Source organism: Bemisia tabaci, chromosome 5 (assembly GCF_918797505.1).
Source record: "Bemisia tabaci chromosome 5, PGI_BMITA_v3".
In the NCBI taxonomy this organism is placed as follows: domain Eukaryota; kingdom Metazoa; phylum Arthropoda; class Insecta; order Hemiptera; family Aleyrodidae; genus Bemisia; species Bemisia tabaci.
Genome location: NC_092797.1, coordinates 50,207,459 through 50,331,782, shown reverse-complemented (window position 1 = coordinate 50,331,782; position 124,324 = coordinate 50,207,459). Strand labels below are relative to the sequence as shown.

At 39.2% G+C, this 124,324-nt stretch overlaps 3 protein-coding genes across 7 annotated transcripts; 1 reads left to right on the top strand and 2 right to left on the bottom strand.

The window, feature by feature from the left end:
• Window positions 1-1,501: 1,501 nt before the first annotated feature.
• Window positions 1,502-24,576, top strand: LOC109031930 (uncharacterized). 3 transcript variants are annotated; one of them, XM_072300880.1, is made up of 4 exons: window positions 1,502-1,879; window positions 3,038-3,087; window positions 3,780-4,681; window positions 23,848-24,576. In XM_072300880.1, exons 1-4 carry the CDS (start codon window positions 1,792-1,794, stop codon window positions 23,894-23,896), a joined length of 1,089 nt encoding a protein of 362 aa, XP_072156981.1. In that variant the 5' UTR covers window positions 1,502-1,791; the 3' UTR covers window positions 23,897-24,576. The 3 variants fall into 3 exon arrangements, with proteins under 3 accessions (XP_072156981.1, XP_072156982.1, XP_072156980.1); XM_072300881.1 differs by lacking the exon at window positions 23,848-24,576 and adding an exon at window positions 8,748-8,883 and having other exon boundaries at window positions 1,506-1,879; XM_072300879.1 differs by lacking the exon at window positions 23,848-24,576 and having other exon boundaries at window positions 1,530-1,879; window positions 3,780-5,850.
• LOC109031922 (uncharacterized) lies at window positions 8,362-31,675 on the bottom strand. Its single transcript, XM_019043781.2, has 4 exons — window positions 30,662-31,675; window positions 16,066-16,835; window positions 10,383-10,520; window positions 8,362-9,394 (listed from the first exon to the last, which is right to left on the bottom strand). Exons 1-4 carry the CDS (start codon window positions 30,912-30,914, stop codon window positions 9,206-9,208), a joined length of 1,350 nt encoding a protein of 449 aa, XP_018899326.2. The 5' UTR covers window positions 30,915-31,675; the 3' UTR covers window positions 8,362-9,205.
• A 13,113-nt stretch (window positions 31,676-44,788) lies between these two features.
• On the bottom strand, window positions 44,789-117,359 carry LOC109032100 (diacylglycerol kinase theta). Of its 3 annotated transcripts, XM_019044067.2 has the most exons (18): window positions 115,397-115,814; window positions 74,417-74,496; window positions 69,193-69,313; window positions 67,408-67,628; window positions 66,202-66,358; window positions 62,521-62,631; window positions 61,927-62,061; window positions 61,394-61,511; window positions 60,681-60,874; window positions 59,764-60,111; window positions 58,850-59,024; window positions 58,189-58,337; window positions 57,026-57,205; window positions 56,463-56,589; window positions 55,407-55,716; window positions 54,665-54,772; window positions 53,035-53,116; window positions 44,789-50,177 (listed from the first exon to the last, which is right to left on the bottom strand). In XM_019044067.2, the coding sequence occupies exons 1-18, from the start codon at window positions 115,542-115,544 to the stop codon at window positions 50,164-50,166; spliced, it is 2,778 nt and encodes a 925-aa protein (XP_018899612.2). In that variant the 5' UTR covers window positions 115,545-115,814; the 3' UTR covers window positions 44,789-50,163. The 3 variants fall into 3 exon arrangements, with proteins under 3 accessions (XP_018899612.2, XP_072156979.1, XP_018899606.2); XM_072300878.1 differs by lacking the exons at window positions 53,035-53,116; window positions 115,397-115,814 and adding an exon at window positions 117,300-117,359; XM_019044061.2 differs by lacking the exon at window positions 53,035-53,116 and having other exon boundaries at window positions 115,397-115,813.
• Window positions 117,360-124,324: the final 6,965 nt, after the last annotated feature.

Sequence of the window (124,324 nt, the reverse complement as noted above, 5' to 3'; positions counted from 1 at the left end):
TTCTTCTTTTGCCATTTCTGTCCTGCTTTTCTTCCTATATTTCCTACAACTTTGCTCTTCTTCTTTCCTCCTTTTGTCTTTTCTTTTTTTGCTTCTTCTTTTTCTTCTTCAGTAGCTGTTCCTTCTGGTTCTTCTTCTTTTTCTGCTCCTGTTTTAACTTCATCTAATTTTTCCGCTTTTTCTTCTTCGTTTTTTCCATGTTCAGTCTGCTTTCTGGTTTCCGGGGAATGCAGCTGCATTCCGGATGCGTTAAGGGGTGGGAAGGAGGGAGGGACGGACTGAGAAACTGAAAAAAGTACGTTACGTAACGGTAAATATTAAATAAACTTACCTATATATGGATCCTTGAACTTTAAAGCAATAAGGTCCATCACCCGGAATATCAATTCGATTTACAGAGAAAGAGGCAAAAGCAACAGCACTATTATAATTTCTGATACGCTTTATGAAATTTGGAGAATATAAATACTCGGTAAAGAAATTAAGCCATTTTGGCAGCAGTTATTAAAATGACCATTGGACATTTCACCCTGAAAATGGCGAGCATCACAATGATGACAAATTATATTCATTGAACCGACTGAAAATTTGGTAACAAAATTTTCATCAAAGTTCTGATCATCACTTTTATACTTCCGAAATGAAGAAATGAAACTTTGATTTTCTATACTAATGACAGAGTTAAGTTCTTGCTTCACTAAACGAACATGCGAAGAATTCTGGAAAACGCGACCACGTTTTGGAGGACGACCGCCTCGGTCATTGAAAATTTCACTCATAACAACTGTTTAAAATTAAAATTAAAATTAGTAAAAATTATTATTATTTTAACAAAATCATAACTGAAAAGTTCAATTTTTAAATTAAAAAAAATAAATCAGAAGAAAAAGGATGAAATGAAAATGGAAATTAATAATAAACATATTTATACACATTGAAAAGAAACAGCGTGAAAAGTTCTGATCGGAATTTTTTTTTTTTTTTTTTTTTTTGGTATGTTAAAATGAGAAAAAAACTTGGAGGTTATTGACTTAATGAGGAAAAATTGGCAATAGGAAAAAGATGGAAGCAATCATGAAAAACCGTAAAAAAAAAAAAAAAAAAAAATAAAAAAAACGCGGGAAAAGAAAAATGTAAGTTGATGGCAGTTGAGTGTTGGAAGTAACCTCACTTAATGATGATTGTTGAACGAAAACAGCTGATAAAAAGACAGCAAACAGTAAAGTAAAATGCGTAGCAACAAAACTTTTCCGAAAAACAAAAAACAAAAAACCCCCACTTCCCCTCATCCAATTTATGAGTTTTTAGGGATTTAAAAATCGGGGACGAACCCCAGAAAATAATTTATAGTTTTCCCGAAGCATTGAGAACAACACCTTTCAAATGAACCATTGCCCCTCGCAATTAGTACAGTGGTTGATTCACAATTTCATTCTATTTTTCAAATTAAATATTAAGATATTAATGGAGAAGGACCGCTAATTTTTCCTCGTGTTTGAAATAAAGGAGTGAAGAATTAAACACCTATGAAACTTATCAAAACTGAAAATCTAAGAACAATGAAATAGAACGTTGATATGGCGATGCTATGCTTGGCCTCAATTCCGTTTGACTTCCACTCTCTATTATTTTAGAGAAAGCACCGTTTCTCCACCTTGTTATTTACAGTATTCGGACCATCTCTTAGTGTTTTATCCCCTCATTTTTTTCTCATTATTTTAGAAGCCGATATCACTCTATGACATTTAAACACACATCTCTATCATTCAATATGTAACATGCACGTGCAAGATGAACAATTATGTATATTTACAAGTATTTTATCTCTTACACATTCGTCTACCCTACTCTGAAGCTACTCTTCATGGAAATAGTACAGGTCTGTCCAAAGATTTACACTTTCTCGACTTTCTAACGTCGTCACAGAAGTTCAGGACAATGACCGGAATTCCTGCCAAATGAATCAATTGTTTTCAAAAGGAAACAAGTCCATTTATGCATGAGCCTTGGCTTGCATAAAAGGACATGCCAACTAAGACTCATCGAGCAATGGACCTATCACCTATTCCCGTTTGAAAAAAACTGATTCAAATACCTGTACTTAAGTTCAAAAATATCTTTCATATATTGCGATATGAGTGAATCGAGAGTAATAAAAAATATAGCATATATTTTGTTCCGCTTATCCTCAAAAAATTTGCGGTAGAGTTCGATACACCTTTTTTTGATAACCCATAATTGGAAATTAAGTCATTAAAATTATTATGCATCTTCATCATCGTGTCATCAAAAAATGATGTTCCGAGCTTCCGAACCTACGACACATATTTCTTCTTCCATCGTTCGTCCGTGGGTTGACTGCGTATCGATGACTAAAGTGCGAAACCACGTATCGTTATTACGGTGTCTCAAAATCTCTCCTCTTATTTTATTTTTCGAAGAGAAGCAAGTCAACTATATAGCTTGAAATTTCAATGAAATAATTTGCTAACGTTGAGGAAAAATCACGGAAGTTTTCAAGAAATTACGTTGTCTGGTTTTCCAAAGATAAATAAAGTATGACAGGAATTCTGCAATGTCGCAAATCGAGATATCTACGGTGTAAGTCGGCAATCACATAACTCGGTTTGCGACGTTGCGGACTTTCTGTCATACTTTATTTTTTTAACGGATTATTATCTACTCTCAACGGCAATTCTTTAAAACTGCTATGATTTTTCTTCTCTGAATTGACTCTGAATGATTTTTCGCGAAGAAAATTCTGTAAAAACTTCAATGAATGATGTCGATTTGTTCTCCTTTAAAAAAAAAAAAAAAAAAAAAAAAAAAAAAAAATAGCACACATTTTCAGACACCGCAAACGAGATATGTGATTGCGGACTTTCGCTGTCGATATACCAGTTTCTGCACTTTTCCGTCGATATCCAGTAAAACTGTTTTAAAGGCAGCTGGAAAATTTTCTCATAAGTTTCATAGGTTGCTTTTTTCACGTATTACAAAAATTATTCTTAGTAAGCAATCATAATTTATTTTCCAGACAAATCTACGAGAGGCCTACATGTCACAACACACAAACCGTCCACTTTAGTGAGTGATCCATTTCAGTTTAATTTTGGGGATAAAGTGTGAAAATGAACAGGGGCTGAAGAGAACAGAACTAAAAACGATAAAAGTCGTGTCCAAAACTACTAGATTCCCGCTGGAACCCTTAAAATCCCCTTCAAAACAAAAAATATGCAACCCCACGACTGCTTTATGAGTCCAGAATTCAGACCTGTCGTCATATTTTACTTTTCATTTTTTTCCTGCTCATAAAACATAACCGTTGAGTTGCTATGCTACTGCCCTTTATTGAGCCAAAGCAGCCCTAGATATTGGCGTATTGTCCGAGCAGAGTGTGAGCAATGGTTGATTTTTGCTTATTGTTGTTGTATCCTTATGCTGCGACGAGTGTCGAAAATGAAGAGAGAAAAAAAAATCAATGCGAATTGAAGCGTTGGGTGCAGAAAGAGCATTTCTTCGTTGCGGTGTCTTAGGATCTCAGGTAACAATTCATCCACTGTAATTATAAATAAAATGCATGAAATTCGTTGAAACCTCCTCTGAATTTTCTTTATGATTTTAAAATGCTGAAAACTACAAATTTCAGAAAATTTACCCAACATTTTCCTCTCTAAAATAAAATTAGCAGTGGCGATTCTAAAACCAAGATATGCCCTTTCTGCATCCAACCCCTCAATTTCTCTTTTCTGAGGATTGCTTTTTTCTCTGTTTAACAGGCAGTAGACAACGGTAATCTAACATACTTTAGTTTCAAGAAAATTAGAAACTCGCCCGAATACGTGGACAAAACGCATTTCATAAAATGGATTTTTAGTCCTTCCTGCGCGCGATACCAAGTCATCCTTGCACCGAGCAAGTTCGGAAAGTCTACCAACTTCGCCATGCTTCGGGAATTCCTTCATCCGGCCCACTACGGTCACTCGGACAGCATAAAATCACGCCAGGAAAAGTTATTCCAGAATCTAGAGATCATGAAAGACACAAAATTCGTGGCGAAACATTTAATGAAACACCCCGTCATGTACCTAGACTTCACCCCTTTCAACATTAATCCCGCGCACTTTCAAGACGACCTCGCTGACCTGTTGCGAAGGGCGAGCGATCCGATCAGAACCATGACGTCAGGAAAAGAGAATCTAGATAAAGCTCTATTTGCCAACATAACGTGGAGAATCGACGCGAACTGGTCCAGACCGTCAGATGGCCGTGCATTGTCATTTGCGTACAATCAAGTGTACAACGGACCAATCATAGTCCTCATCGATGGACTCAACGCACTTCTGTCCAGATCCTGGGTCATGGAAGAAATTATGCCCGGACATGTTTCTCTCGTAGTAGAGGCGATCGGTTCGTATTTATTTGAGGGTATATTTAGAAATCCAAACGTGGAAAAAATATTAATGACAGGTAGAACTCGCATTGCTGGACCATGGAAAGAATTCATTGCAGACCTTCAGTATACAAATATTTTTGACGATGCCGAGTTGGCTTCGTGTTTTGGCTTCAGTGAATTCGATGTTAGACGCATTGGAGCTGGAGTTTATGGTCTTACTGACTATACTTTGAATGGAATAAAGCAGTGGTTTGATGGTTACTCAGTTGTAAGTGGAGAAAAGAGGTATGGTTTTTACCCTTTGGTCAAATTTTTCAAAGATCGTGAGTATGTACCGTTATCCGATTATTTAGAGATTCCAATTTTCGAGTTGCGGCATCTCCGTAACTTCACGAGGTCCGTTGACTTATCACTTCAAGGACCTATAACAATCCCTGTCCCTGAAGGAAATACCGGGGATGAACTCTGGGATTTAGGGATGTACACGATTGAGTCAAATAGGAGGAAAAACATGATCGAAGGACATTTGTATTTAGTGCTACAATACCTCTACGAAATCGGCGTGTATTCCAAACTGAGCGGAAACGCAACGAACATGACGATGGAAGTTGCTAACTTACAAATCGCGCAAGATCTTAGAAAACGAATTTACACGGTCCAGTACATAGAATTCTTTTATAAAACACCAGAACATGCTCAACTTTTGTACGTACACGCGTTGAGCTCTTTAACACAGAAGAATTACACTTTGTTTCAAACCTTCGCCCAGAGCGTACAAAGACTTCTTACTCGCTCAACTCTTAGAAATAAGGAGGAAGTGCTAGTCGTAATGCATAGTGCAATTCAAAATATGTATAAGAAGAAAAAAATTAGCCTGGCGAAATTGAAATTGCTTGGAGTTACGTCATGTATTAAAAATACAAAAAAAGTTGCGGGAGATAATAATTTTTCGCAGGAAAAGACGGATTCTCAACATGTTAAATTGGACATATTAGTGATAACTCAATATGATGTGGGAATACTGATTGGAGTAGAATATGGAGAGAAAACTTCTCAAAGCGTACTTGAAAATATGGTATACAATGATTGGTATAAAGCGTTTTATGGTGATTTGTGTAGTCGGTACACGGTACAGAAAATGTGTTTAGTTGGCGTGAGTTTCGACTCTCACAATAGTATGACATCAGTATCCTATTTATTTAATTCTTTTGATTTGTCGTTTTCTAAAACTATACGTGTGTCCCTCCCAAGCTAGCAGTAGGTTGAATACTCGTATATATTAAAATAGGAGTATACGTATAGGTGGCTGCAACTGGGAGATGTGCGTATCTCCGCTTGTGACTTACAAACGGAGGTTAATTTTTTGTACTGTCTATAAAAATTAACTTTGATTAGCTGTCTTCAAATAAATTAATCAGAAATTAAAATTGCTAGTGGCGAAACTCGAAGAAAAATGTGTTGTTACTTACAACCCTTTACGTAATTTCATGGGTGCAGTGTTTAACTCCTACCATTCACTTTTTTTCGCTTTGAGAAGGATACAAAGCGATGAAAAGAGTCTGACTAAAAAGCGTAATATACAAACACAATGAAACTTGGTTTTTATAGATTGTGCAAATTTTCCTCCAGTTCAAAATCAGATAAGGTGGCCAAAGCGGAGGAGTTGAAGTTGCTTTTTCAACCCTAAAATAAAAAACTCAAAGAAAAGGGTGTCATCGTGTGAACACCATTCATCATTTTGTGTGTTTGCGTTTAAACTTTTATCGAACGATAAAGCGGACAAGGGTTGAGACCATTCTTGTTATGACATGATTTTACAAATAATGAAACCGAGAGGGTGAAATGTGATGGCTTAACTCCTAAACCACTCATGAAGTTTGCATTTCTTCAAAATTTCCGCGCGTACTGTATTTTATAAGAGAAAAATCAACATTTTGGCTTGAGATGATTTCGTATTTTTCGATACCATTTCATGGTCGAACAGTAAAACCTTAAGGTACACAGACTTTATGTCCACTTTTTTTTTACGTCGACACACTTTTTGTCCACAACTTTTACGTCCACAGTTCTGAAGCCCACACTATTGTTAAGTCCATTACTTAAACGTCCACGAAGTTAAGTCCACAAATGTAAAGCCCATTAAAATCAAATTCAAGCGTCATATTTTAGTCCGTGTGTAAAATTATACTGACAATATCGAAATGAGAAAATTAAGAGAGAATGAGGTGTTGTTATCGTAACTCATATTTTAAATGAAATGTTAATTTCTTCTTTTGATTCATCTTTTCTAATTGTCTTTGACAAATACTTGGTTTCATTTCTATCCTTGAAATTTCTGATATAAAATATGCCTTAAATGTGCATTCTTTTTTTTTCTAATGAAATTGATTACTTCATTTTAAAAACATTTACATTTTTAAAACGTGGTAAATATTTGTAAAACTTTTTCCAAGCAATGGCATCGATATGAATCTCAATGAGCCGTAGTTGTGATGAAAGAAACTATACAAAAATTAATAAAAGAGGAAAAAAACTAAGAAGCACGCAATTTTTTGTTTTTAACTTATTTGTACATCGACCTCCTTGAGTCAAATACGTCAAATTTTGAGCGTTTAGTTGCGCTTACACCACGCTGCAGCACAGTAAAAGCCCAAAACATTAAACAATAAATTTGAATGCTTTGGAAATCATTAACTTTGACACGGAACGACTATTATATTTACAAAAAACACATTATATTTTCCAGTAGTACATATTTCTTTTTCATCAGTTTAAAAGGGAATAATCGATGCAGAGAGTGCAAACATTTCAAAACCATGAGTTGAAAAATGCGGACTTCGTGAGTTTAAATATTAGCCTAACACAGAGCGGAGCGGCGTGTTAGCAGCGCAGAACATGCATAGGCGCCTACAAACCTAACGGGATACTTCACGCATTGCGCAACGCGTGAAGTATCCCGTTAGGTCTGTAGGCGCCTATGCACGTGTCACGCTGGTTGCATGCCGAGCCGCAACGCTTTAAGTAACTATCTCGCGTCAGAGGCGTTGCACAGTATCCTACAAGATTGATGGCGCACGAAATAACTAGTTAAAGATGGCTTTCAATTTTGACTGCATCTGTTACTGAAATATGTTTAATTTGGCGTTGGAGCGTTTCCGAGGCTCCCGCTTTGGTTTTCATCTTATCATATCCGTACAGTGCACACATGAACATATGTTATTATCTGCTCTTAGAATCTGTTCTCTTTCATGACTTGATTCATGAATGAAATGTTTTTAAGAATGAAGGTAGTAGTAGTATGCATTTATTTTTGAAGTGGTTCCTGTCATTTAAATGAGAAGAAAAAAATGTGGACATAACATGTCCACAATTTGGACAATTTTGGGCATATTCATGGTTGGACATTAAATCATGTGGACTTGATAAAGACTGGACGTAACGTTTAGTGGACATTAATAGCGGTGGACATTTATTTAATGGGCGAAAGGTAGGTGGACATAAAGTCCTGGAAGCAACTTTAAAGCCAGTTATTGAGTTCCTTTCCTTAAAAAAAAAATAAAAAAATAAATAAATCAAGTATGCGAGAAAACATTGAAACGTTGCAATAGAGATACATCCTTCAGGAGTTCAGACATCGAATCGTCGAAACATCATCGTGCAAATCTCGCTAAAATATTCGTGTTTAAAAAAGCAGCCTTCAATACTGAGGATAGCAATTTGTCATGCAGGAACGATTAAATGTGACAATTTATTGTCCAAATGTTACTTGAAGCTGAAAAATTAAGACTTTAACGGAACCATAGGCGGCCTCTTCATACATTATCTATTTCAATGGAATCATTCTTCTTTCTCCCTCTGAGAATAGGTTCTTTTTTTTCTTCTTCTTTTGGGTGCTTTTTAAGACAATTGTCCCCAGTTGAAAAGCATAAATAAGGAAAAGATTAATTAATTGAATACATAATGAATTCTTTAACAAAACACATTTTAATCAACTTGGATATATACAAGTAAAAATTAACATTACCAAAGCTCCTTTTTTGTAGTAAATTTAATTACTTATACTGGAGGATCTAACAAAGTTAAATTTATCTATACAGGTTGTATCTTCATATAAAGATAATTAAGTATTCCCATGTTTGACATGGTATTTGATAAGAAAATATAGTAACGATAAACCACGCACATCATAAATTTACAAATGTACACAATTTGTTTCTTTTTACAAATTAATATCTGCATATTTACAAACACTCTACAAAAGAGTAAATGCGGTTTACTGTGACAGAACAACTTATAGCGTACCACATGTGCTGCATTTCATTTTTAAAAGTATTGCACTTGATTTTTACAGAAGGACACACTGATTGGAGTGAAATATATCTTTACTTAAACTTTTCTTGATATTTTTCTGGAAAAACAACGTTGAGGTGAAGGGAAGACATGACAAAAATAAGGTTCATTAACGCGGTGCACCATTGTACACACCGGAACACATCCAGATTTATCGCTGGTCTGTCAGTAAAATCGCCTGAAATTAGGAGGTTAGGCAAGAAACTGTACACGGGCGTGCAAGCAGTCACCTGTGCAGAGTTAAAAACTATACATGTTAATTTCTATCAAACTCCTGCAAACTGACATGACTGAGTTAACACCAGCTACTTTTCCTGCTCCACATATTTTCGCAAAACAATTCCTTACAAATAAAAGGGATGAAGGGAAAAAATTATTCAGCTCTTCGATACAAACAAATACCGAGATATTGAGCAAACAAATTCGTTACGATGGTAAATTATCACGGTGGACAGATCCTCATCTGCAGGCACAGGACCGGACGCTCATGGCGGGATACGTTTTCCTAACGATATTGCCAATTTGATCGATGTAGGTGATCTTGACCGGGCTTAAACTGTCAGCCACACACCTCGGCTCTGGAACATCGCGGCCGCCGACAGCTCTCACCATACTCTGAAGGGTCGCATGGTTTGTCGGCCTCATTGACTGAAAGAAATGAAAACTTCACATAAAATTGTGACACCTAATTAAGCTCCTGTAAAATGCGGGAATTTGCGATAGCCGCAATTCAACTTGTTACGTGTGGAAAATATGCATTAAAAAAGAATGACGAGATAACATCGTTTTAAATTAAAACTAAATTCTCTTCGACTTTAAGGAAACATTTTATGAGAAATAATTATTACTTTAATTAAAGCAATTTTTTTAGGTAAAATAATTGGTTTTTTCAGTTCACATGAGTTCATTTTGATTTAAGAAACCTAATTTTGGCGGCAATTTCAAATTTTCATTTTCTTGGAATTAGATAAACTTAATGTGAATAAAAAAAATTTTTTCTCAAAATAACTTTTTTTCTGGAAATAAAAAAAGCGTGTTGTATTAAAAATATGTGAAAGTAGAGAAACTCGGCTCCAGTACATTCACTGGAAAAAAAAAAAACACATTGGATCTAGAGTCTAGACTCTTGAAAACATTGACAAGAAAAAAAACTCTTGATTCAATCAGATTTTTGCTTAAATCGAAAGGAAATCCGCTCAAAATTATGAGGCTTGGTTCTTGATTTAAGCTAAAATCCGATTGAATCAAGAGTATTTTTCTTGTCGATGTTTTTAAGAGTCCGGACTCTAGATCCAATGTGTTTTTTTTCCCGCAATGTTCTGTAAAAAAGTGACGTCATGCGGAAAACTGATTCTGATTGAGTGGCTTCATCCGTAATATGTAACGTTTGCTGAAACATGCTTTACATGTGGCTGAACATCCACCTAGAAGGTAGCTCCACAGTTGAATATTTGAGTCCCAAAGGTGAGAGCTGCCACAATTACCGAGATAACAACTAGGTCTCTTTTTGTCTCTGTTCTGCAAGTATAAAATTAAAACGGGAATTTTGAAATGGCAAAAGTTTAATGTGCGTTTTGGAATCGAAGCTTTCGTGTCTTAATGTACCTGAGGGATTACGGCCATCAAAGATACTCACCCTAATAAGTGGATAAGAGCAACCGCCATCGCAGTAATAAGCTTCAAAAGCATCCGGAGAAAGAACCCATCCGCCCCATCCAATGTCGGCAAAGTTCACCGTGAGCTTTTTTCGCCTGCAGTCTTGAAATCGACGCCCCTGCAACACAGATGCAACGTGATGAAGTCACAGTATAAAATAATAAATACAAATTGGTACGCTCTCGTGAGGAGCGAGTATAAATTTAGTAAAATTATTTCGACTCTTTGTCTTGTTTTTAACTTAACTGATGTGGGATTGAATGCATTTAGGTAACCTTCAACTTTTTAAATGTTATCAAATGGATTTTTCACAGCAGGTAGAAATTATCATTTCAGCAACCTATTTTACACATAACCACGCGAGGAACACGCGGTGGCAACGTCTTGCTTTACGAAACTCCGTTAAGGGGCTACACAAATTCTCAATTTTTAAAAAACACAAAAATGTCGATAAACACCAACGTATTCACTTGCGTTAATATTTGTAAAAATGAAGAGATGCGTTTTGGATCCTTAGGAACCAACAGAGGGCCAACAGTTCCCTAATAATAATATAAGTTTGATGGCGAAATTGTGAAAGTGCGTATCTCCGTTTTTGACTTTGTAGACTTCCTGACGTACTTCATGGTTTCCATGAAAAACTATTCAATGTAAATCATGTAAAACTTCCTTGATTTTTCTTCTTCACAAGTAGAATATTCTATAAAAATTTCAGGCTGTAAATTTGGCTTCTGCCTTCTCGAAAAAATAAAATAAGAGCCGAAATGTTGAAACACCGCAATTGAGATACGTGGTTCCGCACTTTCGCCATCGATTTTCTCATGGAAATTTTACTCAAAATTAAAAGGAAGTTCCGTTCTTCCGTCTGAAAAACAACGACACACCGGATCTGTATTAACGGAAAAGCCGCTACGCTAAATGGACTACATTTTGCAATTTGGAACTTTAAATTCTAACCCGGTTTAAAAACAACGTATGTGCCATGAGTTTCCCTGTGCACGTAGGTGTTTTTCCAGAAGAGCCAGAATTTATAGTTCCAAATTGCAAAATGCAGTCCAAATGGCATTACCGATCCGGTGGGTCTGATTTTTCGAGCAACCACAAGGCGGTGCTCCACTTTCTCACGGGAATATGACTGTCCAATTTTTGTCCAAAATTTTACTGATTTTTTTTTGTTTACCTAATCAGTAGAAAATCGGTGAAATCTTCACTTGAAAATAACCAACAGTTCTCGAGTAGGAATTTGATTTGCTAGTGGAAATTTTGCGCCAAATTTAAGGTAGTTACGTGCTTTCGTCTGAAAAACGACGACACACCGGAACTATGTTAGCGGAAAACGCGCTCCACTAAATGGCAACACCGGTGCGGTAGGTCTGATTTTTCGGTGGTCCACTTTTTTACTGGAATATAACTGTCCAATTTTCGTCCAAAATCTCACTGATTTTTGCGTATAATCAGTAGAAATATTGCGAAATTCTCAGTCAGAAATGCCCGACAGTTCTTGGTAAATTTTCTTGTGGAAATTTTGCGCAAAATTAAAGCATAGTTACGGCTTTTCGTCTAAAAAACAACAACATACCGGAACTATGTTAGCGGAAAACGCGCTCCACTAAATGGCAACACCGGTGCGGTGGGTCTGATTTTTCGGTGGTCCACTTTTTTACCGGAATATAACTGTCCAATTTTCGTCCGAAATCTTACTGATTTTTGCGTATAATCAGTAGAAAAATCGGTGAAATCCTCAGTCAGAAATGCCCGACAGTTTTCGGTAAATTTTCTCGTGGAAATTTTGCGCAAAATTAAAGCATAGCTACGTTCTTCCAACTAAAAAACAACAACATACCGGAACCGTATTAGCGGGACACCCGCTCCACTAAATGGCAACACCGGTGCGGTGGGTCTGATTTTTCGAGTGACCACTGGCGGCGCGGGCGCGGGATGGCGAGACAGGTGACGGGGCCGGGCCTCGGTGGATGGGCAGCGGGCAGCGCAGCAGCGGAAATTCGGTGCCGCTGACCGTGCAGAGACCACACATCGCACGGAGCCAGAGCCAGTTGCCTGACATCGCCGAAGTCGCTCCTCCAGCTAGCTCGTCCAGTTGGGTAATGACGATTCACCCCCCCCCCCCCACAACCACCCCTCGATGACTCCCGGCTCCCGGTTCTGGTCCCCGAAGAAAACCCAGGTAGAGCCCGATTTTATGATCTCGAGAAGCAATTAGGAGCCTTTGCTCTTTCGCAGCATCCGATCGCACGATCGGATCTGGGCGGCAACAGGTTATCTGCGCAGGAACAGCCTATCTGCACCTCGACGTGGGCACGTATCTTGAGGGATGCGGGGTGGTCGGGGCTCGCGCTGGAATCGAGATAGGTGGTTTTTGCCCGATACTCGGGGTCCGTCTCTCCGATGCGCTCCGCCCTCGTTTTCGCTGATGGACTGTCGCGTGACAAATGGACCGAGTTCGGGAGAAACGAACCCGCATTAAAATAGGAAAAAAAACGGTTGTTTTGAGCTTTGATGGTGGGTGATAGTGGAGCCGACTCGAAGTAGATGAACGCTCGTGTCTTTTAATTTTTTCTTTTTTTAAAAGAGATCCTGGCAACTATTGTTTTTTCGCCTTGACATCGAACGTTTTTTGTTGAAAATGTGTCATCTCAAAAAACAAATATCTTGAAAACATTCTAGAAACAATAATCGATGCACGACGCCCTACGTCTTTCCAAATAGCGTACGCAGCTCGGAACTTAGCGCGATTGGCGAGTCGAGAGCTAAGACCAACACTAAAGTAGTTGAGTTGAATGGGGCGAAACGTGTGATACGACTATTACGACTTCTAAGTAGGTAAAATTGCATATCCGCGAAATGAAGGAGAACGTGGACTCTTTTCGGCTGACTCAGAGACTTTAACGCATGGGTAAAAAAGTTGGATGGGGCGAAACGCGTGATATAACTATTTCAACTTGCATGGAAGCAAAATTGCATATCAACGAAATGAAGGAGAACGTGAACTCTTTCTAGCTAGCTCAGAGACTTTGACGCAGGAGTAGAAAAGTTGGAAGATTACACAATTTGGGGGGAAAAACAGTTTTGTTCTGAAGAGTGGATGCTCAACGTACTGATTTTTACGAAAACTTATAACAAGAGTGTAATATATGTATTTTGTAAAAATAAGTACAAACTCACGCACTTTTTTTAAAAGTAGTGCGAGAGCGTTGAATTTGTGAGGAAATTACTGCGTAAGTGTTGAATTTTTTTATTTTTTTATTTTTTTTTCATTGAAAATTAATGCTTGAGTGTTCAGGTTATGAAAAATTACTGCGAAAGCGTTGAGTTTTTTAACAAAATTAATGCGAATTAATTAAATTAAGCTAAATTTGTAGAAAAGTAATGTAAACGCGCTATTTTTTGGTGAAAATCACCTCGGTCACACAATGTCATAGTGCGCAGGCTGAATCCGCAAGTTTCTGCGCTTGCGTAGGCCGAAGAACTTTCTGCGCCCCTGAATATTTTTTCTCGACTTTGCATTTTGGTCAGAAAAAATTCACGACTTGCTGAATTAAACAACTCCCAACTCATTTTTTCCAAAATATCAAGGGCTGAGGCCTCACTTCATTTTTGATGCTCAACTCGAAGCGTCTGCAAAATTAATTAGCGCTTAAATACGCATTTTTATCTTGTCCTTGCGTAAATGCATGTTTTAATTTTCTGAATGGCAGTTCAGCAAACGACACGCTTCCTGTCTGAAAATTCGTCGCAGAGAAGCTGCAGTTAATGTGCTGAGACAGAAAATCCTCTGTTCCGAGAATAGCGAAATATCTAGGCTTTTTTCATGTATCTTCGCATAAGCCTTTACATAGCACGTTTATTTAACTAGTACCAGTAGCATAAAAGAGTGTTCTAAAGTGGGATTTACTTTTGTTCATTCATCACTGAGTGATGATATCAGAGTAAAAAAAGTAATGATATACACACTACTACGATGGATGACGTCGCCCATGTGTTTTAGTTCGGACATAAAGCACCATCTATATTGATATTCGAGATTCAATAATTACATTTAACGAAAACACTATTTTTCTCAGCTGAATTGAAACTGTGAGGTCCAGGGCATGGACTTGTCAAGTCATATTCCGGTGATTTCAAGAACAACCGGTTTCAAATCGTATCATTAATAAAACCTTCACATGCAGATCGAAGTGGAAATTCAAAACTTGTGAAGCGTCCTCAAATTATGCTAAAATTGTGCAAATGTCTTCCTCATTAACGGGAATCCGATGGTCCACGAAAATCAATATTTGTCATGAAAAAAGCCCAAAATTGAGGAAAAATATGTTAATAAAAAATCGATGGAACGAAAGCATGTAGGTTCTTTTTCTGTGAGTAACACGACGCCAAAGTTTGCGACACCTGCTGGCACGCACTAGGTTTTAAATTTCCTACGTAATATCGTTCAACTTTTCTCTCGGTATCCAATCCATATCTCATAAAATCAGAAATTCGTCATTTTCCTCACGAATACACAAACACACATTCCTCACATTTCAATGTTGGCAAATTTTAGCTCACATAGTGCATTTTTACCAGGAGATCTTTGGCGTTTCTGGCTGAAAATTTCACTGATTTTTTTTTCTGATCTCATGCAAAAATCAGGCGAATCTTGAACAGAAACGGCACAGGTAAATTCTTGTGAAAAATTAATTGTTCGAATCAATTTTGCGACCTCGGAATGAAGTTAAGTTCAATCGTTCGGGAATCGATGAATTGTTCAACAATCATCATTTTTAAAGAACCGCGCATCAGCCATCAGTCACATCCCTGAGGAACGCGATTTTGGAAGAATCTTTGGCATTTCTGCCGAAAATTTCACTGATTTTTCCTCTGATCTCATGCAAAAATCAGACAAATCTTGGACAGAAATGGCACAGCTTTTTTGTAAAAAATTTAGTTGTTTGGATCAATGTTGCAACCTTGGAATGGAGTTACGCTCTTTTGTCTGGAAATCGACGAATTTTTCAACAATCATCATTTTTAAAAAAAAACGCGTTCCCGATAACAGTCACATCCCCACAAACGCGATTCTTGGAAAATCTTCGGCATTTCTAGCTGAAAATTTCACTGACTTTTCCTCTGGTCTCATCCAAGACTCCGCAAAATTTTGGACAAAAATCACACAACGATATTCTCGTAAAAAATTTAATTGTTTGGATCAATTTTACAACCTTGGAATGGAGTTACGTTCCTTCGTCCGGAAACCGAGAAACTTTTCAACAATCGTCATTTTTAAAAAACCGCGTATCGGCTAACAGTCACATCGCGACAAACGCGATTTTTTGAGAATCTTATGCATTCCTAGGTAAATATTTCACAGACTTTTTCTCTAATCCCATGCAAAAATCAGACAAATCTTGGACAAAAATGGCACAGGTAAATTTTTGTAAAAAATTTAACCGTTAGGATCCATTTTGCAACCTTAGAATGAAATTACGTTCCTTCGTCCGGAAATCGACAAAATTGTCAATAACCGTCATTTCATAAAAAAACCACGTATCGGCTAATGTCACATCGTGACAATCGCGATTTTTCAGAATCCGCGTTCGGTGTCGAATTCCAGATCCGAATAAAATCCGAATCCGCGATCAAAACACCGCGTCGAGGCTACTCACCATCACGTGGTCGTTGAGGTGTGGCTTGGCCCGGCTCTTCTTGCGCTTGGCGGCGCCTTTGCCCTTCCTGGGAAACACGTAGTACTCGTCCTCGGCGTCCTCCTCCTGGGCTCCGTCCTGGCTGTCGTTGCCGCTCACCTCGTTGTCCGTCACGGACCTCCTGGCTCGCACCTCATTAGCCTCCGAATTCGGCGCTGGCGCGGACTTCCCGGTCGACCGGGGAATCTCGTTGCTCTCCGCGGAGGTGTTGAACATGGCCAACGGCAGGAGGAACGGCCGGAAGACGCTCTCCTCGGAGAACACCACCAGGAAGGACGACGCCCGGTGGGTGCTGTTGTTCGGCGACCTCACGCCCATCTTCGGCATCAGCGTCTGGTTGTGCGGGGTCTCGAGTCGGAACCCGATGAGGACGTCGTGCTCCGCGGAGGCGATCGTGTCCAGGAGGTAGGCTGTGACGTCACCGATCACGACGTCGTTGGGTATGACGTCATTGGAGTCGGAGTGGGAGAGCGGGACGAGGCCCAGTTCGACGGGCTTGAGGCCGAGGGGGCCGTTGGCGAGGCGGAAGACGCGGAGTTGGAGAGGGAGGGGCGCCTTGCGGTGGTGGGTGCGTTTGTGGGGGGCGCCGGGGCTCTTGTGGTGCGGGTGGACGAAGAAGTCGTGGGGGTCCAGGTTCAGGCGCGCCGAGTAGACGACTTCGCCGGGCTGCACGCAGGTCAGGTTGAAGATCATCAGGGTTGACAGTCCTGGGTTCTCGTTGCTCCAGTTATCTGTAACAGAAATGGACGCTTTGATTAGGGATTGAAAGTAAGTGTCGGTCCCCTCTGGCCGCTACGCGGTCAACCCCTATTGAGCGCTTTGCGCTCTACTTTCATAGATAGATGAATCGCTAATACTCGTATCACTGTCATGTTATCGAAGAGGGAATATCGCGCATATTTTTGAAATTGTGCTTCCTTCAAAATTCGACTAGATAACCTGATCAAAAGGCCTGCAGGCTGTTTTTGAAATTGATAGACAAAGAGATAAACATAAAAAACAAACTGGAAATGGAGCGATCCTATTGGTGGAAACGGGTGGTTGGAATGGACAAAGTAATAGAATAGCTAACGGCTATCCACGAGGGACCAAATGGTTAGTCCATCAGTTTCCTCCTCGTCTATAACAACCACCCACTTCAAGCAACAGGATCACTCCATTTTCCTTTTATTTTCTTTAACTACAGCTTTGTCTATCAATTTCAATAATCAGTCCATTGATGGATACAGCTCGAAAAACAAAATTCGTCTCATGCGTAAAAAAAAGTGTGTCATGATAAGAGAGTATGAGCGCAAAAATTTGCATTTATAACCAGACAAGACACAGCAGTAAGTCTACATACTTCGGCGGATGAGTTATAATTACTGCTGTTACGAGAACAATTGTACAATTTTCTACTAAAGTCTGGCCATTAAATTGTGTCGATGATTGCCATTAACGTAACCAACGATGAAAGCATAAAGAAGATAGCAAATGCTGTTTTCTTGTCTAGCATAAAATGAATAAGGCCCTTCTCACGTAGCACAGGAATAAATATCGATGGCTAGAGCCAAGAGGAGCATGTCTCTATTGCGACGTTCAAAAATCTCAAATTACGTTACATTTTTTTTTTTTTTTTTTTTTTTTTTTTTTTTTTTTTTTTTTTTTTAAATGAACCATAGTAACTCTTCAAAGTTTTTTGTGAGTATTTTTAATAAATGTTGAGAATGCACAGAAAATTTAAAGGACCTTCTCTGAATAATGCTATCTAAAGAAGATAAAACTTCAGCAGTGATTCTCAATTTCGCAATCTAAGACACACAATTTTTTACTAAAGCCATCGATATATTCGATGTCTCGAGGTTTGCCTGCATCCAATATAGATTTACTTTGAATATTGTACAAAAATACCTGATGAGTTAGAGAGGTGGACGAAAAAAATTTAAAAGTGGCACTTATATTCCCGATGAATTGGAATTCTATTTCCAGCCCCTAAGTATCCTTTTGTTTTACACGAGAGTCTGAAAATGTCAGCGTTAATCAAGGATAAGCTAGTGGCTATTAGAAAAAAACAAATGGCTGCCGAGCCCCGCTAATAGACGGAAAATGGATTTTAAATTCATTGACAGGAGATGTCACTTGCTACGGGGTGGAGGGCTCGAGCCACTAATCGCTTAAACCGAGGGCTTAGCAGTTAAGTGGTTCTCTGCATCCCCTGCCTCTCCCACCTGGGTATATCTCCGACCTAGGAGCATCACATCTTCGGCACCGTTGCCGTGTGAATCTCAAAAAGCACTCACCCCGATTTGAAGCAAATTGAATCGATTTTGTTTGCAGAAGCGCAAGAGTCCATTACACATTTTGAAAATTTCGAGGGAGGGTTTAGTTTTACACGGAGTGACAGTTTGTCGATCGTTTTTCATACGAAAAGACTAGAAAATCTACCTATTGATTTTTTTTCTAAAGTCACGCAAAAATTAGGAGAAATCTGAATGTAACTGGATAGTCATACTGGAGTAAGCATTGATTTTTTTAAAACAAATTTGCAACCTCGGAGGCAAATATGTTTCTTCGTCTGAAAAACGACAAACTTAGGAAAGTTTTCAAGGAAAATTAAGAACTTTATTCTTACGATTGATCGAATTCGGTGAAATTTTCGGGATGATGTTCTCGGCAGTTCATTTGCACTTAAATAAACTAGACATTATATACAAAGTTGAAATGCTTCAATTGACTTGAGTCCTTCACCAAAAAGAAAAAAAAAAAAAAAATCCTTGAATGAGGTGTAGCGTTATCAATCATTGAAACGCGTTCCTGTTGTCACCATAAACCATAACCCTTATCTCAAGGGCCAAGTTTCAAAATATCTGCACAAACTTTTCTTGTGATCTAAGTAGTCGCTCAATCCGATAAGACTTTGATGATGAGAGACCTCTGCCGACGCGAAAAGTGCTTTCCGATTAATCGATTGCTCTACCATTTAAACCAATGGTAAACGATCGGTTGACAGGATTTACCTTGACAATCGATTTTTCATCATAGTTTCAAATGGAAAAATATCGATAGTTACTGATTCACGCCTCTCCACTGGCCACCGCCCCTCCTTCCTGTAGAAAGACTCTCTATCAACCTTCAAGCTGGCAACTGCGGAACTGTCTTCCGTAGATAAACTTAAATGCATATCTATGTGGAATACTGCCGTGCCGAGGAAAAACGTCGTATGAGCCATCAGGCGTTGCCAAATTTTCTCTAGAAAAATCATCGAATTTTCAGGAAACTTTGTGAATAAATGTTTCACTCTCGATTTTTTTCGAAGATTTCGTTTGTATTTTGATCTTAAAAAGTCTGAAATTTCGAGGGAAAATATTCTAAATTTACTAAAAAATGAATATTCTCTGAAAGGAAATTTGGCAACATTCGAATGCTCATACGGTGTTTTTACTCAGCACAGCGGAATAGCGTCTCGAAGTACGTGCCGGATGACTTGGGGGTTGTATCTGGGCCTCAGGTCGAGTTTCACCGAAAGTAGGTTTATTTTCCTTCAGCCCGCACCCCCGAACGGTCAACGGATATATTTTTTTAAACGCTCCTGGCCGTGAAAACGTGATCAACTCCAAGCAGGACGAAGAAAGTATTTGTTTTTCGAGGATCCCTTTGCTTTGTCTCAGCTGAGGACACACCCCAGTCAAGTGCAGCATCCTCAAGGGTTCTGTTCTCTCTCAACGGGACGGATGGCAGATCGGGACGGCAAATATTTTTTATGCGTGCCGTAGCGGCCGTGATGGTGACTGGTTTGTTGGAGTTCTGGCTTTGAGGGATATCTAGAGATTCTGGAGCATGATTTTTCTGTGCCTTATTCCCCCGGATTTTTTACTACCCTTCAGAAAAATATATCGAAAACCAAGTGCGAAATCTCTTATCTCCGTCGCGGTATCTCCAAATTTCTACACAGACCTATTTTATTTTTCCAGTGAGGAACAAGCCAAGTTTATAGCTTGTTTATACAGAATATTCTGCTAACACAGAGGAAAAATCAAGGGAGTTTTAAAACAATTACGTTGACTAGCTCCTCAAAGCAAAAATGAAATATGGCACAGACACAGGAAATCTGCAACTTCGCAATCGGATATACATATATATGTACATAGCATTGTACTATGGTCATAGATATTACTTGAATAGACGCATTCCTAGTGGAACTTCAAAAATTTCGTATCTCATTTGCGATGTGTCAAAATCTCCGCCTCTATCAAAGGGGAATACTAGCGCAGTTGATTGAAAATTTTACAGATTATTCTTCAAATAAAGAGTATGAACATGAACACACGAAGTGCTCAAAAAATGACTTTGAGTATTTTTCCGTGCATAAAATAAATTAGAATTGAAAGTATGCAGTACCGCAAACCAGTCCAAGTTACGCGTTTTTGTCATTTCATTGCCGATATTTTGAGCTGAGGAGTGGAAAAAACTAAGTGGTCAGCTAGTGCGGTCATGCACTACTGATTTTTCATGTGAAAATTTCAATCTTTTATATGAGATCCTATTAAAAAGACAGAGAAAAAGGGTGCGGACTCTTAAAAAACTCAGGAATTCAACTTATCTATGAGGCTTTTTGCGTCTTTCAAGCTCTAATTTTTTTTTTTTTACAATTTCTGAAATTCACTTCCACCCAGTTTTTTCCCAGCGCTTCAATGAGTGTCAAATGGACCACATTTTGTAATATGAGACTCCTGCACTGAAAAAAAATTCTCGGCGTTTTTACCAAGGTTCGTTGGTACCTTTACCATCTCACTTTTTTTACCAATTATTGGAAATTTTACCATGACAGACAGGTAAGCTTACCTAAAAACCGGTATTTTTACTGTTTATTTCAGTTAAGAATACCACTTTTATTGGTAAGCAATTCCCGGTAACCTTGCCACTTTATCTCGGTAATTCTACCACAGTCGATAAAAAATATTGGCGTTTTTACCAAGGTCCAGTAAAATTACCGAGAAAGTTCAATAATTTTACCGAGATTTCACGGTAAAATTACCAATTCCATAAATGGTAATTTTACCAAGAAAAAACTGGGATCAAATAGAACCCTGAATTCTTGGTAATTTTACCCTTTTCTCAGTAAATACACCGATAATTTTTTTTCAGTGTGCAGGTAGGTGCTCCTGCAAACGGGCCAGAAACCGTAGTTCCTTTTTGCAGAATTTAGTCCAGATGATGCCGCTGGTTCCTAAAAGGAGGCTGAAAGGGACAATCAGCGATTCCTCATTTGGATGCATTTATGCTAAAAGGAACTACTCGTACGTTAATATGAATAAATTTACCGCTGAATGCAGTATTTTTCAATTTCCTAGAATTTTCTTATTTTTAAAGTTGGGTGCTCTTCGAAACAAGCTATTCAAATCGGCTCACAGCTAAAAGAGCTAAAAGGAGCGAACGCTTGTTAAAATCCGACGTATTAACGCTAAAACGAGCTATGCAAAAACGAACAAAACCAAAAGGAACTACGGGCCTAGGATTCGCGTGACGTATAGTCCCTTTTGATTGAATCCATTCGCACACAGTTGCTTCCAGCATAAATACGTGCAATTAGGGCAGCGGAGCGGATGAAGACGTGTAATTTAACACGGAGGAAATTGCGCCGGCGAAGCGGGCAAAAATTCGAGGCCCCGCCCGCCCGTGTCAGGTAAAGGCCGGCCGAGGAGTTTCGGAGGTGGAAAGTGACATGAAATTAGTTCAGGTGGAGCGGAGGGTCGGGGGTCGGGGGTTGGGGGCGGGGGGCACGTCGGAGCCTCCGTTGATGCGATCATCATCATCAGGGGAAAATCGGAATGCGAAATGAAGGTTTTCCTGCAGCGTGATGGACTGAAGTAGTAATGTGAATGTGGCGCCTGGCGCCAGCTAAATGTCCCTTCGGGTCCCCCGTCCGGCTCTCACGGGTCGTCTCGGGGCTCCGCTCGGCTGACCCCCCCCCCCCTCTAGCCCTTTCACCCCCCTCGGCCCCGCTGTCGCCACCGCTACCGCCACGCGTTCCACTGAACCTCGACCGTGCGATCATTTCCGCAATTCCACCACCACGAAAGGAGGTCATCCTGTGACCGACTGAGAGGGGCTATTTTTTGGTCAAAGACGAGAAAACTCGAGAAAAGAGCATTTGGGGCATCCCTCAAATGCGTAATGTGAAATTTTCTGTTCTTTAACACCCTCGCCTCTGGAGCACACATACAGGGTGATCCAAACGCCCAGCTCTTGGCATCACCCCTGTAACTTATGAAAAATTTGAGATAGGGACTTGAAACTTTATGAGTACTCCTAGGTCAGCAGAAAACGAATTTTGGAAACAGGATCGGACTGGCCATAAGACCAATCTGCCATTTGCAGATACGCCGAAAACGCGCCCCTTTGACTGATGAAGAGAAAAAATAAAAAGAAATAAGAAAAGAAAAAATAAGAAGAGAGAAAAAATTATGACCGAGAATATACGCGGAAATTTCTTAATTGAACGGAAGAAGAGAGAGTTAGGGGTAAAGAAAGCTGCTTTCACGCATGATAGTGGTGAACAAAGGTCTAAGAACCACTTTCTGAAGTGTAATCAATTTTCTGGGAAATTTTCATTTGTTGACATGCAGGCGCTTTATCATCCCCTTTCTTCATTCACTATGTGTAACTCCCTCAGAAGCGATGGTCGGCTTGATTTTTAGACATACGCACCCTTCATAGACCTCTTGAGAGACCTTTAAACATATTTCTCTTTACAAAATGACTATTGATTTGGACATACCATGGCATATCTCGGGCAAACTTTACCTTAATTTATCTCGAAATTAAAAAATAAGAGACATCTAAAATGTAAACGCGATACAACTATTCGCGCAAGATGGATGTCCACATTATGAAACATGCTATGAAAAATTTAAGACGAGATGGCGTATGAGTCGTGAACTCGCAATGCTCTGCTCTATGCATGCTACTAGTTTGAAGCACCATTACGAATAAGACAAACGGAAACAAACACATTATGCAAATAGAGGGAGAGAAAGGATGCGCGTTCACGACGGCGCAGAGATACAACTATTCGTACTTGATGGCCGTCCGTGCTGCATCTGAAAAATTGAAGGCGCGATGACGCGAAGCATGAGCTCTCAATGCTCTACTAGAATTCGGGAGGAAAGTTAAAAAAGATGTCCGAATACTCTCTCCTGTCTTCGGCTGTGTTGATACTCGTTCTTCCTTCTTTTTTCAGGTTCTTGTCTGATTCTTTTTTAGGATGGATTTGCAGACCCACGCCTTAAGCTCGTGTATACCGCAGCACTGGCTCGGTTCTTTTGGAAATAATGGTGCTTGGATGCGTATAGTGGCTTTAATTTCTTGTGTTTTCTTTAATTTCAGAAGTCTGCCGGTTACTTCAATACGTTCAATTTTGAAATTTTTACTCTGTACGATTAAAAAAAAATACGAAAAAAGCGTTGGTGGGGGGGGGGGGTGTTGCCACCCTGCCACTCTTTGACGTTTATCACCTACTGCACTTGTTACCAAACTTACTGATAAATAGGGCAGATTGTTTGGTTCTTAATCAAACTTTTTCCGCTATTTTCTGAAAAATTTGGGGGGTAAGGAGGTCAATTATGTCTTGTGTAATTAAAAAAGGGCGCAAAGAGTTTCTTTATAAGGGGTCGAGGAGGTCAAAAAGTCAGCTAAAATGTCTTGGGTGAATCTTAAACGGTCTCCTTTTGAACTTGCATGATTGCTCTTATTTTTATCCCTCAGAATTTCCTGGATGTCAAGCAGGAAACTGGGACTCGGGACTCGGAGCTAGAGTTTCAAGACGGGAATTCGCCAAAAAACACCGAAGCAGATTTAATTGGCGGTGCTGATGAGCTCATTTTACTTTGATGTCTTCTCGCGCCAGCTCGAGCCAACAGAGACGTTTTCGAGAAAATTACGTCAAACGCCCTAGCGAAGAAAGTGCAAACTCAGTGTTCAGCGTTCTACGAGACAGGTCTCCTGTTTCGTATGGCTCATACTGGATGCGGCCTACGTTTCACGATAAGCCTTAAATTGTCTTGCTCCAGACACTGGACACTGTCTAGTTCGAAAAATATGGAAATTCAGTTTTATTGTGGAAGTCATGCACATCTTTTTGTTCCCTAGAGCATTACATTGAAAAAAATTATTGGTTCTTCGAAAAGGGCCAACTTCAGGGTTTAAAAGATTAATCTTGCGCTCCAAAGGGACGGCCGTTTCTAAACTCCGTAACGCAATTTTTCGGCCTTTTTGCCCGCCCCCCTACCCCCAATGAAACGCTTTAGTAACGAATTTCCTATCCTTTGACACGTAAAAAAAATTGCGTAACGCTCTCCTCGACTGTTTCAGGGCGTTTGAGGGACGGCCCCAAAACTTCATATTTCTAGCTATCGGGCTCTCTTTAGGAACGGAGTAACGCTCCAACAATTTTTCCCACGCATTAAAAATTCTCGCTTTCATTCACTTTTTCCTGTTTTTTTTTTCTATTTTATTTTTTTTCTATTTTATGTTTTTTCTATTTTATTTTTTTCCATTTTATGTTTTTTCTATTTTATTTTTTTCTATTTTATTTTTTTTTCTTTTTATTTTTTTTCTATTTTATTTTTTTCCATTTTATTTTTTTTATTTTTATTTTTTTATTTTATTTTTTACAGCGTTGGGCACGTTTCAATGTTAGCTTTTCAAATGATGTTTGCAGTCAAAAGCATGGAAAGTCACCTTTTCAACTACTTCTTGCCAGGAACCATTAAACGAGATACCTTAAAGAAGATGATAAAAAATTTCAAAAAAAGAGAGGGAAAATTGAATATGACTTTAAACACCATTTTTGGCACCAATACGAATTTCGGGAAATTCCACGATTCGATATCCCGACCCGTCAGGGCGGCAACCATGCGCGCGCGGTCACTTTTTGATCCACATTTTCCAATCAGCTACTTTGGGAGCCTCCCGATGGATAATGGAGACCCGGACGAAATAAATGCATATTCACGTTCCTTTTACGGATTCGGTGTTTTAAGACAAAGTCCCGTCTGCCGGGGCCATCTGCCGTCCCGTGCCCATCCTGCTCCTGAGATGGCTCCCGACTGGAACCCGTGAAAACCACCGCCCAAACGATGAAAGGAGCTACGTGTTAATTGCGAGTCCTTATTGAAACAGCGCCGAACAACCCGGAAAAAACTCCCAGTATCGATATTGTTCCATTTGAATCTATGGCAAAGAATCGATTTCGTTGGGAGCGACCTGATAATCGATTCTTTACTATAAGTGTAAATGGTAGATCGATCGATTTATCGCAGAGAACAAGACGCAAAAAATCTGGAAGTGATGAGAGGAGCCGTTTTCCAGGAACCTCTGATGATGGTTTTTTACGACCCGGCGAAAAGGAATTAGGTCTGGATGCTCCTGGTTCCAAGCAGTGGCGTGGCGTGCTTTGCGATATATCGATTAATTGGCCATTTAAACCTATGAAAAAGGATCGATAAACAGGGTGTTCGCAGCGAACACCTTAATAATCGATTCTTTACCATGGGTTTAAATGGCATAACAATCGATATATCGCAATTCACGCCACGCCACTGGTTCCAAGGTGTAATTAGGGAAGGTGAGAGACTGTCGCCTAACCCATTTCTGTCATAAACCTAAAAACCCTACGGCTCCACCGCCGTGCTGAGGAAGAAAGCCCTATGAGCCCTCAGACGTTGCCGAAATTCGTTTGATAAAAAGAGAAATTTTGGGGACACATTTGAGGATATTTTTCTGATTCCTATGGAAAATTATATTCGTAATGTAATGTGAAGTCTTTGAAAATGTCAAGGAAAATTATTCATGATATTTTTCAAAACGTATGTTTTATTGAGGGAATTTCGGCAACATTTGAATGCTCATTTGTAACTTTGGCCGGTAGTACATCCAACGAGCACGACTTTTTCGTCTTAAGCGCCGGGTTCTTAAATGCAATCAAGTTGCCAAATTGCTCTTTGTCGGAGGGATTTCTTCGACGATCCTAAAGTGCTAAGGAGGTATTCTGTACTGCGTTCGAATGTTGCTCAATTACCCTCGATAAAATATTAAATTTTGAGATAAAAGGATGAATTTTTTCCTCTGAAATTTGTTGGTACTGTAAACTAAAATGGTAATGGAATCCTCTAAAAACTGATGTGTAAAACTCACAATTTTATCAAGACATCTGTTATTTATTTGAGGAAATGTAGCCACGTATAAATGGTCCTTACGGCATCTTTAGCTAGTAAGACAGCACCATGGAAAACCAGAAACCTAAAAAATGATGATTTCTAACCGAAATATTGTTGGACGCATGAAATGTTGGAGACTTTGCATATATTTTCGGTTACTTCACTTTCATTTTCCAAAATTCGAAAAATTCTTCACTGTCCTCTTAAAAAATACTGAATAGGAAGAAGTATGAACTGTCACGATGTTTGCAGATTTTAAAGCAGGATGATAAAACCTAGGGTAGTAATACGCGATACAAATGTTTTAACGCCTGGGTAGCCCAAATTGCATAGCCACAAAAATGAAGGAGCACTTACGACGCGATTTCAGCTGCGATAAATTTGGAACCAAATTGAAATAAATGAAATGCGTGATATACATGTTTTAACGTCTAGGTAACTCAAATTGCATGGCCACAAACATGCTCTCAAGTTCATTATTTGCGTCTTTTAACACAAGCACATACACGGTGGAAAATAAATGAGCAATTTTTTTTAAAAACCATCTACTGAATCAGGGTAGGATGCGAATAGTATCACGAATGCAACCGGCAACTCGGATAGAGACATTCGCACTCTGACGAACATGTTAACATCAATACAATCGAAGTCCACCGGGCCTGAAATAAATGGTCTGTTTCATCATCGTTGATAAATGAACAAAGACCCAAAGGTGTCTCGCGCCAACCTCCCATCGCCAGTGTCTGCTCCTGATTAAGTGCCCTCAGCAGACTCCAGACCAGACGCAGAGACTCCCGTTCGATTCCCGAATACCTGCTCATTCTCAGAACACAAATCCAACAGTTCCAGCCCCAGAGTATCAATATAAACCCAGTATTTAGCCCAATACAAGAGGTGGCCGATTTTACCAATATTTTCTTTCGTATGGATAAAGATTATGATTTTGTTTCGTTTTTGGGGTTGATTTCATTGAAAGTTTTACATGGGTCAATAAAGAGAGACGAAGAAAAACCCAAAGAAACATGTTCATCGTGCACGAGTAAATGGACTGCATTTTGCAATTGGAACTATAATATCTGGCTCATTTTAAAAACGACGTATGTACAATTGGTTTCCCTATGCAAATAAATGTTTTTACAGATGGGCTAGACATTGTAGTTCCTAATTGCAAAATGTAGTCCAAATGAACTGAGTGGGTCAATTGTCCGGCCATGCGGCTGTTTTTCACACGATGATATCGATGGCCAAGTACGAGATCGCATAAATCCATTGCGGCGTTTCAATATTTCCACTCCTATTTTATTTTTTTTTCGAAAAGGAAAAATCTTCTGGGCATGAAATTTTTCCAAAATATTCCGCTCACAGGGTTGAAATAATTAAATTATTAATTTTTTTTTTTTTTAAAAAAAAACTGCACTTATTCCACTTGTCTTTCAGGCCCTTCATTTCAGAGCCCGAGACGTTTCTACTCAAAACTGAGTCATTTTTAGTCGGAAAATAAATTAAAAATTAACAAGTATCGATGAAAAAACCTGCGACCAACATGTCGGTGGCCGACCGGTCATTTTCCGACTGAAAATGACTCAGTTTTGAGTCGGAACGTCTCGGGTTTTTTATTATTGTATTTTAAGCATGGTTTCCCGTTTTTCCCCCTTGTTTTTCTCCTGACACCATTGTCTCGGGCTGCTTCGTGAAAATTTGTATCTACTTAAGAGCCTCGATAAGTAATTCCCCGTTCAGTGGCTATATGATTCGTCAAAATGGTACAGAAGGGAAGGAAAAACATTTTTCAACATTAATCGGGCTAGTCCCACCACTGGCGCGGCGGGCACGGCGCGGCGCACAATGGATCGAGCCAATGGGAGATGTTGGACAAAATGTGGAAACTTTATAAGCTCAGAACTTCGTTTAAACAAAACTTTGAGGTATTAAAAGTGGTTCCATTGGTTTCCTTGTGAATTCTCTTCTAGGGGCACCCCTTAAAATTTGAAATGTGACGAATCAAACATCAAAATTTGAAGTTTTCGTTGAAAAGTTCATGTGCGACCTCTCTGATTGACTCGATCCACCGTGCGGCGCGGCGTCGCTAGGTATGCCATTTGGGAGCGGCCCTTTATTGTCCTTTGGGAGCATCCATCTCAAATCGTCGTCTCCCGGACGAAAGAACGTAACTCCATTCCAATGTTGCCAAATCTCCCCTCACAAATTGCCTATTAACCACGAGAATTTTGGGCATTTCTGACTGAAAATCTCCCTGATTTTTCTCTAGATTCCAAGCAAAAAACAGAGATATTTTGGACACAAATTGCTTACGTACATTTTTGTAAAATAAATTAATTGTTTGAGTCAATTTGGCAACCTTGGAATGGAGTTACGTTCCTTCGTGCGGGAGACGACGAAATGGATATATTGTGCCGGATACCTTTCCATGCAACCTGTATTTTTTTCACGGAGCATGGGACAAAAGACCTCTTAAAGCGTTCCACGGGGACATGACGCCACTCTTGATTGTGGCAGCGCACGGGTCCCAGCGCCGCACAACGGACCGAATCAATGGGAGGGATCGGACGTGAATTTTTTTTACAAAAACTGCGAATTTAGAAGCATATATCGTCCAATTTTAAATTTTGAGCGTCGATTCTTGTAGTGAGCTTTACGAAAAAACCATTGGGATCATTTTTAAAACCTAAAACTTTTGTAAAAACGGAGTTGTAAGCTTTTAAAGTTTCCAAATTCTGTCAGACCTCTCCCACTGATTCGGTCCATTGTGCGCCGAGCGGAAAAGTGGGAATGAAAGTATGAAAAAACACCCCTGCCTGGCGACAATCCTTTCGCCGGAAGCGGATTACCTCATAGAAATCATATTTATTTTGACCCGACTACTTTTCCCACTTGTCTGAGTTTTTCTTTAATCCTCCTTCGACGGTTTTTTCCTCGTCTCTGCTCTTTCTTTCTTCATATCGACGGGTAAAACCGGAAGATGGTTAACTAAAATTTTGATGTTGCAAATTGCAGAAAAATGCGGGTTGGTTTTCTTTAATGAGAATAATTGGACGACACTTTTCTCGGTTAATCTGAAATCACATACCTCCATTTTTCGAAATTTCTGCTCTTATTTTATTTTTCCGAATAGAAACAAGCCAACTTTACAACTTGAAATTTAGATAAATTATTCTTCTTGCAGAGAAGAAAAATCAAGGAAGTTTTCAAGAAATCACGTTGGCTAATATTCCATAGAAAAATTAAAGTAAGGCAGAAAGTCTGCAACGTCGCAAACGGAGATACGAGGTTTCGTACTTAAGCCATCAATGTGTCATTCAAATTTTGAGGTTGCAAATCGATGGCCAAAGTTCGAAACCACGTATCTTCATTTGCAACAATGCAGACTTCCTGTCACACTGTATTTTTTTTTTTTTTTTTTTTGTGGAAAACTAGTCGCAACGTAATTTCTTGAAAACCTCCTTGACTTTTGCTCTCTGTTAGGAGAATATTTCATATGAATTTCAAGCTGTAAAGATGGCTTGTTTCCGTTTGGAAAAATAAAATAGGAGCAGAAATTTTGAAAAATGGAGGTACGTCATTTCACCTTAACCGTGAAAATTGCCGCCATGTTATATTCTTACTGAAGAAAATTAACCAAGATTTTTCTTGAAAATTGTCGTAAATTTGTTTCACTCATTCAAAGGTATTTATAGAAAATGTAAAGAAAAAACTGTAGTTATAGTTATTTCTCAAAAGAATGAACAACAATCGGAGACTTTGAAACGTTACAATAAAGATATGAAGTTTCCGACTTTGACCATTGATATGACAGCCCATTCCTTAAAATGACCAGTAAACCATCGCTAAAATATTGTTGGTATCAATCGAAACTAGCAACATTTAAATGTTTACGAACAGAGTAATGCAACTGCGTTTTGATATTCAGTTTACCATTTTAAGGGACCCTGGGCAGAGTTGCTTTTTTTCACTGCAACGTTGTAAATTTTCACTTGATTTTTTATTTATTTACTTTAAAAAGTTTGAGAATTTTCCGTGCGGTACCGGTAACCGTGCAGTAACCACTTGGCCCTTTATATCCCTTCTCATGAGATACAATGCTCATGGACAGACACTGAGCTTCTGATTCATCTATCTCTACTATCTGTAAAATCTTTTTTTTTTTTATTTTATCTTAGAAAAATTTTCTTAAAATTAAAGAGAATTTAGTTTCAAGTTAGACAAATATATTTTAACAACTTTTTCAGTAAAAGGTATAATCATCACAACTTTTCACACTCATTTCAAAATCTACATAAATCAAGTCATGTTATACTGAAGTTTAGTTAATAATTTGAAAAACTCGTTCTCAGATCACGTACCTTGCAGGGGAAAAATATTCCTGATTATGTTGTCATTGAGATGCTCTGATGAGTGGTCGTCGTTGTATTGATGTAATAAATCCATCATATGATCAGGGGTCCGAACTCGCGATTTGTCAAATCCAATATCTTGCGGCGGTTGAATTTTCAAAACCGTCTCCAATAACTTGGAGATGGTTGTAGGGTCCTCTGCAAGTGACCATACCTCGAACGTACATAGCACGAAAACGGTAACAACGAAATGAAGTAACATTTTCCGACTTTATGACAGCGAAGATACACAAATTTGGGACAGTCACCTCGTGAAATTTCTCAAAAGTTCGAGGATTTCACAACTCTCTAAACAGAACGCACGAAAAGACACTTCTACGAGAGAAATCCAGATTAACACAGTTAGTATGTAAAACGCCCCAAAAAGAAACCTGTAATTCTTAAAATCGTTTGATTTTTCCGGAGCGTAAAATGTACAAAATCACAGATTAAAGAAAAACCGGAACAGAGCCGAAGTTTCGTCAAATAGCGCGTGAATCTATATGGCTCCTTGGTCGATCCGAAGATAAAAATTACTAAAAAGTTTGCAAAAAATAAATATTAAAAAACAATAATTTTTGACTGACTAAGTTGACCGTAAAGTGGCGAGACGGTGGACGCCTAGCATGGAAGCCTTCAATTTGAAAATAAAACGATGAAAAAAAAGGCGAATCCAAAATTTACAAAAGCACAAAAACCGTTTATATGAGGAGTAAAATTATATTCTAGAAATTATTCATCACCCACGTTGAGTGCTTCAAAAAATTGAAAAAAGGAACGAGAGGGTAGAGAGCTGCAAGCACGAGCTCAATTAATTTTGGCGCACAGCGAAAATGCAATAAGACGCGGGAAAATACTTCGCGTAACGAACAGCGAAATCTGATTTCGAGTCGAGAGAGAAAGGAACGAACGACCGTTTGCGAGTCCTGATTTTCGAAATTCTGACTCTGCCGGGTTTCGAGTTTACCCCGAGCCCAGCCTCGGAGCGCGCCACAAACCTGATTGGCGAAACTGGCGGCCAATCAGGGCGTCTGGAACAGCTGACTCATTCACTCCCTTGTTTACTCGCGAACTCCGGGGTCTACGCATTGCGTGAGTACCAATTATCATCGGTTAATATCATCTCGCTCTGATAGGTAGCTGATTCATCGCAGAATTTATCGCATTCTGCGAAGTGCTGATTTACGGTTTGTTTGGGCTGATAGGCGGGACCGAAATTGAATCCTTGCTCCGAAAACTGCCCAATTCGGAAGAAAACGAGACTTCCTTGTAGTTGCGAAAAAGGTATTTATGGGGTCCAGCCGGTCCAGTCAGCATTTAATTTTTTTTTTTGCTCAAGATCCCTTTTTTTCATTTTGCACTGTAAATATGGCAAGAAGTTGGTTTGTTTCGAAAAGTACCCAACTCTAAATTTAAAAACATTTTTCTTAGCTATTGGAGGACAAACAATTTTTACATTTGAGGGTCTTGGAAGACAAGGCACATGAGTGCAGTTTTTGAAAAAAATTGAGAAATTCATGAACTCAATTAAAACTAGTTTGAAAGTATATTTTGTGAAAAATTGAGGACTAAACAACCTTAAAGCATCAACAAGCGAGTTTAAAGCTTCCTTCCTATTATCATGTAATTTTGAAACTTTAAACCCGTATTTCTTGAAATAGCAAAAACTGCACTTACGCGCCTTGTCCTCCAAGCCCCTAATTTTTGAAGTTGGAAGTTTATAAAAAAATTTTGCTGCAGGGTTTTGTGGAATCTGCATTACATGCGTTAAAAATATGTTTTAAACACTGGAAATTTTCGGTTGAATTAAATTATTCCGTTTCGTGGGATTTTTCTGTTTTAGAGTTCAGCACTTCATTTTGTAACATTTACAAGCATCCATGCAGGAAAGGTTGAAAGAGACCTTGAAATGTAACATGTGAAAGAATTTAGAAACGGTACCATTTTTGCTTTGTCTGGAGAAAATTATCAGTCATGACGAACTTTCTACTTTATAAATGTGAAAAAGAACCACCAGAAACTATGCAAAAACTTTTTCCCGTGACATTCACGATTTTATCTAGGAAATCCAGTTTATCCGCAATCGCAGCAATGTCTGCATGTGAACTCCTTGAGCAGTGGCGAGACGTGAATGATCGATTTTCGATATTTCCACATCTGAAGCTACGTTGAAGAATCGACAATGAAGGTGTTCGTTGCGAACACCCTGTTTATCGATCCTTTTCCATGGGTTTAAGTGGCAGATCAATCGATAGGTATATCGCAAAGCACACCACGCCTCTGCCCTTGAGACGTTTAATCAATGCGTCCGAAAAGTTTTAAGTGCTCGAATCCTTTTAAGAAAGTTTCTTACTTTTAGTCCACTGTTTATTTATTTATATAATTTATTCTTTCTTTATTGATTTCGTTCCACCTCTCTAGCAGGATTTTCACCACCCCTGCCCAAGGCACCGTAGATAGCCACCGTCCTCTTGGCTGCATAGAACCAAATTCTGCATTATACAGGGCGATCCGAAAGTCCACTGCCACCACCCTTATAGCCCTTGATGCTCTTGTCCCTTTTCCGGCTAGTTTCTTGAAAGTTTTGGAGGTTCCAAAAAGTCGTCCCCTTTTGCTTACGATCACTCATAAGATTCCTGGTCTTTACATTAATTTTGTTTAAAAATTACAGGAATGATGCCTAACTCTGGTGGTAAGGAACTTTTGGATCACCTTGTGAAACCACTATTGCTAGCTCATTCAAAGAAGCTCCTATCTGCTGAGGGAAAGTATTGGCACATCTGTTGTGGCTTAGTTTTGGACGCACAGATTAGTTTTTAAAATATCAGACACAGGCTCGGACTGGCCGTAATGCCAATCTGCCATTGGCAGATACGCCCCCTTGGCGCGCCAAAAACGCGCCCCTCTGACACATTGCAAAATAAGAAGAGAAAAAAAATTACGATCGAGAATATCTGCGAAAAATGTCTTAAATGAACGGAAGAAGAGAGAGCTAGGAGTAAAGAAAGGTGCTTTTACTCATGATAGTGGTGAACAGAGGTTCAATAACTACTTTCTGAAGCGTAAACACTTTTCTGTAAAATGTTCACCTTTTTGTAAGTTGACATACAGGCGCTTTATCATACCCCTCCTTCATTCGCTACATGTAACTCCCTCAGAAGCTATGGTCGATTCGAATTTTAGACGTACGCTCCCTTTATAGACCTCTTGAGAGACCTTTAACATATTTCTTCCTTTTCAAAATGACTATTGATTTGGACATACCATAGCATGTCTCGGGCAAACTTAACCTTAATTTATCTCGAAATTAAAAAATAAGGGACATCTAAAGTGTAAACGTGATACAACTATTCGCGCAAGATGAATGTCCACATTGCATATGAAAAATGTAAGACGCGATGGCGTGAGTCGTGAACTCGCAATGCTCTGCTCTATGCTGCTAGTTTGAAGCACCATTACGAATAAGACAAGCGCAAACAATCACAATATGGAAATAAAGCGAGGGAAAGGAACGACGGCGCAGAGATACAACTATTCGTACTTAATGGACGTCCGTGCTGCATCTGAAAAATTAAAGGCGCGATGATGCGAAGCGTGAGTTCTCACTGCTCTGCTTGCTGTCAATGAGGTGTCGCTCTGATTCGGTAGAAAAGTTGAGGAAGAGACCCGAACACATCTCTCCTACCTTCGGATGTGTTACTAACGTAGTGTTTGAAGTACAATTACGATTAAGACAAACGCAAACAAACACAGTATGGAGGCAGAGGGAGGAAAAGATTCGCGTTTACGACGGCGCAGAGATACAACTATTCGTACTTGATGGACGTCCGTGCTGCATCTGAAAAATTGAAGGCGCGATGACGCGAAGCGTGAGCTCTCAATGCTCGGTTATATGCTGTCAATTAGGTGTCGCTCAGATTCGGAAGAAAAGTTAAAAAAGAGGCCCGAGTACGTCTTTCCTATCTTCGGCTGTGTTGATACTCGTTCTCTCTTCTTTTTTCAGGTTCTTGTCTGATTCTTTTTTATCATGGATTTGTAGACCCTCGCCTTAAGCTCGTGTAAACCGCAGCACTGGCTCGGTTCTTTTGGAAATAATGGTGCTTGGATGCGTCTAGTGGTAGTCTCTCTAGAAGTCGGTCGGTTACTTCAAATACGTTCAATTTTTCAATTTTTACTCTGTACGCTTAATAAACTTTGAACCTGAAAATAGCGTAAACTTTGTGCTGCTTTGCCAAAATTTTCTGGACCCCTCTCCACGTAGGGGATGCCCTACCAGGAAATATCACATTGCATTATCACCAAGGGTCTACGCCCTCAGATGCGAGCCAGTCCGACCCTGATCAGACATCGCGATTGTAAAGTCTGTACTGATATCGGCTGGATCTCTACTCACAGCAATCGGTCAAAACAAAGAGAGACTTTGGGCGGTTCGACTGATATCACTAATTTTTTATTTTTTTCCCTCCGTCCTACAAAAGTGATTTTTCTGATCAGGAAACACTTTTACATTGTGTAAAATTTAATAATATTCACTTTTTGTATCGTGAATCTTTTTCGGATGCAGTGATTAGTTTCTGTCATATCAAATCAAACATCGCGAATTCAGAGTCTGTCCTGATATCAGCTGGATTTCTACTCATGTAAACCGTCCAGAGACGAGGACAGAGACTCTACTGATATCATCTGACTCTTTACTGCATTAGAAGGGATTCAAATGATATCAGTAGAGATTTAACCGGTATCAGCATGCAGAAATCTGACTGATCTTCCCACATGGAAAAAACGGGCACGGGGTTGTTGGATGATTTGGACATTTCAAATTAATTGCGGTAGTACCTCAATAAATTAGGTCACTAGTCCAAATTTTGCGGTACTACCTCAATTAATTGGAAACATCCAAATCATCCAACAAATTGCGGTAGTACCCCAATTTTAAGGGATTACCCCTTACACTTTTTTCCGTAGAGCGATAGAACTAATATTATAGCGGATATTAAATTAATATTAGTGGCTATCAAACTAATATCAGCGCTGCCGTGGTAGCGAAGAGAGCAGTAAGTATATTTCTGTATGAGCCATGGTTAGCACATGCTTTTATGGGTCTCGAGGTTCATCCCAGCATGCACTTACTGCTCTCTTCGCTATCACAGCAGAGCAGCACTCTCTACCTTCTCTCTACTCGCTATTTTCAGCAGGGCAGTATCGAGCTACCCTAAAGAGCTCCTTTGAGACACAGGTGCACCTCATGGCTCTTAGTTCCCACAGATTTGAGCCACCTGCCTATCAAGGGAGAGTGGAACAAAATCATCAAACACCTTCACGGGCGCAAATAAAGGTCCTCCCGCTGGCTGTTCGTGCTCGAGTGCAGGTAAATACTACCTCTGTCGCATTGGTAACAGTAAAAAATGGGCATGTTCGATTATTGAAAAAATCGAATAATCGATTATTCGTCGATTGGCTGACATAAGGGCGTAACTACACATTGAGATGAGCTAGGAAAAGCATTGAAATGTATGGAAAACAGAGTCCATTGCAGAGTGTAGTTACGCCCTTATGTCAGGTAGGCGACGAATTGGTAATCGAAACTTGTAGCTAATCCATCAAGCGATTGATCGCAGAGAAATAATCGATTATTGATCAGTTTGTATTCGAAATATGCTAAAAATGGCTAGTTTGACAACTAACATCGCTTGAATTTTACATTATTTGACGCAAGAAAACGTTATTTTAGGCTTATGTCGCAGGCAATAGCAATCGCCGGCAAATTGCAATCTATTCGTGTTGAATCAACAAATTAAAACACTTTAAAGTGAAAAACGAGATAGGAAGTAGTGATTATTATGCTTTGAATTCAAGCATACGTTATCCCCTTCTCCTTGAATGCATGCTACCAGCCAGCACACTCGCGAGTTCGTGAAATGTATAATCAATAATCTGCGTCGGGTTTGGTTTGGTTAAGCAACTAAACTAACTCCTTGGCAAAGCGGAGAGTATCGCTGGATTTGAAGGCGTTTCTAGCTGAGGTCCGGTCGTGCCTTGAATTTCTAGAAACCTTTACTATAACGATGTTATTGTAATTGCAATTTGACGAATTGACAAGTACGGAGCTTGTGAATTGCCCGGGATTGCTGCCTGCCTGCGACACATGTTTTCTAAGGCCTTGTCTCCACAGGCCGTTTCACGGGATTTGTCCCAGGGAAAAATCCCACTTACGAAGTTGGGAAAAATATTGAGTTAATCAATATTTTTCCCAGTACCAAGTATGGTCCTTGTACCCTTAGGACCCACTGAGAGAGGAGGAGGAAGTGAAAACGAACTGTGCAATATTTTGTTCATTACTCATTGTTCATGTTTGTTTGTCAAAATAATGTGTCTAATTGTCGATTGAGTGTAATTATTATTTTAATCCCGGTTAAATACTCGACTTTAACTAATTTATCTTCCCGCGCAAACTAGTCGCAGGGCCGTATGAGCCTCGTCCGTGGTGACGGTATAACTGGGAAAAATCCCAGAAGTTTCATTCCTGCGATTCGAACTTGGGACAAATCCCTTGAAAACGTCCCGTGGAGACAAGGCCTTCGGGCTCAAGTCTTAGTGCACATAGTTCTGTTCGGCAGAAATGCGTCCAACTGTCAATCGATCGATTCAATCGATTAAAAGAGCTCGATTAATCGATTACTAGTCGATAGTCGAAACATGCCCCGTAGAAAATAGATGGAGGCGAAAGTTGCTCTCGGTCGGGTCGACCGCATTGATACAGATGCTGCCAAGGAGCCGAAGCCTACTGTGAAAACGGCTACTGTGTGCCTGCACCCGCACCCGATTTCCCCCGAAATCAATTGGTGCACGACAGTAAATTTTGATGAGCAAATCGAGGATGGGCTTGAGGGTTCTTTTTACTGGGAAAAACAAAAGAGCGTCCAGGTGACGCGACGCGCTGATTCGGAAGAGAATGGACTGAGACTGCCCGACTGGATCCCGGAGATCGATGCCAGATTGCATCCTCGGGCTCCAGGTAAAAAAGAAAGAGATGAATAAAGGGGCTTGGAGGCGCATGAGTGCAGCTTTTGCTATTTCGAGAAATACGCGTTTGAAGTTTCGAAATTACATGGATCCATATAATGGAGAGAAAGTTCTAAATGACTTTTTGATGCTTAAAAATTGTAATTTGGGAGCGAATTTGTCACAGAATATGCATAAAGACTATAGTTTTACTTGAAATCATTAATATCTCACTTTTTCAAAAACTGCACCTATGCGCCTCATCCTCCAAGCCCTTCAATGCAACTTGAAATGATTTCCTTGAAGTTAGAAAATTCCCACGATTTTTTTCAAGCGTAGCGATGTGTCCTAGGATTTGCTGAATTTGATCAGACTTGAGCCTTTGAAATTCCGTCATTAAAAAAAATAAGAAAAAAAATCAGGGTTCCGTTCTCGTACCACGACAATGAAAAATAGCTTGGTCTCTTTTCTACTAATTAACGCAAAGTAGAACCGTTGCATAGGCCGAAACGCGTGATACAACTATTTCGACGTCCATGTAGGTAGAATTGCATATCAACGAAATGCAGGGGATGTTAAACTCTTTCCGGCTGATCCAGAGACTACAACGCTTGAGTAGAAAAGTTGGATGAGGCGAAACGTGGGATACAACTATTTCAACCTCTAATTAGGTAAAATTGCATATCAACGAAATGCAGGGGATATCAAACTCTTTCCGGCTGATCTAGAGACTACAACGCTTGAGTAGAAAAGTTGGATGAGACGAAACGTGGGATACAACTATTTCAACCTCTAAGTAGGTAAAATTGCATATCAACGAAATGAAGGAGAACAGGAACTCTTTTCGGCTGACTTAGAGGCTTTAACGCATGAATACAAAAGTTGGACAGTTACACGAGTAAGAACAACGGGTTTTGTTCTAAAGAGTGTACGCTCTACGCACTGGTTTTTACAAAAAATTATGATGAGGATATTTATGCCTTGTAAAAATTAGTGCGAACGCAATGATTTTCCTTGCCTGCTTTTGTTTTTTTATCCTTTTTTCCTTCTTCTTCTTCTTTATCATTTGAGGTTCTAAACCTTCATATTACCTTACTTTCTCCCATAGCTTTCCTTACCGATTCTTGTATATTTTTCATCTCCTTGAAGTGGTCCACTGTCGTAATATTGTCTACTACATGATGAATAAACGTTTTTAAAGACTCGTAAGGTCTGAAAATATGATTTAATCTGGCAGTACTTTCAGTCCAAGAAAAAAATAAAAAAATAAAAAAAAATTCGGCAACTGCGAGATTGAGGCCTGGGTTGGAGAGGAGCCGAGACGACTAGCGCGCGCCACACGGGAGCTTACGGCCACCCAACCAAATTAATGACGACTCCCCGATGATGCCGCTGGCCCAGGGGACATTTCACGGTGAAAAGTCACGACAAAGGGCTTTTTGTTCCAACGAAACCCACGACACAACGACGACGGTCCCCTCATAACTTCACGGTGACACGGTCGAAAGGGTGCTCGCCGCAGAGCCAAGGATTAGATGCACTCGTAGCAGCATTTCACGCATTCAATTACGTAAAAAATAACAAATCGACGGTGTAAGTCGGCAATCGCATAACTCGGTGTTTGAAAATCTCCGCACCGATGTTATTTTTTTTTGAAGGAGAGCAAATTGACATTATTCCTTGAAGTTTTTGCAGATTTTTCTTCGCACAGGGAAGAAAAATCACGGCAGGTTTAAAGAATTGCCGTTGAGTAGTTTTCCGTTACAAAAATAACGTATGACCAGGAAGTCTGCGACGCCGCAAACCGAGTTATGTGATTGCCGACTTACACCGTCGAAATACAAGAGTGAGCGGGAAAGTTTAAATTTTCGACATCGATCAATCAAAATTGGACTGATCTAATTTAATGAACTGTCTAATTTAGTCGGAGGCAGAGAATTTCGCCTGGTTTTAATACTGATGAAAATTCAATCCTGTATGGTCGAAGCTATGAAAGTCGCCTTCAAAACGATGAATATGCATCGTGCTCGACAGCCGCGCTTAAATAGTTATCGCTGGTATTGGAGAGACGGCGCTTCGTGTTATAGTACTTTTTCTCCACTATTCTTTTGTTGTCAGAGACCACGATTTTCGACATATTTGAGTTTTTGATTTGTGAGTAAATTCTGTCATAATTGTAGACAAGAAAAAATTCTCAAACGGCCCAAAATCCGTAGAAAATTTTAAATCTGAAGATTTATTTAAAGATATGTAACCTTATAAAAATGAAAATTTCTGAAGGACCTTTTCCTCTTCGCTCCTTTTGTAATTATCCGCCTCTTGGCGACAAATCCGGGCATGGGTCACACGAAACGTTTCACTTTCATGACATATCCAGCCTTGCTGTTCGTTTTCTATGTTACACTGGAAAAAAAAACACATTGGATCTAGATTCTAGACTCTTGAAAACATTGACAAGAAAAAATACTCTTGATTCAATCGGATTTTTGCTTATGAATCAAAACGAAATCCGCTTAAATTAAGAGGCTTGGTTCTTGATTTAAGCTAGATTCTGATTGAATCAAGAGTACTTTTTCTTGTGGATGTTTTTGAGAGTCTGGACTCTAGATCCAATGTGTTTTTTTTTTTTTTGCAGTGTAGTATTTTATCAACCTTTTTTCATGGCTGCTTCGCAGAATGATAGAGCACACGAAAACATAGGCCGAAAATACGAGTGCAATTGAAACAAGTAAAAAATTGGTAAGCATAGCTAAAAACATCAAAACACTAAAAAAAATAGTGTATTTCTTTCAGATAACGCACTGAAAAGGGCAGAGCGTTCCGAGCCGTTCTGGACTAATTTTCAGCTGCAAAAAAACGTTTTTGACGTTGAAAATGAGCCTGTAACGGCTCGAAACGTCCTGTCTTTATAGTGTTATTTTGATATTTACAGCCTTGTTAACCCATTTTATATTTTTTTTCTACTGCAACATTGGATCTAGAGTCCAGACTCTTAAAAACATCGACAAGAAAAAATGCTCTTGATTCGATCGGATTTTTGCTCAAATCAAGAACCAAGCCTCTTAATTTGAGCGGATTTCCTTTTGATCTAAGCTTAAATCTGATTGAATCAAGAGTATTTTTTCTTGTCAATGTTTTCGAGAGTCTAGACTCTAGATCAATTTTTTTTTTCTTTTTTCTATTAAATAAAAATGTACTACTACCCCTTACGGGGCATTAATTACATAGGTGTTAAGTTTAAACTTAGAGCTAATCTACAAACTAATGTTACAAGATTTTATTTTTAATTAATAAACCACATGTGATCCAATGTGGTTTTTTTTTCCCAGTGTGGCTTTATAGAATGTTTATCTGCGTATTACACGCGATATTGACACCTGAGAGTCCCGTATCGTATCCCTTGCACTTGGGTGCGGTATACATGGATTCTACGCGTCACCGGGCCGGGCGCTGCGTCAACATTTCCCACTCGATGGAAGCGGCCGGGTGAAGCGTGGCGCCGGTTTGAGCGTCCGGCACCGGTGCGGCCGTGCGGCGTCTCAGCTCCAAGCGCCACCGTCGAGGCGCCCGGCGCCGCCTCAAAATTGCTGATGACGCGTTTATGGCAGTCTGAGCGGCAGGCGACACTGCGTTGATATCCCCGCAAAAAATGCATTAACAACGAATCATCCTCAGGCAGGTAGTTGGGTTCTGTGAGAAAATAGCAACGGTCGAATTGGCGGGCAGTGGCGGATCCAGGATGCCCCCCCCCCGCCCCCCTCGGACAACAAAATGATGGAAAAGTGAAGGAAAAAGGAGGGAAGGGGGAGAAAAGGAAGAGGAAAAAATTGCTCCTAAAAATTTACTGAAATGGTTTTAAGACAGAACACTGGAAAAAAAACACAATGGATCGAGAGTCCAGACTCTTGAAAACATTGACAAGAAAAAATACTCTTGATTCAATCAGATTAAAGCTTAAATCAAAAGGAAAATCCGCTCAAATTAAGAGGCTTGGTTCTTGATTTAAGCAAAAATCCGATTGAATCAAGAGTATTTTTTCTTGTCGATGTTTTTAAGAGCCTGGACTTTAGATTCAATGTGTTTTTTTTTGTTTTTTTTTTTCCAGTGAACTGTACAACCAAAGTTTACTAAATCAAAGGTTATTAAACACCGCAAAAATAAATGCCTAATCCATATGCTGAAATGAAATTACGCTGAAAGAGGTATTATTCGTCAATTTTCAACTTTCAAAAAACGCACAAATTGTATGCTGAAACTGCTTAAATTTCAATCTGGGAAGGTTTATTTTGATAGATTTTCCGGGGGAGACCCCCGCCCCCGACCCCCTCACTTCTGTGGAGGACCCCCCAAATCTCCCACTCAACATCTGCAAAATTCCCCCCCCCCCCTTTCCAACTCACTCTGGATCCACCGCTGTTGGCGGATCCAGAGAGACCCTGGTAAAAATTGGCAGTAGAATCTGTGTTCCAAAATACCATAGACCTAAAGCCGACTGTAAGATTTACAATAGCTTCTGTAGCCGGCTGTACAATTTCTTATAGCCTTTTATAGCCGATGGCGACTCAGCAACAGCCAGACGATAAAGTTTATGCTAAACATTACTAAATACGGATACTGGGACTGAGTTAGTTTTTGGACTACCGCTCTCTTTTTGTGCCGTAGTATCTTGATTTATTTTGCGAGGAAAGCTCCGTACTTTTGAAGGATGCCTGTCGTTCTAAATATGTTGGAGCGCCTTCAATTTCCTATGATACTGTGCAATACCTCTGGTCTGAAATAGTTTCTACAGACGCCGTGGCACGCTGCGGCGCGGCGGGCGGGCAGAGAGCGCGAAACGCGCATTGGCGCCTACAAACCTAACAGGGATACTTCACGCATTGTGCAATGCGTGAAGTATCCCTGCTACGTTTGTAGGCGCCAGTGCGTCGCCGCTCCGCTTTGTGTTTGGCTCTAATATTTAATCTCGCGGAGTCAGCGTTTTTCAACTCATGATTTTGAAATGTTTGCACACTCTGTATGGATTATTCTCATTTTAATTGATGAAAGAAAAATATGTTTTGAAGGAAAATATAACGTGTGTTATTTAGGTAGTTCCATATCAAACTTAATGATTTCCAAAGCACACGAATTTCTACGTAATTTCTTATAGCCTTTTATAGCCAATGGCGATAAAGTGTAAAGTCCGGCGATAGGAACTATAGCCGGTATAATATTTTATAGCTTCGTATGGCCCGGCTATATGATTTGCTCCGCTTTCTACAGCCAGCTGTATGATTTTCAATAGCCTTCTTTAGTCGGCTATAAGAACTCCTATGGTATTTTGAAACGCAGCTCCTATCGCCGATTTTTACCAGGGGAAGTCGAGCAGGGAGCCACTTGAAAACTCTTTCACCTCTCAAAAGCTTCCTAAGCCCAAAAACGGACGTAATTCGATCATTTTCGGTGAACATTTCCGATATGCTTTATGCTCCTAAGCTTTTTGGTGGAGCTTTTTAGACCCTAAAAATCGGACTCCTCATGTCATTTTACGTGAGACTAGATTGATTTCAGCTCAATCGGGGAACTTTCGATTTTGACCTTAAAATTTTAGTCCATATTCATGTCCCTGTCAATTTTTCTCGATTTTGGACGGGGAAAACAAATATGAGATAAGTGTCGAATCCTACGTGCTTCGAGGCGCAGAATCGATTGCGCGAAGTACTGAGGCTCTTCAGATCGGAGCTTCCGAAGTCGAGAAACGGGTATTTTCGACCGTTTTGGTATTTTCCAGTATTTAAGTGTGTGCTCTCCCTGTCAAATTTTGACCACATGAAGGTTTTCTCTTTTCAAAAATCCAAAAAGATTGGCTGGGGTTATTTAGACTAAAATATCGGGTTCAAAATTGAAAATTCCCCGATTATGCTGAAATAACGCACTTTGAAATAACAAGAGGCATCTGGGATTCTGGTCTAAAAAGCACCGCGAGTCCGCTGGTTCTCTTGATTGGCCAATAAGGCATGCGGGTGCATGCTCAAAAATTGTTAAGAACGTTCATAGTTACTTTAGTGAATGATCCATGAAGTTTTCGAAGATTTCTCATCAGGTTTTTTGATACGATGATACGAATGAAGAGATTGTCAGTGGATGACATTACCCTTCATTTTTTGCTAAAGGCTAAGAATGGCTAATTTAACGAAATTTAAAAACAAAATTAAAAATTTAAAATTGCTAGCAGGGTGTATTGACTTTGCAATGCTTGGGTTTTTATTCCTTTTTGAAGGTCTATAAGAGTCAACTTTCAAATCAAAACATGATAATGACAATGAGGCATTTTTATAAGAGATTATTTTTTTCCAGAGATAAAAATCTAAGAGTTCAACATACGTAACAATTTTTTTTTTTAAAATCATTTTCTCATGACCTGTTAGTTGCTGTTATTTTGTCTGTGTGTCCTAATTTTTTATTTTATTTTTACACGGGATTAGAACCGAAAGTTTCCTGTTCTGATACGTGGCTCATTCCTTTTAGAGGCATTGTCTAAACTGGATTACATTTTGCAATGAGGAGCCACTATCACTAGCTCTTCCACAAAAGCACCTTTCTGCATAGGGAATCCAATGGCATATATGTTGTTTCATGTTATTTCTAAAGTTATGCCAGAAATAGTGGTTCCTTATTGCAAAATGTGGTCCAGCTGATTCTGGAGGAAGAAAAATTTGAAGAAATTTGGGAGTCAAAACATTAGGTGATTTAAAAAACCTGGCAAAATTGTTAAAATATATCCACTGGAGATGAAACTACAAGTACTCACTCCGAATAGCACGGGATGAAATAGATGAAAAATTTGCCGTTTTCCTTTCTATTACAAAATAGCCCATCTTTCTAATAAACGAAACTCGTTTTATTGATAGTTAATGATCGACTTTTATGGACCAGATGATGTAAAAGTATTGCCATATCATAGTATAAAAAAAATGTTGTATACTTGGGACAAATCCTATGAAACGTCCTGCGGAGACAATTAAATTATTCTTACTATTATTTTATTTTATTTTTTTCTTCCTTATAATCTGGGCTAGTTTTCATGGGTGACAGAGAGAAATGAGACAACCGAAATTTTGAAATCAGAAATTAATGATATAATTTCTGCAACTTTTTTACAATATAATCTAATATTAATAATTAGACATATATAATTAATTTTACAAGTTTCACGGGAAGGAGAACATACAATTGCAATTCAGCTCTAAAATTCAATTGAGTAAAAACAGCATCATCTAAAATCGTTTTCTAATGCGTCATGATTAAAACATGACCTTCAAGACAAATAGGATGAGAATTCGTTGCAATTAATTCATTCTCTGGAGTAACTAACACTTTTACCTGAATGTACAAATAATTGGATTTCGTTGCTTTCCTTCAACAAATATCATTACTGAGAATAAAGCTTAACGAAAGGTTAAGCTTTCTTCGCATGGTTAAAATTTACAAGAGCCGTATAATACTTGTTTCAGGAATAGGCTAAGAGTAGGAGGATCTGACTCCTAAATTTTGAAGGGGATAGAAAGAAAAGTAAGTACTCAACAGATAAATATAAACTCCATTTCTTGAGTTATTAATGGAAAAAGTTAAGTAATTCGCACAATAAAATGGCTGAATAGGATTGCAGGATGAGTCCTGCCTAAAAATGCATGCCTTAAGTGCCCATATTTTGTTTTGTGTCTATATAAAAAGATGAAAGTGATTTTTAGTTTATATCTAACTTAAATGCCGCATTATTATTTTTTTTTTTAATACTGGCATTATCGATTGAACAGAAAATACAATTCAAAGAATAGATATAAGTAATTACAAACAATGTACACTAGATCAAGTAATAGTTTCCGTGGTTTATCAAACGTTCATTTAAAATACAAAGTTATCTACTAAAATTTGATTAAAATTGACTAATATGAAATAAGTTAGATTGATACTCACCAAGGATTCCTTTTTCTTTTTATCTGAATGAAGAAAATCAATAATTGTACAAGGATCCTTAAATCAGACTTGATGGTCAGTTTCAAATTTAGGATTTACAGCCCAGCTATAAAATGTTTAACAAATTAACACTGATGAACTCTTTTCTTTTTTACAATGAAAAGCTCAGCACTTGAAATGGAGCTGAAGGCATTCAAATAATGCACAGCGCTGATTGGTAAAAATTAAACAAAGAAATAATTCAACTACAGACGTGGAATAATGACCACCATCATTTAAAACGAAAGCTAGAGCTTTAAAAACGCAAGCTGACAAAAAATAAATAGGCAGAAAAAAAGAAGAAACTTTAAGAAGTTACAAACTTCAAAATGATAAAACATAATACAGGAACCTCTTAACAAGAAAATTTTCACAGAACATTCCCAACTTTAGTTTTAAAAATGGGCGACAATTTCTTAAGCCTCTAAAATACCAAGGTGTATGGATTGATCGGTAACATTTTCATAAATAAAAACTGTACACAATTAATTATTGTTTGGAGAACCATTGCAGATAGTTTCAACTGCCGATGTTGAACATAGCACAGTTGAAACTTGATCACCGAGTTCTGCGCTCCTGATGTCCTACCATATTTTCATGAACCAATTTAAGTTTCTTTTGAAATAGATGCTGGAGAGAATAGGAGCGTTAACTTAATACTAAAAGATAATCAACCACCAGATATATAAATGCAATTTGTTGCATGAGACCAGCCATTTTATTTGTCAAATTACTTATCTCACTTGCGGGCAACTCGAGAATAGTCGAGAATTTACACTCCCAAATCACCCAACAATTCTATTTGACTACTCTTTCACCTACTTGAATTATGTGCCCAAGTTCGGGGCGGTTATCTTTTCCATAAATGCTATTGTAGAGAATAATTCATTATTGTGTAAAGCTGCTCTATCATATCTCAGTCTGCACTATTTACGTAAATCATGAAGAACAATTCTAATTAGTTAGAAATTTGGATCACAAGTATGCACACTTTTAAGTGACTTGAAGATTCACTTTAGCCTTTGCTAAAGTTTGTAAGGTACAACTTAATCGAAGTCAAATCTAGTTTCAGAAAATCTTCTAAAAAAGATAGAATTGATGGACTTTTATCATGAAATATTTATGTTACAAATGGGTTGAAATTTCTCAATAAGATTTACTGCGAATTATTTGAAAATTTAGTTCAAGCTTCATGAAGTAATGCATTTGCAAATAAAGGTTAACTGTTTACCATTGATACTGAGACATTAAGACTCATAGAGTATACTTCTGCAAGAACAGTAAGTTGCTGATGCATAGCTTCACCTGTGTCATTTCATAATCGCAGAGATTCTTTTCTACTGGGCTGATAAAATATTTGGATACCTACAGGACCTAAAATATTACTTGTTTCATGGAGTGGATAGTTCCATAACGAAATGATTCTTGCTGGCATTTTATTTTAAATGCAGTGGACTCATACATTTTATTGAAAACTCAAGGAAGAAAGAATACATTTTTTCAGATTTGTTATGATCCATTACCATTCAACTATGATTGGTAAATTAATACATTTTAATTGACCCTATTTTGATGTTCCAGATACTGAAATTTTGCAGAGCACTAATTTTTTCTGTGCAGAAAAAAGGTTGGACACTCAAAAGAATATCAGAAATATCCTTTTCAGGGGAGCAGCTCTTGGGCAATTGTCTAGAGTGTGCCAAGGGGTCTTCATTTGCAATACTAATGGTGACAACAGGTCCACAGAATGCTTGGAAAGAGAAGAACAATCGAAAAAATACATCAGAATCAACTTGTAAAAATGTTACAAAATGTTATACCTTAGACTACCAAAATTGGTGAGACCCAAAATTTCTTTCACCCCTTATATGCCGATAAAAAAAGAAGACAAAGTTTGACGGGCGATATCGGACAAGTTTGCTTTGTTGATGAGTAATTAGTTCTTAACTAACTTTCCTGCACTACTGTATGCGTATTGATCACCGAGAATTGTTGAAACAATATTCTTCGCACAATGATGTTTTGGTGAATAAAACAATTTTGATGTCAGATTTAAAAAAAAACAAAAAACAATAAAAATTCGAAGTTTATACCGAGCACACAAGATAAAGGCTGACTAGTACAATTAAAAAAGCGGTAGAATGACAGTACAATTGATACACTCATGCATTTTAACTTTTGACCTCTTTTTTGCATCATCAATGGTAAATTTTGTGCAAAGTCATTGAGACGCACAGACTGACATGTTTGTCACTACAGCTGGGGCCACACAAATAATTCTTTAAGATGTATCAAACAGCTTGGTGGATCCAAATCGGTAGTGCGGGGGGTTTTAATACAAAACCGACGAAATAATCTAAGAAAAGGATCACAAGCCTTGGGAAGTGGGTTAGTGGCATGACTCTTCTGAATTGTAATCTCAAAAAGATCATTAGCGAAACCTAAAATTCATCTCAATAATCATCACTGCTTTTACAATCACTGCCAAGCCGCAAAAACGAAAATTAAAGAATTACATCAGTAGATGATAGCATTTTTTATTACTCTTCGTAACTAAAAAACAATCTCAAACATAGGCAATTGTCCAAATGAAAAAATGAGATTCACTTGTAATACCTAATTCAACGCAAAATAAAAGGACTTTTAAGGGAGTGAAAAGCAGATGTAATGGCAAATGTGGAAAAAAAAATATGTTCCAAATCACCATCATAATGAGTCTATTTTGAGGTCACTATTCAAAAAAATTATCCTGCAGGGCTGTCCACCAGTCTGGATCAAAAGCTAGTAATCTGCACATTTCATTTTATACGTTTATAAACTCAAAGAGACCTTTGGAATGTATTTTTAAGTTTAAATTTGGTGTGTAGGTGGCAGCACCTCATGTAAGTTATGTTCACTCTTGGAGAAAACTCTATGATTGATGAAAAATGTTTATACACTTGTTTGTGTTCAATGATAAATCATCAAGTAAATTGGTAAATCCTCATGGGTCATGACAAAAAAAGTACTTGAAGAAACACACTTGCAAAGGCAGAGAGAGATAATAAATGCTCAAGCAAATAAAATGTTCATTATTGTTTGGAACATCCTCCTTGATTTTCCCTCTTTTTTTAATCCTTGGTTGTTTTGTGGTCACAAAATATACACCTTGGCAATCCACAAAGATGACCAGATACTTAAACTATCTTTCAATAATTTTGTAACATTTTAAAACTAGATCCAGACTTCAACCAGTGATATTTACAAGCTGGTACACAGCCCCAAGATGAATGCCTCATTAATTACCTAAAAATACACATTTAAGAAGTTGCATAAATACAAATCATGAAAACGATCTTCATCCATGAAAACAACTTGAATCTTGGTTAAATTTACAGGTCAATAGGCAGTATTTCTGAGGCCAATACTGGTGAATTAGTTTTAAACGACGTACATGAATTTGCTGACAAAATATGAGGAAACTCGTGACTCTGCCGGCAAAGGGACTTAACTACATTGTGAGATGAGTCCTGTTGTGCGTATATCACCATGATTTGAGGGGTTCAAGAGGAGAGAAAGTTACGCCCTTCTGTCGGAAGAGTGACGAAATATTGGTATTGATAAGGAATCGAATTCTTAGTAACAAAATTATGGATCGTAACGATAAAATTATGTTTCCCAAAATGAAACAAAAAAATTAGAGAAAGGAAAAAAAGAGTAATGAACTTTAGAGCGCGGTTAAAAATTATAAATAATTAACAATTAGTCTAGATGAAATCACTTAATTTGTCTACTCGATAAAGAATAACAAATTTGGTATCTGATAATCTAATTTTACATCTTCCTCAAAACAGCTTAATACTCATGTTACTTTTGAACAAATATCAACATATTTAAAACAAATTAAATTGAACAAAAATAATTGTTTGTTGATTAAAAAAGAAAGAACAGAGATGGAAAAAGGAGAAAAATTAAAAAATAGAAAAGTAATAAATAATTAAATGCACCTTGAAATTTAATCGGCACTAAAGGGGGTTCTTCCCGTGCTGAACAGGGTATGATAAGTATGGCAAGTTTGAAAACTTTAAAGTACAATATTTAAAAAGGGAAAACAAAGATACCTAAGCCAAATTAAGGAATCTTAGAGCAAAGGGGGCAAAGTCGGTTTTGCTGATGAGCCCCAGATTAGATAAGAATACTAGCTTTGTGGGGGTGATCACCAAAACAGATTTTGCACCGTTTGCTTCAGGATGCTTCAATGCTTGATTGGTATCACTGAAATAAGGTATGAACTTGTGGGTTGCATTTTTAAGTAAAAACAAACATTAGTAACAAATCTTATAATGAGATCCAGTAAGCCACTTTTTATTTATTTTCATAGTAATGAGTTATCATTAGAAGAAGTATCTGACAGTTGAACGTTAGCTGGAGGTGCTCCGGGAGATTGAGCGTTCGAGCTGCCAGTCCGTCGTTTTTCTTTTGTGCCTTTGGTTTTCTTAAGCATTGTTGCCTGAAACACGGTTGAAATGTCACAAGATTAATGAACCAGTGAATGTTACCATTGTAAATGATTTAATGAAGCCAGTTCAATATTTTTGGAACCTAGGGAAAAGGCGGTAAGTTTTTTTTTAAAAAAATCAGCTTCACAGAGATGAAGGACGTTGAAAGTAAAAATGTCAACTACATGGTTCCTGCATGTTAGTTAAATATTACCTCCCCAAAAAATACCAAACTAGTTGAATTTAATTATAATATTTCTTCCTCATCCAAAATCATTATACGACCACACATGTAGTCAACCACAAAGAGCGCAAATTTTGTTTGTTTCAAAAAGTATCCAACTTTAAAGTTTGAAAAGGTTCATTCTGAACCCTTAAAAGCCCAAAAAGTCTAATGTTTCTGGCTGCAGAGCTCTTGTGGGGAGCTAAATAACATGTGTCAACACATAATTCACTTGCCGAGAATTTTCTGTAATTTGTGGTTGAATTTTTTTTATCCTTTAATTAGACATTTCTTAAAACAAGACATTCAACTATCATGGGGCTTTGAAACAGTGTCAGTGCATTAATACAATAAATTAATATCGATGGAAAACTTACAGAAGTAAATACAACCTCCGGTTGAATCTACCAAATATTGTGTTCAGAAAAAGAATCTTTCGCCAAACTCAAGGAATGTGCATTCGTTCATGAGTCGAGTGATGAAGGAATATATTTGTACCAATGAAGAGACAAGATTTTCAAGATATACATTTATTTAGATGTTGTACTAATGTACTTAGAAGGAAGATAAGTGGCAGCAAATATTCCCACCGCCTATGCGGCTCAGCCTTTGAAAGAGCCTTCCTCGGTATGGACATGAAAATATTTTAAGATTTAGGCAAATTTTCTCTGCGAAGAGGGGTCCTCTTGCGGCAATATTGTGGCAACAATTTCAATGAAATACACCAAATTTATTCCCAGCAATACTTTCACAAAATTGCTACAGAATATTCTCTCTATAGATAGTTATGTTGTTCTGTATAGCTACCACAATTGTTTAGAACTTTCAAAACGATCTCAAGCATTAAAAGGGCAATCTCCGGCTATGTAAATTTATAGCAAAAAATGATAAGCCTGAATTTTGAATTCTAAGATAACTTTGAATTATACCACCTTCATTAAAGATTTTCTAAAAATATTTGAAGAGACGTCTTTAAAGTAATTTTGGGGCAATTTTAATGCCTACTTTAGAAAGTAGGTGCGTATGTTGATTGGCAACCATGCTGGGGTGTATGCATATGACCTTCCTTCCTCAGAGTATAATAAGGAACGGTCAACAGCTGTAATAAAAAGCCGTGATAGAGCCATGCTAGTGCGAGTGCTGGGTTTGACATATTCAATATTATTCCTAGAAGGAGAGAGCGGGTTAATCCTGAACAAAACTAAGGGAGGGAGGTAAAAGGCAAAAGGATCCAGAAAGATCCCTCCAAAAATTCTCAATACGAAGAACTGAGATATCTCATTTGTTGGTAGGGGCACCGTTGGAAGGGCACTCTGTCTCTGTACTTCCACTACAAACAATTTTTCATTTCATCACTTGTCTAAGATTTAATCTCGCATATTATGATGATAAGAAATCGTGTGAGAATCTTGTACATGAATGAAATGACTTCCAGATGAAAGGACCAAAAACTGAAATAACGTTAGAAAGCAAACCTGATGGTGGCAAAAATACTTGAAGTTTTGCTCCTCAAGGGAACTTCGATGAAAGATGAGAAAACAAAATCGCATGCAGTCTACAGCTACTAGTTATTATTTTTAAAGAGTCCTCTAAGTGAGGACTTCAAAAATAAAATGGAAAAATACGAACTGGTTTTCTAAAGCGGGGCCGGATTTAAGGAGGGCCACATGGGCCGAGACCCATGCCCGTAAATTTTTGGTGGCAGCTAGTTACATAGACGCTGCTGCAGATTTAAAAACTGATGACCTATTTTTTTTTCTCTTGCTTTACAAAGGTCATCACCCATATAATCTAGGGTTAGCAAACTTTTGCGTGTCCAGGAACCGCCCTGGTGAACTAATAATCAGAATAGTCATTGAAGGTAATGACTTTGATGAGGGAAATTCTTTCAATCTTAAAAAAGTGAACACTTGAGTAGATACATACAGAATATTTGTCCTAGAAAACAACTCAGTGTTTAAAAATCAACACACCACTGTATTTTGTTTATTAACAGAATGCAAGTTCCATTCATTATAATAATTTTTTAAACCCCAATGTTGTGCCCTGAGGCAAATACCATTGTCTCCTCCTTAAAGGAATGCATCTCGTCTGCTCTGTTTCAATATTTCTACGAAAATCTTATTTTTTATGGAAGTAACATTGCACAAATTAGTCTGGAAACTTCTCAGTTTTTTAAGACAAAGGTGTAGAAAAATCACTAGAAATTTCAGAAAATTGTTTGTAATGGTTCTCCTATAAACAAATGCTACGAAAATAAAGAATGCTAAAACAACGCAATCGAGACACAATCCTCCCAGGAATAGTAAAATGTGACTTCTTTTGTCAAAGTGTGGAGCACATCGAGACATTCCAGACATGAATTTGAGTTTTCAGGAAATTTAATGAGCCTGAAACCCTCAAAAGATTTTTCAAATTTTTGAAAAGTAAAGTTGAGACAGGAATGGATACATGTGTGTGAGGAACTCTATTTGAAGCAAGAGGTGATGCAAAACAAAGTTTGCTTGCAATCCTAATTTTGAAGAAAAAAAGAAAAGAAAATGAAACGAAATAATAGATCTAAACTACATGAAAACAAACGAAAAGTATTCTTATAGTGAACAGTTAAGTAAGTGAAATGAAAAAGAGATGTAATGAATTTTCACCATCACTTGGCGCCTGCGTAACAGGAGGTATGCTCGGCTCAGTGTTACGACGCTTCATTTTAGATTTCTTCAGCATCGTTGCCTGAGAGATTAACAAAAATTTGACCGATTAGCCTAAAGTATTTTTAAATTTTGACAGATAGAGAATCATTTTGATCTCGTTGTATAAATCATTGAAAAATTCATTTCAGCATCAAGAGCAGAGCTCGATACAAGACTTTACTTTTGTCTGCGGCCACACTAAGTGTTTGCGATCCTTCTACAAATGTACTATTGCCTTTTATAAAATAAAGACACAAAAATCTCCCTGAGATTTTACCTTTTGCTTTGAGAAAAGAAAAAGAAACAAACCTTCACATGAAAAGCAGACAGAGATTCAACCAAATTTTGAGTTAATGGTGAGATAAGACGGGTGAAGGAAGGCGAGATGTAAATTGGAAAGATAAAATTTTAGATTCACTTGGCAAAAAGTGATAAAAACCATAATCAAAAACTAAAGACATTCTGATAGACAGAAGAGCTGAATCAAGACATTAAATGACATTCATTTCAACAATTTAAGTACACCACATTTTATTCAACATAAATTCATATTTCAAATAAATGAAGACACTAGAGAGAGAGAGAGACAGAAAAAAAGAAACAATGAATGCATGCAGTCAAATTTAAAAACAGCACAGCAAGATGATACCTATTTAATTAGTTTTTCACTTTTGAAAAAAAATTCTTGGGATCATCCAAGTAATACATTTACCTTGAGGCTTCATCACCACAATATCAAAGAGTTAAAGACATATTTTTGTGATCTTATTCTCACAACAGTAAAATTTTAGCTTTATGTAAAGTGAGTTAACTGCTGTTGCATAGTTATCAGAAATTTTAGAATTCCGCAGAGATGTAACTTATTCATGCAGTATGAAGAAAGGAGGAGCAAAATCTTAAGACCAAAGGAGACCCAAAATTTGACGGAAAAATTTAGAGGATAAATACATGAAGAGTTATTTACTTTCACGATAAGAGGTTCAGGAAGTGGAAATATGGTTGCAAACCCCTAATTTTAAAACTTAATTTCCGGTAAATAAATTTAATTGACGTTATGGGGAGTATTACATCATTCAATGTCAATTGGTACTTAAATGGATGAAACAAAAAATAACAGCATACTTTGAGAGTAGGATGTAATTCGAGAGAAGAGTATGGGGATCACAGTGCCATCATAAATGTTTGTCACTCAAGGAAAATAAAGATTGATGCAGAGCCTATTAGCTAAAAATGACTTGGTTTTTTAACTCCACATCATTAAAATTTCAATTTTATCTTTCTTTGCCTCTTTTTGGTTGAATTCGAGGACTAAGGCTTTGAGTTAGTAAACTTCAAACAGCAAAAGGATATGAATCAAAAGTGAAAAAGATGGATAGTTAAAGATTAACTTCAAGAGAATGAAAAAATGAGTGAATATTTTAGATTTCGATTTGCGATGACCCAAAAAAGAAGGACCTAACGAACTTAGAATTTTCAAAATTAATTAATCAAGCAAAAAGATGTTACGAATAGAAAAAAATAACGAACATACTTATTACAGAACGGTAAACATGATATGGTTTGTTCTGGTAATGTGTCTAATGCTTACCTTGAGGGCCGATTTCAAGACAACAACGTAACCAGGACTGGCAACCCATGGTTCACCATCCACTTGCACAGGCAATAGAGAATTGAAAATAATTTTTATGTGACCTCCCTGAAAATAGAAAATTGAAAAATTCATGTTGAATATAAAGTCAATGTCATATGTTTTGGATAAACATTTAATTTAAAAAAGGTTGAAAATATCTATTAAAATGTGAAATAGATGAGCGGCAGTTCTTGAGAGCCAGAATATTTTATATTTTGACGTATCTCAGAAAGAAAAAGCCCTAATAACAAAAAATTGCAGCTCAAATATTTTGGGTCAAATATACAGGGCTTCAACTTTGAGTCGACTTTCAAATTTCCTGTATTTTTCCTGATTAATTGCATAAAATACCTCTTTACAATTCATTCATCACAGAAATGTAACAAAATCACTCTCCTGAGGTTCTGATAGCCGTCAACTCAAAAAGACTATCTCTGACTTTTAAATTTCTTGTCTAATTTCACAACCACACAAGCTTACTCAAAAAATATTGGGCTTAAAAATGTTCCAAAAGATAAACTTTCCACTTGAAAAAGCAAAAATTCAGGAGTAAACGTCAAATTTCCTGGGTTTTTCCTGGTCTCATCTCAAAATTCCATTCCCTGACTTTTCCCGGCAGTAGAAACCCTGAATGTGTTATTGAGAGTAACGGCAGAATTTGGTAAATCTTTGCAAATTATGAAAAGAACTGAAAAAATACCTGAGCGATACGAGTGGCTCCTCGAATGCCAGACTGAATTTGTCCTAAATGAACAACACCAGTGACTCCAACAACTTCGAGGACTCCATCCCAGTGATTTGGAGTTGTGAAGCGTTCTTCTTTGTCTGGTCCCCAAGGGTTAGCACCCGAGCCCCAACTTAAAATGTTGAGAATTATAAGGCCTTCGAGCTGTGGCAGTTCGATTACTTTTCCGTCAACTTCCAGTCGAACCTCTCGATGCAAGTCTTTGCATTTGTGCCCGACCATCTTCTTTAAACCCATTCGTACGTACACAGTCTTATTGTGCAATCTGCAAGGAGACAAAACGAATTTGAACAATTTGTGGCAATAAATGAGAATTTTAGAATCTTGTTAGATTCTTATCAGGGTTTTTTATTAGGTTTATTCATGAAAATGCATAAAATTATGCAATATCATGGTTCTTTCTTTTCTACGGTCAATTTGAACAAAATGCCGACTTTGTAGCTGTAGCTATGTACTCTTCAGCTTTTTGTTCTGTGTAGCTCTTTCACTCACATACCCTACTTGTTCATTTAGTTAGTTTGATAATATGCTAAAAATCATCATCACTTCCTGCAACAATCCGACCATGGACTCTAAAATTTGATTTCTAAGAGCAAAAATGAATCTATTCATTTTATCTTTCACATCTTATATTTATGTACGTTTCTTTATGCAGCTTTTTTTAAATCACATTTCGACAGTGAAACTAAGGAACATGGTATCAGTTTTATGACTCACAGTTTTTTACCTTATTCTTTTCTGTTTTTCCGTTTGGTGCTTATCATTCAATGAATAGTAGATTTTGTGAATTGCAATTCAAATCGATTGCAAATGAGTTTTATTTGATTTGTAAGAAGTAATTCTGACTTTATTATGATAATTATCATTAATAATTTGTCTTGAAAAAAGGTTTTTATTTTTTTTTTTTCTCTCTCACTCGATTGAGTTTACGATTTTATCAGTATTTTTTTTGTGACAGGAAGCAACTAAAAGAATACTAAAAACAGATAAAAATTGTACAAAGCTACATACCTGCTATTAAACTTGTCTGGATTTTCCTCCCTAGCATTGTGGAAGTCTAGGCATAAATCCGCGTCCAACCCAATTCCAAAATAGTTGTTCATGACATACATCTGAGAATTATCCTCACTGGTAGAACCTTCAGGACAAACAGATGAAGAAACTTTTTCAGAATGCGAAAATGATTTTTGGCCTCTAGCTTAAAAATATTTCTCAATGTACTTTTCACTTCATTTTTACCTAACGTGACACCAGGTACTTATTCACAAAAATTAGGTAATCTTTTGGAATTTCTAAACTCATACCACAAGAAGCCCATCTCTTTTGATTTTTAATGTTCGCAAATTGTTTGATACTAATAGACCACTGGGTGCAAATTCTCAACAGTTGTTTTGTTGTTTCTTAGTCTTCGATTACTTTCAGAAATCAGAAGCAATTGTAATTCTGTGTTGGGTACTTTTAAAGCTTCGTTTGAGCTTTTAAGGTGCATACATCTGACAACTGAAAAATGAGGGCACCAATAAATAGTAAAACAAGGATCTAAACATTAAAAAATGAAATAATCAAAGACTTACTAGGAACAACGGCAGGATTTGGAACTTGAGGCTGAGGCTTATCATCATCAGAATGAAAAACCACTGTCCATCTGTCCAGTTTAATTTCTTCGGCCTCAATGACATCTTTCAGCAAATTCAGCGGATCTTCACCTGCTTTGTAGCCAGAGCCCCATCGCAGAACTCTTGCTAGATCATTACCTTTAAAAGAATAATATTAATAATAATTGCAAGTAATTTTAGATAACGATGGTCACATGAACCTAAAGATGAAGTTTATTTTTCCACTGCATAGCAAACGAAAAAATCTCATGGATTCTTTTCCATTATTATTGTTTTCTTTCATGGCAGTAGATTAAAGATCTGCAAAAGTTGCTACAGTAAAAAATACGATATAACATAGTGCATCATTTAAGTTTCAAGATTGCCAAAAAAACCGAAATGAGGGTGCTGAGTGGCCAATTGAGGAAATGATTGCAGAGATTATTTTTTTTGTAAACTTTCAGCGCTGCTCATACATGATACCTGAATATTCTCCTCTTTAAAATACCTTTCTGTAGCATAGAATATAGTACACAGACAGGCAAGCCTTCATTTCAATGCTCGACTGGAAATTATGCGAACAGGGTGTCTACTAAAACAGGCTGGCCAAAAATCAGTACTTTTACAGTACTTTTCCAGTACATTCCCAAGAAATTCAGTACCTCCCCATGAGAGAAATTCAGTACTTTTTTAGTACCTCCAATTGACGAAATTCAAAAATTTTCAAAAATTAGATTTTCTCGCTTGATTTACGACAAAAATGACAAAAATTCCGGACCTTATAGCGAAATTCCGCACTTTTTCAGTGCTTCCGGACCGCCCTTAAAAAATATGTACTATATTTGGACTCTCCGGAAATCTCGGACTTGCAGACACCCTGATGAATAACCGGGCAGCGCAGGGAGGAATTTTTTTTTTAAGATTGTACCGGGTATCATGGCGAATTTGAAACAGTTTCTCATCACTGTTCATCGTACTTCTAATTTTTCTTTTAACTACCAAATTTTTCAACATTAGAAAAAGTCAGATGATATATGATCCACTTATTAATGATTCAGTGAGTAGAGATTCAAATTGCCATTCCGTTTTGTACATTGTAAACTCAGTATTCTTAAAAGGCAGAAGAAGGTGGTGGAATTTACCTGTGCCGAGAGGAACAATTGCACAAGGAGGGGAGTTACATTGAGAGTCCTGACCAACATTATCAAGGCATTGCAGAACCCATCCGATTGTGCCATCCCCTCCGCAAACCAGAATTTTGTAATGTTCAATTCGTCGGAATACGTACAAGCTGTAAAAAATGACCATGTTAAAACCAGTTAAATTGGAGAATTTTGACTACTGAAAGTTGTGGCTTGAGAATAAGCATGATTCATGGAAACTTTAGGTAAATTCAGCCAAAAGGATGATTTTTTGATCATGGAGCGTTAAATTCAGTCTAAAACTGAAATTCTTGAGACACAGAGGAGGAAAGCTAATTTGAGGACAATTCTCTCTGCAAAAGAGAACCAAACAGTTTTTGTGCCAGACAACAAATCTCTCCGGTGGAGAATGTGCAAGAAAGGCATCATCTCATTGCCTATACACCCTATGCGCCTCGCACCACCTATACAGAGGAAATTTCCTAACATTTATCTCTTTTACAGATACTATGCACTCAAAGTTTTCTTAAATCTTTTGCCTCTCTAAACCATGGAAAAATTAAACAAGAATGAAATAAATCAGGTTTAAGCTTGTTATCCTCGTCAACGGAACTCTTGCATTTTTACTAACAACTATTGAAGAGCAAAATTTGGAACTTACCCTGGCAAAGGACCGCCATTATCTAAATCAAATACTTGATATGGATTGAGAAGTTTTCTAAAGCTAGAAATAAGTTCCAGTCCTTGGCATCCACCAGACTTAATGTTGACGAACACTAGTAGTGGTTGCACACCAGGAGGGATCATATTGGGTTCGATGGTGGGCATAAGCATAACTAGAAAAAGAATGAGAAAAGTTTATTAATTAACAAATTCATCATTTAATTACAAAGGAAAACTCAGTTGATCTCATGTTTACCAGATCATGAAATTCTGCTCAGAAATTTTCAGATGGAAAATTTTGCACATGCACATGATCCGTAGAAGTCAATTTCAAAAAGTTTCCTTTTTCCTTTCGTTATGGTGCTCCTCAATTTGTTCAGAATGATAAATCATTTTGAAGAGAATTATCTTACCGTAAAATACATTGAACTAATCTAGTATCCAATTTGACTCAAACAGGTTTGATCTATTTGGGAGCAGGAAGTTTGTGTCGATGAAAACAGATTACAATAATTTCTCATGATTGAGTTGAATTTTCAAATTCTAATGGAATCTTCGTTTCCTATTGAAAATGTTGGTATGAAAATTTGTACCGTTACACTTGATATTCAACTCTGGTGGTGGTACTGAGCCATTTAATAATGATTCTCTGTTATAAACGCTTAATAGTGCATGAACTACTAAGCTATGCTTACGTTATTCTCATAATTAATTGGAACAAAACACATTTTTTCTTCTTTACTCTGGTCTGTACCATCTGTCATCTGGATGGCTATTGTCTTCAAGACAACCATTTATGATGTTTTTACCAATTTCATTGATCTCTTCAAAAACGCTGGTTGATCCAGCATTGAAATTAACTGAAAAATAAAATGTAGCACGGAATATGAATGAGGATGAAAAGAAACTTACCAAGTAATTGCTTGTCTTCTAAGACACACTCTCGAAGCCTGAATAAAGAACGAACAGCTGTGGTTGTGTCTTCATAAACTATCACTAAGGATCCGTATTCATAATAAATAGGGCCTATTGAAGAAAATTTGTTTTCTCTACCTAAAAAATTGTTTAACAAATTTTCGTAGTTACGCTCTGATAAATTAGTAGGTAAATTGCCAACAAAAAGTGCTAAATTAGTTCCATGAGGATCTTTAGTTTGCTGCAAATAGAATCGCATTAACTCCATTTGCCGCAGGGATTCTTTCCCCATCTGTTTCACTATATCCCAGGGTTTTTCATCCGATGATAAAACTCGTTCAATTACTGTGAACAGAAAGAAAAAGAAATTTATTGAAAATGTGCAGAGATAATGGAGGGGGAAGTAAATTGTGAAATCTACAACATTAAGAGAATCAACAATAATTAATTTTCTTTTTCAATATTCTTTTACAGAAGGAGCAGAAGGGACAAGCTCGCAAATTTTACATGAAAAACGTCAGCGTTTCCTTGAATCTATTTTAGGAAATTTGACTTTTCTCACTTCCCACTTCTCTTTTCTTTTCTTTCTTTTTCATTTAGAATTTAAAAACAATGGTTTTCTAAAAGTCAATTATGTAAATCAAAAAATAAAACTTAGGAGAAAAATTATGACACCACACACAGAAAATCTATAGATACATATTTATAAATCTCTTACACTCTCTTTTTTCCAATCCTTTTCATTCATCCTGGATTATTTGCTTTAACAAGGAATGTACTCTCTACATGAATGGTTCTTATTAAAACCTTTTATACAAAAAATGCAAAAACCGAACCATACTTTTTTCACAGATATTTGAAAACAAAATTGGAAGAACTGAGCAAAAAATTATGATTGGTATGAGAAAACTTACCTCCTCGATCAAGGGAAACTTCACTAAGTCTATAAAAATCAGGCTGCGAATTTTCAAGACCAAATTGTTCAACAGCATCATGAACTAGATCAGTAACGGTCGTATCACTGGTGACCAATACTGTGACGAAGGGAGTTAAGGTTTGTATTTTTCCTGGATAAACCCGCACTTCCCCACTATCATTTTCGGAATCCCTGGAAAAAGTAATTTACAATGTCATATTTAGCTTGAAAAACCGAGTACAAGTAATTCACCTATTTTTACAGTGAATTTGTAAGCTGTGGCATATTCTATCCTGTATGCTAATGATTGGCTGTAAAAGAATAATTTTTCATTCTGACTTGAGAGAATTTAACTATAGAGAGGTAAAAGGATTTAATCTGACTGGATCATTGCCTTTGAGAGACAGAGAAAGAGAAGGAGGTTAATTTTTCTGACTTAAAATAATCATTCTGATAAGAAAAAACAGAAATAATATTTATCACAGGCATCAATGTGAATAAATGAGGAGCAAAGCTCGCAAAATTTTATAGTTGTAAACAATGATAACAAGCTTCTATCATATTAATTTCAAATTATCATTATTCAAATTATCATATTAATTTCACTTATTAAGTCTTTTTAAAATTAACTTACACAATGACACAGTCTCAAACAAATAAAGTAGATAAACAAATGGAGGTCAAGAAGAAAATATATAAGAGGTAACTTACTTAAATCTAAGAAAGACAGCTGGCCTTTTACCCTCTTTGCGATGCAAATTCATTACAGGACTAGGATCGCATAATGCAATTTCTTCTGGTGCATAGAGGTCAGTCAAATAAAAATTAGCTAGAGGGGGCAGAACCGAAACATTTATTACAATCAAAAATTGAAAAAAGAGGACTTGGAACCTAAATCTTCTGGAGAAAATGTTATACAGAGAAAGAATAGGTTTGAAAATTTTAAACTGTAAATGTATCAAAGATGTCCAGTTAAAGGTAGGATTGGTTTTTTTTTTTTTTTTTTGTAGCAATTGTGATATTATCGATGATTTCATGGAGCATCAGTGTTAAAATTATATCATTAATAGTGGAGACTAGGGGACTACGCCCTCCGAGTGCTTTGCAGTCCTATCCTTTGAAGCGCTTCACGTCACAGGCTTCATGTGTACACCACACTTATGATTTCATATAACAGGGTAAGATTGCTGCAGCTGTCTAAAAAATATTTTACTGTAACTTATGAAGTGAAACTGAAGGAATACCTGGATCTTTGGTGATGTGGAATGCATGCAAAGCAGTGGTAAGAATGTGTTCAGTGCTGGCGAGCCGTGAGACAGTGATAACTCTGAAGATACGCCGTCTCAGTGAACAGTCGCCATCATAGACTTTTAGAACTTCTGGGGGGGAAACAAATTTGAAAAGTTAAAACACTGAACAAGACCTGATGAAATGAAACAAATTTCGAAATATGATAGACTTATCAGTGGTTTATGAATTTCATGATCATCTTTCATCTTCCTTTTTCTCGGTTAATTTTTTATCCGAAGTGAAAAAAATTCTCTCATTCACTCCTGACCTATTTAGGACTCATTTAAAATCAACGCCCAATGATTTTTAATTCTACTTAATCTATGCCTCCCAATATCTGGTTCCAAAAACGTGTCCTTCACTTGGTACCAGATGTTTAGCATGTGTTGTAGAGCATTTGATGTAATTGATATAACAGACCTGACTGTATCTAACCCGTTTATTTTCCATACATGGGGAAGTATTTAAAGGATCAAAGATCAAATAAGAAGAAGAGACTACATCTATCAAAGAAATGATTGGTTCCTGAACTCTTAGATCAAACATACCCTCATCTCGATCATCCTTTTCTTTTCCGCTTCTATCTCTAACGTACGTGTGCTCCTCCACATCTCGATGTCGACTATCTCCACTACTGAATTCATCAGATATACTGCGAGCTGAAAAATTACAGACATCATTAGCTAAATTATTTTTTGCAACTTTAATTACTTAAGAATAATGACTTTCCTGGATAAAGGCATCTCAGTTTGCTGCTTTGAGTCATGGCGGAGCAAAAAAATTCAGAATGCTTGCAAGCAAGTATGACTCCGATGGTGAGTGCATTCCTCACATTTTTAATCTTCTAATAGACACAGATAAGGGAAGAATCATTGATGGTTTTCTCGGATAAAGAGGCTCATTTGTGATAGCCACATTGTTTTATTACAATACCAAATATAATATTATGGCATAAAATGTTCTGATTGGATGGCTTATTGTACAGGAATAATGTTGCATTGGAATTTGCAGCGTTGTTCAAATCTAGAAATCTCACTTATCAAAGTTAAGATGAAATTCTCACAAAAATAATTCTCAGCATTCAGTCTTACTGGAAAAAAAAAGTTTAATTTGTGTGAGTACATAAGAACAAGACAGTTAAACTAAAAGTTTTTTTTAGTGAATTGGTGAATTCATATCAAACATCGCCAAAATTGTAAAAAAAAGTTATAGGGTCTCTTTTCTGATGCGTAGTTACAAATAGCTACACTTATTTTCCTTACATCAGATTAAAGTACTCACCAGTTCCGTTTCATATTTTCATCCTTGGCCGGTTATTCACCTCATATCAATGCCAGATTGAGAAATCAAAAAACAAGCATAACCGCAAGCAAAACAATGACGAGCATAAGGACATTGAAGTGGATGCAAACTAATGACAAAAATAATTAAACAAACAAAAGAACAAATAAAAAACAGGAATGACAATAAAGACAAAAAAATAAAAAAAATGAAGCCAACAAACAAAATAAAAACGACAAAAATGTATTACGACGATAAAATCCACAAATAAAAGAAAAAGTCAGAGGAGGAGTTGGATCACACTCAGCAGAAGACCACCAACATGATTACAGTGTTGTAAAAATCTTGCATCTTCATCTTTATCTAGAAAAATGCCTATAGTGGCAAAAAGCTTTTGAAAAACAACTTAATCAGCCAAAATTCACATAATAAAGTAGCACCTTAATTTGGGGAAAAGGCAGCAAAAAAAAAACAACAACGACAAAGGATAAACAAAGTCGCCGTCTTGAGTCTCGGTCTCGCAATAATAGCGAATCGACAGCTCATTTTTATTTGTATTTTTCCAGTTGAAAATGGAAGTGTTAATATTCTGAAACGTTCTGGGTTTTTTGTTTATCCTTGCTGCTTTTTTTGCAGCCTTTTCCCCAAAATAAGTTGTTATTTTATTTCAAAATGTTTTTGGTTTTTACCAGAAAATTGTTAATTTCAAATGAAAACAATCGTGTAAATCTCATTACTATCAATAATTTGGTGCTTATCAAAGCAAAATAGAAGTTGCACAGTTCTGAAAATACTGTAATTACACTAGCACCCTTTTGCTGAATGCGACCCAGTTGTTCGGTATACTCCTCATTTCTAGATAGGTAGATTTCAAGTTTTGATTTCCATGCAGATTAGTTATTTATTATTTTTATTATTGTCTATATCCCAAGTAGCATTTTGCAACGAAAAAATTGCAATTTAAATGAAATAAAATTTCCAGATGATTTCAACTTTCTTGCAAGAAAATTGCAATTATTTTACAACATCTGACCCCCTCATTGTAAAAAAGTTGCAATTTTTTTTTTTGCAAAGAAATTTCAATATTGACGACCTTTAAATTTCAACCCCTAAATTTTCCGGGGAAATTATAATAATTCGAACCCATGCTTACCTAATGTCCTACGACGTTTAGCAGCATAAAATACCGGACGCCCTTGAGTGGGCTTGAACCCGACCCGCGAATGTCATAGCGGAGCACTCTTCCACTGAGCTACAGGGAGCTGATGATGAGCTTGGTTGAAATCACGCCTGTTAAGGCTGTTATCGCATGCATTGCGTCAGTGCGTGGCTCAACATTCATCATAGATTTGATTAACGCCGTTTTTCTCAGGCTTCTTTCTTTTGCCTATTATTTATTTTTTTTCGTGTTATTTATTTTTTTCATATTTTTTTTGTCTGATTTTTTTTTTCGATATCACGTAATAGGTACTCACACTAAATTAACACCGGTGTAAATTATACCACATACTAACTTGAGAACTTAAAAATATTTTCAAAAAATATTTTTAAAATATTTTCAAAACTTTCTTAAGGAATATTTTTAACATGCATGTTTACAGGCAATATTTTTGAATTATTTTAAAAATATTTTTTGTAAACATTTTCAAAATATTCCTTTAAAATGTTTTGAAAATATTTTGAAAATATTTTACTTACAATATTGCCATGAAAATATTTTGATAAAGGTGACAATATTTTCAAAATATGTTGGGCTATATGGGTTAGGTAGGTGAGACATTTAAGTCGAAAAAACTTTAAAACAACTAGAGAATTGGATGCCAGGCACATGGCGTGAATTTGTTTCAACATGATTGCACCGAAATTGCAGTCTTTATAGTGCCTTGAAAAACAAGCATAATCTACATTTCTTGCAAACTTATTGCAATAAAATTGCAACTTTTTAAGCGCCTTCAAATGAACGTATAGGCAACAAGCAAAAATTGCAATCAACTCACAATCCATTGCAATGAAATTGCAATCCATGCTACTTGGGATGTAAAAAACACAGATAAATAATAGCTGCTCTCTTTCCTTCACTTTAAGTCAACAGTTGGGTGTTAGAAATCAAAATTATGATCTTGAAAGTATGCAGGTTTCCACGATTACTTCATTTTTTGAACCTCCAACTATCCCTGATTGTTTATACTTTTCCATGACTCCAAAATGTCAGAATTCCTTTACTTTCTCAGACTGTTCCCTGACCTTCGGTCAAAACTTCCACTTGGATTTTTTTCTTTGGATAATACTGTTTTTTGCTGAACTATGGACACAATCTGCACTTTTAGAGATTCAAATTAAGGAGAAAGGCACTCAAAAGTTGATCACGGTCTCTCGAATGGCACCAGCTGAAGATGCTGAGTACTACTTAGAAGATTCCCCAACTTTTCCCCACAGCCAAAAACCCTGGTATGGAATTATCTTATTTCCTTCCATAAATCTAGCAATAGGTGTAATTTCAAGCATGGAAGCATGTGTCAATGATGTAAATTGCGCATTTATTCAATTTTAACAGACTAAAATGGAAAAAAATATGGGACACGTTGAAAGTATCTAAATTAAAATTCATTAAATAATGGAGAAAAAACCTTCAAGCATGATGTCTTACATCTCCACACAAACTGAAACACTCTTCCTTTCCCTTCGCATGAGACGTAACTTAAAGCCTAACATAATTTACAGACTCTAAATTAGAACCCTGAATCATGAAATGAGCATTTCTGTCCGGAGCAAACAAATATCAGAGGGGAACATTAAAAAAGCAGTGTAAAAAATGACATGGCTGAGGAATTTCTACTTCCTGATAAAAGTCAAATTTTCGTCCATGCAACTGCTAGCCACTAACCATTCAGTTTGACAGTAAAACAAAACAAAGATGAGAATTCAAACAAAAAGAATAAAATACTTACGAGACATAGTATCTTTCCTACTCATTTGAACACCTATTAAAGACTCTATGGGCATTTCCGTCCGAGGAACACTAACAGCATGGGGAGGAAGATAAATTTTTTCTAACAGTCCAAAGTTACACTCTTCTGATATGCTCTTCTTGCAACCAGCATGACACTGAAAAAGATAAAAAATATTCATTGAGCTCTTATTGAAGGGCATTAATTATTACCTACACTGTGGTTATCTCCCACAAGTAAATGCTGTGATCAAGTCCTGAAGGCTTTGAGGCTTTGTCTTTGAGAAAATGAACACCCAAATTGATTGATACAAAAAATATTGCTTTTGACAACTTTGAAAGGTAGAATCCAATTAATGGTTACAACCAATTTTCATTAAACCAAATTGGTGGGAAGAATGTAAGGGACTTAATTTTAAAAAATCCGAAGACATCTCAGTGTATCTTGTTGCTGGAGCTTACATCCAAACTGCATTAAAGTTATTGGTCGCTTTCAATTAGTGCTTTCGCAGCACTGGAAAGTTTAATATTTACTATGATTTTCTTTAGAGATATAAAAATATCTAAAAAGTTGAAAAATTCAATAAATCAATGATTTGGGAACTTTAAAAACTTATTATAAAAAACTTGGAGCATCCCCTCACCTGTATTAATCTATTATACACATTTTGATGGGTCCATTAATACAGGTGAGGGGAAGCTCTGAGTTTTTTAAAATAAGTTTTTAGGGTTAAACAAAAACTTTTCCTGTTTTAAAATTTCCGCCCTTTTTCCTAGTTATTTTGGAACTGACAGTAATTTTTTTAAATTCTTATAAATGTGTTATTTTGCTTTCAATATCTCCCATCACTGTTGAGAATTGTATATTTCCTGAGTTTATCCACGGAGTAAGTCGGCAATCACATAACTTGGTTTGCGACATCGCAGACTTCCTGTCATACTTTATTTTTTAAACGGAAAACTACTCAAGGGCAGTTCTTTAAAACTACCGTGATTTTTCTTCTCTGTGCGAAGAAAATTCTGCAAAAACTTCAAGGAATGATGTCATTTTGTTCTCTTTTAAAAAAGTAACATAGAGGCGGAGATTTTCAGACACCGCAAACGAGATATGTGATTGCTGACTTGCATCGTCGTTATGCTGTTTAATTAAGTAAAAAGCTAATTTTCTATACGAGGTAACAAATGAAACCAAAAGGTGAATACTCACGGTGATCCCGCACCATTCACAACGGTAACCAGCTAAACATTCGGCAGACCAACAAGTTTTCTTACAAATAGCACATTTAGAATTGCTTGGTAGGTTTCCTTCTCGCCAGTGATGTTGATGCTTCACGAGTTGCAACTCGACGCCAGGCAAATAAGTGGCACTCTCTCTACAATCGGAGACCGCTAGATCCTGGCACTCAGCATGGACGTAATACTCACAAACTGAAAAATAGTTGACAAGGTGTTTTAAATCATAGTAACACTGGTATATACTGCAATGGGGCTAAAGTAATTAGAGAAACACGATGTATTAGCCTGTTTCAACGATATAATGCAAAAAAATGTACATAGTTTTTTTCTTACAGAACAAAAAAAAAATAATGAACAATGAATCGTAATCTAACTATATTGTTTTTAGTTTCATTCAACTGCAAGCTGTCGTTAGGACAGTAATATAGAGACAAATTGCCACTGCTTTACTTTCCAATGAGGATGATAGCTTGAATGAAGGGGGTAGGAAAATTTAGCTGACATTGTGATAGCAAGACTAAAAAAATAAAATTCTGACTGGATTGCATTTTGCAATAAAAGTAAAACTGATATCATCGCAATGCTGCTAAGATTTTTTCTCTCAGCAGGGAGTAACTGAACTAAAGGTAGATAAAAAAATGAAATTTGCAGCATAATTTTTCAACTCAGTAAAAAATTCTTTAGGGTGCGAGCTAAAACTATTCCAATTGCCAAATCTTTTTCTGCAAGGTAGAAGAGAAAGTTGCACTACCATAGCAGCATTGCAGCACTAAAATACCCTGGTAAAAATTGGCGATAAGAGCTGCGTTTCAAAATACCATAGGAATTCTTATAGCCGGCTAAAGAAGGCTACAGAAAATCATATAGCTGGCTGTAGAATGCGCAGAAAATCATACGGCCGGGCTATACGAAGCGATAAAAAATTATGCAGCCGGGCTATAGTTCCTATCGCCGGGCTTTACACTTTATCGCCTGGCTATTGCTTTTTCGCCATCGATTATAAAAGGCTATAAGAAATTGTGTAGAAATTCGTGTGCCTTGGAAATCATTAAGTTTGATGCGGAACCACCTTAATATTTACAAAACACACATTATATTTTCCTTCAATACATTCTTTTTTTCATCAATTAAAAAGACAATAATCCATACAGGATGTGCAAACATTTCAGAATCATGAGTTGAATAACGCTGACTCCGCCAGATTAAATATTAGAGCCTAACACAAAGCGGAGCGGCGAGGCGACGCACTGGCGCCTACAAACCTAACAGGGATACTTCACGCATTGCGCAACGCGTGAAGTATCCCTGTTAGGTTTGTAGGCGCCAATGCGTGTTCCGCGCTTGCTGCCCGCCTGCCACGGCGCTTGAAGCAATTATTTCACACCAGAGGTATTGCACAGTATCATGCGAAACTGAAGGCGCTCTAATATATTAGTGATGGCAGGCATCCATCAAAAGTACGGAGCTTTCCTCGCAAAATAAATCAAGACATTACGGCCCAAAAAGAGAGCAGTATTCCAAAAACTCACTAAGTCCTAGCATCCGTAATTAGTAACGTTCAGCATACACTTTATCGCCTGGCTGTTGCTTAATCGCCATCGGCTATAAAAGGCTATAAGAAATTGTGTAGCCGGCTATAGAAGCTATTGGAAATCTTACAGCCGGCTGTAGGTCTATGGTATTTCGGAACACAGATTCTACTGCCAATTTTTACCAGGGTAGGAAAAAAAGTAGAAAGAAATAATGGAATATTCACCTTCGCAGTGTGTTCCCACGTTACCGTCTTCCATCCGCTTCCGACAGACGTTGCAAAATTTTCGTTTATGCTTGTGAGCATTTTGATGAGTGGCGTCGGACCACCTGTGGGCGACAGGATTCTACCATGAAAAGAAAGAGAAAAAAAAAACAGGTTAATTAGTATTCTTCAATGGTGCTATTCGCTAATTTGCTAAAAAGGAATCATTCCTCGATACGAATTGAAAGGGCGAAAATAAATTAAGATTAGACGGTGAGTGCATGATTGAGAAATGACACGTTCACGCGTCAAAAACAAATTTTTCGCCTTCATTTTCGGTCGATACCAAACATCTACATAGACGCACGAATAGTTGTATGTGGTATCATGAGTATGACGAAGCTCAACGTGAGCTAAACTGTTGCTGTTGATGGGACAAATAGATTCAAATTCATAGAAGGTGCACGCTAGACATTATCGAGAATATGCTATTCAGATCTAGTTTTTTAGGGACAAGTATTTTTTCCCTTACATTATTCTCTCCAACTCGAAAATTATCGCACTATTGGAGGAATTATCCTTCCGCACTGAAATCTCAATTCAAAAAACCTGAGAAAAGATCAGGATACGATCTCCCACCCAATATACGGAGGAAAGTAAACATTTCAAACTGCGAAAATCGACAGAAACAGAACATCCTTCTCACTTTATTCCTTGTCTCTAATTCAGGAAACAAGCGCTTGCGTTTCTCGAAAATAAGGGAGCGTTCATAAATGGAGATGTTGCATGTGTGAGGAATTGGCGATTTGACTGTTGATTCTTATGCAAAAGTTCGCGGAAAACACGATGGTGCCACTGGTTTTCTCTGAAATCAACTCCCAAGCTCAAAAAAAGCTCTCAAGTTGAGGCCAAAATGAAGGGGATATCCCACCCTACCCTGGGAGTCCACCTCTACATCAAAACAAACTCTCCATGCAAAGATAGGAAGCCAATACATCAGCAGGGTTGCCGTATTTTCAGGTTTGGAGTCCCCAAATAAAGTGGCAACCCTACTAATGCATTTGCTCCCTATCTTTGCATGGAGAGTTTGTTTTGATGTAGAGGTGGACTCTCAGGGTAGGATGGGATATCCCCTCCATTTTGGCCTTAACTTGAGAGCTTTTTTTGAGCTTGGGAATTGATTTCAGAGAAAACCAGTGGCACCATCGTGTTTCTCACGAACTTTTACATAAGAATCAATGGTCAAATCGCAAATCCCTCACACATGCAACATCTCCATTCTTGAGCCCCCCCCCCCCTTGCTTCCCTTATAACGCAGCGTAACGTATGCCCCCCCCCCCCAAGCGTTACTTAATTAATGAACGCTCCCCAAACCGGTTCAACTGACATTGGGAAGTAGGTTATTGAGGTTTGATTCGACCCGTTCAATGGACGGGATCAACAGGGCGAATAGAATTCGAGTACCCGGGCATGAGTTCCATCTCGAGTCCTGCTCCTCGATTGTTGAATCGTTATCGAATGACCTTGATCGATATATAGCATTGTTAAGATAGGGATTTATCGATCAGAAGCATTCGATAACGATTCAACAATCGACCCGCTGATCTTGTTTCCAATCTAATATCTAGATCGGTCGTTATTTACATGTTAGCGTTGGTTGAGCTGTCGCTTGTCGAAGCGTCGGCTCGGAGCAACTGGTGAGCGAGCGTTGACTTATCGTTTTTGCAACGGGTCATCTTGATACGTCACAGTTGACAGGTCTCACTCCTGTGTTTAAAATATTGGATCGCCGCGGGTGGTATCCCATTGTGGAAACGTTACCGCTTCGTTCCGTTGAGCAATCGAGAGCTTTTCCGCTGGATTGAGCATTGCCGATTCGGCTAAAGTTCACTACGGGTAACTGCTGTTTCAGGCTAATCCAATAATCCATAGAGGCACCTGGCACCTATCCGTTGGACCGCGTTAAACAAGAAGCATAGAGTACATAGAGTCGTAATGTAAATGGGAGAGCTGGCGCCATGTTCTGCTCGACGAATTCCGAGCCCGGTGTGCGCCGAGTTCGGGTCGCTTTTTCGATACATTTTCGATCCAAAATGGCGGTGTGGAATACGTGGTAATTCCTATCTCCTTTGTTGTGGTTGTTGTTGTTGTTGTTGTCATCGGATGGCCGGGTACCCGTGTATCGCAAACAATCGATTATGTATCGAAAAAGTGACCCGGCGTCACACAGGAGTCTCGGAATTCGGGACATGGAAAATGTTTAAAAGTGGCGCCAGCTCTCCCAATTACATTACGACTCTATGTACTCTATGACAAAAAGGGACCAAGTCACATCAGCTATTAGCAAATTTAGTTGGGTAATTTAATTTGTTACATGAAAACGATTGCGCGGATTTCTATATGCAAACAGTGAATTTTCTGCATAGTGCAAGGCAAATTCCCTAAAATTAGTTCCACCCATGTCTGAGCTGTTGGCTGACAACGAGTCAGAGATGTATTCAAGTTGAAGCGTTAATTGCGAATTATGAATAATATACGTGGAATGACGAAGTTATAACTAAGTACAGTTCCCAGTAAACGCCAAAAACCGAGATATTATTACTTTTTTTCATATTTTGCGTGAATTTTTGATTTTTTCTATCACAGGACTCATGTGGTTTTTCCTTATCTTTTCTTTTTTTCTCCTTCAAAATACCGCATTCCATAAATTTCCATGTTATTTTCATTAATTTTGTGCGCGCGTATGAAAATAAGTATAGGAAAGAATTAGCTAGAAGAAGAAAACTATAGTGAAGAATTGAAAATTAATGTTGCCAAAATTTTCAATTTTTGACTATTCATTGGAAGTTAGAAAGGAAGCAATAAAAATAGGTAAATAGATGAAAAAATCTTAGGATGGAAACGAAGTGGAAGAACCCGTGGAATACAATTCGGTGGAAAATGATGTGATGCACTGTACTTAACAGATGACAGATACTCCTAGACCACGAGTGTGGAGTTGGGTCAGTTTCCGAACATACAACTATTCGAACTCCTATGTAGGTTTCTGGTATCACACGGAAATGAAGGCGAAATATGTGACTCGCTGACAAGCGAGAGTACCTGCGTACTCACGGCGCGGCGTGCGGCGGTTGTAATCGGGGACAAATCGACACGCTCCACCAGCCTCTTGAACAGGTGAAAACTTTAACTTCAGGCTGGTCAATCGACCCTTTGAAACCACCCTCTGCCTCTTGTCGACTGCCGAGAAGTCCCTTCGAACCTATTTTTTACACGGTTATGGAAGGAGCTTCAGAATGGCAAAAAACATTACCCTGAACAGTCCGAAATGTGCTTTTTTCGTTACATTTGTCCGTGAAAAAATTGCAGAAACATGCTTTACAGGTTTGATTATTAAAATTGATAGACAAAGCTATAGAAAAAAGGAAAATAGAGTGATTCTGTTGGTTGAAACGGGTTTTTTTTATAGACTAAGGTGAAAAATAATGGGCTGACTATAGAAAAAAGGAAAATAGAGTGATTCTGTTGGTTGAAACGGGTTGTTGTTATTGACTAAGGTGGAAAATAATGGGCTGACTATATCTAAGGTCCCTCGTATGTTGCCGTTGCTTAGTTAGTTTATTATTTCGACGGTGAAAGTCGGCAATCACATAACTCGTTTGCGGTGTCTGAAAATCTCCGCCTATACGTTATTTTTCAAAAGAGAACAAATTGACATTATTTCTTGAAGTTTTTGCAGAATTTTCTTCGAATTGAGAAGAAAAATCATGACAGTTTTAAAGAATTGCCGTTGAGTAGTTTTCCATTTAAAAAATAAAGTATGACAAGAAGTCTGCGACGTCGCAAACCGAGTTATGTGATTGCCGACTTACACCGTCGATTTAGCTTAGTTTACTGCAATCACTCGCTTCCACCAATAGGATCTCTCTATTTTCCCTTTGTCTGCTTCGTCTACCGTTTTGTCTAATGACTTTAATAATCAGCCCCCTGGTTTGATGGCGAGCCCCGATTTCTTTGATGGGTCGTTTTCGTTAAGAGAACCAATATCACCGGCACTTGGATTCATTTCAAGGCTCCCTCCTTAACCGTCTGAAGATTCCTTTACAAATGAGCCAATGCTTGGTCAACTTGTCAAGCACATTTCTTAAAGCGCAGATCAACAGCCGAGCCGACAAGATGTAAAAGGGAGTATTTCTGCACAAAACAGCATGCTCAGCCCCAGAAATTACATTAATAATGGGGAATATCTCTATTTGTCTTTTATCTTGCGGCATAGCTGAGCTTCTGAATGGATGATTTAAGGATCATTAGGTAATATTAAACACATTTTTTTTGCACTAGATTTTGTCCTTAGAATGCCTAATACGTGTGTACTGAGTATGTGTTCTCACTGTGAAATGATGGAGCTTATGAGAATGATGGCTTCTTCTCCATTTTAAGCAGTAGCGTGGTGTGCTTAGCGATGAATCGATTGAAGAAACCTAATGGAAAGGATTGATTTTTTGGTGTTCGTAAGGAACATCTTAATAATCGATGCTTACTAATTCTGAAATAGACTTTTGGCAGAATCTCACGTGGAAATATCAAGTACCAAATTACTGACTTATGACGTATTTCTTCAATCTGAGGACATTCTGGCCACCAATCATAACTTGTATGCTTAAACTTTCTTCTCCCTTAGTTTAAATAAGAAACAAATCTAGGTGCACATGGACTCAGAAATTTTTCCACATGGCTGCGCCTAGTGTTAGATTGCGATCTCAGGAGATCAACCAACGTACGGACTACATTTTGAAGTAATAGGCAACTGATGTTTCCGGCTCATTCGCACAAGCACCTATCTGCATATTGAAAACAATGACTATATACATTGTTTCTAAGATGCGCCAGAAATAGTAATGCCTTATTGCAAAATGTAGTCCAAATGATAATCACGAGTGGGGTATACTTTGAGACACCATAAGGAATTGAGCACTGTTTTATAAAAGAAAGGACACTTTCATTTCAAAAGTGAGTGAAGGCAGGTAGAAAACATGGACCGTGAAAATTCTATAATCTGTGGAGGGATGTAAAATTTACCCCTGAGAGCGCGATATAATCTTTGCAACTCTAAAAAAAACATACAAAAAATACGGACGCTAGTCCAACGATAAGTCGGAAGATAGTTAATAATTGATGTGGGACAGTTCATGGAGGAAACCGAGTGGATTGAGAATTAAATATGCTTGAAATGTTATCTACTCACTTTAATTAAATTGGCAGCTATACTAGAACAAGGGGAGACGACAACTTTGTAACACCGCTCGTGCACAACGAAATTGCAGACTGAAACAGAGAAGCAATAAAATTAAAATTAATAAGTATATTCAAAATGAGTATTTCTGTATTTGACAGAATAAGCACAATGACTGTGAAACTGAGACAAAATGTTGCCTCTAATGTTTATTTCTTCCTACAGATGATGGATGATTTCTACTTATTTTCAAAAATGTTTCAGTAGAAAAATTTAAAAATCAGCCATTCCTGCATCGTCCTCAGAGCAGGTCATCTGAAGAGGAATTTCACCTTGAGAAATTTTTTCTGGAGCGCTTTCTGAATCCTTGAAAAAAAGAATAGCGTGACTTAATAGATCCGTCACGGAAATTCCATTTATGTTTTTCGTAACATTACTGGTATTAAACATTTTCCCGGGAAATTTTCGGTGAATTTTTTCATGTCTTGAAGAAAATGACTTAACAGAAATTTTCACAAGAAATGAGAAGCAGTTGATTTATAACTGAGTGAATAAGAAGTCAGGGGATCCTGAAAGATCACAACGAAATCACACGACTCTCTTTTGAAGGACTTATTCAATTCAACTCCCGAGTATTTTGAGAATCGTCGGGCTTCCACGGTCAGAATATGGAGGACTCAATGAGGGATCCGTCCAGATAAATCTAAGTTTAGCTAGGAATGCGCTGCGGTTTCAGGAAATCGTAAGTCTCAGGTAATTATCTCGATGACCCGATAATGTTCGCCTCTGTTTGTTCGATGGAATATTGACCTCTAAATTTAGTTACGCTCTGTATCCGCGCCTGCAGGTCGATTGTTGAATCGTTATCGAATGACCTTGATCGATAAATAGCATTGTAAAGATAGGGATTTATCGATCAAGTCCATTCGATAACGATTCAACAATCGACCCGCTGATTTGCATGCTGGGCGATTACTGGAATGCAGTTCAGATGTGTTGGAGAGTTCAAGTGAATATCGGGATTGATTCTCTTATCGAGCAAGGGTTTTCCTTCATTACGACCTCGAGGGCAGTTCAAGTGAGCTACTTAAACGGGGGTAGAGGGGGTTTGAGCTTGCCTTACGAAAGTTCAAAGCTCGACGTGAATGATTGAACACGGTAGTCAACCTTTGGATACTTCCAACCGAAGTTGAGATTCCAAAATAAATTTTTTGGGAATCCAGCCCCAAGCGACCCCACACTGAAAAAAAATTCTCGGCGCTTTTACCAAGGTCCGTTGGTACCTTTACCATCTCACTTTTTTTTACCAATTATTGGTAATTTGACTGAGACAGACTGGTAAGCTTACCTAAAAACCGGTATTTTTACTGTTTTTTCAGGTAAGAATACCACTTTTATTGGTGATCAATTCTCGATAACTTTGCCATTTTATCTCGGTAATTCTACCACAGTCGATAAAAAATATTGGCGTTTTTACCAAGGTCCAGTAAAATTACCGAGAAAGTTCAATAATTTTACCGAGATTTCTCGGTAAAATTACCACTTCCATAAATGGTAATTTTACCAAGAAAAAACTGGGATCAAATAGAACCCTGAATTCTTGGTAATTTTACCCTTTTCATAGTAAATACACCGAGATTTTTTTTTCAGTGTGTGCCCTCGGGTACGGGAGCTGGCTCTAGAGGGCACCTGGGCCGGGTCCCTGGGAACGAGTCGGGGGTCGGGTGCATGAATGGCGAATGCTCGATTCGGCTCTTCGTCAGCCGAGTGACAGGGACACAGGGACAGGAGCCGAGCCCGGAGCGAGTCAAGTTTATTCAATAACAGTCGATAAGTTTTCATTCATGGCGAGCCGCTCAACCGCTGAGCCGCTTCGGGGAAAACTGGTGCTTCGCGGCAACGTTGCCAGATTTCGCCATCTAATGTGGATATGTTAGATGGATTCGAATGTAGGAAAGCTCTGATTTTTAGCACTACCTGGCAACGATGCTTCGTGGCTGCGGCCGCGGGGCGATTCTTTCCGATGCGGGACCGCGGTCGCCGCGGCGCGGACGCAACCCGCAACGCTAGGCCCATTGATTGTTACGGCTCCGACGAGCGCAGCTGCCATTTCGCCCCGTTAAAAAAAAAAAAAAAAAAAAAAAAAAAAAAAAAAAAAAAAAAAAAAAAAACTGGAAAAAAACACATTGGATTTAGAGTCCAGACTCTTGAAAACATTGACAAGAAAAAATACTCTTGATTCAATCGGATTTTTGCTTGAATCAAACAAAATCCGCTTAAATTAAGAGACTTGGTTCTTGATTGAAGCTAGATTCTGATTGAATCAAGAGTACTTTTTCTTGTCGATGTTTTTAAGAGTCTGGACTCTACATCCAATGTGTTTTTTTTCCAATGCAAAGTGAGATGACCCGAGGATAATTGAGTACTCTCAAATCGCCTAATACATGACACTTTTTTCTAAAACACACAGAACAATTCGACCTAGAATTTCTTTGTAACTTGAAATGACATTAAGTGCCATGAAAAAAAAAGGGGGGGGGGGGAATCCAGGTCGAGCTGTTAGGTATATTTGAGAAAAACGTGGCATGTATTACCCATCAATCGCCCCAGAGAAATCTGGAAAATTGATTTATAAAATCTCCGACATATTTTCCATTTGTTTTCGAGATATTTCGGATTACAAATGAGCCCCTTGTTCTTTTCCATAAGGGCCCCAGAAACTGGGCACCAGGCGGATTGGCCAAACAGAGATGACTCGTAAAAGTATGGGTTGCCATTCGGCCCGAAATTTAAATTGCGGCTCTTGATTTCTCTCTGGGGATTTTTAAGGAGAAACCAATACAAAAGCGATCAAAGACAAAATATTTTAGAGACTCAGCACTATCAGAATGTAATCGAGCAGAGTAACAATTAAGTTCGGAAGTCAACGCTACTTTTCGTTTGATGATAATTGATGAAAAACATGTCGATCATGAAGTTCGACCTAAAATGGCAACCTTGATCTATGCAATTACCCTATGCAGATATGCGATTTGATAAATGAGCAAGACGGGATAGAAGTTCTCTCTTGCGTAGTATTGGACCATATTATAATATGGTCCAAATAATGCAGCGTCCGATTTGGTCCGAATTTGGGCTTTCCTTCCAAATTATCGTTGCTCAAGCATTTGCAATTTAATGTATAGATGAGCTTCGAAACATCTCAGATGCAGAACCCTCGCCGCTCTCCAGTGTGATACTGCCGTGTTATGGAAAAACGCCGCATGAACATTCCAATGTTGCCAAATTCCCCCTCGGAATATATTAACTTCTGAGAAAAGTTACGAATATTTTTCATCGAAATTTTCAGACACTTCAGATCGATTTACGCGGAAAATTTTCTGAGAAATCAGGAGGAATATGTTCAGAAATATACCCAAAAATTTTGATTGATCAAAGGAAATTGGTCAACGTCTGAGAGTTCATACGGCGTTTCTCCTTAGCATGGCAGTATACCAGATTGTTTCATTGAATTCAGGCTCGATTGTTGTCAAGGCGCTTTCCGCGTGCAAGTGACATGAATGGACCTGTGGTCACTTGGCGTGAACTATGATCGGAACGAGACCCAGTTGCCATAGACTGGGTTGCAGATTCCAGCGAGCTGATTATTGAAATTGATAGACAAAGCGATAGACAAGGAGACTTAGGGAGTATGGAGCAATCCCCCTTGCTTGAAATGGGTGGTTCCTATAGACTAAGAGAGAAAATGATGGACTATCTCTAGGTCCTCTCGTGAGTTGTCTTTCGTTAGTCTATTACTTAGCTCCTTCGTCAGTTTCAATCACCAGCTTCCACCAATAGGATCCCTCCATATCCTTTTGTTTTGTCATTGCTTTGTCTATCAAATTCAATATTTGCCCCGGAGATTGCGTCATGCATGTCTTGAATATGTGATTGTGGCCACCTCCACCTCTATCAAATTAGCACAGGAAAGTCTTGTCGCTTTCAGATACAACATATTTTAGAGATCCAACGCTGCTATCTTTCCAATAGTTTTCTAGGCCTGAGAGCGATAATGTATTTCCAGATTTCAAATTTTAGGATTTTTCGAATTGGTAATCTTTTTCATAAAATTCCCCGACTATTCCCGAGGTTTCCCCGATCTACGAACATACAGTGGGCTTTCAAATCCGCAAAAAATTTAAAACTTGGAGGTCTCTATATTTTTCGAAATTGACAGTCTTTTTACTGAATTTCCCTGACTTTCCCCTATTTCCACGACCTTCTGAAATTCCCTAACAACCCCGGTTTCCCCAATCTATGGACACCCTACCGGCTTTAAAATCCGCATGATATTTAAAATTTGGAGGTCTCTTTAGTTTTCGAAATTGATAGTCTTTCCCATGAATTTCCCTGACTTTTCCCTGATTCCCATGATCCAATGAAATTCCCTTACAACCCCGGTTTTTACGATCTATGGACACCCGGTCGGCTTTAAAATCTGCATGATTTTTAAAAACTTGCAGTGATAATGGTTTTAAAGATTTCAAAATTTAGGATTCTTCATTTTTCATGAACCCCAATTTTTATGACCTGATAAGATTCCCTATCAACCCCGGTTTTCCCGACCTATGGACACCCTATCGACTTTAAAATCCGCACGAAATTTAAAACTTGGAGATCCCTCCAGTTTTCTAGACCTGACAGCGCTAATGTTTTTCCTGATTTCAAATTTTAGGTTTCTAAAATCGATAGATTTCTCTAACAACCCCAGTTTCCCGGATCTATGGCCACCCTTTGGGCTTTAAAATCCGATGAAATTTAAAAGCGGGAGGGCGGTCCCGGAGCTGGGCGGAACGGCGGAGCGAGGTCCTTGACTCGCGTCGGCGTCGTCGGTGCGGCGTCGGGCGTCGGAGCTAGAGCCCCTCTGGCTACGGCCGAGGTCGCCGGTTCGGGGGCGGCAGCGGCGGAAATCAGGGCGCCGCCCCCACCGCCGGGGGAAATCTGGCGACGCTCACTGACGTCAATGCACTCGAGGGCGGGGGGCGCGGGGCTCCGGTGCAACTGTATGCACTGGCGCCCCTCGCTCAACCCTGGCGCCCCTCCCGTGGACCCGGAACCTCGGCTCCGCGCCGCGGGTTCACAGTAAATGCCACGACTGGATTTCCCGCGACTCGACCGACGTGACCCCGGTTCCGGCCTCGCCCGATTTCGCCCCTTCTCCGTGGCCGAATTGGCCTCGCAGATTTGGGGCCGTATTCCTGGCTCTTCACTGGGAAAAAAAATCATATTGGATCTTGAGTCTAGACTCTTGAAAACATTGAAAAGAAAAAATACTCTTGATTCAATCAGATTTGGATTGCATTTTGCAAAAAGGAACCACTAGCATTGCCAAGATGCTAAAATTGTGCAACTTCATCTTTTGCAATAAAATTGCGGAAATCGTGAAAAACTATGAAATTTAGATGGTAATTTTTGTCTAAAATTTATAGTCTTTAGCGAGTTGTAATGCTAGTGGTTCCTTTTTGCAAAATGCAATCCATTTAAGCTTAAATCAAGAAGAAATCCGCTCAAATTAAGAGGCTTGGTTCTTGATTTAAGCAAAAATCCGATTGAATCAAGAGTATTTTTTCTTGCCGATGTTTTTATGAGTCTGGATTCTAGATCCAACGTGTTTTTTTTTCCAGTGTTCCTGAAATAGCTAATTTTCTTAGTATAGTCTAGGGCCTCCTTAGAAAATGAGCTGTTCAGGGCGAGCCACTATGAAAGTGGCCTTAATGAGACCCCATTTGGTTCACATTGCGATTCAGGAAGGACTGAAGATTTCAGCAGCATCATAGAAATGATGATTTTTGCAAAGCCCGAATAATTTCACAAATAGATCCTCACAAAAAATTACAATGATCTACGTTTGCAAGAAATAAAAAATAGAAAGAAAATACGTTACAAGTTTAACACATTTCAAGGTAGGTCTTACCCTCCCAACCTTAAAGTTTGTGAAAATCATTATATTTTCTCTACCGTGCTTTAAACTTCGTGCAGTGGCATTTTGTTCAAATCCCAAACAAGGATCTATTCTCGAAATTGAATTTACAAATTCCGGTTTAGTAAAAATCGTCTCTTTTGCTATGAGACGTTTAAAAGTTACTTGAACATCCCTTAATCACGATGTAAACCAAACGGGACTTCATTTAGGAAAGAAGCTGTTTAAGAGACGACAATGGGTACAACCCTCCGGCTTGCATTCTCTAGATTTACCAGGTATTCTGACCGATTTCCGGAAAATTATCTTTTGAGACGATATGGAATGATTTATAATAACTTTGAGATTTTCGACCAGATAAAAGACTAGATCTAGATGAAGCTATGAGGCGGAACGCAAGAATTTCGCCATTTTCATGAACGCACCACCCCTGACATCAAGATGAAAAATAAATAAAATTAGCTCTGCTCTTCCATGCCACATAGTTGTGGTGGGCACAGAGAGAATGTCGCCCATTGTGGTGAGAATGTACTAACAGTCGCCGGCTGTGACCGAGTAGGGGCTGGAATCGTGAGGAAAAAATCACCACACACCGAAAAGGCTGTAGCATTCTCTCTTTTTTCTCTGTGGTAGGATTAAATCGTTCTTTCCCTCTGACTTTTCCCGGTTTACACTGACCTTTCCAGATTTTCTCGGCCAATTACCAAAAAATTCCTCGACTTTTGGAAATATAAGGGATGGAAAATAATAATTAAAAGATTTTCTGATCTAATTGAAGAAATAAGCCACGTGCAGCTATTTGACGCGATGAATGAAAATTCACTAATTCTACGGACATAATTTTTTCCCTGACTTTAAGAGACATGTTTTTTTTCCTCTAACTTTTCAATTCTAAAATTTCCTGCATTCTGTCGATCAAGATTTTTCGAAGGATTCTTACCCAAGGATCAAGGAAACAGGGTTCATTGTATTTTCCACCACTGAAATTCCTTGTACTTTTCCACAAGTTTGCGCTTGTTTACGTACGGATACTGAAGTCAGATCCATTAGAACCACAAAAACTAGTCAGCCAAAACTTGAAATCATCGCCTTACTTCAAAGTGCCATAATTCCTACTAATTTTCATGGTTTTGTCCTCCTGAGAGTCTCTTTTCTTTCTCACAAGTTTTTCTGCCAAATAAAATTCCCTATCTATTCCCGCAATTTCAGTTACTTTAAACCCTCCAAAAACCATGCTCAAAAAAGCTTGTTCATTAGATATCATTCGAAAATTCTTCCAATGAGGATGACCTTTATTACCACATTTGAGGTGCAACTGGACTACATTTTGAAACGAGAAACTGCTATTTCTGGCTCGTCCATAAAAAGACATAGCTGCGTAGGGAAACTATCGGAACAGACGTTGTTCCTCAACTGAGCTGGAAATAGTAGTTCCTTATTGCAAACCGAACAGTGATAACCTTAACGGAACCAGTCAAAAGAAAATTATCGCACCACTAATACCACCGAGACTTTTCCACACAATCATTTCATCTCATGATAAATCTCGCTAAAACCGCAAACGGTGCCCCTAATTTTGACACACCTAAAATGAACTCTCGAGCTCAAAGAATGCTCTTAACGTTAACACCGCGGATTAAAAAGAAAACCACTCAAGTCAGCGATTTCAAAAAGCTTATTTTTCGCTCCAAGCTCAATCCCTCATTTCAAAGAGTAACCGATTATCAAGTCCTCCGGTAGTTGCCCCTTGACTTCAAACGGTTTTCACTTGCCTTAATTATTCCGTCGCCCTCTTGACATAAGGACGTAACTAAATTCAGCAATGAACCCTGTCTTCCATATAATTATTTGCATTTCCGGGCTCAATTCAATGTGTAGTTACGCTCTTTTGCCAGCCGGGCGACGATTCCGTACGTCACAAAATTTTTACAAATTTCGTTTACAGAGTTGGCTCATTCTTGACTCATTTTTCTTAACTCGAGTTGAACTGCGATCTGAGCCTGCCGAATTTTCCCTCGCAGAATTTCCACGAGGGAAACTCATTTTCCGTCTGGTCCGCGCGCGAGAATGCGACTCCAAGCGAATGCACGAGGCATTTGGACGTATATAAGTTGAAATGAATTATGTGCATAGGGGTTTGCGTGCAGCATAGTTCCTTTTGGAACGAATACGTCCATTTTTAATGATGTGCTCGGTTTGAGAGAGCTCTACTTTACTATTGTGGAATCATTTAAAATGCGCACCGACACAGGAGAGCCACGCTGCTCGGCTCGGCATTACCTCTTGAACCCTCTCTTCTGGATCCTTTTGTAGCGTCTTGTCGCAGAGAATGCCTTCGGCACCCCCCCCCCCCCCCCACCGTACCGCCCTTATGCAAAAGGTTACCTCAGACAGAGGCGGATCCAGCAATTTGGCAACACCGGGTTTCTCCATTTAAACCTGTGCTTAATAATCGATTCTTGTCGGAGCACCTGGCCCCTTCAAGAATCGATACATTTTCGTAGGTTTAAAAGGAGGAAATCCGGTGTTGCCAAGTTGCTGGATCCGCCAATGACCTCAGAGCTTCTACTACTGCTCCCTCGAGCAGTCTTACCCGATATAATTCCCTTCCGGGGAAAATAATCATAAACGTTATTTTTACCACAATAGGGAATTTGTACACAAAAATTTTATTGCTTTATCTGGGAGTGCTTAACGAGCTGAGTTCGCAGTATTTTTCATCATTTTTTTCTGACATGGGAAATTGGAGAAAAATAGATTTAAAAGTGAGAAAATTTGCCACCTCATGACGTCATCTGGCGGCATTTTCCATTTGAACACATGTATTTTAGCAGATTAGGTTATTTGGTCATATTTCCTCCAATAATTGTCCAATTTAGAAATCAAGGATATCCTCGTACTCAGTTTTTCTGGCAGTATCATTTTAAAGGTGAAATTTACAAAATTTCAGAAACCTACAAATTCTCTATCGTGGAATTAACGGTCTCGTACTTTTACATAAGACGAGAGGGTTCGGGTTTTTTGGGATCAGAATGAGATAACAACACATGGCGATCATGAGAGTGCGAAGATGGCGGAATATTTCAAGTGCCTTCCTTGAAGGGACAGAGCGACTACTGCGCGCAACTATTCGTACTCTTAAGCCGCACAAATTGCCATCACGCTTATTGAAGGCGAACTTGACGCGATGAGAGGCATGTAAAAAAGAGAGGATTATCGTGTGATTTCTGCCGGGACTGAGCGAGAGTGACAAACTACTGCGCGCAACTAAGCGTGTTCCTAAGCCACTCGAATTGCGATCACGCCCTAGTAAAAATTGGCGATAGGAGCTGCGTTTCAAAATACCATAGGAGTTCTTATGGCCGACTAAAGAAGGCTGTAGAAAATCACATAGCTGGCTGTAGAAAGCGGAGCAAATCATATAGCCGGGCTATACGAAGCTATAAAAAAGTTTACAGTCGGGCTATAGTTTCTATCGCCGGGCTTTACACTTTATCGCCATTGGCTATAAAAGGCTATAAGAAATTGTGTAGAAATTCGTGTGCTTTGGAAATCATTAAGTTTTTTACGGAACTACCTTAATGTTTACAAAACACACATTATATTTTCCTTTAACACATATTTTTTTCATCAATTAAAATGAGAATAATCCATACAGAGTGTGCAAACATTTCAAAATCATGAGTTGAATAACGCTGACTCCGCGAGATTAAATATTAGAGCCTAACACAAAGCGGAGCGGGCGACGCACTGGCGCCTACAAACCTAACAGGGATACTTCACGCATTGCGCAATGCGTGAAGTATCCCTGTTAGGTTTGTAGGCGCCAATGCGTGTCTCGCGCTCTCTGCCGCCCGCCGCGCCGCAGCGTGCCACGGCGTATGAAGCAACTATTTCACACCAGAGGTATTGCACAGTATCATACGAAACTGAAGGCGCTCTAATATATAGTAATGACAGGCATCCTTCAAAAGTACGGAGCTTTCCTCGCAAAATAAATCAAGATACTACGGCACAAAAAGAGAGCGGTAGTCCAAAAACTCACTAAGTCCTAGTATCCGTATTTAGTAACGTTTAGCATACACTTTATCGTCTGGCTGATGCTTAATCGCCATCGGCTATAAAAGGCTATAAGAAATTGTACAGCCGGCTACAGAAGCTATTGGAAATCTTACAGCCGGCTTTAAGTCTATGGTATTTTGGAACACAGATTTTACTGCCAATTTTTACCAGGGCGAGCATTGAAGGCGGAATCGACAGAATAAGAGGTAAACATTAAGATACTGAAGATCCTGAACTTCGGTTCGTATTGAACGCCGACATTTTTTGTTTCAGGTAAACCAAGTTTTCGGCCAAAAGAACTGAATAATGGTTACTTGAACCAAAGTTTGGTATCTGGGACCCTGAGAGTTTGGTTAGCTGAATCGAAACACTTTGGTGTTCAATCTCAATCGAACTGTTTTCGTTGTGGACGGAAATTCCTTGAAATTTTCGATGTAAAAAATGCATCCATTAATGGGGGGAAAAAAATTTGTCGAGTGAAACTTGGAAACGTTGAGACGCAGTCCGTCGCTTCCCTCACGAAAGAATGTACATACATTTCAAAGATTTCAAATTTCCCCTCGCAAATTGTATTTTTACCGAAGGAGCGATGAGCATTTCCGACTGAGGATTCCATTGATTTTTCTTCTGATCCCAAGCAAAAGTCAAATAATCTCGAACAAAAATTGAATGGGCTTATTCTTGAAAAAATTTGAACTTTCTGCGTCAATTTTGCAATCTTGGAATGGAGTTACGTCCGTTTGTCCGGGAAACGACGAACTAAGCGCTTTTGTCCCTCGCCCTTTCATTCCAGACATCAACTTGTTTACTTTTGCATTGCGTGTTCTCGGAGAAGATTCGAAACATCCCCACGAGACAGCTAATCTCGGAAAAATCCCCTCGGGAGAAACGAAAAAAAGAGGGGATTGATCCTCTGGGGGGCGCGAGGTGCCCCGCGGGATGACGAATTAAAAGCGGGAAAAGCAAGAGCCTCGGCAGGGATTAAAAAAAAAAGCGGAATCCGGAGACGGTGAAATCTAAGTTGAAACAAAGCCACGCGAACATCCGAAGACATGTCGACGATTCCTGGCAGTTTCTGAATGAAATCGGAGGGGCCTCGCGAGGGCGCCGTCCCGCCGCGGAGAGCGCCCCGCTCGGCGCCCCCCCGCGCCGGGAGGGGGCGCCACCCGGCAACGCCGCGCCCAAGTAGGTCAAAAGCAGTCGAGCGGGCTGCATCAGACAAACCATTCACAAACAGGCCTCTCGGGCAACCGGGAGAGGAGCTCCATGAGAGAGCTCGCTCAGCGAGAGAGACGGGTGGGGCGGCCGCCCCCCCCTCCCTTTGGGAGAGGGAAAGACATAAAAATGCAACATCCCCGGCCCGGATAGGCGGTCGATTTTTGATTCAACGAATTTCCGGGATGGAGACTTACGTTCGCCGAGGGGCGCGTGAGTTAGGTTACCTGGTGACGTCACGACGCACACGCTGCCGTGCTTGGGAAAAACGCCGTATGAACCTTCAGGCGTTGCCAAATTTCCTTCGATAAAACGTGAATTTACTGGTAAATTTATGGTTATTTTCCTAACCATTTTTTAGATGATTCAGTTCCCAGTTCTACTTAAAGATTCTGATAATATAAAGGAAAAATATGCATAACTTTCCTAAAATTTAACATTTTATCGAAGGAAATTTGTGCTTAGGAAAAACGCCGTATGAAACTTCGGGCGTTGCCAAATTTCCTTTGATACAACGCGAATTTCCTGGTAAATTTATGGATATTTTCCTAACCATTTTTCAGATGATTCAGTTCGCAATTCTACTTAAAGATTCTGATAATATAAAGGAAAGATATGCATAACTTTCCTAAAATTTAACATTTTAGCGAAGGAAATTTGGCAACTTTCGAATGTTCATACGGCGTTCTCCCTTAGCACGGCAGCACGCATTTCGTGCGGGAGTTTCGATGGTTTTCGTATGCGGAAATGCACTCCTTCGTAGATCGTTTATGATATTTCCATTGAGATTAATCCGGAAAATAATCGTGGAAAATATTGAGGCCTCCATGGGGCGTGTCAGTTTTTTACCTGATGACCATGGAGAAAAAAAGGAGATGTTTGCATTTTGGGCATCTTGGATGTTTTTGATGACGTAGGTCGGTACGGGCGACTTTTATCAACGATTTTCTTGGAGAGGGTATGATTATGGAAAAAATTCATTGTATATAAAGTTTTTGAAATTATATTAGGTTTAAGCAAGGATCGATTATTCGAAGGATGAGAATACGTATTTTCTCACGTTGAGAGCAAACTAATCTCAGGTTAAGACAGAAAATGTGACTAAAAACATTTGTAATTCCTGGTACGTCAGTTAAGAGGAAATTGAGTAGTTTTTACAATTGAGCTGATCTTCGCCGACAGTTAGAGGATATCAAAATTCAGCTTGGAGAATTGCAGCTTTTGGGAAAAATATAATGCATTGAAATTTCTCTTCAAAAATCCATCATTATATTGTTGTATTTGTTCAGATCTTTCAAAAATACCCTCGTAAAATTCTATACAGAAATGTCCCGAAGTATCATTCCCCCCCCCCCCCCCAAAAATAAAAAAAAAAATTTACTAAACTTTTCTGACTAAATCGTCTGAACCAAATGCCAAACAATACCTTACATCCTTTAACATTGCATTTTCAAAGATTTTTGCATTAATATTGTTCATTCTCTCCCATTGAATTTTTAGAATTTTACCTAAAATTTTAAAATTCCATTATCAAACATTTTACGCAGCGAGTCATTAAAGTTCAGAAACCCAGCGTAAAATTGAAAATTTTTGAAAAAAAATCGCCGTCGAAAAATTCCGAAGGAGCTACACATAATCCCGCGCACGCATGGATCGCGGAAACAAAGGGGCGTTGAAAATATCGAGCTGCAACGGGTCTAAAGGCGAGGGGGGCGCAGGGGAGCGAAAAGGGGGCGCGGGGAGGACATAAATGAAGGAGTTTGATTCTAGCGCGGTGGCGCTGCGTTGCGATGACGTCAGAGCGGGGCTCCGGCGGCCCCGAGCGCCCCTCGACAGGGCGACAGGGTTGTCCACCCCCGCGGAAATTAGGTCACAAGACGCTCGCGCCCCGCCGCGCAGTGGGGCGCGTCGAAGAGCGAAATCGGACGAGAGGTGGAAACTTCAAAAGCTTAAAACTCTATTAGCACTAGAGTACCTTTATGGGGAAAGCACGGATATTTCGATACTTTTTGAGGGTAGGTCATGGAGCTTCAAGGGCTCAGAAGGGCAGCCAAGCTGTGAAAACAAATGGATTGCATTTTGCAAAAAGGAACCACTAGCATTGTAATGTTGCTAAGATTGTGCAACTTCTTTTGTCTTGGAGGAAAAACCCGATTATCCCTTAATAGTTTCTATTTTACTCGCTAAAATCTGTGAATTTAAGACAAAAATTACCATCTAAATTTCATAGTTTTTCACGATTTCCGCAATTTTAATGCAAAGGATGAAGTTGCACAATCTTAGCATCATTGCAATGCTAGTGGTTCCTTTTTGCAAAATGCAATCCAAATTATCCAGAATGTTTTATTAGATCAATAGAGAATTTGCACACACAAAATGTATTGCTTGATCTAAAAATGCTTCACGCGCCAAATTTGCCGTATTTTTATATTTTTTTTGTAATGAAGGAAATTGTGATAAAATAGATTAAAAGGGAAAAAATGTATCGCCTTCTGACGTCATCAGACGGCATTTTCCGTTTAAACTCGTAGGAAAGTTTCCTGTCCTTTTGGACCCTAACAGCTCCATATATCGACATCTCCGTACTCTCCCCATTTGGGTGCTCTAAATAATACGAAACTTAGAGGTTTAAGAATATTCCGTTGATGTTTCTCGTAAAATTCCCGATTAAGAACATCCCTTAAAATAAAGTGTGGGAGAATAAACATCCAAATTCGAAAGTTTAGTCTAGAATTTTACGTTCGTACCACTGTGCGCGGCGGCCCCGGCCTCGGTCCCTGCTTTCACCGTTGCCAGATAGTGCATTTCCCCCGTTTGAACCCATGTAAAATACCGTCATTTTACCGGACGACGTGTCAACCCCGCGGGCTCTCGCCCCATCGCATCGTCCGCATCCGCTACCGACTCCAAGATACCCGCGCCACCCCGTGACGCACTCGCACGCGCTTGTGCGTGTGTGTGTACACATGCTCGAACGGCCTTAAGCTCCGGAATCCGGGGGGAGGGGGGGGGGGGGTGCGTGAGGTGCGAGTGCGGCAGCCTTGCGCTCCGTTGAATGAATGCGGGGCTCCAGAAAGGAAGGGCCACTTCATTATCCCACCGCCGGTGCCAACTTCCCGATTCCCGCCCGCGGCGAAGGGGGAAAAAAATTCTCGACGTGAATCCCCTGCGGCACGCTTATTGAGATTGGTAGACAAAAGAGGTATGGAGGGATCCTATTGGTGGAAGCGGTTGGTTGCAATGGACATAAAAGGTAGGTAATAGACGAACTAACGGCAACCCACGAGAGAACACTTAGTTAGTCCATCATTTTCTCCCTTAGTATGCAGGAACCACCAATTTTAACCGATAGGATCTCTCCATACTCCCTGTGTCTTCTTTGTCAATCGCTTTGTCTATCAATTTCAATGATCAGCCCGCAGTCGGATAAATATATTTAAGAGACACCCCCTCCCCACCCGAACTGACATGTAATGGGTGAGGAGTAAGTTGTCAACACTGGAAAAGAAGTCTCTTGGATCCAGAGACCAGACTCTCAAGAAATTTGACAAGAAAAAGTACTCTTGATCGGATTTTTGCTTGAATTAAAAGGAAATCCACTTAAATTAAGTGGCTTGGCTCTCGATTTAAGCAAAAATCCGATTGAATTGAGAGTGTTTTTTGTGAAAATGTTTAAGGGTTCGGACTCTAGAGCCAAGAGACTTATTTCCCTGGAGTATGCTATTTTTCGCCTAATGTTGATTGGTGAATGAAGGATTTGATAGAACACTTGTATGAACAAGATTAACGAACTGGGTTAAGATTGGAAGATAGAGATATGAGCCTTTGTCGATGTTAAACATTTGCATTTGAATCCAGCTTCGTAAAAAATGTCCACTTTATGAGAAGCTGCGTACAATTCTTCCGAGAATTACCCTTAATCGCGATACTAACTATACATATGGAGCCTCCCTCCTATGAATGGCGAGGGATCGTTTAAGGAACGACCACGAATACTGCTAGTATTGGACGTGCTGATCTGGGGCATGATATCCAGAATCAATGATTGATTTTCATTCCCTTAGTTTTACAAATGCATTCTGTTATCCAAAAATAAGATTCCTCGATAAAATTCAGGATTTTCTTTCGTTCATGCTAGATTTTTTTGCAAAGCAAGATTCCTTCCATACTTTCGGGAGAAATAAACTTCTTCACTTATTTCTCATTTAAGCAAAATTTCAAAAATACGATTCGGTGCTAGATCAGAGACAGAAAAGAAATCCCCAGTTTCAGTACCGAGTCCCTGACAAATTCCCTGAATTTCCCGGATATTTTTCACCGCCTCGCGAGACCCGGTTCCCAGTTCCTAGATCCCATAATCTAGGGACAGGGCCCCGGACTCGGACGACAACCCGCCGACCAATCAGAGACCCGGTCTGGGAGCATGAGCTCTCTCGCACCTGGCAACGGCTCGCGAGGGAGTGAGCGAACCAGGTAAGGCCTGGGAGGGGCGCCGAGGGGCGAGAAGGGGGGAGGGGGGGGGGCTCGGGGCACGGGTCGGATGAGTGAATGGTAAATTGTGAATGGTGAGCGGTTGAATGTTGAATGGTGAGGAGCCCGGCTCGAGCGCAACTGGGGCAAAGGAGGAGTCGGGGGCTCCGTGGTGGGGATGGAGGGGTCGACGCGGGGGTGGTTCCCGGAGAGGGCGACCGACACCCTCGCCAAATTTCCCGCTCGAACCCGGTTTCCAGGGGCGGGATCGGGGGTCGGGGGCGCGGTTTGGCGGCGGGGGCGGCAGGGCACTGCCTCGGGGGCGCGAGCCGGCCCGGGCCGCGCTGATTTCATTCTGAATAACAAAACTGAATGAGTTGAGGTTAATGAAGAACGTCCTAGTTTCCATGAGCTTCCCAGTTCCCGGTTCGGTTCGGTTCGTTCCCGTTGCCGAGCCCGGTCCGCGGCGCCCGTTCCGCGCGCGGCGGCGGCGCCCTCCGCTCGGCGCTGCTGACGTAAGAGCGGGCCGCCCCTCCCGTGCTTTTCGTCCTATTTCGCGCCCCGCGTCGCCCGCCCTCGCCGCCGCCGCCGCCGTCCTCGACGTTCCAGTTGGCCACCCTCACCTCCGACTCGGAGCCGAGCCGCGAGCACAAAAGCCGCCCGAAAAATTTTAAACGCTTCGGGAGCCGACAGGATAGCGCGGCCCGCTACGGCCCCGTCCCTCGTCCTTCGTCCTCCGCGTCCTCCGGGGCCCGCCATAAATTACGTGACGCTCTCCTCGACCGCCCTAGAGCCTTACGCTATTTTGTTCTTACGTCTTGATGGGTCACAAAAACGGTGCCGGGAGGAAAAGGGGGGGTCAAAAATGCTGAAACAGTGCGTCAAGTAACTGAGAAGGGGGCTTGGAGGACGAGGCGCATAAGTGCAGTTTTTGAAAAAAGTAGATATTGATGATCTACGTCACAAAAACGGTGCCATGGGGAAAGGGGGGGGGGGGGGTCAAAATGCTGATACAGTGCGTTAAGTAACTGAGGAGGGGGCTATGCAGAAACAGTGCGTTAAGTAACTGAGGAGGGGGCTTGGAGGACAAGGCGCATAAGTGCAGTTTTTGAAAAAAATTAGATAATGATGATCTACGTCACAAAAACGGTGCCAGGGGGAAAAGGGGGGTCAAAAATGCAGAAACAGTGCGTTAAGTAACTGAAGAGGGGGCTTGGAGGACAAGGCGCATAAGTGCAGTTTTTGAAAAAAATTAGATATTGATGATCTACGTCACAAAAACGGTGCCAGGGGGAAAGGGGGGGTCAAAAATGCTGAAACAGTGCGTTAAGTAACTGAGGAGGGGGCTTGGAGGACAAGGCGCATAAGTGCAGTTTTTGAAAAAAACTAGTTAGTGATGATTTTAAATAAAACTATCGTCTGAATGCAAATTCTGTGAAAAATTCGCTTCCAAATTCGAATTTTCAAGCATCACAAAGTAGGCTTGAACTTTCTTCCGCCATAAAGATCCATGTAATTTTGAAACTTAAAACGCGTATTTCTCGAAGTAGCAGAAACTGCACTAATGCGCCTTGTCCTCCAAGCCCCTCGATTGGACTTCGTTTGGTAATTAGGAACTACAATTTCTGACCCGTCCATAAAAACTCTTATGCGCGTAGGTAAACTGATGGCGCATACGTTGTTTATAAACTAAGCCGGAAATTGTAGTTTCTAATTGCAAAATGTGGTCCAGTTTATGAACGCTCCTTTTCCGTTTTTTCCTCCAATATAATTCGTCTGCATTCGAGTAATTCCCAATTGGACTTTATTTTGCGATACGATACTGCAATTGTTGGTTAATCCGTATAAACACTGATGTACGTAGGGAAACTAAGAATGTAAACGTCCTTTTTAAACTGAGCCAGAAATTGTAGTTCCAAATTGCAGAATGTAGTCCAAGTAGCATCCAACCCGTCAGCCCCCGGCTCCCCCTTCTTTCGGCCTCAAACGGCCCTTTTACGCGGCCAGAGCGGAGACAACACTCACCTCTTTCCAAAAGTAGGTGACCAGAGACAATACAGGGTGTCAATATTGAGTTTGCAGAAAAATGATTGCTCGTGACTCATGAGTCATCATAAAAGCTGATCTGAGCGTTATCTCCCGACAATAACTTTTCCGGTATACAACAGTTAGCAGTGGGAGGTTTCTAAAATGTACTGACTCAAAGTAGAACAATTTTATAGGCGACTGTCCACGGAGAAAAGGTCCTCATTCCGGGAAGGAAAAATGTCTACTAAAGGCATTTTCATGGAATCAGGAAGAAAACCCGGACTTAAGGTTTTTGACGGGTAGCTCTGCTCAGAGTCCAGATAGCCAAGTTGCAGGCAGTTTTTTTCAATTTTTAGAGGGTAAAGTTGCAATTTTCACCGGGAAATTAAGTGCTCGGATCATGGCAGTTATAAATTTTAAGAACCTTTTGCTCTAAACTAAGTTTTTCGAACAGCAAACTTTGGACCATTTTAACTTTGATTAAATATGACATGCTTAAGGGTTTCTTGTCTCAAATCTTAGTACAAAAATTTCCCCTTACTTTGATGCCAGTGACTTAATTGGCCGTGTCTGTGCAAAGATCGTGCAAAACGGAACTTTGCAAAACTGAATTAAAGGGAAAGAAATTGTAAGCATAACATAGTTACTTTTGGTTTATTTCTTTCCCACGTAGTTCCTTACGCCATAAATACGCCCGATTTTGATTTTTTAAGGACTAAGACTCCAGTCCCCATCAACGATCACACAGGCAGAGTAAATGACCCATACAGGAATCAATGATTCGGAAACCATTCCTCAAAAACCATTCATACAGGGCAAAAAATAAAAACCATCTGAAAATCGCAGAAAATTACATTTTTCGGGGCAAATTTCTGGTCATGAAAGATGCAACTCTTGGAGTAGCCCTCTTCTTTCCCGCCACGGCTCTGCCCTCATTAAATTTTAAGAGAGTACTTTGGCGTTCCATTTTCTTCATGCTGTACGAAGTGCATTACTAAACCATGTTCTTGGGCTTCCCGTGAAATTAGATCCGGGCTGCGCGCCGCAGTACAATTGATTTAGGTAATGAAATAAACCATTACCGGATGAACTTCATTCTTTTCTGAGATTCTGCAGAGGCGCAGCTGTTAAAAATCATCTTTCATCGCGGCATTTCTCGCAGACAGCAATGTTTTTTAGAGAAACTTCCTAGTATGAGAATTGCCGTAAACCTCGTCAAAACGGAGTACAACTGATATGAAGCCTCCGGTAAAAATGGGAATTTAAATTGAAACTCGAATTATTAACTGTTTGCGCACGTTTGCGATTATTAAACACATGGGGGAGAGACCTTTTATTCGGATTGTTGGTTAAAAGAGAAGTATTTCCCGTACATTTTGCACAAAAAACTCCCCAAAAGTCTAACTGTTTTAGGACTAAGACAGTTTTAAATTAGCAGTTCGAAAGATGCAGTTTTGAAGATGCGGGGTCTGGAGTTTTTAATTCACATACAACGGGCCCAACATTTTTGAATGCATTCATGAATTTAAGCACTTATGGCGTAAAATTGAGTAATTTATCATCCGGAACACTATGAAAAGTTTTTCGTTGAATACTCAACTAACTACTTTTCAAAATCCAATAAAAATAAAATTTATCACTGGATACCGAAGTTAAATTTCTTGGAAATAAAAAACCTTATTTGAATTTTTAAAAACAGTTTTCATTCAAAAGAAATTGTTCTGCGAATAGACTATCAGTAAATAAAGCCACTGAGAGTCAGACTCGTTGTTTACCGTCACCTCCACTTTCCGTACGGCAAACCGATGGGTCCATTTCCGAGGATACAACTATTCGTGTCCCAAAGTAAGTTTGTAGTATCCTATGCAATTGAAGGCGAAATTTGTGCCGCGGCGAGTCTATGTCAGTGGATTATCAAATTTAAGTATGTATTTCTCGCTATTGTCCTTTTGACAACCTGCCACGCACTCACACGAGTCTCGGTGCTTGACTTTTCGATGAACAATGGACCACTAGACAAGGTACGAATTTCAGCATTCTGATACATGTTTCTTCACCAAAATTTAACGTAGAACACGATACGCACAACGAAAATTACCGAAATCAATTTCTAACGAAGATATTAACGTTTTTATTTCGCACTGATTACGAGGAATTTGAACTGCCCGCTCACAAGAAACTCAAAGCTCTACGTGAGTCAAATCGCGCACTACAACGGTTTCAGCAAGCTTCTCAATCGAGCAATGTTCATTTTCCACCATGTGTTGTTCAAACTATTGGTAATTTGCTATAGCTGAGCCAAAGTGTCAATATTGAAGCTGAAGATTTTTACACCGCAGAGACTGTCATGATAAACATTTAGCGCGCGATGTGAATCACGTAGAGCATTGAGTTTTCATGAGCGGGTGGTTTGAATTCACGCATCAAGAATCATTAAATATCTTCGTAAGGAGTTAATTTCGGTAATTTTCGGTGTGCGTATCGTGTTCTACGTGAAATTTTGGTTAGGAAACATGTATCAGAATGCTTAAATTCGTACCTTGTCTAGTGGTCCATTGGAAAAACTGCCCTCCTGCAAGTCCTTCAACGTTGAGTACACCCGGTCAACCACCTGGATGGTTACCCATTATGGGCCGCACTGAACTGCCGCACAGTGGATCGAGTCAATTGGAGAGCTCGGAAAAAAATGTGGGAACTTTGAAAGCTAATAACTCCGTTTAAACAAAATTTGGAGGTTCTAAAAGTGCTTCCATTGGTTTCCTCGTGAAATTCTCTACTGCACGCACCCCTTGAAATTTAAAATAAGACGAAACAGGCGTCAGAATTTGCAGTTGTAGTCAAAAATTTCATGTCAGATCTCTCCGATTGACTCGATCCACTGTGAGTCGTCATACGGAAGAGATAAGAAGTGCATTTGTATGCTGTATGAACCATGGTTAGCACATCTTATGTGTCTCGAGACTCATCTCAGACTGCACTTACGGCTCTCTTTCGTAATGCGGCAGTGAACAGAGCACGAGATTAAGCACCGCGATACGTTTTTCTTGTCAAAATTTACGTAGAATACGATGGACGCTTCTGAATTCTACAAATTCAACTCATAAACGGACAACCACTGAACTACAGTGGAACTGAATACAAGATATGTAAAGGCACTTGTGAAAATGGCACGCGAATCAATATTCTATTAGATCTTCAAGAGCTTGAGCTTCCTAAAATTCTCAAGATCAACTCGATATGATCATTTTGGCGTGCTTTGCGGTAAAGCGATTGATATGTCGTTTAAACCTACGGAAAAGAATCGATAAACAGGGTGTTCGCGACGAACACCTTAATAATCGATTTTTTACCACAGCTTCAAATGGGAAAATATTGATAATCGATCATTCACACGGAGAGAAAAGGTCATGAAAAATAATGCATGTTTGGCAACAATTTTCATGACTTCATGGAATTGGATGATTTTTTTTTAATACACGATAAGGTCAGTCTAGCGAATCGTCACCTGTAAAAGTTTTCAGAATGAGTCCATTCCTAGACGTGGAAAGGTGGATTTACGGTGTAGGCAATCAGTAATGACCGCTGAATGAAAAATTCCAATAAATTGACCAAACTTTACTTTATCTCAAGGTTTTTCTTTTCGTAAAACGATCAAATAACAACACGTTGTCGCAAAAAAAACATATGAATGAACTTCGAGCCGCTTTGCTTAGATCTGGTGGCGAACAAAATTTCGGAAAACCCGGTTGAGTTTATATGCGAATTGATGAACAAGGACAAGGGACGTAATAATGCAATTTGTCCCTTCTTCGACTAATAAGTTTATTGATCGTGCATTGAATATTCAAGAAACACAAATACATAACACCTATAGCGATAATTTACTGATGCACGTACCAGTTAATTTCGTATCGCAGTCGATCACTCGATTAGTGTGCATCTAATTTAGTCTATGGTGCGCAGAAAATTCTGCTTCTTTGAACACGATTTTCCCCCAAATGTAAAATTTGAATTCAAGATACAATTATTTCCGAAAGGAACAACAAGAAATAGTCTTAGAAAATCCTATTTCTTGAAAGATACACTTTCCGAACACCCAGAGCAAAATTTCTTTTTTTTACTATTACATTCCCGAAACAGCATCAAGTCAGTTTACGAACATACAACTATTCGAGCTCCTGAGTAGGTTTGTGGTATCACGCGAAGTTGAAGGCGAAATCTCCGGCTTAGTGACACTCGAGTCGAGAGTGGCACAACTTCAAGTGCACCTTACATTTTTATTTTCTCGCTACCTTAGGGTAGAGGAAGTATTGTTTTTGGCTTGTCGTTTTCGCCATTGTCGCACATTCGACAACCGTGTACGAACTAGCTGTGGTTAGGACGGTCACATAACACAGATGTACAAAAATGTCTTTTAAAAGCGAGGAACTGTACGTGGGACTTTGAGGATGAATTTTTAACGCTGAGTAAAAAATCACACTGGTTTTTTTCACAGAGTCAGGAATTTTACGCTGGATGAAATTCTTTTATAAACCCTTTTTTACAGAAAGGTCTTTTTGTTCTCTATCGGGCTAGATTAAAACGCCGTAATATTCGAATATTGCCTTTCCCCAGGTGACAGAGTTGAATAGTTACTTTTATTAGGCATTCAGTATCTTAGGCTACTGACGTCTTTACACAAAATATGAAGGGTGAGTGTATTTGGCTAAAGGAAAGTCATACATTTATTTTTTCGGTTTTTTTTTACATTTTTCTAAATTTTGCATTGGATTTCGAGTCATAATCTGTAAAAACTGGAAAAATATTCGAAAAATTCCGTGGAGCTTTTGACTTTTCCAAGAGAAATTACTCAACGTCTGAGGGCTCATGCGAAGTTCTCCCTTAGCACAAATCTGACAAGCTGGCGTAAGAAAGAAAAAACCTTTTTTTACACTTGTTAACAGCTTTCGATCATAACAACTGGACTACATGTTAGAACTCAGTACTACTATTTCTGGCTCAATTCACACAGCATATGTGCAATTACTTTCCCCATGCAGATAGGTGTTTTTATAAAAGAGCTGAAAATAGTGACTCCTGGTTGCAAAATGCCGTCCAATTGTGCAGCGGAAAATAAAATTAATATCTCGAGAATCAAACAGTCGGTGAGCAGAAGAGATAAAAGGGAGATAGACGATTAACATCCATGCTCAGCCGAGGTGACGAAAGTCATTCAAACTTTTTTTCCGGGATCCAAACCGAAACATTTATTTTAATGAGCAGTTGCGCGAACTAAAACAGTACGGAAAGCTTCGGCGAATCCCCCTAAATTTATTTGAAAATGTGGGTTTGTTCCTAATTGTTGAATTTGGTTGGCGTTCTTCCTCACTACGGTGGAACAAAAACAAAAAACAAATAGGTCGGAGCCAGAGAACAAAGGGCAATAATACGGTCACAAAGGGTCGTGTTTCGGACCTGACCAGCGCTGAAGACAATTGAGTTGCCCAGACCTTTGAGATCTCAGACTCAGAGACAGTTTTGTTCCTTTTCGCCCGCTCAAGCGGTGCATTCTTAACTTCGATGTAGATTCAACTAAAGGGCTATTTAGGAAGCTTGGAGGACAAGGCGCATAAGTGCAGTTTATGAAAAAATTGAGATATTAGTGATTTCACGTAAACTAGTCTTACTGCACATTCTGTGAAAAATTCACTCCCAAATTCCAATTTTTGAGCATCAAAAAGTCAGTTTGAACTTTCTTTCGCCATATGGATCCATGTAATTTCGAAACTTCAAACACGTATTTCTAGAAATAGCAAAAACTGCACTTATGCGCCTTGTCCTCCAAGCCCCTCATTTGATGTTTTAATGTCGGCACTACTATAGTGACTTAAATGTATGCTCGTAAGGGTGAATGAATCTGTGATCGAATCTATGAAAACGGACCTTTTCTTCCGGCAGAAAATTGTCCCCAACTTTTTACAAACAATTCAACTACTTTCTACAACCTGAAGATTATTGTCTTGGAGCTTTAAGACCTCCTTCAATTTTTGAGACATTAAGGTCAAAATTGCACAAAGACGTCCAGATTTTCTTCCTCGTTGCATTTGCAAAAAGGTGAAAATGAATTAATTGCAGCAAGATCTATGAAAGAGGACCGGGAGAAAATTTTCCTTACATTTTTGCACAAATTTAGACCACGCTCTTCTACAACCTAAGATTTTTGTCTTGAAACTTCAGGGCTGATATTACCTTCAATGTTTGAGATCATAGGGTCAAAACTGCACAAAAATTTCCAAATTTTCTTTCTCCTCCTCCATGCATTTGCAAAAATTTAAGGCGCCTTTTCATGGATCTGGTGACATTTATTTCCTCTCGTTATTCATATTTTCCTCGCGTAATTCATTTCCCGCTTTTAGATAATTAGCTGCAAATTCAGTTGTAATTTTTTTTCTTTTTGGACTAGTTTGGTCATTCATCATGAAACCCAACGGCTGCCGCTGATGCTTCCATTGGTGGCAATTTTGTACTATTTAATTCGGACAAATTTGCGGAAACTGTCCAATTTTTGGATCCGCACGCAGAGAGTATGAAAAGTTTCCTGCGGATCTTTCGGTACGCTTTTGCACTGCATCTTTTAAAAATTTCAAACGGTAGCACTCATTGGCGTATACAGCAAATTGGCAACATTGTTTTTCTCCATTTAAACCCATGGAAATGTATCGATTCTTGGAGGGGGCAGTTGCTCCGACAAGAATCGATTATTTAACACAGGTTTAAATGGAGGGAGTCCGGTGTTGCCCAATTGCTGGATCCGCCTCTGGAAGCACTGAATCAGCGGCCGGAGTGCCATATCGAGATAATATTGACGGCCGAAGTGCGAAACCACGTATGACCTCTCCGGCGATTCAAAATTTCTGCTCATATTTTGTTTTTACAAAGAGAAACAAGCCAATTTTTTAACTTGAAATGTATGCTGCATGATTGGCTAACAGAGAAGAAAAATGAAAGAAGTTTTCAAGAAATCATGTTAATATGTAGTTTCTTAGACAAGAAATAAAATATGACAGGAAGTCTGCAACGTTGCTATATTTCCTTCAATTAAATTCTAATTTACTGGGAAAATCGTGAATATTTTGCTTCAATTTTTTCAGACAATTTTGTTCGAAATTTTATCGAAAATGCCTGAGAATTTCAAGGACAAATACGCGTATTTGTCTTCAAAAAGAAATGTTTAATCCGGGGCAATTTGGCAACTCTCGAATGTTCATACGGCGTTCTTCCTTAGCACGGCAGTACATGGTTCCGCACTTTGGCTCATCAATATATTTTGGAGAAACCGCACTAACTCTGCCAGAATAGAGCGTGCAGTTAGTACAGGAAAAATATGGTGTTTTACCGTATCCCAACTGCTTTCATTTTTACTCTACGCGTTCCGAGGAAAAATATCACGCCAAAATTATAATAATAAAAATGTAAACATAATCGTGTGAAAATTGAGGATGAACACGAGATAAGTCCATAAGACGCCGTGTAATCGGGGCGAAGTAATGGTCGATTTTCTCTAAAAGCATTTTTATCATTGGCGTTGTGGTCTTCCTTGGCGGGGCAGTGATGTCTTCCCCACAGTCTGTAATAGCTTCTTTCGAAAGTGAACGATTAGATTCGATTAATGATGACTCGAAATTAATTATGCCCGAAGAATGGACCACTAGACAAGGTACGAATTTCAGCATTCTGATACATGTGTCTTGACCAAAATTTCACGTAGAACACGATACGCACAACGAAAATTATCGAAATCAACTCCTAACCAAGATATTCAATGATTCCTGATGTGTGAATTCAAACCACCCGCTCATGAAAATTCAATGCTCTGCGTGATTCACATCGCAAGCTAAAAGTTATCATGACAGTCTGTTGCGATATAAAAATCTGGCAACCTCAATCTTGACGCTTTGGCTCAGCTATAGCAAATTGCTTATAGTTTGAACAACACATGAAGGGAAAATGAACATTGCTCGATTGAGAGGCTTGCTGAAACCGTTGTAGTGCGCGACTTGACTCACGTAGAGCTTTGAGTTTCTTGTGAGCGGCCAGTTCAAATTCCTCGTAACTGATGTGAAATAAAAAGGTTAATATCTTCGATAGGAGTTGGTTTCAGTAATTTTCGTTGCGCGAATCGTGTTCTACGTGAAATTCTGGTTAAGAAACATGTATCAGAATGCTTGAATTCGTGCCTTGTCTAGTGGTCCATTCAAGAATTGGTTTTAGCAAACCTAATCCAAGCCGGTCAGGTTAGCTTAGTGGTTAGCGCGCCTGGCTCAGGTCCCGGATTCGCATCTCGGTGATGACGACGAATTTACACGGATTTGACGAGTGAGTTAAATCAAATGGGTTCTTCTCGGTTTTGATCCCTAAAAAATTAGAGATATCTAGAACATGGATGTGTCTATCCTCCGATGGCTCTAGTATCCTACCGGAATATAAGCCAAATATGCGGAAAGTAAAAATAAAATCTAAACCTAATTCTTAAAATCCGCCAAACAAAGTGCTTACCCCGACAAACATCAGTCATCATTTGGAAAATTTCATGCTCAACAAGTTGCTCATTGATCATCAATGGGTAAAAAATAGCAGCGACCTCCGTGAACTTAACTTTTGCCTCGCCCGATTGCATTGCTTAGATTTTTAGTGCAGGACATCTGAAATACAGGGGGTCACAAACTTTATACATGGATCAAAAGTTCGATTTGACAAACCGAATGATTGAACTAACATTGGACGGTCGGTTCTTATGACCGAAGCTGATTCGCCATTTCACTTCATCTCCAAGGTTTCAGCCACATGAACCGAAAGTTCGGTTTGCAGGGTTGCCACATAATTTGGAAAATTAAATTTCCTGACACTTCCCTACTTTCCCTGACACATTTTGGTAAAATTCCCTGACAATTGGAAAAATGCCAGATTGTTAAGAAGACAGTTAGAAAGCGTTTTAAGAAAAAACCTGTTGTTCGAAACGTCAAAACTACTGCAACTGAGGGTAGTTTGACGATTTTTTCCGGACATTTTCGTCATTTGCCCTTACATTTCTAGATTTTCCCTGACTTTTCAAAATTCCCTGTTATTTCCGGGTATTCCCTGACTGTGGCAACCCTTCGGTTTGACAAACCGAATAGTTGGGATGATACGGAACACCGAAAGTTCAGTTCACAAGACCAAACTTTCTTCTCAGTGTGATCGATTCTGAAAATACTCTCGTTTCACCTTACTGCCGTGCTAAGGAAGAACGCCGTATGAACCTTCAGGCGTTGCCCAGTTTCCTATGATAAAACTCGAATTTCCTAGTGAATTTATGCATATTTCTCTTCCAATTTTTCAGATAATTTTCTTCGCAATTTTACCTGAAGCTCCTGAAAATTTCAAGGAAACATATTTATGACTTTCCTCGAAAATAATCATTTAACCGGAGGAAATTTGGCAACTCTCAAACGTTCATACGGCGTTTTTCCTTAGCACGGCTGCTTAGGACACACTGGAAACAAAAAAACACCTTGGATCTAGAGTCCAGACTCTTGAAAACATTGACAAGAAAAAATACTCTTGATTCAATCGGATTTTTGCTTGAATCAGAACGAAATCCGCTTAAATTAAGAGGCTTGGTTCTTGATTTAAGCTAGATTCTGATTGAATCAAGGGTGCTTTTTCTTGTCGATGTTTCTAAGAGTCCGGACTCTAGATCCAATGTGTTTTTTTTCCAGTGCACCGTGTACATTGCCTCTGGTACCGGAGGAAAATGCCTGACCTACATTAAAATTCCAGCCATCAAGGACCCCAGGCGCGGGGGAAACGCTGGCCACGGGTAGACGAGCACACGGGAGGGCCCTGCTATGCTTCAGAGCGGCTGGGGCTTGGGACTGGGGATCAGGGTGCCTCATTTTTGGGGCATGTTGGGGCTTGGTATGGCATCACGTGGACGGGTCGTTGGGTTCGCGCCCGCCGCAGCTCCGCCCGCCCCTGCCGCCCCCTGGGCGCGAGCGTGGGGGTGGCGCTGGGGGCGGGGCGGGGCGGGGGGCGAGTGGTCGCGTCATAGTGACGTCATGCCCGCATCGATCCGGCGAGCTCCCGGCGTCGAGCGCGGCTCACTCGCTCACTCGCACTACGGGCGGCAGCGCGAACGCTCTCTAAATAGTCATACTTAATAGGCATAACGTCAACTCTTCCCGCTCTATATCTCGAGCATCCCGAGTTCCCGACTTCTTCTAGTCATTTCCAGACCCTTCCTTTTCGCGCGCTTCCCGCCCGGCCACGCACTACTCCGCCGGCCAGCTCCGTCTTTCCGGAACTTCCAAGTTGAAGAGCTGGCCAAGGAAAATTAACACTATTAAAAATTGAGGGAGAGATCGCAGTACAGAGAGAAAATTCAACACAAAATCTGGGTTAAAACAGGAAGTAAAACCAAAAATAACCTAGGTCTTCGATTGACTCTGAGAAATCCCATTCTCTCCGTTGTTTCTGCGCTAAATTCATCGCAAACCGTACCAAAATCAACACAAAATTTGGGTTAGTTTGTGTTTCACTTCCTATAGGCCAGCTCCGCCTTTCCGGAACTTTGTAGTTGGAGAGCTGGCCAAGGAAAATTCCTACTACACGATTAAAAATTGAGGGAGAGATCAGCACAGAGAGAAAATTCAACACAAAATTTGGGTTAAAACAGGAAGTAAAACCCGAAATAACCCAAAGCTTCGATTGACTCTGGGGTTTCCTAGAGTCCCTTTAAACTGAGAGTTAGGACAATGTGGATCCATTTCTGATTGGTGCCCGTATTTTAGGCTTCCGCAGTGTCACAAACAGGAATAAAGATCACATTTTCACCAATTGCAAAGATTAAAATCTGGAGTGGACCGGGAAAAACGGGTTAGGCAAGTAACAAACGGACTGAGAGATGGAACGGAGAAAAGAATTTGAGAATAGGCCGATCAAAGATTACGAAAAACTTTCAATTTGTGTAATCTATATTCCCGTTTGTGAGTCCATGAGGGGGGTTGTCTTAACTCTCAGTATTAAGGGACTCTACTCCACCGGCCAGCTCCATCTCCCCGGAACTTCCAAGTTGAAGAGCAGGCCAAGGAAAATTCCCTGTACTAACACTATCAAAAATTGAGAGAGAAATCCACACAGAGAGAAAATTCAACACAAAGTTTTGGTTAAAACAGGAAGTAAAACCAAAAATAATCTAAGTCTTCGGTTGACTCTGAGAATTCCCATTCTCGCCGTTGTTTCTGCGCTAAATTCATCGCAAACCGTACCAAAATCTACACAAAATTTGGGTTAGTTTGTGTTTCACTTCCTATAGGCCAGCTCCGTCTTTCCGGAACTTCGAAGTTAGTGAGCTCGCCGAGGAAAATTCCCTGTATTAACACTATTAAAAATTGAGGGAGAAATCAGCACGGAGAGAAAATTCAACACAAAATTTGGGTTAAAATAGGAAGTAAAACCAAAAATAACCCCAGCCTTCGGTTGATTCTAGGGTTTCCCAGTCCCTCCACTATTTATGCGCTCAATTCGCCTCAAACCGTACCAAAATTAACACAAAATTTGGGTTAGTTTGTGTTTCACTTGATCACTTCCTATAGGCTAGCTCAGTCTTTCCGGAACTTCGAAGTTAGTGAGCTCGCCGAAGAAAATTCCCTGTATTAACACTATTAAAAATTGAGGGAGAGATCCGCACAGAGAGAAAATTTAACACAAAATTTGGGTTAAAATAGGAAGTAAAACCAAAAATAACCCCAGCCTTCGGTTGATTCTAGGGTTTCCCAGTCCCTCCGTAGTTTCTGCGCTAAATTCACCGCAAACTGTACCAAATTCAAGACAAGTCCTAAAAAAAACTAGTAAGTATACGGTTGACAAATGAACCACAATGCCAACAACGGCACGTTAGACGAGGATACAGGATACCACTCCCAAATCTCATCGAATCGGAGATTTCGCCTTCATTTTCGTGAGATACCACAAAACCCACTCAGGAGCACGAATAGTTGCATGCCCGTAAAGTAGACATTTGCAATGAAGAGCACTTTTTCTAGCTTGTCTTGGAGACGACTTAAAAGTGTCATCGGTTTCCTTGTGCACTGAGGGACTTTCATAGACGAACCAGAAATAGTAGCTCCATATTGCAAAACTAAAATGAGCAGCCCACAGCGCATAGCAAATCTGCAAAAGCGCGATACAACTATGCAAACTGGATGTTTCGGAATAAAGTTCAGACTTTTCTGCGATTATGGCTCAGTGCTCACAACCAGTTGGCTGTATCTTTTGTTGTCGTTTCTTCAACGAAAGGACGTATTTACATTTCAATGTTGCCAAATTACCCCTCGCAAATTTCATTTTCTCCGGGAGAATCTTGAGCATTGCTAACTGAAAATTTCCCTGATTTATCCTTTGATCTCATGCAAAAATCAAACAAATTTTGGACAAAAATCGCACTGGTACATTCTTGTAAAAAATTGAACTGTTTTAGTAAATTTTGCAACATTGGAATTGAGTTACGTTCCTTCGCTCGGGAGACGACGCGCACTGGACCGAGTCAATAGGAGAAATCGGACAAAATCTGGAAACTTTAAAAGCTCATTTTTTTAAAAAAAATATAAAACAAAAAAGTTTAAGAGTGGTTCCGTTGGTTTTTTCGTGAAATTTCCTGTCAGGAACGCTACTTGAAATTGAATTTGTGACGAAGTAAACTTCAAAAATTTGAATTAATAGCCAAAAATTTCATGTCCGACCTCTTCTTTTAGCTCAATCAACTGTGCGACGTTGTGTGCAATAGACTCATTGAAAAACTACTACGTAAGACGAGGGAAGTTTCGAGTTTCACGCGGTGATTCGTGTGCATCAAATGGACTATATTTTGCAATTTGGAACTATAAATTCTAGTCCGGTTTAAAAACAACGTATGTACCACTAGTTTCCCTATGTACATAAGTGTTTTTTCAGAAGAGCCAGAATTTATAGTTCCAAATTGCAAAATGCAGTCCCCAAATCATGTCTTGGGAAATCTCAAAACTGCGCCAATTTTTTGCGCTGATTATAAAGTTACGAGAGAATTTTAAACTCCCTCGGAGTGTTCACTGTTTACCGTGAGTTTTTAGTCGTTTCCCGTACGAAACATAGCTTTTTAATTTCGCTATAGGAAAAGTTTGTGATAGACCTATTGTGCACACTGGAGAAAAAGTGTTTTGGACCCTGAGTCCGGAATCTTGAAAGATTGGACAAGAAAAAATGCTCTTGATTCAATCGGATTTTTGCTTGAATGAAGAAGAAATCCGCTTAAATTATGAGAGGCTTGGCTCTCGATTCAAGTAAAAATCCGATTGAAGCAAAGTATTTTTGCTTGTCAAATGTTTAAAGAGTTTGGACTATGTATCCAAGAAACTTTTTTTTCCAGCGTGCAGGTCCCTGAGTCCAGAATCTTAAAAAATTTGACAAGAAAAAATATTCTTTATTCAATAGCATTTTTGCTTAAATCAAGAGGAAATCCGCTTAAAATATAAGAAGCTTGGCTCTATATTCAAGCGAAAACCCGATTGAATCAAAAGTATTTTTTCTTGTTGAATGTTTTAAGAGTTTGGACTACGTATCCAAGAAACTTTTTTCCAGCGTGCAGGACCCTGAGTCCAAAATCTTAAACAATTTGACGAGAAAAAATACTCTTCGTTTGATCGAATTTTTGCTTTAATCAAGAGGAATTTCGCCTAAATTATAAGGGGCCTGGCTCTCGATTCAGAAATCCGCTTAAATTATAAAAGGCTTGGTTCTCGATTCAGGCAAAAATCCGATTGAATCAAAAGTATTTTTTCTTGTCAAATGTTTTATGAGTCTAGACTACATATCCAAGAGACTTTTTTTCCAGCGTTCAAAGATAGGTGGGCGGTGAGGCTGAAATCTGAGCATGCGAACTGCAAAGTAGTGAAAATATGGCGTTCGTCTCCAATTAGCAGCGTGCGAGTCAACGGAGATTTGACAGGCGGGAGGAGGTCGAGGGTAATTTCTGTCGAGTCTAAAGGGCAATAAAATGTGCTCGATGAGTGGTGAATGATTTCTAAGTAATCTGTGGAAAGTATGAATGTCGAGTCCTGACTTGAGAGACATGGGCGGATTTACACGGTAAAAAGTGTTTTGAAACTCTTATAAAGACGGAGTCAGACAAAAGCAGGATGTCTGAAGACTCGGGGGGATACATTTCCTGACTTTTCCGGGTTGTCCCTAACAAAAATGATTTAGATCCCTTGACTTTTCACATGTACAATTTGCACGCGTAAAGCAGACGAAGAACAATTATTATTGGCATTCATTTCGATGGAAAAGACAAAAACATGAAAACTGTTTTTCTTCCGGAAATAATCAGTCAATTAGCTAATATTTCAATTTCTTATCGAAACTTATTCCTCTGCTCACTCCTCAACGGGCTGACTAACGAATTGATGGATAAAGCTATAGATGAAGAAGACAAAAGAAAATGGGGCGATCCCATAGGTTGAAACGGGTGGTTATCATCGACTAAGGGGGTAAATGATGAACTAACTACAGGGTCTCTAGTAGGTCTACACTACGTGATTAGTCTGTCGCTTGCCTGCTTTGTCCATTTTAACAGCTCGCTTTCACCTATAGGATTTCTTTATTTTCTCTTTGTCTATAGCTTTGTCCATTGATTTTTTTAGTCAGCCCGCAGAGAGTAACTCAGAGCACTGAGCCCCGAACCCTGAACCAGACAGAAACTTGGTTTGATTGTGAGGACAAAGGTCGAAATTCAACATTTTTCATGATTCCAATGTTTCCCCTAAAACTTCCTGACTTTTTCCTGATTTTCATGACCTGCTGAGATTTCTTGACAATACCCACCGTTTTTAAAACCTTTAGAAACCCTGAAAATAAGTCTTACGGTGCGGGAATAAAAGAAAATGAGATAACTGTACCGCAGCTTCGAAGGGTAAATTTTGCAGCATTCGAGGCAAGGAACACCCAAAAATTGACCCTTTGACAGCGATTCAAAGTTTGAGGACGTAAAATGGAAAATTCGAAAGAACCGCTTATAAAATTGTCGGCACTATTGTCAGTCTCACGACCAGATTCGCCTCACGCGCTTATAATTTGATGAATAATGCAATTGGGCCAATGGCGCTAGTTACAGAATCGTGTTTTGACGATTTCAGATAATACGATTCAACAAAAAAATGATAAGATCCCCCCCCCCCCCGATCCGAGTTTTCACGTCCAGTAATGACGAAGATACCGCCCTTCAAAAATCAGAGTGCATATGACATCATCCACCGCGGCATTGTATATCGATGGCCAAAGTGCGAACCACGTGCCTGCGTTTGCGACGTTGTGGACTTCCTGTCATACTTGATTTTTTTCTTAGGGAAACTAGTCAACGTAATGTCTTAAGCCCCTCTTCGATTTACGTCCATGATCTGTCGGATTTCTATACGCAGGGATACGTTGCTGTCAGGAATCTAGAACTTCATTCGGACTACATGTTGCAATTAGGAACTACAAACAACGTATGGATCATTAGTTTCTTAATGCATTTAAGTGTTTTTTTCGGATGAGCCAAATTCGTAGTTGCTAATTGTAAAGTATAGTCCATTTCACGAATGGTTCTAGTTCACACATGTGCCGCGGGCAACTAGAGATTGACGGCAATTTGCGAGTGGCTTCCGTGTTGTCTCGGCAAATCGCAATAATTCGCATCAGCATAGTGAATATAATAATGTATGTAAAAGACCTACAGGTGCACGATCTCGGTCGGAAGCGCCTTCATTATCTCGTGATACTCTACGCTTTGTCAAGCAGTTAGTTTAGTTGCCTATATACCATCACCCGCACGCGGGATTGTGCCAGCTCTAGCTGCTACCGTATGCATTAAAGGTGGAAAGAGCATTTTTATTTTCAATCAAAGACGGAATAATGAACACTCTACTTTTGATGCTAACTTCTATATTTTATATTTTGGCAAATTTTTTATACCTGGAAAAAAATATCCGATTTCTCGCTATTCTGTGGATGAAACCACGTACCTTCGTTTGCAATTTTGCAGGTTTCCTGTCATACTTTACATTTACTTTGGAAAACTTAGCAACGTAATTTTCGAAAACTTCTTTGACTTTTCTTCTGGGTTGACAGAACATTCTGTAAAAATGTATAGCTATAAAGTTGGCTTATTTCTTTTCGAAAAAATATACTATGAGCGGAAATTTTTAACATCGCAATTTAGATACGTGGTTTCGCATTTTGATTCGATAAATGGTCCTTGTTTGTTTGTTTTCTCGTTTTTGTCTGATAGGCCTAACTCCACTGTACGGAAGTTTATGGTTCTCAATGCGTGTTGACTTCATCGACAAAACAGAGCGCTGGCCACACATCGACGGTGAAACTACCAAACCACGTATCTCGGTTTGCGACGTCGCAGACTCCTGTCATACTTTATTTTTTAAATGCTAAACTACTTAACATCCAGTCTTGAAAATTTCTGTGATTTTTCTTCTTCGTGCAGAGAAAATTCCGTGAAAATTTCACGGAATGATATTGATTTGGTCTACTTCAAAAATAAAATGTGAGCGTAGATTTTTAACACCGCAACGAGATACGTGTTTGGTAATTTCACCTGTCACACATGCGGCAATTCTATTAGCCACCGAGCAGACAGTTCAGAGGCGGACGAACAAATTGTAGAGGGCGGTCGGAGATGAAAAATCTCGGCTGGATTTTTAAGGGAGCATTCCGAACTTGAAAAGGTGATGAAGACACGGAACTGGGGGTTGAACGTCCCGGAATGACAAGTCACGCGAATCGGCTCTTCATCTTTGCGGTTGCGGAATCACGATACATCGCTCTTGTAAAATGCTTCACCGACCCATGCACCGGAACCTTGAATAGTTCGGGTCGAGCCTTGAATAGTTGTGAAGCAGAGTGGAAGGACGGGAAAACAAGGGAAGGAAGTTGTGTCGTTGAGAATTGGGATCATGCTCACATGAATAATTAGATAATGTCTGTCGTATTTTTAATCTCATTGTCACTTGCATAAATAAAGAATTCAGAGGTATCTAAAATTTTATGAATTTCATGTTTACTGAGTGAACTGAGCCTAAGAATAACCTTGGTTTTTAAAACTAACAATTATTATTATTACAGAAGATATGGCCAAATGACCTAATCTGCTAAAATACATGTGTTTAAATGGAAAACGCTGCCGGATGACGCCATACAAAGCAGCAGATTTTTTTCACCTTCAAATCCATTTTTATAGTTTCCCTGTTCCCAAAGCGGAAAAGTCATGAAAAATACAGCAAAATCGGCTCATCATGCACTCTCAGATGCAGGAATAAATTTTTTCGCGCGAATTCTCCATTGGACCGCGGAAACCCTGACTTAACATAGCTTGGATGTACCCTCCATTGTGGCCTGAACTTTGAGAGCTTTTTTGAGCTTTGGCATTGATTTAAGAGAAAATCAGTGGCACCTTCGAGTCTCACGCAAAATTGTACAGAAGAAATTGTGCTTAAATCACAAATCCTTTACCCCTGCAAGAACTTAATTGACTCAGTTTTCTAACTGCAGAAAACAAATTGTACCGCGTTAGGCAGAATCCCCTCTGCTTAACCCGGCATATCATGAGCACGCGGCATAAGCCACATCATTGCCCAATATAATCGGGCATTTTAATTTATCCATGAAAACGGTTGTGAAGATTTAAGTGCAAGTTCAGTGAATTTTCTACATAGTACAAAATGAATTCCTTGAAATTTTCTAAGAAATCCGCACAAACGTCTCTTGTAAAAAATGCAAGTGCCCAATTTTTGGCAATAGCCAATGTGGCTTGGTTCCATTTTGCATAACGCGGTCCACTTACAGTCTCACTAGGGGCTTTCTTCTTATAGAGAAAGTAAAGGTACATCTTTCGACAATAAATACGGAACCACTATTCTGAGATCCGGTCGAATCCTAGCGGAAAACGTCGACACGGTGAACTGCGGGATCCGAGCTATGCGCTCAGGTGCTCCGGGATTGTTGGCCACTTACCAAAATGTAAATCGAGCCTCATTTCGGGATAATATACGGCCATTCTTCAACCATTCCGACCGATACCCACCTCCAAGAGAGAGAATGGAGTTATGAAAATTTCTTGCTGACGGTCAGCATCAAAACAATGCGAATGCTGCCCAGCGCCATGGTGCACGTTAATAACCGATGGTCGTCCTCAGTTGCTCTGACGTCATATCGCGAGTTTTTTTGGTGAAACGAACGATATCACAATCCTTTTTTCATCGGAAAACAGGCTCTTGGATCCAGAGTCTAGACTTTTACAAAATTTTAAAGGAAAAAATACTCTTGATTCAATCGGCTTTTTTCTGGAATCAAAAGGAGAGCCGCTTAAATTAAGAGGCTTGGCTCTCGATTCAAGCGAAAATCCAATTGAATCAAGAGTATTCTTTTCCTGTCAAATTTTTTAAGAATATGGACCCAGGGCCCAAAAACGTGTTTTAGTATTTACCACGGACCAAAGTGCCAATTAATTTATAAAATGAGGGGCAAAAAGAAGTGATGACTTCTCCAGCCTTCCCTCCCTGTTTGGCTTCAGAGCATCGGCAAAAACGCGTAACTAGATTAAGGGGTTTCAAAATCTCCATTCCTTTTTTTCCCATTAAAAAAAGTGTAAGCAAACATCATGGCTTGAAATTTTCACAAAATATTCTCCCCACAGAGAAGAAAAATCACCAAAGTTTACAAAAAATGACGTTGAGTGGTTAAGTTTTCTATTTGGAAAATAAAATATGACAGAAAGTCAGCAATGCCATGAACCGAGATCAGCGTTTCTGCAGTTTCACGTCGAATTATCACTTCAAAAATAATCTCGATTAACTTTGACTTGATATCCCGAAAAATACGCAAATAGAAGTAGTGTGCAATCAGTATACATCGGAAACACTCACCAGAACGGTGAAACTAATATCTCAATGGCCGAAGTGCTAAACTACCTATCTCCATTAGTGACGTTGCAGACTTTCTGTTATACTTCATGGTTTCGTAGAAAAACTAGTCAATGCAATTCATAGAAAACTTCCTTCAGTTCCCTTCTCCATTAGTAGAATATTATATTCTAAAAAAAATTTCAAGCTATAAACTTGGGTTGCTTCTCCTCGATAAATAAAATAGAAGCGGACATTTTGAAACACCGCAATGGAGATACGTGGTTTCAATTTTGGCTATCGATCTTCATTTTGAAATTTTGGACACGATGGTCCTTTCCCCGCGTGCGGTCACACATCGTAATAGTGGCATAATTTCCTTCCCCATTTCTCCATGAATTACTCCTTGATTTTGTGCCACGTTTCCTCCTTCACCCTCATCGTCCCCTAACGTAAAGGCGTATCTCTATTTCCACATGAGCCCCGGAAATCATAGAGTTATACGGAGATCAGGGCTCATACGTAAATTGAGGTGCGCCCTTACGACAGGGGAGCCACGTCACCACCCCGCTTTTCCTCCTTTTCATATTTAAGCCTTTGGGGTTCTCAGAAAATTAATTATGTAAAGGTCGATAACCTACATGGATTTTCCTGGTTTTTGACTTTAAACAAAAATTGAAATAAAAAGGAGATAAAACTCCTGCGCAACAGGTGGGCACTATGTAGTTTGTTTGGAAAATTATTGCTTAAAAATTGCATTATTCACTGTCATCCCCTGCTAATCGCGCAATTAAAAGCAAACAAATCTATAGAAATCATGAATAATTTTATTTTATACTCCCTGATGTAATAATAGCTTCTAATAGCTAATTTTTATTTTTTCCTCCCCGAAGTCACTATGCTTGGCGGCAATTAACCATGAGTCCCATCATAAAATGTTGCGAGAAACTCAAGAGTGCCGTTGGTTTTGTCTGAAATCAACTTCAAAGCTCATCCAAAACTTTTGAAGTTCAGGTCGCATCTCTCTCACAGAATCCGTCTCCATAATCAGCAAAATTTTCTATGCTGACAGATATAGAGCTGAATGCATTAGCAAGGTGGCCACTCAGTACGGTAAATCTAAATATAATGAGGTAACTGCCAGCACAACCGGTCACACATTTGTGGAAAGATAATTTGGCGGGCTGCAGACCCAAAGTAACACAGCGCGATGATGATATTGAAGTTAATTTGCGATTCAATAAAAAAGAAAATTGCAATTTTGTACCATTCCGTTGCAATATTTTTACATCAGTTGGTTAATAAATGCCAATTTTAAACGATAGATAGTCAATTTTCATACGTTAATGCGCCTTCAATTACATTGGATACTGTGCAATACTTTCGTGGTGGAATAGTTGCATTGGCACCTACAAACCTAACAAGGATACTTCACTCATTGCGCAATGCATGCAGTATCCCTGTTAGGTTTGTAGGCGCCAATGCAACTATTCCACCACGAAAGTATTGCACGGTATCAAATGTAATTGAAGGCGCACTAACGTATGAAACTTGACTGTTCCCGTCATGGTGTCAGGGGGTATTTTTTAACGAGGAACTTGAATCTCAACTCAAATTTTTAAAATTCAAAAATCCAAAATGGCAGGAATTGCCAAAAATGTTATCTTGAGACTTTCGAGATCTAAGACGGTTGACTGCCTGACCCAATTGAATGCTCTTTGTCACAAGAACTAGAAAAGACCTCAGACCTGCTATGGAAAGCAAATTTTTAGCTTTTCAACAAACCAAAATTTTGAAACATGGCTCACTTATTACGATTGTACGCAGATATACCTTTTTTGAATTCACGCCTCTAATAAAGGTCGTTCATTTCTTGCAGCGGCAGATAAATGCAGCGTATAATCAGCGATTCCTAAAATAGTAGCGGTAAACTGTGAGCCAAATTTGAAAAAGTACAACTATTTACAGGGTTAAATAAAAGTGTGGCCATACCAAGGTTGCCCCCCCCCCCCCAACTTTGATAATGTCCGACAAAAAAAGTACACTGATAAAAAATCCACCCCCGTCTCGTGTTTAGCAACGTAGAAGTAAAAGCTTCTCGTGTGCACTGAAATGAACTTGTGATTAGGAGCAACTATTCTTTGCTCATTTGCGAAACAACATAAGTGCTATCACTTTCCTGATGCAGATAGGTGCTTTTACGGATGACCATTGTGAAGGTCCTCTTTCCTAGTCTTGAGTCTGTTCTGGCCGTTCGGGTCGTTTCTGATTTAATTGGACGTGTTTCTGTCAAACGGAACTATGTGCATTATGACGTGAGCTCTGTTATGCATGTATTCTTATGGGTCTCAGGGCTTATGTCCTAATGCACATAGTTCCATTTGATAGAAGTACGTCCAATTGTTTGGAGGGGTTAACCATTTGGTTGGTACATTCAAAGGTTCGGAGGGAAAGTGGAGGTGGATATTCAATATCGAACAAACCGTTTAAGCGAGACTTAGCGAGTATATCTCCTTCTCAAAATCTAACACGTAGTTGACTTTTCAGAAAATTTACTCTTCTCAAAAAAAGTGGCTAGCTTCTCGGACTTCGTTAACTATTTCCATACATTGCCCACCAGAGAAACTATTCCAGGTGAGAGCCTAAACAGGTCCATCTTTTCCCCGACTATACAGGGTAACTTTGATGGCCTTCCAAGCGAGGCTTCGAAATTATTTTAGGTTAAGTCGATGTTGCCATCTTGTTTTTTGCGCGTCGCCGCGAGAGATCGATCTCCCGATCTTCAACACCAAAACCTTACTAAAAACTTTCGATACGAGGCTAATTTTAGGTATAAGCTTATATTAGGGGAAAAAACAAGCGGCAAAAGATATGATCGTGGACTATTCAGGTGCATGGTAAGGAAAAATATGAGAGGACGAGAAACTAATATGCATTGCGCTTCAAGGCTCATTAAAACTTGAGTTCATCTGACAGAAATATTCCTACTGACATGATCCGGTGGGTGCAAAATAATGCGTCGCAAATTGTACGGTTATTATGAGACTCAATTGCGCGGTTCTATTTCCACGGTTCTCGGCCTGGGAGGAGGGTTCTTGCATTTTCTTCGGACAAATTGATTCACTTCTCATGTCATTTCAGCCAGATTCATAAAAATTACAGAGGCTCCTATAGGATGGGGCCCTAGAGGGTGCCTCCTAATGACGTTTGTCCAGATATTATGACACATATATAACTATCAAACAAATATCAAACAAATCAATCTGATCGAACCAAATGGAGGCATCTACGGTAAATATCAAATTCGGATTAGATTAGAAACCCACGACGATCCTCCTGATTAATGGGTGCCATATTCGCATGATTTTGACGGGTTTGTTTACAGCTTTTGCAACTGATAAGGGCGGGTTATCAAAGTGAAGTCGTGGCCCTTTGAGTTCATTACATAAAAGAATGCATTAAAATGACAGTGCATGAAAAAAAACTGCCCGTATGAATACTTTAAAAAGAGAGAACTCCAAAAAAGAAGATTCACAGACATTGGGCAAGGTAGTTAGGGGTGCGCCTAAAGGTTACTAGTCGACGACATGAAAACAAATGCGCAAATGGCCTTGAAAGGGAGTGTAGTGGAAAATTCAAGTGGCTTTGTGCGAAAAACTGGCCTTCTACGTGCTATATAGAGGGAGGATTCAGTTTTGGGAGGAAGATTCACGAATATACTGGAGATTCGGGCGAGGAGATAAGGTGTGCGCCTGAAGTTTGTTGATCGATGACATGAAAACAAATGCGTAAATGTACTTAAATGAGAGTATGATGACAAATTAGAGTAACTGTATATGAAAAGCTGCCTGAATATGTACTGTAGAGACAGAAAGTTCCACGAAGGAAGAACCACAGATAAACTGGATATTAGGCGAGGAATTTAGGTGTGCACCTAACGATTTCTGGTGGAAGAGATGAAAACAAATGGGTAAATGGGCTTGAATGGGAGTATGGTGACAGATTAGGATGATTTTGCACGAAAAGTTGCCCTTATACGTAGTATAAAGTAAGGAAGCTCCATGAAGGAAGAACCATAGATATACTGAGTATTAGGCGAGGAATTTAGGTGTGCACCTAACGATTCCTGGTCGAAGAGACGAAAACAAAGTGGTGAATGGGCTTGGATGGGAATTGAGTGAACACATAGAGGAGAGGTGTCGGGGCGAGGTGGGGCTGACGGTGATAAGGGCAGGGGCGGGAAGGACATGTGGGGCTTTGGGGGAGATAAGGGTTGGAATGTGGGTGCGTTGGGCCTCGGGGGGGTGGGCCTACCTTCGCAGATGTAGCCCTGTCCGATGATGCCCCAGAGGAGGTCGGTGCAGTGGTGGCAGTAGGTGGGCTTGTGGAAGGTCTTCTTGGCGAAGTGGTGCCCGTGGCCGGGGTCCGCGGGCGAAGCCGACGCCGCCGCCGCCGCCGCCATGATTCCGGCCTCCAAGCCGTGGCCTCCGCGGCACTTCCTACGCCAGGATTTCACGGTGACTCTAGTCGGCCCGCGGCCGCACCATCCTACGCGACCGGGAAGAGGCGAGACGCCGAGCACCCTGAGATCGAAGCCCGAGCGAGACTCAATACTGCTCCTCCGCGGAGTGACGTCATGGCGCGCCCGAGACAGCCCAGTCCTCACGTACCTCCGCCGAATCACAGACTGGAGCTCCTCGCCGAGTGGCGCTCCCCGTCCGCGCACGTTCGCGTCCGTCGATATGTGGCGTCGCGCGCCGCTCCGCTCGAGCCGCTGCGCCGCGCAGCCGGAGCCCGGGTCACCCGCGCCCGCTCCCCCCCGCGCCCAACCCGACCCGAGCAGAGTCGTCGCACGCCCGCCCGCCCCACCGACACCCGGGGACAAACCCAACGCGGAAAATTCAGCGTGAGCCGTATCAGTGGCTAAAATGCCACACCACGTATCTCCATTGACATGCTTTCAATGTTTCCGCTCTTATTTTATTTTTTCCAGGACAGGTGTCTACTGAAATTTAGTTTTGGGTTTTCCTGGTAATTCCCTGACTTTTCGTGATCATTTGGACAAGATTTCCTGATTTCCCGCGCTTAGATTGGACCGCGTTCAGCAGAATGGAACTGAGCCACATCAGCTATTGCCAAATTTAACTGGACAATGTAATTTTTAAACAAGAGAACGTTTGTGTGGATTCTCATGAAAATTTTGAGTAACTCGCTTCGCTTAACTATGCAGAGAATTCACTGAAATTTGCACACAAATCCGCACAACTGTTTCAATGTAAAACACTGAATTGCCCAATTAAATTCGGCGACAGCTGATGTGGTTTGGTTCCATTTTGCTAAACGCGGTCCAATTGGCACTCGTTTAATTTTTTGGAAAAAAACCTAACATGTTTCATGAGTTGAATCAAATGTTCGAAAAATGCTTGAAGCATTCAGAATTTTCTATTCCAAGACCGATTTTCCTGCCGTTTTCCGGATTTTTCCTGGTAACATTGAATTTCTGATATTTCCCGGTTTTTAATGACGGCAAACACCATGCTGGAGAGAAAAGTCAACTCCATAGCTTGAAATTTATACAGGATATTCTGCTAAAAGGGGTGAAAAATCAAGGAAGTTTTCGAGAAATTACGTTGACTCGTTTCCCAAAGAAAAAATAAAGTATGACAAGAAGTCTGCACCGTAGCAAACGGAGATAAGATGTTTCATATTTTAACTACTGATATACAATAATTAAGTAATACTGTCAAAAATGGTGGGGAAAAAAACTTCATTTATACTAGAAAGGATTTTTCCACTCAATGCGATTTGCCTTGAAGAGAAAAACATTTTTACCAGGTTTCTTAGCGCTGATGTTAACGGAAAAAAATAATAAAAAAATGAGTAAATTTTAATACATCTCAATGACTGAGTGGCTGAGGTATTGATAAAGCGCTTCTCCTGGTGTAAATAATTGAAGAAGATGGTACGCGGCCCAACCTCTGGAGGGTGCTTCGCGCCCTCTAAAGACAGCTTCGCGGGCCTCCGTGAGCTACTCCAAAAAAAAAAAAGACAGGCATCGAGAGACTATTTCCTATAATCCTATAGACAGCCGCAAAAACCATGAAAATTGGACCGATAGATCTTTAGAGCGAACTGTGACAAAAAATGAACATTATTTAAATAGGAGAATAGAAGATGATGTACGTATATAAAAGGGGGTGAAATTAAGTTATCTTACCTGGAAGGTTTTAGTGTGAATTAGGAACGTGAACTGAAATTACAGCGACAGCGGAATGATCTTGTCAAAAAAAAGTGACTGTAACAAAAATAACATTTTCACATCAACAATGGGCCAAAAAACACTAGCATGCAAAATAAAACATAGGTCTTTCTTTGAAAATAAAACTGAAAAAAAAATACAGAGCTAGATCAAATGAATGCGGTCTGTAGCTTTTCTTAGACCTTTTTTGTAAGTCCTCATTGGATTGGACAATTTTTTGGAATGGCGCGATTTCAAAAGGTTGAAAGTAAATATACGGATTAATAAAAAACCCAATTTGAAGGGGCAGTCATTTATGAAGAAAGAGACCTAAAAAAAAAGAAAGAAAAAACAAGCACCGTTTTTAGTTTGGAAGTAAACAAGTCATAACTTGAATAATGGTCTGATTTTTAAAGGTATAGGAAAAGAATCTTAAAAAGAGGGTTGAATTAGATTTCCATTCATTGAATTATATTGGGTAAGTTAGGCGCGCCACGAAATATGTCCTCTCCTTGCCACTCATGTTAGATTCCTATCTGTTGATTGCCTTGTCTTGATTGCATTTTACCCCCGTGTGCGCCTTGCCGCACTGAACTTCCCTCTCTGTGCAGTACCACCCTTCCAAACTAAAAATACCGTAGCTCTTCACAGCAAAATTACCGTGCGCTGAAACTTGAACTGGAAGGTGCCGACCCGTGAGCAGGACTTCGCCTACTTCGTGTGCCACCGTACGTTAGTTTGTTGCCTCGCTGCGGCGAAAAAATTACCGTGTGTAATCAAAAATTACCGTGCAATTCATATAAACTTTGATATTGATGTTTTCATGGGTATGTGCATTAAATTAATCAATTTCATAGAATAATTATGAGTAGAATCTAAAATATATCGATGCTTGAATACCGAAAAAAACAATACCGCGCTGAGCGAAGCTCTGGCAGTATATTATTATTTGAATTCTTACATCTGCACGCATGCGTGAAAGGAATAACTCCTTGCGACACTTCTAATGCGCAACCCTTTCATTTTAAAAATCAAAGAAAACAAATTCTGAACTTTTCTTAAGAAACCCAACGAAACTTTCTCTTTGAAGTTATTCGTTTTTTCTTCACCACTGAAAAAAGCAGCCGACTCAAGCGGCAAAACGTGTTCACTTTCCTTGGGAGGAGGGAATAAAACATGTAAGCGTGGAAATTGCGGACGTTCCAATTTAGATGATTTTTTTACGAAAGAGGTCGATGTTTGTAAATATCAAAACACAATTTACAAAAATTGTTATTCCTCTGGTTACGTTCGCAGAGGAACTCCGGAGAAAATCCTTCAATTTTTAGAGTATGCAATAAGCATTGTCACTGAGCTGGTATAGTTGCTGGCGCAGGCGTTAGCAACCAACGTATGATGATTGGACACTGTGAGATTGCACCTCGACAAAGTTGTGTAATGATCGACAGGAATTTCAGTCTCTATACCTTGAATGACTATTTAAGGGTTGAATGAGTAATTTATTAATATCCAGCTAGAAATGTTGCTCGTTTTGTAAGGGTGCGCCTGCAATTTTGTCAATCGATGGGGCAAAACGATAGAAACGGGAAAAGAAATTCTATGCTGCCGTGCTAAGGAAGAACGCCGTATGAGCCTATTATGTTGCCAAATTTCCTTAGATAAAATATGGATTTTCAGGGGAATCTGTGAGTATTTTTCTTCGATTTTTTCAGAGAATTTTATCCACGATCGGATCTAAATTTTCTGAAAATTTCAGGAGAAAATATTTATAACCCTCCTTAAAAAAAGACATTATTTAGAGGAAATTCGACAACTCTCGGATGTTTATACGGCGTTTTTATCACTGAGGGAGGTTCCTTAATTTGTCGATCATCCGACCCGATTAGAATTACAACAAAGAAAACGAGTGGTACCCCCAGTCAATCAATCATGCGAATTGAAGTTCACGACAGGTTTTCAGAATCACAGAATTTTTTTGAATCCAAATCTTTTCGAGGAATTTTAAAAATAAAATTAAGGACTTTTCAAAGGCATCCGATGAGTTTTCAAAAGACTTATAAAAAATTTACAGGCCTCGGGTGGATCAACGCACCTGCATTTCACGTTGCCTGATTTCCTTTAGGTTTCATTTTTATTTATTTATTTTTACAAGAGAACTGAGCGACACAGAGCCTTGAAAATTCCCATGACTTTCATCTAGACCAGAAGAATTGTCCCCGCAAAACTGCAAGGCAAAATTCTGCTTATTTTACTTGGAAAAAAAGAGGAAAAAATAAACGGCATGAGATAAAGTTCGGCTGATTTTGAGGTAAACGTCGCCCAAATAATGTCATGAAAAGGTAGTTTTCTTTCCCTCTTCCATTACCTGATTTTCTGATACCTACATTAAAAGGCACACAGACGGAGCGATTTTTTACTGCGAAATTTCCAATATAAAAAGAGAGAGAGACCAAATTTTCGAACCTTTGTCAACGGATTCACTACGATGTTGTTGAAGTCGATGGAACATCCCGCAGCTACCGAGACGATAGATGTGCGTCCATCGATTAACTGAACAGCATTTCGCAATTAGGAGCGATAATTTCTGACTTATCCGTAAAACAAGTACGCACATAGGTAAACAAATGGTGCATACGTTGTTTCTGAACTGCAGTCCAACTAACTGTCCGCGATCTCCGGTATGTTCATTGCCTACGCGGAAAAATTAAAGGAGAACTTGAAGTGGACGATAGATGCACGCATTGATGCATTGACACATGTGGTTTGCTGCTTGAACGAAGTTTATGGAGAGACAGTAATAGGTGTTTTCCGAATAGATGACTATTCAAGTCCCCCAAATGTTTGTCGTCTATTCGACGAAAATGAAGGCGAGATTTCAATGAACGATACTCAGACAGAATCACACATCGTTTAGTGGTTCAGTAAAAGCATGCACTGGGATGACTGTTTTCGAGTAGCTTACTATTCGTACTATCCGCTAAATTCGATACTCATTGGTACCCCTCATTTTTGTAATATTACCCTATTGATCGTTGGTGTTTTAGCTATAAAAATCCCTATTTTTGTGGTTTCTTCGATAGATTTCGTTGAAACCCCAAACACGATTTAAAACTTTTGAAACTTTGACACAGTGCAGTCCGTTGATGGTGGTCCAGTATTATGGTGCGAGAGTAAGACCTACCAAGTGCGAGAACGCAAGAAAGCCAAGATACCGATATTGTGCGGTTCTGCTTTTCTGTTTTCGGTTGACCCTATGTTCCGTGCGTCTGCACTTAAGAGACTTGTTGGAGCCTGTAAAGTACAGTACCTTTAAGATAGAAGATTCTCCGAATGAGTGTTCTTATGGAGATCCTAGGAAATAACGTAGGGCCGCACTCGATCCGGCAGTTTCGCGTCAAGGAACGCACACTGAAAAAAAAATCTCGGTGTATTTACTAAGATAAAGGGTAAAATTACCAAGAATTCAGGGTTCTATTTGATCCCAGTTTTTTCTTGGTAAAATTACCATTTATGGAATTGGTAATTTTACCGAGAAATCTCGGTAAAATTATTAAACTTTTTCGGTAATTTTACTGGATCTTGGCAGAAACGCCAATATTTTTTATCGACTATGGTAGAATTACCGAGATAAAATGGCAAAGTTACCGGGAATTGATTACCAATAAAAGTGGTATTCTTACCTGAAAAGAAAACAGTAAAAATACCGGTTTTTAGGTAATCTTACCAGTCTGTCTTGGTAAAATTACCAATATTGGTAAAAAAGTGAGAAGGTAAAGGTACCAACGGACCTTGGTAAAAACGCCGATAATTTGTTTTCCGTGCAGTACCGCTATATGGTGCAGTCCTACGTTACCTCCTAGGATCTTCATGTGGACATCCATCCAGAAGTGCCTGGTATCCGGAGGACCTTTAACCTTAAAGGTACTGCACCTTGCACGCTCCACCAAGTTTCTTACGTGCAGAAATATGGAACATAGGGTCGACCGATGACAGAGACACACATATCGGCAGTCTTATCGTTACCATACTGGTACTGCGTTTCCTGACACGAAACCGCTGGAGTGCGGTCCTACGTTACCCTTACGGGTACAAAAACGACGACAGAATGTACCGCGTTTCGCAGAAAGGAACTAAGTCACATCAGCAACTGCCAAATTTAATTTCTTACGAAAGAACGTTTGTGCGGGTTCCTTTGAATTTTTAAGGAATTCGCTTCGTACTACGTAGAAAATTCATCGAAATTCGCAACAAAAAAAAAATCCGCACAACCATTTCCATGTAAATGATTAAATTGCCCCATTGAATTTGGCAGTAGCTAACGTGGCGTGGTTCCTTTCTGCAAAACGCGGTCCAAATAACGATACGGCAACGTCAATAAAGCGTTAATTTCGGCAGTAACGTTGCCTAACGTTGTTGCAACCACTTTTTGCTAGGCGGGTGAATTCCAATTACTATCATCGAATGGACTCTAATTAAGGCGAACAAAGCGTTACGTACAATTTGCTTGACTCTTGCCACCCGTCTGCAGAAAACCGTAACGCGATCACCTAAGGATAGCCTTCTTCCCCCCGATGCGTTACGTATTTAATGGTCAGCAGTTCAGCACCTTCCCTGAGATTTAAAAGGGTCATTCCACCAACACTCCCGTTCAGGGCCGGATTTACCTACTTGCCGCCCCCTTCTCATTCGTTTTGAAACATCAATGCAAATCATCAAGTTTACTCACCATAGCGTTCAGGTACTCGTGTTGAGCACATTTTTTGTAAAAGCCCTGTCAACACTGGCAAAAGTTCACGGAACTTTGCGCGAAAGTCAAGTTCCGTAAACCTATCTCTATGTGGACAAGGCCTTTCATTTATAAGAGATGAACGAAAAAATTATGAAAGAATAAACATGAATGTGGTTCAATAATTTTAACTTCCGCCGCCGCGTCAACCGTACTGTGTTTGATGGCGCAATGCGTGAAGTATTCCTACAGTCTGGTAGGCGCTATGCTTTTCACGCCGCGCCGACCGCTGACCGCTCTGTGTTTGACGCATTGCGTGAAGTATTCGTGCAGTCTTGTAGGCGCTATGCGTATTACGCCAACCGCTGCTGACCGCACTGCGTTTGACGCAATGTGTGAAGTATTCGTGGAGTCTTGTAGGCGCTAATATGTGTTTCATGCTGACCGGCGCGCCGAGGATTTCTCCTTTTCATCTTAAGTCTTATTCACCATTGCTCTCTGTGCCGGGCCGCTCCAGACCAACTTGCGTGTTCGGTTGCTCTCTTAACTTGAGTAATGAAAGGTGCTGTCTCTTGTATCACCGAGAGACGAAAAAATTAAAATTACTATACTTTAACTCTCAGGAAATGAGAGATTTTGTCGCCTTTTCTCGTTTGAAATGTTTTTTTTTTTTAAATCGGAATTTTTTTGATTTGACTACATTTGAAAAAATTGCAAAATTTGTCGCCATGGGCCGCGGCCCATGAGGCCACCCCCTAAACCTGGCCCTGCTCCCGTTCAATAAATTACGGAGAGCTAAGCAAAAACAAAAACAAAAAATGACAAAGGAATTCACCCTCCTCTAATGAAGATCGAAGAAAGGAGGGAGGATTAATAAATGATAGCTTTTACTGGATAAGACTGAAATCTGACAGACTGTTGCCAAATTAAACTGCGCTATCTTTCAGAAGGCCTCTTAGCGATTTAACAAAAGAAACACTTTCGAATAGAGAAGGCGAGCGTGAGAGATTTGATTACATGTAAAACGTATTGTTTGCTCGACATCATTGATTGTCCGGCCGCCTTACTGCCGTGCTAAGGAAGAACGCCGTATGTACATTCGAGGGTTGCCGAATTTCTCCCGATAAAAAATGCATTTTTCAGGAAAGTTGTGAATAGTTTTCCTTGAAATTTTGAGATATTTTAGACTAACGTGTGTACAAAATTTTCTGAAAAATTAGAAGAGAAATATCCAACAGTTTCCGTGAAAATTCGTATTTTATCGGAGGAAATTTGGCAACGTCCGAAGGCTCATACGGCGTTCTTCTTTAGCACCGTTGCTTAGGTGTCTAATCTCTATTTTGAACCTGTGTTGTCGATTTTAAGAGGAGATTCATCCAACCACCGCGGCTGTGCGCCAGCGTTGCCAGTTTCATGCAGCGATGCTTGATTCACCTATTTTTGAAGATTACCGATCGTGTCTGCTTAAAATAGGATTAGTTTAAAAATTTCTTTTCAATTTTTCTTAATTTAATTATTGCTCTAAGAAAAGATACGGTTCCTGTAAAAATTTCCTGCAAAAAAGTCCGGTAATATCCTTTGCAAAAGAAAATAATTAAAAGTAGACATTACAAAACTTCAAAATCGAGATACATGGTTTTGTGGCGTCCTTGTTTATATACTTTTTTATAATTGAATCAATTCAAGGAGGACATATGGACGGTGTAAGTTGGCATTCGCATAACTCGGTTTGCGACGTTGCAGACTTCCTGTCATACTTTATTTTTTAAACGGAGAAATACTCTAAAAGACTACTTCTTTAAAATTGCCGTGAATTTTCTTCTCTGTGCAAAGAAAATTCTGCATAAACTTCAAGGAATGGTGTCAATTAGTTCTCCTTTAAAAACATGACATAGAGACAGAGATTTTCAGATATCACAAACGAGATATGTGATTGCCGACTTAAGCTGTCGATTTAAATTCACCTACCAAACTTTAATAAAGCTAGAAAGTGTCCATTAAGGTTAGCATTATGTAAATAAATCAAGAGGCATAGATACATTGGTGACAAATAGCACATTGAAAAAGAGAAGGATAAGAAATGGAAGACACAGAAGGGGTTAGATATACATGCTTGTGCAGATGAGGTAGAATTTTTATGCGATAAAATAGTATGTCAATGATCAATAATGCACTTTTTTATAATTTTCCTCACTTAAATGAGGAGTCATGAAACTTGGGTAGTACACAGACTTCTCGATAGCAGTAATTGCATAGCCTAAGAAATTCAGGAGCATTC

Excerpts from the sequence above, each read along its gene's own strand:
- LOC109031930 (XM_072300879.1), top strand. The coding sequence starts at position 1,792 with ATGAACAATTATGTATATTTACAAGTATTTTATCTCTTACACATTCGT. Across the intron at positions 1,880-3,037 it reads TCTTCATGGAAATAGTACAG|ACAAATCTACGAGAGGCCTA; the intron begins GTCTGTCCAAAG and ends TTTATTTTCCAG. Across the intron at positions 3,088-3,779 it reads CACACAAACCGTCCACTTTA|GCAGTAGACAACGGTAATCT; the intron begins GTGAGTGATCCA and ends TCTGTTTAACAG.
- LOC109031922 (XM_019043781.2), bottom strand. The coding sequence starts at position 30,914 with ATGTTACTTCATTTCGTTGTTACCGTTTTCGTGCTATGTACGTTCGAG. Across the intron at positions 16,836-30,661 it reads GAATATTTTTCCCCTGCAAG|ATAACTGGAGCAACGAGAAC; the intron begins GTACGTGATCTG and ends TTTCTGTTACAG. Across the intron at positions 10,521-16,065 it reads ACCTCAACGACCACGTGATG|GGGCGTCGATTTCAAGACTG; the intron begins GTGAGTAGCCTC and ends TCTGTGTTGCAG.
- LOC109032100 (XM_019044061.2), bottom strand. The coding sequence starts at position 115,544 with ATGGCGGCGGCGGCGGCGGCGTCGGCTTCGCCCGCGGACCCCGGCCAC. Across the intron at positions 67,629-69,192 it reads CGTGGGAACACACTGCGAAG|TTTGTGAGTATTACGTCCAT; the intron begins GTGAATATTCCA and ends ACTATTTTTCAG. Across the intron at positions 55,717-56,462 it reads CCAGACAAGTTTAATAGCAG|ATTGCACAATAAGACTGTGT; the intron begins GTATGTAGCTTT and ends GTCTCCTTGCAG.